General features: G+C 38.0%; 3 protein-coding genes and 1 non-coding gene across 5 annotated transcripts; 2 read left to right on the top strand and 2 right to left on the bottom strand.

Moving 5' to 3' along the window:
* The first annotated feature begins 9312 nt into the window (after positions 1–9312).
* slc39a10 (solute carrier family 39 member 10) lies at positions 9313–37327 on the top strand. 2 transcript variants are annotated; one of them, XM_023336215.1, is made up of 10 exons: positions 9313–9402; positions 24907–25932; positions 26674–26851; positions 30410–30585; positions 31240–31425; positions 31507–31615; positions 32151–32453; positions 33028–33108; positions 35662–35852; positions 36583–37327. In XM_023336215.1, the coding sequence occupies exons 2-10, from the start codon at positions 24928–24930 to the stop codon at positions 36733–36735; spliced, it is 2382 nt and encodes a 793-aa protein (XP_023191983.1). In that variant the 5' UTR covers positions 9313–9402; positions 24907–24927; the 3' UTR covers positions 36736–37327. The 2 variants fall into 2 exon arrangements, with proteins under 2 accessions (XP_023191983.1, XP_023191982.1); XM_023336214.1 differs by lacking the exon at positions 9313–9402 and adding an exon at positions 21397–21501.
* A 3977-nt stretch (positions 37328–41304) lies between these two features.
* Positions 41305–123289, bottom strand: dnah7 (dynein axonemal heavy chain 7). Its single transcript, XM_005798176.2, has 65 exons — positions 123246–123289; positions 122980–123070; positions 122743–122902; positions 121658–121730; positions 120730–120910; positions 120478–120550; positions 120122–120247; positions 119779–119898; positions 118987–119161; positions 118720–118899; positions 117350–117622; positions 117099–117226; positions 115743–115821; positions 114726–114950; positions 114490–114636; positions 113680–113859; positions 113465–113605; positions 112184–112551; positions 111367–111553; positions 107216–107409; positions 104157–104496; positions 103082–103294; positions 102896–103005; positions 102222–102390; positions 101279–101381; positions 100486–100613; positions 99218–99430; positions 98134–98232; positions 97363–97611; positions 96663–96812; positions 93752–93934; positions 92304–92480; positions 91049–91180; positions 87114–87335; positions 86107–86304; positions 83754–83909; positions 83508–83676; positions 82532–82658; positions 81602–81821; positions 80090–80716; positions 78669–78914; positions 76981–77210; positions 76163–76493; positions 73747–74093; positions 72522–72702; positions 71950–72135; positions 71624–71787; positions 68826–68980; positions 65669–65859; positions 62563–62696; positions 62146–62481; positions 61010–61136; positions 60619–60813; positions 59199–59291; positions 58952–59128; positions 57864–58025; positions 57586–57786; positions 56438–56599; positions 55242–55427; positions 53911–54048; positions 50371–50601; positions 46374–46526; positions 43839–44016; positions 43312–43415; positions 41305–41563 (listed from the first exon to the last, which is right to left on the bottom strand). Exons 3-65 carry the CDS (start codon positions 122826–122828, stop codon positions 41357–41359), a joined length of 11736 nt encoding a protein of 3911 aa, XP_005798233.2. The 5' UTR covers positions 122829–122902; positions 122980–123070; positions 123246–123289; the 3' UTR covers positions 41305–41356.
* trnar-ccg lies at positions 108254–108326 on the top strand. Its single transcript has one exon. It is a non-coding gene; the product is annotated as a tRNA-Arg (tRNA).
* Positions 123290–124411: 1122 nt separating the features above from the next.
* Positions 124412–140878, bottom strand: LOC102216999 (extended synaptotagmin-3-like). The gene is made up of 23 exons (XM_023336286.1): positions 140426–140878; positions 138964–139005; positions 138708–138842; positions 136071–136147; positions 135927–135996; positions 135762–135851; positions 135631–135686; positions 135428–135548; positions 134754–134930; positions 134405–134487; positions 133793–133841; positions 132940–133029; positions 132789–132851; positions 132641–132700; positions 130847–130918; positions 130659–130745; positions 128982–129131; positions 127648–128192; positions 127075–127173; positions 126719–126850; positions 126522–126627; positions 126352–126401; positions 124412–125252 (listed from the first exon to the last, which is right to left on the bottom strand). Exons 1-23 carry the CDS (start codon positions 140729–140731, stop codon positions 125198–125200), a joined length of 2715 nt encoding a protein of 904 aa, XP_023192054.1. The 5' UTR covers positions 140732–140878; the 3' UTR covers positions 124412–125197.
* Positions 140879–144179: the final 3301 nt, after the last annotated feature.

Genomic DNA, 144179 nt, shown 5'->3' with positions numbered 1-144179 from the left:
GTTTCATATTTTGAAATGTCTGTCAAAACACCAATAAAAAAATCCCCAATTTCAATAACTTTTATACGATTTAAAATAACCTTTATTTCGGTTACAAAGATACAAAAGTAATCAAGCCATTAGGAATAATAAATATTTATTACGTTGCAGCAATCCTGCTTTAACACAATAAAGTTACAAAAGAAAATTATTTTCTTTTATAAATGCCTTGAGATGACAAATGTTGTGAAGTCACAGTCACATGTACATATTTAAATTACTTTTTCAGAAACATCTAATATTATAAATCTACATTTTCAGCAGACAGACCCTCAGTCTTTCAGATTCAGACATTCAGACGCAAGTGAGGCATTCAAGTGTTCTCTGTAAATATCAGCGCCCTGGTGTGAAGGGAAATCATCTGACCCAGAGACTGTAAAAAACCCGCTTCTGTTTCCGTCGCAGTCAGGATGTCTGCTGTGGGCGGGGGGCCGTTTACTGTCCCTGGAATGATGTCATGCAGCCCCCAAAGCACGATTCAAGATGGCCGCTTCTTTAAATTCATACCAACCATTTACACACTTATATTTCTTTGGTTTAATTTTACAATAAATAGGACCAGAAACATTCAGTGACTTTAAAGGTGACCTGTTAAGCTTCCTTGAACAGATCAGGATCGATACAAAACATGTTTGTTACATTTTCCCACAAAATGTTTCTTAGATAATCAGATTTTCACTGTTTTAGAACCTCTTGTCACTTTAAATCCACATAACCTTCTGCTGGCCACGTCTCTCTACTTGGCGTTTAAAAAATGGCTGCAAACAGACGCGCAATTAAACAACCATTCATCTTTAAAAAGCAGAAGTGGAGCCTCCTGCACAACCAACAAGAATCCAGCAAGTGGTTTCTGGATGGTAAGTCAACAACAAAACTCTTATCTTTACCAGCAGCATACAGCGGGAAAACTAGCTGACCAAATACACTGCAGGTTGCTAGGTAACGGGCTGGAGGTTGCTAGGTAACGATGGAATGTTACTTAACAATCCAGAGGTTTTTCAAACAGCTTATTTTCCAGAAACATCAAAAAACATCAACTTATTATCAAAAAAACAATTGGATGGTTTGTTTCAAGCGCTTTTGTTGTTTTTAGAAGCAGCTGAACCAACATCAAAGTACAAAAACTTTCAAAATGTGAAATTTGCAAAGATTTTTGCACAATTATTCAGAAAATTATGATGAATGAGACTCATTTGCAGTTTCTGTTGCTCAACTAATTGGATAAAAGTCAAATAAAATAAAATGAAACCATAAAAATATTAGGAACTTTTGATGAGGCATTTGTCCTTAATTTTCAGATCAATGTGATTATGATGAATACTTTCTTTATTTCATGAAAACATAGCATGTCTAGTGTTTTTAGCCAAGCCAAACTCAATAAAACCACATTTCTAATTAAAAACTAAGAATTTTGTTGCCCTCGATTAATTTTAACTTGACAATTTTGCCCCAGAAGTCATTAAAACATTTGGACACTTCTCATCTGTGTCGTATATTCTGGAAAATATTCATGTATGGAGTATAAATGTCACTATGAATTTTTAAGTAGCTGTGTTTTCATGATGTTGAAGAATCACAAGGATTTATGAGCAGCATTTTGTTGCACTTTATCTATAATTTACTACTTTCTGTTCCAAGTACACTTCTTACAGTCGTTTTTCTGCCTTCCAGCATGTAGGAAAGCTTTTTTCTTGACTTGATTCTGGTGCATTTTAGATTTTTCCATCCACTTGGTAATTGCATGAGCTTCTCTTGACCTTTTCCAGGAGATAACTTCAACTTATCTGCCTTCACTTTGAGTTTCAGACTTTATTATGTACTCGAACAGAGAGCCCTTTGCCTCTTATCTAAATGTCATCAAGCCTGGAGAAATACTGGAGAAGCTATTCCACTCTGGAGGAGTTTAAAACAACTTCTGTGTCCTTTTCTGCAGTTTTGTTCTTCCTCTGTTCGGAGAAGATTTTACTTTGGGGGATATTCTCTGTCTGCTTGAGGAGTGAAGCAACCAAACTGCAGTACAAACAACCTCTGTGCAGTCCTCCATCTGTACTGGTCATTTAATCATTTATAGGGACAGTATTTTATATTTTACATAAAGCCATTTTATAGCACAATCAAGCAACTGTTATCTTCAGTTGTTATAAAAAATGCTACATATATCAAATATGAATTTTACTTCCTGATTTAACGAGTTGAAATTGGGTCTCTGTCTCTTTAAGAACTCCTGCTCTTTCTGAAGCTCTGCCTCCAGGAAGTCATCACCTCTGTTAACCTTTTAGCAAAGTTTCCACCAGCAAAGTTTCTCACTGGGAAGTAGTTCCTATGATAAGCTCAGCAGATGCTAATTGCTGCTGGCTAGTCTGAAGGAGCTGAGTGGGGGAGGAGCTGCATTTTGAAGGCGGAGCTTCATCCAACCAGGCGTTTTGCACAGCTGAATAGTTGCTATCGAGATTAATAGGTAAATCAAGAATATGAAGGCAACACATCAGAAATGTTTTTTGATGAGAATATCATCATAACATGATGGAAAGCTCAAAAAAGTAAATATTACCTGATCCTGCCCCTTTAAAAGGTTTTGATAAATGTTTCCAGAGGTCAATTTAGTTCACAAAATCAGACCAGATTGGTGTCAATCAACTTTCTCTAAATTTTTGCAATCCTGACTTTTCCGCAGTTTTTCTCAGAATTTTTTTGCAGAATTCTGAAGATTAACACCAGAAGAGGAAAAAGTCCAAATTATTTTTTCTTCTCCGTCGTGTTAGTGGGTTCCGGTGCCGGACGGCTGCGTTTAGCAGCTGAGTTTTGGGTTGGAAGAGAAGATGTTTTCGTCTTGCTCTGCTGCGTGACATCTGAAGGACCAAACATGGCCGCCTTATTGAATAATTGCAGCGATGCTTGTGGCTAAGTATGCTGGTGATCTCTCAAATTAAACTGAAGGATGGTGACAGCGTTAGAAAAAAAAAAACAGATTTGTGTTGTCAGCGTGGAGCCGCTGTTCGGTCATCAGACGACCGCTTTCCAGAACGGATGTGACAGAAAACTCATAAAATTATGATAATGATTGGGAAGCGTAATAAAATCTGTATATGTGTGAAAGTGAAGCTGAGCTGCAGGCTGTCTGGAAAACACAGAGGAATTGGAGAGAAAGGCGAGAGCGTTGCTTCGCTTTTCTACAGCAGAATAAAGGACGCGGATATCTGCAGCGTGTGAAATCAGCCTGTCAGCTTTATTTTCTGTTATGGCTTGTAAAACACCATCTGTCCTTTTTCACTGACAGAGATATGAAAGGCAGGAAAAGTTTTTCAAATTAAGATTTTCCACAGTTTCTGTGAATCGCTGATAGAAAAGGAGTCGAGATCATAATCTCACGTTTGGCTGAGCAAATAAAAAAAAAGTTAAAAGAATAAGAGGCAAAGAATCCTGAATCTGAGGAGAATCTCGTTAATGTTTCTCTCTGATCTCTGCCGAAGAGCAAGGCGTCCAAATTCTGCTGCATCAGCAGAAAAAAACCAGCCAGGTGTCAGAAACGTGTTCAGGACGCTTCCTGGCTCAGATTATTTAATGAGCGGAGGAAAACTCACTGCAGCACAGCAGATTGTAAAAGAGGTCCAGGGATTTTCATCTTTTACTTTTAAAAAAAAAATAAAATAAATCTGGTAACTAGGAAAAAGATTTGGGCCACTGAAAGAAATAATTTACGTTTTTCAGAATTCTGACATTTTATTATCAGAAATTTTGGTTTAATCCAACTTTTCTGACTTTAATTTCAGAATTCTGACTTTTCCTAATGTGACTTTTTACTTTAATCCCACATTTCTGACTTCTTATAAGCACAAATTTGAAATTAATCCCAAATGTCAGACTTTTTAAATCAGAATTCTGAGATTAAAGTCAATATACTGAATTTTATTTGATGGTTAAATAACTTCAAACTGTGTTGTTTCTCTTTTGGATTTCTTTAATTCTATGTTTCTGTTTAGTGATTTATATATAACAACTGATGTATTTTGGCCTTTTTTCCATTTTGTAAAGATTTGTGAGGGGATCATTTAGTTTACTTTGAAGAGTAGATTAGACATAAATATTAGTTTGCTCCTTTCCAGTCAGGTTATGTAATTTGGTGACTGATTGAGTGAATAAATAAATAAAATAATCAATTACTGCAAAGCAGCAGGATTGAAATGTTCCTCTGACTTAAGAATTTGTCTATTTCCTGCTTTCTATAAAAATACCCAACATAATCTGAGTATTTTGTCTTTTAGCATCACATCACATCACAACTTTGGAACCTCAGGAGACGAAGAGGCAAAGAAGGATTCTTCATAAAATCTAGAACAACATTTAATTTCCTTTTGGCATCAATAAAGTATTTTTGAATTTGAAAACAGTCAAAGTATCACCTAGTGATGACATCTTACGAAAATTCTTAGAATTTGTGGAATTCTGTAATTTTTTGTTAGTTCTTGTGTGACTTCTCTCTTCTGGGAACTTTGCAGCTGGCAGCCATCTTGGTAGGTATCCGTAGCTAACCATCATGACAGTTGACACGGAGTTGCTATGACAACAATAAACAAGCCACATTTTCTGTCTCATTTGGGTTTTGTTGATATGTCTTTCACTACCTCATCGGTGAAGCGTGTCAATATATTTTAATTTTGCCATGGTTCATCTTGCCTACCAAGATGGCGGCTCAGTGGCGCGAATCACTTCTGGTTCAGATTTGTGGGAACTATGTATTTCACCTCAGCTAATGCTGTAGTAAAAGTTTTGCACTGTTCATTTCCACACAGAAACACTTTATAGCGCCTGGACGCTCCCTGCTGGTCACATCGATCCAGGGTGTGTGAGCTGAAACTCAACACCCGGTGTTGGCTGGTGGGTGTGTGTGTGTGTGTGTGTGTGTGTGTGTGTGTGTGTGTGCACTACTGCTTTGGCAGGTACAACAGACCTGAGGTGAAAACAAGCAGTTACACTCGGTTTTTCTTTTCTTCTTTTTTTTATATATCAAGCTCCACCTGATTGCAGTGAATGAAAAATCCATGAGCGCTCATTACAGAGGTCTACAGGTGGCTAATGAGGCGATATTTAAAACGTCTTGCATGCTGGATTTCTCCCTGTCCTCCTTTTGTCCCTTTTCTTCTGTCTGTCTTTGGCCGCCCTCCAGGCCACGGTGCCAGTGTTGTGCCAGAACTGCTGTGTCTCAGCAAACTGTGCGCCAGGAACATGAACAACGACACACAAGTTCCACATTACAAGTCCCTGATGCACATTTCCTCCGGCAAAAGCACCCATTCAGGATGGATGAGCAACTCTGACTCGAGTAATGTGGCTTCCTAATTAAGAAGGAGAGTGAAATAAAACTGTTTCCTCTCGTGTCTCCAACCATTGAAAGATCATAAAACATTAGGTTGCCGTCAATGCAGCAAAGTACTGTTAAAATCTGTCAAATGTGAAAACAAGCATAAAAGTTATCATGGTCACTCCTCATATTTCCCTTTAGCCACTTAATTTTCAGGATGACAACCAGTTTACAAAATGGCTGCTGTTTGTGAGCTTTTTAAAGCAATTATTGACATAAATTGTGAATAATTTTCACAACTTGGGTTAACTTTATGCCACACTATATGTTTTTAACGGTGGTTACCATTTTTATTCAACTTTAAAGTAATGATATGTAACAGGTGGAGCATCAGTTGTCTTCATGATTAGCGTTAGCTTCTGCTAATTTTAAAGCAATTATTGGCATAAAATTTTACTTATTTTCACAGTTTGGATTAACTTTATGTCACATCATATTTATTTGACTTTGGTAATCATATTTATACAACTTTAAAGCAATAATATGTAGCATTTTACAGAATGAGCAACAGCCATTGTACTGATTAGCGTTAGCTTCTTCTACTTTTTTATGTGTTTAGAAGTTTAGCGTTAGCAGAGCTAAGATTCTTGCCGGCTGGCTGTGCCCATCACTTCTTAGTACAAATATGTTTTCTCCATTACAACCATGACGGCCATTTTGAAAATGGTCACCAGATAAGTTTGCCAAACTTTATTTAACATGACAACTTAATATTTTTACTTCATTAGTTCTAATAAATTAATGAATGATTTTTTTAAGTTAGATCACCTGTTTCAGTGTTTGGCTCAAAAAATAAATAAATATGCATGATTTGACACCACACACATTCATCTAATTCCAGGACAACCATGGAGTCCATCTTGAAAAACCCATGTTTGGTTCTTGTGTCCACATCTCCTGCACTAAATGAATACTTCCAATTGTTATTCTTGTTAAAAATTTGCGCTTAATTACAAACTGTGTGATTTTAAAAAGGCAGGAATCAATACGGTAGTCAGAGATCCATTGGTGAAAGCCTCACCAGACCATAACCGCTTTGGTTGCAGAGTAGGAAATATTACATCCGTAATCTCTACAAGAGCCACTCTAGCAGGAAATGGCTCCCTGTGTATATGGTCAGGCCTGAGTGTGGCTCATAACTCAAAGTGGTCATTGGCGCTATTCATCGTCTGTCTGCTGAGGCAGGGTACCGCCTAAATGACAGTAAAAGCCACAGTGGCACTTTCAGCATTGCTTTACGGCTGGCAGGAACCCTGGGGCATCATGACTGGAGCGCTGAGTGAGAACATGGCTGCCAATCACTTGGTATTAATCTCCCTGAGATCAGGAGAAATGTGTCAGGAGGAAGCAGGAAGGAGGCCCAGCTGGACAGAAATTAGCTTGGTGTTCGGTCTCCTGGTGTCCCACTGCTTCACACACACACACACACACGCACACACACACATACACACACGGTGAAGGTCAGCTCCTCTCACTGCAGTCTGAACCATAACACATAATTCATTCAGACACAAAGTTTCAGAGCAGATCGTCTCGATGGATCCCTGGGAGCATTGTGGATGAAATTACTGATTGCTCTGACACTCTGCTAAAAGTTCAGACGCCCACTGAAAGAACAATTATGGAAAATGTGAAGAAGAAACAGGAGATGTATTATAAAAGCAGTGACAGTTACAAGTAGGAATATTTTCCTTATTTTTTTTACACTTCAGAAGGCGCTTAAGGCTGATTTTACACATAATAGTCCAGTAGATGTGGTTTGATTTGGGACCAAAACTGCAACATTTAATTTTTACATTTTCAGCTGCACTGAGTCAAATCAACCAAATCCTTTGAGCAACTTGTTCCTCTGCTCGCCTGTGGGGGCGCTGCAACAAGATCCACTGCAGAAGACACTTCCTTCTTCACAAAATTTGAACAAAAATGGATTAGCGTCAGCTTTTAGCGGTTGTAGGATTTCTCTTTGGTCTTTAGTAAAAGACCACAAGCCATTTCTAATGCTAGCACCAAGCTATTGCATCTGTTTTGGTTGTATTTACCCAGAATGCCCTGTGCTGCAGTCTGCTTCCAGCTCATTCCCACCAACTCCAGTCCATTTGTCTAGAAAGTCCAGTTCATTGGTGGAAGTGCGAATGAGTAATCAAACTTTTCTGACTGAAAAGTGAACTGTGGTCGGCCAACACACCTCGTTCTCAGTTGAAGTGAACTGACAAACAGACTGGAGACACTCTAAAACCAGGAAGCTGACTACAATGCATTCTGGGTAAATACAACCAAAGCTAACATCCTTCACCACTGAAATCTGATCCACTCCATTTTTGTTTACATTTTGTGAAGAAGATCTTAAGAGGTTTTCATGTTGTTTCCCTTAGTGGTTCGTGGTGTAGCGCCCCCACAGGTGAGGAGGGAAACGGGTTGCTCAAATGGTTTGGATCGTTTGACTCAGTGCAGTGAGAACGAGAACCACACCAGCTGGAAATGGAACAAATGTTGCAATTTTTGCCCCAAATTGAACCAAATCTACCAGACTATCAGGTGTGAAAACATCCTAATGGTGCGTTCACACCAACCATTTATGACACAAAATCAAACTCTGTTTCCTGTTTGTAATGAACACATCCCCACAACATGATGCTATTTGTCTTTCCACAGTTTGATTTGTCACCTGTTTGTTTTCAGTGGCTGGTATTACTCACGTCCTACTGTTATTATCTAAATGTAACACATATTTAAAGATTTGGTAGCAGGTTTTAGAGGCTTTAAACGCCTTTACTCAACACTTGACACACCTTAGCCACAACAACATGTTTTTTCCTCTTCAGTTTCAGCATATACAGCACCTTATAGTGCTTGTTTCTTCCTGTTAAAACATAGTTTTTCCTCTCCACTGTCACCACAGGCTTGCTAAGGGTAATTTATTGCAAATTCAATTGGAGAAGATGGAGAACAAAGTATTTTACATAAAATCAAAAAGATTATGAACAGCCCCGAGTGTGCTCTTTATGAAAAACAGTGTTTTCAGTCAGAGGCTTATCCACTTTTGCTGTAACACAGACTGCTACAGGAGAATCTTGAATAATTTGAGGCACAACAAAATTTAAATTGTCCTTTGCGATCAGTAAAGTAATTTTGAATTTGAAACATGAAATACCTGAACTAAAAAACAAATTTGAACAAGAATTACTCTTAACTATTATTGTACAATTAACCTAAATCAAGTTATATATATATATTTCTGATTAATTTATGTAAGCATACAGAAAGGTTATTATAGAGTCAAGCTGAAATGTCTGAGTAGTTGAACAAAAATGTATCACCAGTGTAAATAACTATATTTTCAATAAAACCAATTTATATGTTTGTTTTGCTGTGCTCAGAATTTCTGTATTTGTTATTTATTTATTTATACAAAATATCTACAACAAATTACAAAGATGAACATATGATTGTGTGCTGAGGATTAAGGCAGGCAAAATAAAGATTACAAACACAAAACTAAAACAAAGTTTTGGCAAATTACATTATAAATATGATGATGACATATTAAGGTAGGCTATCATAATAAAAGGGAGTACATTTCTTCCAAAAAACTTTTGGAGATTAATCTCAGAAATTTTCTGGGAAAAATTCGAAAATTTTCTACTTTTGAAACTCATAAATTTCCAAGATGTTTTAAAGAAAATTTCTATGTACAATGTCCTTAACACGCCGTCGTAGTGAAACGACACGTCCATTTTAAATGTACTTTTTTTTCTCCTGTAACGCTGCTGCGGTTTCAACACTACTTCCTCATTTCAATCACGTGACGTCTCAGACAGTCAGGCGGAAGAGAGTTTCTACTTCTGCGAAGACTGCGCAGGCTAACGGCGCACTCCCGCCATCTTTCTCGGAAACAGCGTAAGTGCGGTTCGTGAATGGGCTGAGCTGTAGTTCCCGAACGTAAACCCTGCGCAGGATTTTTTTGGTACCGAGCGGAGAGGAGATGCACACGGCACTCGAGTGAGGTAAAGCGTTTGTTTTCATTCACTCCCCCAACATGGACTCTGGTAGCCGGAGTCACGGAGCTCTGTTAAGCACATTTGGAGCGAAACAGAGGGCCGTAAATGACTCGCCATTCCCCGCGGACACCGGGTTGATTCCCCGGCGGTCGTATGCTAGCTAGCGTTAGCTGGTTTAGCTGTTGTTGGTGAAGGTTAGCGTTAGCATGAGGCGAGCCATGAGGTTTGCTGCTTCCTTTGGTTCATAGGAAGCTGAGAAACTAAACGGCGATGAAGATGAGGTCAAATATGACTATTTATCTGTGTTTATGTTACTCTGCGTCCGCCTGTAATTTTGTGTTTTATCTGCTGGGATGTGTGGGAGTTTTATTTTTTTTTTTAGTTTGAAGCGGAAGAGATTTGCTCAGTTATGCGCACCACGTGTCGCTCCTCTGTTGGTCCATTGATCATTGATTGGCTGAGTTGATTGGAGGGAATGCCTGCAGTTGGTTTACTGTGATTTCTCTGTCATGTTTCACTGGGACAACAAACCATCCGAACTGGTTTGTGTTCATTGAACCGATGGAGCTCCACCTCCTGATACAAACACCGTCACCGTGCAGAGGCGGCGCCTGTGGAGGAGTTCAATTATCCACAGGCTGTTAAAGCTCAATATCCCGACATAAGAGTAATAATAAATATTTAAGTGAATAATAAAAAAAAAACATGTCCGTGAGTCGACTATAACTGAGATTGTACAATATGTATACAAATAAACACACATTAAAACCATATATTTAAAAAAATAAATTTATTTATGTATATCTATTGCATATAGATACATTTTTATCTATTTGCGTATATATTTGTATATATATATAGATATAAATGTGTGTGTATGTATGTGTGAGAAAGATAGGTTATATATATTTTTTCTTTATACATATATAACTAATTTCAACCTTATATACAATATATATATATATATATATATATAAGCTGAAAAATACTGACTAATGCCATTTGCTGAAAGAATAACACCCTGAGAGCAGCACTTAAGCCGGGACTGCACAAAAAATATAAAATTAAGATCAAAATGATTTTTGTTTCTGTAAATATATGCAACATTACACAAATAATATTGTAAAAAAGAAGTAATTGCTTTTCTTTTGGTGAATCATAACTAGCCTTTCAGTTAAGGTCAGAGTTTATGGTTCATCAGTAAGTAAGAGTCTGGCCTAAATCGTTCTAATGTTCTGCGGACCTTCAGTGAAGGTGTGATTTCTGCTGGTTCTCCTCCTGTGGTTCTGGCATAAATCACACCCTGAAGCACAGCTAGCTAGCTCCATAAAGGGTTTCATTTGATGCTACGCAGTTTCATGGTGTGAGATCTGGGTTGGTTCAGATCTACATGAACACCCGTGTTTTTCTTACTGCAGCGTTCTTGCCAGTCGGAACCGTTCCGGACGTTTCTGCTTGGAGGTAGGAATTTCAAAGGAGTGTGTGCAGGTGGGAAATCACTGAGCGTGCAGAGCAACAGCTGCACACACGCATGAACAGCTGCTGGGAGAATATATACAGAGAGGCGTATGGAAAGAAAATACAACAATAGATCTGATGTTTCTCTTTGTAGTTTCTCCTTTCATCTTGTTGAGCGGTCCCCAAGAAAAAGTTTGAATTCAATCCAATAATCTCAACCGCAACAATAACAAAATTTTGCCAGACAATAAATTGTCCCAGTAATTGTTGCGATAAACGATAATATTGTTCTTTTGAGACCATTTTCAAGTAATATATTGATAATAGCAATACAATATAAGTTCACCCTTTCTAAAGACCAATAAACTCTAATTCTGGAACTGGAAGATATTTTACATAACGTGAGGAAAAAAAACGCACTTACAACCAAAACCATAAATGAAATGGATTCTGAAGTTTCTGTAAACAAATTTACCTTTAAAAAATATTAATAATCAAAATAGAAATTGAGCTCAATTTACTTTATTATGTGATTTGAATAATTATAAGAATAATAATGTGACAGGATTAGTAACAGAATACTCTGACAAGTAATCGATTGATTGGATAAAAAATAGGCTGATTCTACAGATTGTTCATTTAACCACTTAAGCCTTTTTATATAACATTAAAAATACATTAAGATACAAATAAACAAATGAATTATGTTTTGAAATAAGAAAAGTTTTTCATTGCCTCCAATACAATAACATAGCATTCCTTTAGCAAATCTAAAGGAGTGTTTACAGATGGTGTTTTTCAATCTTGAATACAAAATTTATATAATTTTTGTACATTATTGGCTTAATTGCTTCTCTGAATATGTTGTTTTTCACCAAATTGTTTTTTTAATTCACTCCAGTTAACGATTAATTGGTGATTAATCAATCCAGCCTAAAGTTGTTCACTTGGTAAATATGGGCGACGGTGTAGATCGTTTTAAAAGAGAACTACTCACTATTAAGATTGATTTTAGAAAATGTGACAAAACTTAATGAAAGGGCTCTGATTCTTTTCATTCAAGATTTTAATAATTATTTTTGCTCTTGTTTTCTGAAAAGAAAATATTTTCAAAAAGTAATTTTTTCCTCCCCAAAGTTACTTTTGTTCGCCTTGAAAGTTCGGTTAATTTGGGGGAAGTTGACAATTATTTCAATAATCGATTAATTGTGATTAATCGTTTGAGCCATAATCTCAGCTGTAACCAGCGTCGGGACGGTGAATAATTCAAATCTTTCCTCACATCCTGCTTTGCTGAGTTTCCTGTGAACTTGCAGGAGTTGGGCTCTGCTTGCAGCTTTTCACTGATGTAAAATGGATGAGCTGAAGGTTTGCTTCAGTTCTTGCTCACTTCCTGCTAAGTCGACTGACAAGGCAACCGAACCCGGAGTTTTACACATTACAAACCTCCAACACCAAACTTGTGTCAGTGCCTGCTTACTGACAGCTCTTCTTACATGAGTAAAGCCTGTTTCTTGTTCTGAAATGCCACCAAGCTTTGAATAATAGATCTGTGTTGTTTGAGGAGGAGTGGATTCATATTTAAAAATAAAACATCTTGTGTAAATGAGACTCTGTGAAAGGAAAACTCCCATATCTCACTTTAACATCGATTTCAGTTCCTGTAGATTTATGCTACAGTTCGCATTATTGCTTTTGGTAATTGTTATCATACAGAGAAATTTATGGTGTATTCACACCAGCTCTGTTTAGTCTGCTTTAATCCAACTCCAGTCCATGTGTCTAGAAAGTCTGGTTCAGTTGGGGAGGCGTGAATACGTAATCGAACCAAAAAAAGTGAACTCTCGTTTGTCTACAAACCTCGGTTTGGTTCAGTTGAAGTGAACTCTGGTGCAGTTCGAATGTATATGTGAATGCCAAGTGGACCAGAGGCCGCTCCAAAAGCAGGAAGTGGACAGTGCAGGGCATTCTGGGTGAATACAACCAAAACAAATGTGCTAGCCTAGCACTGGCGGGAGAAATGGCTTTGGTTCATTTGACAAAGTGCAGTGAGAAACAGAACCACAGCAGCTGAAAATGTAACAAATGGTGCAACTTCGGGCCCTAATCGAAACGAGTCTACCGGACTACCAATATTGTCATAACTTATATCATCCATGTATCTTCAGAGTTGCCGTTGATGGGACAGATCTCTGGTTGCAGTCAATCTGACTGAGGCTTCTGATTTATTGTGCTTTCATTGCAAACATGAGCAAAACGTTGTAAAAAAAAAAAAAGACAATTTCGCAATTGCAGTGTTTCCATTAAATAAGAAACAATTAAAATCAGATTAAAATCATGCCACCACACTCTTACTACTTCCTGTCTTCTTCATCTTTGACACAATTGGTTGTTGGCAAGCACTGCTAATCCACTTCTTTTGCTTTTTCCACTCCTTTTTGATTCTCCTTCTGGCTGTACGGTTAGAGATGTTGGAGTAGGGGATATGATGCTTGCCCATTATGATTGATGGAAGACATGACATATTTTATTTAAAATGGCTTACAGTTATTACTATTACCTTTTCTAAAGAGAATATAATGGAAATCCTATAATCTCATGTCATAAATTTTTATCTTTTTATGATTTATTTAAACCTTTCTGTTTCCAGAAAGAAGTGATTATAAAACACAGAACTGTAAATGTTTTTAAAAACAAGAAATAGGAGCTAGTTTATGATCTATAGATGGTTAAAATGATACATATGGATTGAAATGAATATTAATAAGGATAAAAGAAGGATATTAATATTAATAATTAATAATAATCTGAATCTGTTAAGTGGTTCTGAAGATTTTAGAACAGGGTCTTGGGAGGCTTTACTAGCAAAATTGTAACTACTTCATTAAAATATCTTAACATTTTTCATATAAACCCCCCCCCCCAAAAAACTATTGACCATTTTGGATGGAAAAAGCAGGAGAAACTGTCCACATTCGCCAACCTCACCCCAGATCAGAGGACAGTTTCTCTTCGTGGACTCTAGAAAACAACATTAAATTCCTCCGTTAACTGAATTTATTTAGTTTTTCTCCAGTTATACCGACCACTAAAAGCATTTTTACACTCTGTGTCACATTCACCTCGGACTGCAGATGTTATTACTGCCTTGGCAGGAATCTCCACAGCTGTAAACGTTACAAGGGCAGACTGCTCTCTATTAATAAAATATACACACTAATATTTCATTTAAATTCTGAGGTTTCACATCATTATAAAGCAAAGAAAAACATCTTCATATCTGTCTTAAAATGAAGCGAATATAACATTTGGTGAACAAATTTAAGCTAAAAAATTGCATTGCAAAATAGCAATATAAATTAGCATTTTTATAACTTTTACTTTCTTTTTCTGTGGTTTACAATGGTTTTTTTTAGATTAATTTGCAGTTTTTTCTCTAATGTTCAATTAATATTACAATAATTAAAGAGGACGACAGAAAACTGAAGACTGGGATCCTTATGTAGGAAGAAGGTAAATGATTATCAACAAAAATAGACATTCCTGCAAGAACACAGAGTAAAATTGATGTAGAAATACACAATTTTGTAGTTTATCAATTCAGATTCGAACCTTAACACACTTTTGCTTTCAAGAGTTTATTTGTTGCACTTTGGAGGCGTGTTCCCCGGGGGGTAGCACAAAGTTTGTGTTAATTTAAGGGTAGAAAAACAGTACAACTGGATATCAAGACCAGTGCAGCTAGAAAACATGAGCTAATTTTTACATTAAGTTCAGACATTTTCTAGGAAAAAAACATGGAAATTTCTGATTTCCAAAAGTCAGAAATTTTCAAGAAAAAACTTGAGATTAATTACTTGAAATAACATTTTTATTTTGACTTTTGAAAACAAGGTTTCCAAAAGTAGAAAATTTTCAACCTTAGAAACTCAGAAATAGAAAATTTTCTAGATTAATCTAAAAATTTCTGAGTATTTTAGCGGAAATTTACTGGCCCTAATGAACTGTCAAACAACAAACAGAAGAATAGTCGGCATTATTTCCTTTGATTTGAGAAATTCCTATAAATCCCAATAGAAATTGATATTTTGATTTATTAAAACAAAGCGTTTTGTTACAGGATGAAACAGTTGGAAGTTTGCTTTTCCATGAAATAACCGTAAATCCTCATCATCAGACGGTATTTACTGCCTCAGCTATAAACCTATAGGACTGAATGAAGTAGCGATTCCTTTGTAAAGCAGGAAAATACCTCAGTTTAAAGACATAAATCTTAACAAGTACGACGCTGTGACTGGAAGCGCTGGGAACCAGCATCTGGGTTCAGCAAACACAGATGGGACCCCATGAGTTCATCTGTCTCACACTCCTGTTTGCTATAGCGCCACATTTGGCTCACGGTAAGATGATTAAGAATAGATATGTGGGTATAGAACAGCTTCCCAGATGGTTTTATGGTGCTTTTTGTTTATTGATTGCAGCAATATGATCTAATATTGGAGAATTTATCAGAATTGAGCCAGGACTGTTATAATGATCTTCAGCAAAAATATCATTTTTGTCATTTAAAAGAAAAGTAACACAAATTTCTACTTCTGCTTATTTTGTTTTTAGCATTTATTTATTGTTTCTTGATTTTCATACTCAAATTTGATCAGGAAATAAAATTCTTGATTTTCTGATGCAGTGTTGAAGTAGTAATATCTTCATCAGAGGGATAGGTGGCGCTCTTTTAGATTTCACATCCTGACAGTCTATTTGTTTTATGGGTTTTCTCATTCAGAGAGCAAGATAAAAGTGTAGCTAGTCAGCAGCTTTCAGCCAGCTGACTAGCAGTGAGTAGCTGCAGGTGAAAGAGGGTGTCCAGTTTAAAAAAGCTAAAGTAGTGTGAAGGTTTTTAAACCAGAGCTTTTAAAAACCTGATTAACCAATCAAACTATAGATGATCTATTGATTTTGGGTCCTTGTTTGATCAAAACTCTCCCCTGTTTCCCGAAAATAAGAGATTATGATCCCACATATTAACAAAAATACTCAAATTGTCACTGTGTTTGAAGAGGAAAACAAAACTTTGATAAATTAAAGATACTGTTGTCTTAGTATCTAGTTAAAACCTGTATTTTAATGAGTCAAACCCAGTTTAAAATCAGTGTTGGTGACAGCAGCTGGTTCCTAATGAGCTCACCGCTAACAGAGCTGTTTGGTATATTTGTTGTTCTGCTGCTAATGGTCCCAATCTGCTCTCCATGTAACACCATCCCACACTAATGCTGCTTATGAGACAGTCATTTATGCAGCTGCACAGTGAGGCAGTGTGATATTTATATCTGCAAGGCTTTATGGGGTAATACTCCAAATGGTCAGGTCAAAGCCACTGATTCGGTTTTAGATGGCTGCCTGCAGCAGAAGCAGCTTCAGGTGAGTCAACCTGTTTCACTTTGAGCTAAAGTTGAGATCACTGCCGCAGCCAGTGATCTCAACTTCTGTTTTTATTTAGAAACAGCCTTTATATTCTGATATCTGAAAAATACACAAACATTATTAAGTGAATGTTTGTTCTGGTCTTTATTGGGCGTTTGTGTCTGCATTGAAGTTGGCAAAAATCACATTTGGAGTTCCACAAGGCCCCTTATTGGGGCCACTTCTATTTACATAGTGCTATCAGTTCAGATTGTAACAGATGATGAGATAAGCTACCATAGTTATGCAGATGATGGACAACTTTACATTACAATGTCACCTGGTGACAATGTTAAAGCCAATCAGTGCGTGGAGGTGCCATTACTTTCTTCAGCTGAACAAAAGCAAATTGAAGTAATTATTTTTAGACATAAAGAGGAACAATCAAGAGTAGGGGTGACAAGTTATTTATTTATCGCAACAGTCTCTCTACAGATTGGAGAATAGACTTTAAAATACTTTTGTTAGTTTTATAAATCACTGAATGGCTTAGCGGTAAAATACATTGAAGATCTGCTGTTGTTGTTTCAACCTTCCAGATCTTCTGGTTCTGGTCTGCATCAGAACCAGAACCAAACATGGAGAAGCAGCACTCAGCTTCTATGCACCACAAACCAGGAACAAACTTTCAGAAAACTGCAAAGCAGCTGAAACACTGAAATCCTTTAGCGTTAGATTATTAATAACAGTAACATCAATAATTTCAGTCTGTAGTCAAACTTTCCTTTTCTTTATTAACCTCTACGATGTACTCTTTTATGTTTTCATCAGCACTTTGAACTGAGTTGTTGCTGAAATATTGCTTTGTTAGCGCTTAGTGCTAAGAGCTAAAGTTTGATCTTCAGGCTCATCCATATATTTCAGTAAACTGTGTTTGACTATTCCTAAATTTTTAAGCTCAATATAGTCTGATAGTAAGAGGTGTGGAAAGAAAACAAGTTGAAAGTGGTCTCCAGGAAAGTCTGTTCTTGTGAATAAGTTGGTTGAAACGTTCCCACATTGTTAACATTTGGGTAAAACACAATAATGCGCAGTAAACGCTGAAACTGCTTGAGCCTGATGAGTCTGGTCAGGTGGTTTCTGCTCAGCCCGCCTCCCTCTGCAGATGAGTTCACCCTCCAGACATCCAACCTGTTAGTCTGCCCTGATCGCTCACTCAGGTTTAGCTTCACTTCTTCTTTTTCCTGATTAGAGGTAAGCATCACATTCGCTCTGCTCCAGCGTGTTAGAAGTTTGCGTCTACGTTGGATCTGCTCAAGGTAACTCTTGTGGTTGTCGTGTCCTGTGATCTTAAGCTGTTGTGTGCTGCCATGGACGTGTTTCCAGGCCACAGAGCATCAGGCCTGCAGCTGGGACTTCACACAGCCGTCTAACAACATGTCACACCGCAGATCTCTCTGTCTGAGGGCTGAGAACCTTTAAAGTCAGAGCAGGAACCCTGGACCTGGTGTGGCATTTGATGTTATAGAGAAGTCTAATCATTGGTACTTGAATAAAAGCCAGAGGAACGTGTTGAGTCTTCAATAGATAGATGTGTCCTGTGTTTGTTGTAGTTGCGATTCACCAGTTGGACGTCTGCCTCTAGCCTGGCTGTCCACAGATATAGATCTTTGGTACCAAGTCAAAGAATTGGATGTCAACACATTATGTGCTAACATTTGCGTACTTGAGATCTCTCCTGTGGCATTGGGACTGATCTTGGCCAGGTCATGACAAAAAGAAAACCTTTAACGGTATTTGCCCACGAATAGCTGGAATCTGTGAATGTTTGTAACTCCATCTAAAAACATTAAAAACCGTCTATTCTGACAGTTCAAACACAAAATATAGCTTAATAATCATTACTATGCACAATGGAAACCGTCTTAGCAGCATCACTGAAGCTAACATTGATGTTCTTCCCTATTTACACACTTGTAGGTTACAGCCAATCAGTGGCAAGGAAAATTAATGCCACTTCTGAATTGGCTGCTTTGCGAATGCCAGCCAATAGCATTTCTCGTATCATTGTGTCTTGCTGTTCCAGCTTCAAAGTTGTAATTTCTACCCAACGACTTGCAAATATTTTGGGGGGTCCACTGTACTTTAGGTCTGTGCTGCACATTGGGATACAGATGGTTGCCATGTTGCCATGACATGATTTGTTGCTTGCTGCCAAAGGCCTGCTCAAAGTCCTACATTTTGTTTTATATTCAGTGTTTTCTTTTTGTGGGACATTTCTGTCAGGCAAAAATCTGAGTCTGTCAAACTTCTTCATTGCCTTCTGTGACTTGAGACGTTTGAGGCTATAGCTAACTCATTGCTAACTTCCTTGGGCTAGCCAACTAGATAGCTTTGTCTATCCTGGTAAGTGGAAACTTATCGCCGATTGGATGGACGAAGTTTGTACATTTCTGTGGAGATGCAGGTGTTAGAAAGTCTTACATCTGAGTTATTTTTTAAGTTTCTTAACATTTGTTAAGACAAAAACATGGCCGCTGATGAAGTGCCCTAACCTTCCTGTAGCTGAGCTTAGCTCATTTTAACCCTGCCTGAAAACTTGCATCTTCTTCAGTGAATCTGTTTTTATTGAAGTAAAAACAGATTCAAGCAGATCAGTAGTTGTTGGAGATCCACTAATTGCTGTTCTGAGCAGACAAAGTGACGGACCACCGCTGACTTTGTGTGTTTGCAGTAGCTAGTCAGCCCAACCTTCAATCATCTGTGGATAATCACATGCAGCAACATCATGTCTGTTCAGAAAGATGTAATTTTCCAACTTGTTGTGATTATCGTTGAACTCGAGTCAGACGACTCCTGCTTGTTGCTCTCCTGAACTTCGCCTTTCGTCAGCAGATTGCAGTCTTTGCAGATTTCTAGACCATCTGTTAGGAGTTGGGTCCATGTGGCGGCCGGCATCTGCCCTCCCTTCGGCCCTTTCTAAGAAAAAACACTCCTCTGACACTTTTCTCAGAGATGCAAACTGTTGCAGGCGTCGGGTTTATGTGGATCACAAACTCCAACTTTAATTGTTATTGATCTTAGATAGTTTATTCTGTTTATTCCAACTTGAATTGTTGAAACAACCAAAGTTATTTTATTAACAGAATGAAATAACATCAAATTTTTACTCCTTTTTTAATATAAATCAAAATACAGAAGGTTTTACTTTACTTTGTTTGAATTTCGACAAGACAGCTTAATTATATTTTATTTTTTAACATCCAAAGGCTAAAAAGTAATTAATATCAGCCGGTACTAATGAGCAACGGAGTTTTGAGGCCTTATAGGAAAATAAAAAATATATATATAATGAGCATAAAGTAAATGTTTCGAGAATAAAGTCTAAATAATATGTGAATAAAATTGTCGCATTATGATTTTATTCTCGCAATATTACAACTGTATCCTTGTATTATTTTGATTTTATTCTCATATTAGTTTATTCTCATAATATTATTCCTGCAATCTTATATCTTTATTCTCGTATTTAATTTTTTGTATTTGATCTTTTTCTTAGTGTGGCCGTAACACTGCCGATGTAAATCATCCAAAAAATAAAAGAATAGTTGATGATCAAAATTCCCTCTCATGTTTTAGTAAAACATGAATCTTGTGCTGAGGTTTCAGCTCCTGACTTGTGATGAAGAGTCGGTGCAGGATGAAGATGAGGAAAGAACGACTCCTCACATTTACGCCGAGGGGAAGTGATGCGAGTTTCCTTGGCTGATAATTTATAACTTCTTCCAGAGCGGCGGAGTCAAGAGTCAGCGCTCACGATGCCGCTCAGCGCTTCTTCTGGACGACTTGCTGTTTCCACAAACCGACGGGCTAATTCAGAAAAAGGGGCACACCTAAAACACTCAGGGCCCCGAGTCGAGTCGGACACCTCCGCTTTCAGAAAATATCTTTAGTTCATTGGATATTGTTTTCTTTTTTGGTGTGTTTGCGAGCGGCGCTTCCTGAGTTGTGCGGGTTTTGTTTTGTTTTTGTTTTTTCTGGTGTGTTTGTGAGCGGCGCTTCCTGAGTTGTGCGTTTGCCTCAGAGTTTGGCTTCGATCCTCAGCGCGCGCCCTGCAAACAGCCGCCTGCTGCGGAGATGGGAGGGATGTTTTTACCGTGTGAGAATCATATGAAGCAGCTTAGAGGTCAAAGCCGTTGTTTTTCTGCTTCTGCGAAGGAATGCCAGCCTTCTTTCTCATGTCGAATACCTAGAAACAATGCTGAAAAAAACTTTCCTCTAACAAAATGAGCAGAATTTGAGCTTTATTAGTGTGGTAATTAATTTTGTTACGTTTAACAGCAGCTGTTTAAAGAGGGTTTCTAGAATAAAATTATGTTTTTATCTTTAACTGCTGTCTTCCGTGTTATTCAGTAAGAGTTGACATATTTTACTCAAGTAAAGTAAAATAAAAAAGCAAGTCCAAGAAATGACTCAAGTATGAATAAAAAACGTATTTGGTAAAAAGTCTAATCAAATACTGATCAAATTATCAATCATTTGGTATTTAAAAATTACCTAATCAGACAGACCAATAATTAATATTGTTCCAGTAATATTAATTAATAAATTACAATACTGTTGTTGTTTTGAGATCATTTTAAAGTAATATATTGTTAATGTTGAGATTAATAAACTTGAATTTGCTAAAGACCACTTTACGTTTGAACTAGAAAAAATAAAACAACCAAAGAAAGCAATAAATTAAATAGAATAAAACCTGGAATCATAAGGAAAATTAAAAAAAATATGATTGAGCTCATTTTAATTTAATTAATAGAGCTTTATAGAAAGTCTTTTGTGGTTTTCAGCCTGATGACGGGATTATTGTCTCGTCTTAATCAGCCCTCAGTGTCGTTGTGGTGATTGCATCTCTTAACTTCCATCTCAATTAGCATAAAGCGAGTTAAAACGCTGTAAAACTGCTGCAGAATAATATTTTACAGTCAAACCAGTTGAACTCGGAGTGAATAAAGATTTTCTTGTTCATTAAATACCAAACTCTACAACAAAGAGTTGTGTCAGGAAGTGGCTGCAGGGTGCTGCTAAGAGGGTGTGTTCTTAAAAATAGGCCCTGGTTGGGTTCAAAGGTCAGTGCCGCCTGGTCTATAAACACAGAACAGTCTGCAGTGGTGAAGAAGCTCCTGTGTTCCAGCAGCTGAGGTTTGTTTTTGGTCGGAGTGAGTTTCACTCATTCCTGGGGTTCAGGTAGGTCCATCCCATTTTATTTTAATCAGAATTAGGTTTGTTTTTAATAACTAAAGTTTTTATTTTTAAATATTTGCAACAGATCAAATCTTTTGAACCAGATTATGTGATAATAATTATCAGAAATTGTCTATTTAATGTGAAAATTGTTTTAAAGAAGTCAAACTGTAGAGAGGAAGGAAGTCCTGGATGATCTGATCAGCTCTGATTTAATCGGGTCGATGATCGATCAGTCAACAAGGTGGCCGTTTCCTACCCTGTTGATGGGAATGAAACGCCAGTTTCCATCTTATGTTTATTCGCTGGCTGATGTTAGCTGTTCTTCTGCACTGAGTGAATTTTGCAGCAACACCAGAAAGTATTCACATCAGAAACTTTTATTAGACCAATTTGAGCACATATGTGGTACAATGTGAAAACACACTTTAGGACATGAAAAGTTATTTAAAAATGTAAGTTATGTATATAAATATTCACATCTAGGTCTGTCACAATAACAAACTTTGCTGGATGATAAATTGTCCCAGAAACAATATTATTGTTCTGAAAATATTATCAAATTGTGTAATAATGTAATAATGTAAACCAATAAACTTAAAGATCAATAAACTTTTAATTCTAGTGAACATTTAACACTGGAACTGGAGGACAATTTAAATTTCCAAAATAAATGAACAAAACAACAGAAAAAAAGTTTTTTAGTCTCTGAAAATGAAATTGTCCTTCAAAAAAAGACCAAAGCAGCAGACTGAACACTTTTATTGTCCAGTCTTTGGTAGAAACAGAGAAAGGAGAAAAACAATAAATCAGGCAAATGGAAATGATTCAACTCAATTTAATTTATTTTGCAATTCATTTTTTTTGCATATTGCATAACCACAGGTCTGGTATAGCCAGTTTTTCTCCCTTGTGGGAAAAAATGTTTATCTGGCAAAAGTTTAAGTCGCACTCAAACTTCTTCACTGCGTTCTGTGACTTTAGACGGTTGAGGCTACCGCTAACTTATTGCTAACATACCTTTTCTAGCTAGCTAGCTTTTTTGCATCTGTCATGGTTAAGTGGAAATTCATCGCCAGTTGGATGGATGAAGTTCATGTTTTTCTGTGGAGATACAGGTCTTAGAAAGTTTAAAATTTATATTTTCAAATTTCATGTCAACATTTTTCTAAGACAAGAACACAGATGGCCGCTGGTGAAGTGCCCTAACCTCCCTACTCCTAGACTTGGTACAACATTGTTGCGTGTGATGATGGGTTGTGATGTTGCAGTCGTTGCCTAGTGTTTGGTTTCTGAATGTTTGTCCAGATTCAGATTTATTTGTTAGTATGTGTAGAGTGAGAAATCGATGCTGCTAAATATTGATGGTCTAGTTGGTGTTGAAACTTGACTGTGAGATGAGGATGAAACATCTTCCTCTTTGTTTTTAACAGTCCTGAGGCAGGAGAGCTCCGCGATAAACTTAGTTAACAAGCTGGCGGCCTAAAAGTGTGTGAGTGTGTGTGTGTGTGTGTGTGCGTGTGTGTGTGTGTGCTGCCTCACCTCTTCATCTAACCTCCCTTTATTTCCCTCTCTCCATGCCACCCACGGGCCTCGGCAGAGACCTTATGAGGATCATTTGACTGGAATCATATTGCTGCTTCAGGCTTTTTAAAGTGGGAGAAAACAAGCAATTTGTTTCTCAACCCTCTGTGGAGTTTGTTGGGCTGCAGAACGTTGGATCTGTTATTCCAACATGAGAGGTGCTGCAGCTTTGAAAGTACTGTTTGTCTACAAGCTTGTTATCTTAATTCTCCTGCTGGATCCATGAAATTTTGCTTTGGAGACTCGTCATCCTGCAGTGCGTTGGTGGTTAAGTGCAGCACTGGATCAGTGTGTCACTGCATTAGTGTGTCAGTGTTTCAGCGAGTCACTTTATCAGGGAGGCGGTTTATTACTGAGTTAGCGTGTCAGCGATTCATTGAGTAGCTACATCAGTGAGTAATAGTTTGGTGAGTCAGCTGTGTTTGCTCTGCTTTAATCCAACGCCAGTTTGTTTGTCTAGAACACAGGTGTCAAACTCCAGGCCTCGAGGGCCGCTGTCCTGCAGGTTTTAGATGTGCCACAGGTACAAACCACTGGAATGAAATGGCTTAATTACCTCCTCCTGTGTAGATACGTTTTCCAGAGCCTTGCTAATGACCTAATTGTTCTATTCAGGTGGTGCAGCAGAGGCACGTCTAAAAGTTGCAGGACAGCGGCCCTCGAGGACTGGAGTTTGACACTCCTGGTCTAGAAAGTCTGGTGTGAACCCGTAATGGGACCAAATAAGTGAACTCTGGTCCGCCTATAAGCCTTGGTCGATGTTTGGTTGAAGTGAACTCTGGTGCCGTTTGAATGAGTATGTAAACACTCCAAAAGCAGAAATCTGTGACAGCATGTTGGGGCCATAGTGGATAGAAAAATAAAGAATGAGTAGAAGATTTCTGCCAAAAAAACTCAGAAATTTTCAGGAAAAAAATCTGAAATTTCTGAGCCCCAAAAGCTGGAAATTTGCTAGGAAAAGAACTCAGAAATTTTGAGATTAATCTTGGAAATTTTAATTTGTAAAGTCAAAAAATTTGCTAGAATAAACACAGAAATTTGTAAGCTCAGACATTTTCTAGACAAAGCTTGGAAATTTGGAGTTTATTTTAAAAGTTTTGCATGTTTTGCTTTTAAAACTTTGAACATTTCTCCTTTTTTTCTTGAAAATTTCTCAGAATAATATAAAAAAAAAGTTTTTTGGTGGAAGTTTTTTTCCCCATCTACAATGGCGCTAATACTCTGTTGTAGAAAGCGAACTTTGGCTCAAGGCATTCTGGGTAAATACAACCAAAACAAATGCTCATGTCGAGCGCTTGCTCAAGACTTGGCTCGTGACTTTTTACCAAAGACGATTGCTAAAATCTTACAAATTAATTTTTGATTACATTTTGTGATGAAGGAAGTTTCACTCAGTGTCTTCTTCAGACTGTCGTTTCCTTCAGTGGTTCTTGGTGCAGCGCCCCCACAGGTGAGGAGGGGAACAGATTTTTCAAAATATTTTGTTGGTTACACTCAGTTTATTGTGAAAGAGAACCAAGCAGCCGAAAATGTAACAAATGTTGCAACTTTGGTCCCTAATTGAACCGAGTCTACCTGACGATCAGGTGTGAAAGTGCAGTGACTCACTGGACCAGTTTTCAGTGTTCCAGTGAGTCTGTAGCTCTGCAGTTCATTGTTTTGGTGTGAAGCGTTACATCATCGTGTCTGTCCCTGAATAAACATTTCAGTGACTTAGTGTTTTAGCTTGTTGGTGTTTTAGTGAATTATTACCTCTGAATTTAATTTCAGTTTTGCCTCGTTAGGCGCCTCTGTGGTTATTAAGTGACTCTGTTTTTGTTGCAGGGGACCAATAACGAGGACACAATGCGAGTGCACGTACACACCAAATTCTGCTTCCTGTGCATTCTCACCTTCATCTTCCATCACTGCAACCATTGCCACGCGGACGGACATGACCACCCAGCCGTCGGACATCAGCACAACGACCGGCAGATCTCCGAGGCTCCGTATGTCCGAGCCACCACCAAGTCCGACGCTCAAGAAGGGGGACCTCTAGAGGAAGAGCAGCGTTTCTACATCCAGAAGCTGTTCAGTCACTACGGACAGAAAGACCGCTTGGACTTCCAAGGCTTCCAGAGTCTCCTGATGAGTCTGGGTTTAGGTGAAGTGAAGTTGGTAGGTGTGGATCATGAGGATCTGGGTCATGACCATGTAACCCACCTTGACCTGCTGGACGTTCAGGAAGGGCTTCACTCACACTCATCCTCTAGCGACGGCCACAATCATGACCATCACAATCATGACCATCACAATCATGATCATCACAATCATGATCATCACAGTCATGATCATCACAGTCATGATCATCACAGTCATGATCATCATGACCACAAGCCCCGTCCTCCACAAACAGAACAGGTTCCCACACGATGCAGCCACACCACTCCTTCCAGTGCGCCTACTGGTGAGCCGAGTGGGAACCAGGAACAGTCTGATCATGATAGGCATGGTTACAACCGGGATGAGGACCACCCACACCAGCAAACAGAGGTACAGGCCAGCCGCAAACATCTGACCTCTGTGCACCGTGACCACAGAAACCACAGCCATGACCGACACAATCACACCGACGGACAGCTGGAGCCGCCGGTCGGTCCGACGCAAAATCCACCCAGGAGGACCAGGAGGCCGGGAAAGGTCAGAGGCCAGCGGAGGCCCAACATGTTACCGACACCTGAAACACCTCAATCTGGTGGTCATGACCACGCTCATAAAGACAAGAGAGAGGCTCCAGGTGTGGCTGCTGTGGTTCCAGCTTCACCAGTGCTTACAGAACATCCAGGTGGAATGACGCACCAGCATGAGAAGGTAGGACCTCACCTGATTGATTTACTGATCACTAATTATTCAGAAATCATTTTGGATGCCCCTGTTTTTGTCTTTCTACTCCCTAAAACGTTAGCTGATATGATTCTGGTATTTAGGGCTGAAACAATTAATCATGACTAATCATGATTGGTCGATTATTAAAATAATCAAATTAAGTCAGCAAATTATTTAAATACTCGATTAATCATGATTAATTTGATAAATTCTGATTAATCATGACTGATCATGATTAATTGATGATTAAAATAATCAAATCACTGAAATACTTGATTAATCCATTACTAAAATTAGTTGATTATTTCAGTGATTGATTAATCATGATTGATCATGATTAATCAATTATTCAAATAATCATTAACTCATTTAGTAATCGATTAATTAACTGGAGTATTAATTGGTTACTCAGTTAGTTGGTAATTTAGATTATGAATATTATTATGTTTTCTTTCATGATGCATTTCCTTACCAGTGATGTCACTCACCATCACCAAAACTACATTTTAATGGTGTATAATTCATTAGTATAGTATCATATGTATCTATGCTTTTCAGTTATGAATAAAACTATATTTAGTATTTCTATTAAGGGTATTTTGCAAGATAAACGATGAACACTTCACCTGGTTCAAATTCTGTTAAAAATAATCTATTAATCGATTTAATTAGATTACTAAAGTAGTCATTAGTTTTCTTCCTTTTTAACTCTTTCCACCTGCCCAGTGTTTGAACCTGACTCAGCTCCTCACCGACTACGGCCTGCATCCCGACTCGGTCATCTCCCCCAGCGAGTTCACCTACCTGTGCCCCGCCCTGCTCTACCAGATAGACAGGCGCCTCTGCATCCGCCATTTCCATCAGATGGAGGTGGAGCAGGAAGCCCTGGAGTCCATCAGTTCTGGTAAGCAGCCGAACATCGACCCGGCCCACTGAGGAGGCAACAGCCGACCTCTGAGGAGAACAGTAAAGGAGCTCTGATTAATGCTGATCGGATGGTCCGATGTGCAAAAAAATAATCAGGCATAAAATTACATTTGAAAAATCCAGAAGAAATTCTTCTGGATCATAATGAAAGTTTTGTTTCACGGCTTGCTCCTTTATTAAAAGGTTTAGCTGTAATGGCGGTTTCTGTGTTTACATTGTGGCAGAAGGAGCAGATATAAGGAAAGTGATTTGGAGTGGTGACCTTCTTTGGGGATTTATTAGCCTTTAAAACAGGAAAGTTCAGCGTTGCACAGTTAATGAGTAACAAGTTCCAGAAATAAGACCATAAACATTTTATACCGATAAGACCAGTACCAGTAATCACCTGATTAAGCCATTTATTAAGAACGTACGCAGCCTACAGTTGCGTTAAATGAAATGTTTCTGGTATTATCCTGGAAGTTGTGAAACCGTCACTGTAAACACTGAGCAGCTTGGTGAGTGGAGGGGTCATAAAATGTCCCGCTCAGACTAATTCAATGAGAATTAGTGCTTAAAAGGTCTGCTTCCTCCATTTCAGCTGCAATAATTTAACTTTAAAGATGTTTTTCTTCTTCCCGGATGGAATAAAGTTCAATTATTAAACATGCAGGAACCTGCGTCACATGAGCCCCACGCGGCCGCTCACAATAGTCATAAAAATGGAAATGATGACGGTAAAACAAGTCAAAAGGGCAGCGATGGCTCCTCATTAGAGGGAAACTAGAGGCGCTAGACATCAGGAAGCGCTGCGGCGCTGCCTCTCATCTACCTCCTGCTGGCCTTCATGGGGAGCTTCCCCCCCCGCCGCCGCCGCCGCTCACACCTTCTCTTCGCCGAGCCAATTAGGACGCCGTCGGCCATTTCTATGTGTAATTGGAGAGAAGCCTTCGTCTTCTCTCCTTTGTTGCTGCACCGCAGCGCCACACCTGCATTAAGGTAACGAGCTGCGTGAGCGTGAGGGAGCGGCGGCGACGCACCGCCTGGCTGATGTACAGCCGCCGCTCAGGGCGGCGAAGCTCCAACAGCGACAAATGGGAACGCAGCGAGCTGTGAAACCGTTTCCCTGTACGGCGCGGGAAAACAGGAAAACATGAGAGAGAAGGTTATCTGTGATGTTTGTCCTCCATAATGATTCGTCTGCATGATATTTACATCCTGAAAACTGCAGCTTAGACTGACAGCACTATGTCTCTTTTCTTTCTTTCTTTGTTTTTTGTTTCTTCTGATTGTTTTCTTTTATTTTCTTTTTTTTAGCTTATTTTTTTTCTTTTTCCCTTTTTATTTTTCTTTTTTCTGTCTTTTCCTCTTTTTCTCTCTATTCCAATGTTTCTTTTTCTTTTTCCCCTTTTTTTTGTTTTGTTCTTTTTGTCTGTTTTCTTTATCTCGTATTCTTTCTTTCTTTTAGCTTTCTATTATTGTTTCTTTAGCTTTCTTTGTTTGTTCTCTCGCTCTCTTCCTGCCGCCAGGCTCTAAACCAGGGGTCTCAAACTCCAGTCCTGCAACTTTTAGATGTGCCTCTGCTGCACCACCTGAACAGAATAATTAGGTCATTAGGCTCTGGAAAACTTATCTACACAAGAAGGAGGTCATTAAGTCATTTCATTCCAGTGTTTTGTATCTGTGCCACATCACAACTGAAGTTAACATAATTACTTTATTGTGCTATCAAATGCCACTATGTTACTGGAAAATACATAATATTGCCCCTTTAAAAACTTGTGGGAATTGATAAAAATTAACCAACGTATGATAAACACTACTATAACTAACAAAAACTAAACTGAAACTAAACAGTATCTAACTAATAATATCTAATTGATAGTAGCAAACACAAAAAAAAAACTAATTAAAACTAATTGAACAAAACAACACTAAACTATAATAAAAAACCCAGAATTATTGTAACCCTGGGGAGGAGCCGTCACGCAGAACTGATCAGCCAATCAGATGCTGACTTAATGCTAAGAAAAATGTGTGCTATTATTTCTTCTAGTGTTTTTAATAAGAAAGGGAGAGCAGGTATGTAAACAAAAACTATCTCCAGTGTTTTTGTTGGTATTTTCAGCCATCAAATGCAACATTAAATATAAACTTAATAAGCATTATTTTCTAACGCTGTGCGGTTTTAAGCTGTGGTTCAGGTTTTCTTTGCCTCTAGGTAAAGTTTAACTCACCAACAAAATGTTTGTAGTTAAATCTGAGAATAATCCTTTGCTGAAGCAGACGGAGCTGCAGTCTGTTTTAGTTTTGGTTAAAGCTGATTCTAAAGGACGAACTCCTGCGCTGGTTTTTACGACGCTGCGTCTGGAGTTACGGCCGCAGCGCTCCGTCGGGTTTATGAGCTTCAGCTGAGCCGCCTGGGACTCCACGCGCCTCCAGAACTCACCTGTCCTCGGCGCCGCTCTCATTTACTGCAGTACAGATGAACGTAACGGGAATCCAGAACAAACGTTGGACCGAGTGTGAACCAGTAAAACTGCTGCAGTAACTGGTTTAAATGGTTTAACTGGTTTGGATTTGAGATTCGAGTTAATTCCAGTTCCTCTGTTGAATGTGAGCGTTGCTATGGCAACCAGCACAGACTCGCCGTGACTTTCAATTTCATCCGACATTAAACTTTTGGTCGTCTCCGAGGAGAGGGTCACAAACGTTTCTCACCCACGACTCGGTCGGCATGGCAACAGCCGACAGGCGGGGAGCACTTTAAATAATATTGTCTTTCTTTTTTTCTCTCTTTCTTTCTTTCCTTCTTTCTTTGTTTGTCTCTGTTTTCTTTTTCTTTCTATCTTTCTCTTTCCTTGTCTCCCTTTCTTTGTCTCTGTTTGTCTTTTTTCTCCTTTTTTCTCTTTCTTTCTTTGTCTCTGTTTGCTTCTCTCTTTCTTTCTGTATGTCTTTTGTTTCTTTGTTTCTGCCACTGCAGTGACTCCCCCCAGAGGGGGGCCAGAGGGGACCATTGCCCCAATCAGAAAATCATGTTCAATTCATACAAAGGCATAAAGAGTCATATTTAATCAAAACATAAAAGTAGAACCCAATAAATTATATATAATGAATTAATTACATACACTTTAACATGTTACAAATTTTAATGCACTTTATTTATTTATTTATTTATTTTTTTACATCCTAAAGTCTGGAGCCAGAACCTTCGTTTTGTGTTGCTCTTAGACACGTAAATCTGACGCACAAAATACCTGCTTAAAGCTTGTCAATTTTCAAAACCCACTTTTAATCTGATAAATTAGCTTTATTGGAGCACATATTACAGTTTATCTGCAGTTGGTAGAGTTTCACATTGCATCATCTGATAATGTAATGACCTAAATAACATTGAAAACAATAAATATCTCTGTTGTTGAGTTGACGTGTCTATTTATCCGATAATTTAGCAGCAAAAAGTGTTTTCTGAGTTGAAAATGTTGCTTATTTTGTTGATGTATTGATAATATGTGAATGTTTACAGACGGTCTTTTCTGATTGGTGGTCTGTGCAGTGTGGGTGTGGATCTGGGGCTTCGTCTCCATCACCATCATCAGCCTGCTGTCCCTTCTGGGGGTCGTTCTCGTCCCCATCCTCAAGCAGTCCTGCTTCAAGTTCCTGCTCACCTTCCTGGTGGCGCTAGCGGTGGGAACGCTCAGCGGAGACGCTCTCCTTCATCTGCTGCCTCACGTGAGTTCAGCCCGACCCGAAAACTCACAACATCCGGCTGGAATGAAAACCTTCTGGGTCAGAAAGACTGGATCCAAACAGCAGCTGAATAAAATTAAAAGGCTCAGAGCTTTTAGATAATCTGCTAATAGTGGAGCTAATTTTTGACTTAGCGCTTTTACCAACTAATATTTAGCAAAATGTTAGTTGCTAAATAATAGCTAACGCTAAATGTTAGATAGGGTTAGTAACCTTGTGATTATGACTTTTATTCTCATAATTCTACTTTAAAATGCCTAAGAATGAATTTAAAACCCATAATTCAGACTTATTTTCATAATTATTACTTTAAAATTTTAATTAAAACATTTAAATTTTTTATTTAAAACTTTAATTATTATGATTATCACTTTAAAGCTCATAATTATGACTTCCTTTGGCGTTTTTTTAACTTTTCTTTTCTGCTTGAAATGGGCTTTACTGTTATTGTGACCTCATAACTGTTGACAGAGTAAATTCTGCATAGAAAACATTGGTATCATTTGGACCAAACTCTGGAACAACCTGCAGAATATTTAAAAGTTTATTTTCTGGAACTTTTTTAGTCATTTTTTTCATCTAAAAATAGAAAAATAACGCCAACGCCGTGTGATCCATCTGGTCTTCTCTCTGCAGTCTCAGGGCCATCACGACCACGACCACAGCCAGCACGACCACAGCCAGCACGGCGCCGGCGCCGATACCGATCTGCTCACGGCCTTCGACGGCGTGTGGAAGGGCCTGACTGCGCTGGCCGGCATCTACCTCCTCTTCATCATTGAGCATTGCATCGGGATGTTCAAGCATCACAGAGACAAGAGGGTGAGATGGGTCGGCCAATCAGAACCGACGATCAGAACCGCCCATCAGAACCGTCTCATACCCGCTGTCGTTTCCCCGCAGGAGCTGAGGAGGCAGCACCAGGAGAGGAACATCGGCAGGAAGCTGTCGGACCATCAGCTGAGCCGCCGCTCCGACGCAGAATGGCTGAACCTGAAGCCTCTGGCAGAAGGTGAGAACGGGGTGTACAAACTTTATCACGGCGGACAAAAGGCGAGAACGGGGTGTACAAACTTTATCACAGCAGCCAAAAGGCGAGAACGGGGTGTACAAACTTTATCACAGTGGCCAAAATGAGGAGTCAGGATTACTTCAGCGTAAAAGTAATGTAATTACTAAGCAAATAAAAACAAGGAAATTATGAGATGTAATAATATGAGAGTAAAGTCGGAATAATAAAACTTTGTTTACATATTATTTCAACTTTATTTTCATACTTTTACGACTTTATTCTCGTTGTATTATGACATTATGTCTCATAGTTGAACTTTATACATGTAATTCAGTTTATTTTTTATTAGCGTAGCTTAATTCTCCGTCGTAGTAAATCGTGTTATAGCTAAAATTTTAATGTGTTTTGAATGGTTGTCTGATTAAGTGATTTAAAACTAAACAAGGTGCCACATATGGCCCACGCGCCCCAGGTTTAGACGCTCAGGTCCGTGTTTCTGCTTCCTGGTTGTAACGTTTCCTCCTCTGTCGTTCAGACCCGGAGAGCTCCGTCGTTTCCTGCGACAACGCGCACAACGACACGCAGCTCAGCGAGCTGCAGCCGCCCGACTCCCCCACCACCAAAACGCCGCTGGCGCCCGCGGGCGCCAGGCAGGACCGGCCGGCGCCCGGCACGGACGGAGGCCGCAAGGCCCGCAAACACGGACACGGACACGGACACTCCCACGGAGGGAACTGCCACTCGGACCAGGAGATGAAGGACGCCGGCATCGCCAGCATCGCCTGGATGGTCATCATGGGAGACGGGATGCACAACTTCAGCGACGGCCTGGCGATCGGTGGGAGACGCAGAGACGCCATCAAAACAAACAAACAAACGCACAGCTGGCAGCGCCAACATTTTAACACATCATCCTCATACTATTACAACTTTATTTTTGTATTATTATGACTTTATTCTTGTAATATTAGACTTTTTCCACATATTATTTTAACTTTATTCTTGCTTTAGGTTTATTTAAAATCTTTTGACTTTATTCTTTTAACACCAAGACTTTATTGTCCTTTTATAACGTCATACTACTATTTTTTTTCACATATCATTAAGACTTTTTTTGTCTTCTCGTCACTTACTTTTTGTACTGTTATGTTGTCACAATATTATGACTTTTATTCTTATAATACAATTTTCTGACTTTTTTCACGTATTATTGCGACTTTTCTCGTATTGCGGTGCCGACAGCGGCTTGTTTTTAAAGCACTTTAAATAGCAGCAAGTTTAAATGGAAATAACAGATTATTGACTCAGTAGATTGAATGAAATGATGAAAATTGTAATTTTTTTGTTGGTTTTGGTGATTTTTATTTTTTCTTTACGTGAAGTTTGACTGAAACTTGTGTTTTGCGGTGCAGGCGCGGCGTTCAGCTCCAACATAACGGGAGGCATCAGCACGTCTGTGGCCGTCTTCTGCCATGAACTACCTCATGAACTCGGTGAGTTCAAAATAATCAGAAATGATCGATTAGATATTCCTGCTGGGAGATCAATCGATTTCATCCACTAATCAAATTTTTGGTTGTTGAAGATTTATTTTTTGGAAAATCTGGATTTAGTCCCACCAAGAACTGATTGGGTTCATCTTGTTTTACAGCTTCTACTAAAGACATAAAATTATGAGAAAAAAGTGGTAAAATTGAAACAAAAGGTCATACAGGAAATATAATATTATGAGAATAAGTGGTAGAGCAGTAATTTGAAATAATGTGAGAATAAAGTTGTTTAACAAAGTCAAAATATAAGAATAAAATTGTTATAATACAAGAAATAAGTCAGAATAATACAAGAAATCATAATATTGCAACAAAAAAATTATATAAAAATTGTCATATGATGAGAATAATAAGTTGTACAATAGTAAGTTGATATAATGCAAGAATAAAGTTGTAAGATAAAAAGTCATAATATAAGAACAAAGTTGTAATGATATGAGAATAAACTCATAATATTAGAAAAAAGTAATTAATTTATGATAACTTCAACACAAAAAATAAAATTAAAAACAAGAAATGTTGAGTGTTTTGTGAATCTTTCCTTTGCTTTTTTTCTTGTAACTTTAAAATGTTGTTTTTTTTCCTGGTAAAATTACGTCGTTATTCTGGTACTCTGGTCGCATAACTCAGAATAGGAACCATTAAAAAAATGTTTACAATATTTTCTGTCGAGTGTAATTCCTGTTTTAGAAAAGAAAGCAACAAATAGAAACTTTAGAGGAGCTGATGTGTGTTTCTCATCGCCTTTATCTGCTTTTAGTCAGTAAATATGATCTGGACGCCGTAGAAACGTGTTGAGCTTCCAGACGTCCAGATTTCGCTCTTCGGTTTCCTGTAGAGGCTCATCAGACGCGTCGCTGCGAGAGCGGCTCGTCTTCACGCGTCTGGGCGGGAAGACGCCATCACGGCGCTGAGGGCTCTTCAGCCGCACACGGAGAAGCTAATTTGGCGGTGACGGGTGTGTTAATTGCGGTAGACGATGCGGCGGCGGCGGCGTGTCTGAGGCAGGAGGAAGTGGAAGCCGGCGCTCTTCCTCCTGATTGATGAATGAGAGCAGAGCGATAATGTATTCATCACGGTAATTAGCGAGGAAAAGAGGACGCTGTTACAGGAAATGTAGGCCAACCCCCCACCTCCAAATCCAGGGCGTTTCCACGGAAACTCGGCCGCTCCTCGCGTTTGGCCCGGCGATGATTGAAGAGGCTAGACGCTGCGGCGGCGCGCAATCAAAGAATCACAGAATCACAGAATCACAGAGAAAAACTCCAGACAGATCCAAATATCAGAAATACCAGAACCTTCCCGGGTTTTAGTGATTTTTCTGCCTAAAATCACCTTTTAAAGTTTTATTTTTGCTTTAAAGAAGTTGAAATTGTTGCATATAACCTTCCCAAAAATATAGGATTTTAACATAATTCATATTTAAAGGGGAAATAATATTTTCTAAGTAGCTTCTTGATATAGCTGCCATTACTTACAACAAATCAGATCCTGAGGAGATATTAAGTGCCAAAGATTAACTCCATGTTGGTCATTCATGTTAGCATAGGGCTGAACAAGATGGCTGAAAAACTTATAGCAATATAAACGTTTCATATTAGCTGGTATTAATAATTATTGATTATTTTTTGTTTTGAAGATCTGAAATTCTGCCAAGCTGAAAACATTTTTATCCAGTTTTTACGCCACTAAGCTGTTTTTTATTTTTAAGCCGTCATAAGGCGCAATGGGGAAACTTTGCCAAGTTACCCAGCAGGTCGTTGCTAGGTAACCAAAGTTAGGGGGAACTTGAAACTGCTTATTACCCAGCAGGTCGTTGCTAGGCAACCAGAGACTGAGTTGATTCCACCCACTTAGCTTAGCCAGCCGCTGATCGGTTGAGCTTCCTCTGCCCACATCTCCCAGAATGCCTTGCGGTTCTGGATCTGAACTCTTTGAAACGGCTGAATATGTTATCACACGTATTATCTATTGATATTGATCAACTATTGATCACGATAGATATTTTTATTGATTTATTGCCCAGCACTAAGTTAGCATGAACTGTTTTCGCAGTATAAGTAAATCCCATAAGGAAGTTGCCGCGTTGCAATCGCAACTATTGGTGCTACTTCACTCATCATTTGCTAACTTTCCATGGACTTGCAATTTTCACAAGTCAGTGCAACTTTTCCACAAATCTGATCTAGTCTAAGCTGATCTAATATCACCCAGGACAAAAGAAGATCAGGGCCACTGAAAGAAAAAAAAATTTATTTGGACTTCAGTCTCCGAATTCAGACATTTTCTCAGAATGTCTGAAATGTTTAGTCTGATTTAGCTTCAGACAGCGAGGAAAAAATGTGTTTATGTTTTTATTTGGTCTATATAAATATCTGGTTTCAACCGTGTATAAATGTTCACAGAAAGTGACATATTTTCAGCTGTGACTGGTAGTTTATCTAGTAGTTTATCTGGTAGTTTATCTGGTATTTTGCTGGTTATTTGTGGTTCCAGGGGACTTTGCGGTCCTGCTGAAGGCCGGCATGTCGGTGAAACAGGCCATCGTCTACAACCTGCTGTCCGCCCTCATGGCGTACGTCGGCATGGTGATCGGCACCGCCGTGGGCCAGTACACGCACAGCGTCACCAACTGGATCTTCGCCGTCACCGCCGGCATGTTCCTCTATGTGGCGCTGGTGGACATGGTAAGGTCACTCTGACCTCAAACCGGGGTTATTATAGTTCAGGGTTTTTCATTAGAGTTTAGTTTTATTTATTTGTGACATTTTGATTGTCTAATTTTGTTTGTTTTTATAAATGTTTTGAGTGTGTTTTCTAGTTTTTATTAGTTGTTGCTTAGTTACGATTTAGTTATTAGTTAAGTATTACTTAGTTTCAGTTTAGTTTTTTAGTTTAGTTAAATATTGTAAATAATAGATTCATAAACACAAATATGAAGGATGTTATATCTATAATTTTAGTATGTTTTTAGTTTGATAAAGGCACAATATAGTTCCAGTTAGTTATAGTTTTATTTATTTCAGTTAATAAAACTGATTTCATTATTTCATTAGTTAGCTATAATAATCCTGGAGAGGAGCCGTCATGCCGAACTCATCAGCCAATCAGATGCTGAGTTACTGAGAGTATCTGATTGGTTGATTAGAGTAGCAGAATGTAGCTACATGCTGTTACATGATGCTATATGCTGCAATGTGATGCTACATGATGCTACACGATGCTACGTGTTGCTACATGATGCTACATGCTGTTACATGATGCTATATGCTGCAATATGATCTTACATGCTGCTACACGATGCTACGTGTTGCTACATGATGCTACGTGTTGCTACACAACGTTACATGCTGCTACGTGTTACTACATGATGTATAAAATGGATGCCATCATTCTGACGGTTGGTGTCGTCCCCAGCTGCCGGAGATGCTGCACGGCGACAGCGAGGAGCACAAGCGCTGCCACCTGGGCCACTTCGTCCTGCAGAACGTCGGCATGCTGACCGGCTTCGCCATCATGCTGCTAATCGCCATCTTTGAGGACCGCATCGTGTTCGACTTCGGCTTCTAGCGGCCGGACGAGCCTGCGTCCATCCTGCATGCGCTCCGTTCATCTGCGTGTCGCGTCGTGCTGCTAGCGATGTTTACGAAGCACAACGCCCATCTGTGTCGTCGTCTTGTCCTTCGTCAAGTCCCACCTGCTGATGTCATCACGCTGCGTCCTGACGGGAACAGAAACATTCCTCCGCACAATATGTCGTGTTTTTACGTCGTCTGGGTTTGTAGGGAACCTGGATCGGTAGAGTAGCCGCCAAACAGGGCTGGGCGATAAATTCAATTCACCCCTGAGTCGGTTTCTTGGTTTATGAAGAGTATTTTTTGTAAAATCTGGATTTTTTTCCACCAATACATCCTTTGCTTCCAGAGTTCAGCGGACATTTTGTTTCGAAATCATTTTTTACAGCTTCTGTTTTTCTGGACTATACTTGATTTTAGTTTTAAATTATGAGAATAAATATGTACAACAATAGTTAAATAATACATTAAAGACGCAAGAATAAAGTTGTAAAATTACCAGAATATGTTTGTGATATTAGGAAAATAAAGTCGTAATTTTATGAGAACTCCAATTTGAGGAATAAACAAACATAATATTTGCTGAGTATCTTGTGAAGTTATACTTTTGTATCGGTAAAAGAAACATTTTTTAACTCATCAGCATCAAATTATTATCAGTAGCAGGACTTTGAAACAATTGTGCAACTGAGTTTATTTCAAATAAAGGACAAAATAAACTGAACTTGATCATGTTAAAACCTTTTTCCTTGAAATTTTAACAAGTTTTTCTGGTAAAATTGCGTCTTTATCTGCTATTATGACTTTATTCTCAAAGCCCGGCTCTCACAGAAAAAATTAACTTTTTGAAATTATTTTCTTCTGTCCTTCAGAAAAAAAAGGGAGCAAAAAAATCTGTTAAACTTGGATCTGGTATGAAGAAATAATCACTTTTATTTTGGCTTTGTGTCGCCCAGCCCTGCTGCCAGAGCCTGTTAGCTTTAGCATGTCCAGCTGTCCGCCATGTTTCTGAAAGGATTCAATGATCTGGAGCCAAACTGCAATGATTTCCACGTCAGACATTCATGTTTTAATGAGACCTACGGAGATACATAAGAGCCATAAAGTTTGCACCAAAAAAGTACAAATAAAAAAATTGAAGCCAGAAAAAAAAATATTGAAAATTGAAAAATTAAACCAATAAAACCAAAAATTTATTTGAAATCAAAAATACATTTTGATACAAAAAAAATTTGAATGAAAAAAATTAAAACTAAAAATAGATTTAAAACTAAAAAATGTATTTTGAAACGGAACAAAGAAGAGAAGCTAAAAAAAATCAAAATTGAAAAGAATTTAAACTAAAAATTATTTTGGAACTGAAAAATAATTCAAACTAAAGAACAAATTTGAAATTGGAAAATGAAGGTATACTTCTCAGATTAAACTGTTTGATTATTCTTTTGTTTTTCAGCTAAAATAAAACAATTTTGGTCAAATTTTGTGGCACCAATTTATCTCCATAGAGAACCAACCTGAAGCTGTGAACTTGTCTCTGCTGCGGTTCTGATCTATGCAGATTTTTTGCATTTCTGTTGGACGCTGAAGCCGCCAAGAAACGTTTTGTTCATTCCAGGCTCTTCTGTTGGAGAGCTTCGCCGGCCGGCGCCGCCATCTTCATCACATTCCACTAGCGCATAAGCTAACGCGGCGTTCATGACCGTATCCTGTCACTGTGTGACATCACTGTCTGGTCCCACCCGGCGGCGAATCATCCTCATGCTGTTTGAATCATGGAGCGTGAGACGCTAACGAGGTCCGACTGGACTCGTCATGTGAAGGCATTTTTTAATAATTTCATCAAACGTTCATGTAGTTTCAGCAACGGCCTTTTCATCCTTTCATCAGTTTTTTTTTTTTTTAAATTATAAATTTACAGTGGCTCTCAAATCAACACAACTAATTTAAAATATCAGATTAATGATTTTTATGACTAATCTGCACAATTCAATTAAAAAACAGAAAAACATCATGCACACAAGTGAACACGGTGGTGGCAGCATCATGCTGTGTTGTTGCTTTTCTACAGATGGAGCTGGAAATTAAAACCCAGAGGGAGTTTGTTTCTCAGATTCCTACTGATAAACAAAATGTGGATTTAAAAAGAGGAAAATTTATTTTTTCAAGATGGTTCTGGATGAAAACTCAAAAATGTTGAAAATTTTAGGTCAATTTGACCAAGACAAAAAGAGAATGTGAATTCTGTGAATTCTCATTTTTACATCAAAGTGTAAAATTAAAATAAAAAAGGGTGTGTAAACATTTGAAAGCCACTGTAAAACTGAATGAAAATATGTAACAGACTTTGCTTTATGGAAGCCAATTGCTGCCATGAAAAACATAAATGCCCAATAATGAGTTTTAAAGTCATAGATACAAGAATAAGTCAAAATTATGGCTTTATTTCAAAATTGTTTCAGAAAGTCGAAAGTATGACTTTTAAAGTTGAAACTGACTTAAAATTTCAAAATTGACTTTCAAAGTCAAAATTATGACTTTTTCTCCCCAAACTGGCTTTAAATCTCAAAAATTATGACTTTGACTGTTGAAATTCTGAATTATTTTTTTTTTACCCCTCCAGGGGGGCTTTTGTGGGCTCTAGTGTCCCTTATATGACAGTAGGCTGACAGGAAACGGGGCAAATATCGTTGGGTCCGGGAGTCGAACCCGCGACGGCCGCGTTGAGGACTCAGGGCCTCCAAATATGGGTCGCGCTAACCGCTGCGCCACCACGGCACGCCCCGAAATTCTGAATTTTTATATCAAACTTATGAGCTCCTGTTGGGCTTTTATTTTGTCATTCATGACAGAAATGGCCTTCCATAAGAAATACATTAAAATAGGTAAACAGCCGCAGTATGGGTTAAATACTTGGGTCCAAAATGGAGGTAAGGAGCGACTGAAGTGACGGTGTGAATTAGTGAACCGACCCGGATCCGTTCCAGCAGAACCTGAATGTTTTACTGTAATCTGGAATCGATTCATTTCGTCTCATTCTGTTGGACAAACATGGACTCCGCTCCAGGGATCCCTCGCTGCTGATTGGCCGTAAGAAGAAAACGCTTTGATCATTATTATTATTTTTATTATGTGTATTTTTGTTTTTGTAAGGTATAAAATGTAACATGTCGCTGTTAGTCTGTTGGTGCATTTTCCTAAAGAAGAATAAAGAGAAGGGAAGATGCTGAATTACGCAGGTTCTGTTTTATGACGTTAAATATAAATCAGTGTTTTTGAAAGATACGCCTCCTAAAATATTCACAACCCTTCAACTTTTTCTCACATTCCAACCACTGACTTTATTTTACGGGGATTTGATGACCGACAAACAGAATTGAAAGGAAAATTGTGAATTTAAAAAGAAAATAAAGATCTGAAAAGTATGGCATGCTTTTTTATTCTGATATCACTAAATTAAATATTTAATGCTGACAGAAGTCACCAATTGACAGAGAACAAAGGCATTCATGAAGACCAGACCTTGTACAAACTTACCCTGTGGGTTTGGCATATTTATAGTAACACTGAGGGCCAGATTTGCTTCATGTGGACGAAAACGTTTCTGAAAACAATCCTGTATGTATGATATTATTTTTTAAAACGACAGCGGAGTTATTTCATAAGTTTGTACAAGGTCTGGTCTTCATGAATGCCTTTGTTCTCTGCCAACTGTTGACTTCTGACAGCATTAAATATTTAATTTGGTGATATCAGAATAAAAGAAGCCAAATAAAAAAGCATGCCATACTTTTACATATTTCTTTTGCTTGATTTTGTTACTGGGTTGCACATTGGTGCAGCCCACTGTTGCCTTGCAGCAAGAAGGTCCTGGTTTCGATTCCCGGCCCGCCGTCTTTCTGTTTGGAGTTTGCATGTTCTCCCTGTGCTTGATGGTTTCTCTCCGGCTTCCTGCCAGGCCAAAAACATGACTGTCAGGTTAATTGGTCTGTATAAACTCTCCTTAGGTGAGAGTTGCCCTGTGATGGACTGGCGACCTGTCTAGGGTGACCCCACCTCTCCGTCTTAGCCAGTAGATAAAAGCTACATATGCTAAGCTAGTTTGGCAGGAAGTACTACAGTAAATATCCAAGATATTTATCTTAGTTTTACACAGAGGTCAGTAGAGAACTCAAAAATAATCAAGTAATAATTGTACTCATATTGTTTACAAGTTAGATAGGAATGAGGCGAGCTAGTGCTAAGCTTGTTTATTGTTGCCATAGCAACTCCTTAACTTTTATACGTTTTTAAGTCTGCTCTGGTGTGAGGGGAACACTGAACACATCCATGGGGAGACGGTCTGGGTTTGTTTCTAAGCTAGCCATTTCCAACTAGGTTTGCTACTTTCTCACAAAAATTAGCTTGACTTCATGGATATATTGACAAAAACAACTTGGGGAAATAATCGCAATACTCCCGTCCTTCACTTCCGACATCATGGCGCCTCAATGTGACTAACAGTTGCAAAGGGTCGATACCGTGAATCCCGTCTTCAATAAAGACAAAGACCAGATGGATCTGATTAACTGGATTTATTCAACTTTTATTTACACATTGGAACTGAAACAAAGCTGCAGCTACGCGTTGAGCTGGCAGAGCAGAGCGACGCCTCGTCTGATCCAGTGCTCTGCGGGGACGTCGGTGTTCAGCGTCATGGCGATGACGTAGTTGGTGGAGTGTCCGGTGGTGGACAGAGTGCCGCGCCGCTCGCTCGTCTTGTAGACAGGAGACAGGTAGCACATCCTCTCAGGAATCTCCACTCGCTTCATGGGCTTCAGCCACATCTACAGAGCAGAAGACGAAGAGGTGAGGAGTGCGCTAACGAGGGGCGTGGCCAAAGGGGGCGGGGACCGGCTGGCCTTGAAATCTGGTGACAGAAATGCTACCATACATAATGGAGAAAAAGGGGTAATTAAACTGTTTACAAGTTATAGTTTGTAACAGCTCAACATGTTTCACTTTAAGTTGAGTTGAATAGAGTTAGCATAATGGTGCTAACAGAGTTTGTTCTCACTATGACTGTGACGCCATCGCAGGCAGAAAAAAAATTAAGAAATTTATGCCAAAAAACTGAAATTTTGAGATTAATTTAAGACATTTTCAAGAAAAAAGTGGAAATTTCTGAGCCTGCAAAGTCAAAAATTTACGCCGTTGAACTAAACAGATTCATGAATTTTGTTCTTAAATTACAAAGAACATTCGGCCAAAACTTGAGTAACAAATCTAAGACTGCAGTGCTTTCAGATGAAATTGATTTCAGTGTGACACCACGCTGCAATTTGTGCCCCATGTGGGGTTTCTTTCCAGTCGTATTTGCCTGGTGGGGTAATTCAGTGAACCTCGGGGTCTGGACGGAGCAGCAGGGACTAACCTGAATCTCTTTGTTATCCAAACACAAACAAATTGAAACTTTGGGGACGTGAACTCATAAAAGCACAAACCCCCTGGAGTTATTATGAAGTTCTGCTTATGCAAAAGAGATAAACTGGGCCAGTGAAGAAAAAAAACATCTTAAAAAGAGTAAAACAAAAGCGGTTTGTTGAGCAGTGCAGAGCGGGGGCCTCGGCGCACATTTACATTTCAAAGTCGCTGTTCCTCTTTTTTTTTTTTCACCCGCACAAATAATAAACACATTTTAATGAAGTTCTGTTCTTGTTAATAAGACGCCCTGAAATGCCTGAATATTTAACAAGGGAGGCTGGTGCATTATTCATATTCAGAGAAAGGAGAGAGAGGAAACAAGAAGTTAAGCTTCGTCTTTCCGCTCTGATGATCCATGTCGGGCTGAACCGCGAAGGGATGGCCGGCTTCCCGCAGGCTGGGAGACAAACTGTAGAGAATCAGGAGACGCAGCACTGCAGGTCCAGACTCGGCGCCGAACCCAGGGACACTAAGAACAGCAGAAAATAGACCTCCATCCTGCAGCTTCATGCAGCGTCAAGCTGAACTGCTTTTGTTGCAGCGTTTCTTTTCAGTAACGCTGAAACACCTGGGGTGTGAATACTTTTTCCACAGTAAAATTCAAATACCTTACAAGAATTAACCCTAAACAAACCGTATCACCAACCCCAGTTATATTTCCCACTACCAACTCCAGTACCAATCTTACAACAAACTCCATTTCCAACTTCATCATGATCAACAAAATGTGGCTTTTTAGACAAACAAAAATACAGAAAATAATTTTAATGTCAAAGTTAAAACTGATTGAGCATCACCTAAACCTGGAAAATATGCAATAAACTCAAACATGAATTAGCAGGAAAAAATGTGAGGTAATGTTGATTTTCTGTGAACGTCTGAGGTTGTAGAATCACGTGAACCTGGAGGGCCTGACCGCCACCCGGTGAAAACACGCTGCTAACAACACGACCACAACGCGGCGACAACACAAGATGACAATTGTTAAGAGCATTCTTTGCAAACCGGTGTGATAAATTCAGAAGTTTGTTGATCTGCAGAACCTCAGCAACCTTAACTCGGATTCAGGTGTGTGTGTGTGTGTGTGCGTGTGTGTGTGTGAGCTCCTCACCACTGGCATGGAGTCGTGCAGCACTTTGGGGAAGGACTCTGCCAAAAGGTTGGTGTCCCTGTTCCAGCGAGCGCCGTCGAGGAACAGACCGTGGACGTAAACACCTGACATCAGATCAGATCAGATCAGATCAGATTCTACGTTCACACAGCAGGAAAATGTGACCTAAATCCACATTGTTTACCCAGGTGTGACTTTTTCACGCCAGTCTAAAAAGATCAATTCTGAAAAAAATCTAATTATTGATGGACAATAATCATCTGTCATCATTGGTGGCCATGATAACTAGACTGAGCATTCATCACAGGCTGTCCTAGCAGTGCTACAGGAGGGTGATTGACAGCTCTAAGGCCCGCCTCCTGGTTCTGATTGGTTGTTTCTAGTTAGCTTTGGGAGCACTGGGAGAAGACAGAGGAGCAAAATCTTTTCACGGGTGACCTGTCTCATTACACGGTGGCAGTTTAAGAATATGTTTTGTAAAAGTTGCAGCTTTGCGGAGGCCTTCAGCCTGCGTCTAGCCGTCCTACCGTCCTCTGGGGGGTTGGTGTATTGACCGTCGTCCAGGACCTGAAAGTCGAAGCCCAGCAGGTCGATGGGAATCGTGTGTTTCCTGGCATAGTTCTGCTGGCTGCCGGTGAGGAAGGCCTGGGTGAAGTAGAACCCAGAGATCCAGAAAACAGGAGGCGTACCATGGTCATACCAGTCCTGAGAAACAAGGAGAGGAAACGCAGTTTCACGCTGGATGGACTCACCGATCAGCACTGCTCAGGGTTTAACCGCCCAGTTCAGGGGCGACGAAAATCATTTTCATTTCAGGCCGCATCGAGATCAAAGGCTGTGGCAGAATGTTTAATTAAAAATACTTATTAACAAACTGCTAAGAGATTAAAGCTTTCTCTGCATTAGATTTGTATTTAAGATTAAATACTCAAAATCTGTTCTCAATAATGTAATTTGGTTTAACTGATAAAATGATTTAAGCATAAAACTTGAGTCTGCAGTAGGCAGAAGGCATGACGGTTTAAGCGTTTCATATCAGTTGATATCGATTATTATTGATTCAATTTTAAAAAACTTTTTTAAATACTGAAACTGTTGGCGTAACCTTTACTGCTTTCTCCAGTTTTCTCTTCACAGCGTTTTTCATTTTTAAGCCGTTATGAGGTTCTGTGAGGAAACTTGAAACTGCTGCTGCGCCAGTTACTCAACAGCTTGTTGCCAGGCAACCAAACTTAGAGGGAGAAAGAGTTAGTTGATTCCACCAACTTTTCTAAGCTAGCTGTGACCATCTAACGTCTTTCTTCTGCCTACATATCCCAGAATGCTGTTCGGTTCTGGATCGGACTTCAGTGAATATTTCAAATATTGAATATTCTATCAGATGTACTGACCAGGCATCTATTCAGATGTATATTGACCTTTACCCTCCACAAAGAAACTTAATAGCTTTGATTAAAAGCAATAAAGAAACAAAGTTTTAAAACTAGATATAAAAATTAATTTAAATTAAATCACATTTAACTCCACAATGAAATTACACTAAAAGTACTTTTATTTTTTTGTCACTAAACTGGAAACTGTAAATAACATCTTTGTGAAAACATTTTTTCTTCTTTACTTTAAAGCCTAAAAATAGAAATAAAATAATAATTATTTAAAAACAGATTTTCTGTAGTAGATATTTATAAAAAAATATAAGATGTTTTTTGTTCCTCAAATGGTCAGGCAATATTTGCATCTCTAAATCAATTTTATTCAGCTGTTCTGTAAATAATCAGTAAGTTTATCTTGATCTTCGGACACATTTGTCCAGCCTTTCACCCAAGCCAAGGCGTATGTAAACTTCTGACCCCGCTCAGCTGAGGCATCAGATCCTGATCTCCCTCATTGTCCCGCCGGCGGCAGCAGCAGCGGCGGTTCTGTTTGAGGTAAGGAACTCGTGACTCTGCAGTTCAGCGGGTCAGGAGTCACGCAGACATTCCTGTTAGCTAACACACACAGGAATCCTTTCAGCGTAACGATCCCAGATGGAAGCAGGGAGGATTTCTGCTGTGGGAATGAAGCGATGAACCGGCTCATTCCCGGTCATGTGGCTTCCTGAATGGTACATTCCCCTCTTTCATAACGGCTCATGTGTTGCATCCTTAAGCAGGTTCAGCTTAGTGCAGCATTTTACTGTAAAAATAATTTCCCGTCTGGATACAAACACAACATTTTTTTTCATTATTCCCATTATGAATTTAAGTATGATGGCCGTTTTTTGACCCTTTTAAATCAGTTATTGCAACAAAATGTTCCCTGTTTTCATGACTTTTTTGAACTTTATGTCACATTGTATGTTTTCAACTATGATCTTCGTTTTTAAAGTAACAAGATGTAGTAAAATCTGTTTTTGAATCTCACACCAGTCGATAACTGGATTCAGATGAAGATGTGTGACAGAATGAGTGACAGTCGTCTGAAGAAACTTTTTTTTATACGGTTAGCGGTTTAGCATTAGCAGAGCTAAGATTCTTGTTTACAAAATTAGTGGAACATTTTGGCTAGTGGTGTCCACCACTGGATGCAACCATAGAGTCTTCATTACAACCATGGCGGCCATCTTAAAAACCCCCAACATCACCAGTAAATATGATTTCTATTTGTCCAGTCATGCATGGTTTGACTTTAAAAGTATTCATGTGTGATAAAAATGGACAAATTTGGCGTAAAAATAAATCTTCCTTGACGTCCATCTTGAAAAATGGCAGCCATCTTGAATTTTTCAGTGGCTAATATTTTCTTTTTGTTTTGGTGAACATCTGAACCAAGGTATGTTCTTGTATCTGCATGTGAAAAATTTCATTATCATGCATCAGAAGAAGCTCTACAGTAAATATGAAACAACATTATTCCCAGAGTCGAGTACAAACGCCTCACACTGCTGTTCCTCATTCATTATTAACACAGAGAAAATGTTTTGCCTCTGCTGATGCCCCGGGGTCATCTGTTTATGCTGATATCACAACTCTATAAAAAACATTCCTCCTGTTAACAGAAATAGTTGTTGAGCTTTCAGGCACCTGTAAGAACTTGAGTCTCTGGAGGAAGTCGTTGACGTAGCCGCCTAGTGGCTTCAGGCTGGGGTACGACTTGTTCATCCACATGCCGGGAATTTTACCTTTCAAGATGCTGTTCACGACTTCCTCCAGCTCTGCTGACATCACCACCAGACCCTGCAGGACGACACACACACACACACACACACATACGGTTCTGCTGTGGAGCTACTAATAAACTAGCAGCAGAGCTAATGTTTCTCTTAGCGTGGTAGCATCTTTGCTAACTTTCGTAGCTTCCCCCAGATTCATGTTTTCCAGATAAATTCTAACACAATAATTTACTTTGGTATTTAGTAAACTTTCAGTTAAATAAAGTTCAACATATGTGTTGAAGTTTTGGTTAACCCTTTTAGGACTACCATTATAAAAGTCCGCATGAGCATCTTTTTACATTTTTGGATGCTGCAGAGTCATTATTAGGAGCACTCCAATGTTCTTTACATCTATAAAATCCTTATAAGTCCTCCTTTCCAAGTTTGTATGCCATTTATCAATAATAACTGATTAAAAATAGAAAATTTGCAAAACAATAACAAGAACTCCATCCGTTTATAATTTTTTTGACATATTTTTGTAAATATGAAGAGTTTCCTAACTTTATTTACCAAAGTTCCCAATACAAAAAAGTTGCACACAAGCCTTCTAAACCAAACACAATTTATTTGGAGTTTTTTCAAAGCTTCGTTTCAAAGTTACAGCCAATTTTCTAAAAACAATAAAACGAGGGAAAATAAAAAAAATGCTTTTATCAGTGCAATCAGAAAAAAGAAGTGCAGAAGATACATTGCACATTGGACGAGCTCCAAGACTTCGGACGCAGAGTAAAATCTTCTTACTCCGTGTCTTTCCATAATTTTTTTTTTTTGGGTGTTTGCCTTGCAAGAGCAGAGCCAAATAGCACGTGCAGGAAACGGAAATGACTTTTATGAAATCTCACCTGAAGTCATGTGACATTTCATGAAATCTCGTAGTATTTCATTCTGTCAACGTCAGAACAACACAGGAAGTGATTGGCCAGACCCGAGCTGATCTACAAATATAGGGATGGATGCCACATCATGTTTGTGGACCCATCCTTTTTACTATAAATCTGTGAACTCGTCTGCGCGCGCACAGCAACTCGGGGGGGATGTTTAGGGTCGGAAAAGGAAGCGCAATTCTTACAGTTTAATATGCAAAAAAAAAAATTGCTCTACCTTACGTGGTTCGAATTCTACCGGCATTTGAAAAATATGTATGCATCTCAGATCGCCGGCGATCTGGTAGCCCGAATCGGGTTAAGAATTCTTCAACTGATTAGACGTTTATGTTCATGCTCTTATTTTGGCGTTCCATTTCCTCTCCATAAAAGGTTAATGCACTGCTGTAGATCTATAGTAAAGAGATTTAAATGTTTCTGACCGAAACCCTACTGTGGTCAGTTAGGCAAAATCTGCAACAAAGTTAGCGATAATCAATAAATATAAAACTGAAACCAGGGGTGAAAGGTCAAGCCCAACCGTTCAGGTAGGTACGAACTAACAAATTTGACCCAGTTGAGAACGATGTACTACGTTACAACACATGTGTCATTGATGAGGTCGTATTCAACGCTATAGCATTAGCCTCCACTAAATCCTATGTTGGTGTACCATTTAGCATTAGCCTCCCATGCATACAATGTTGCTGTAGCGGTTCAGTGTTATCATCCGCTAAACACAATGTTGGTGTACCAACATTTTGTATACTATGTGCTACAGCAACATTAGTATTCAATTAAATAAAATGTTGCTGTAACACTTTAGCATTAGCTTTTGCTAAACACTATATTGGTATAACACTTTAGAGTTAGTTTCTGCTAAATACTATGTTGTTGTAGCGCTTCAGTGTTTCCACTACATGATATCTTGGTGTAGCGTTTAGCATTAGCTTCCACAAAATAATCAGCAATAAATGAATAAACTGCAGCATTTTCTTTGTTTGCAGTGTTTTTGTGTTGCATTTGTTTCATATTTGTCTGTTTTTGTGGAGTTCTCATCATTCATGAGTTTTCCTCGGATACATCAGTGGTGGACAACTTCAGGCCTGAAGAGTCTGGGTCCTACATGTTTTAGATGTTTTTACCAGGTGATCAGATAAATAGATCACCTGGTAAATCTGATCTGATCAATCAGATCAATGGATAACTTGCAGATACGTTAAAGAAGAAATTCAGTATTTGGATTGCCAGTGTTGGATAAAGCTGAGACATGCAGGACTCTAAAGGATTGCAGTTGGTCACCCTTGTAATTTTTTAGCTTGAATGCTTTTTAATTTTATTAGCTTTTGGATAAAAATTTTATTTCTATAGAGGAATTTGCAGCTAAAGTTTCATAATTATATTTTAGAATAAATAAAGTATAATTTAGCTTCTGTACGTTCCAACCTTAATCCTGTTGGAAATGAACTGAACTGTCCCAGTTCCGACATGAAGAGTCCAACCCAATATTAGCCAGAATGACAGCAAAAACTCACTAACGGCTAAAAACATAAAGCTTGTGGTTGAGGAGCAACTTGCTATTAGACATCTAACCAGATCAGGTTTCCTGCTTCACTTCAACATGTTTGCTCTGTAAATACAAAAGTAGCTTTTCATATTTAAATATGAAAAGCACGCTATATGATAAACATGCTCATATGTAGTGTAATTAACAAGGCAAAGAGAGATGACAGAAAAACCCACTGATGACTTTCTGTCGGCTCGTTTAATAGCATAACTCTGATGTCTAAAGCATCCTCTGTTCAAATCTTTATTTCGTAGCTTTTGGCTTTCAGAGACATTTTGAAAGCAAACAAAAGGCCTGATTAAAATGACAGATCCGCTAAATTAATTAAGCATTGGAGCAGCTGTCAGTTCTAACTTATTTCTGAACAATATGCTGATTATAATCACAGATGCTGAAGTATTCACACAATAGTTAATGCAGAAGTTGAACCAGAATCACAACATAATAGGACAAACAAGCAAACCTGATGACAGTTGTTCACCTTTCATTCCCAACAGGACAGATGTTGCTTATTATTTACAGAGCGGCGCACATGGAGACTCTGCTTTCTGTTTATTAGACATTAATAAGCTTTTCAGGGAGGTCTAATGTCTTTGTAGCATCTGTCTTAATCAGCAAACTAAGCGTACAAAACTGCAGCAAAAGTCACATTTCTTTAATCTAAACAGTTAAACCCTAAATAATTACTAATAAAATGCGATTTCTCCTTCACTAGCTGCCACTGCTGACTTCAACTGAAACTGATTGTAAATGACTGAATGTGTTTACAGAATCTGATTTTCAGCAGAAGTGTTGAAATAATGAGAAAATGTTAGCTTAGTGGTTCACAAATTTAAAATCAATAAGATGTAATATTTGGAGCCACTGTTTATATGGACAACAAGAATCTTAGCTATGCTAATGCTAAACAGTTGAACAAATAAAAATGTTAGCAGAAGCTAATGCTAACTACTAACGTTTTAAAAATGACTGCGATGGCTGTAATGGAGTATGTTTGTACTAAAATCTGCAGTAGTTAGTGGCAGCATTGGGCACAGCTAACCAAAACGTCCCCCTAATTTGATCAACAAAAATCTTAGCTATGCTAACGCTAACCATTAAGATGGCTGCCAACCAGTATGTGTCACAGCTTCATCTCCTTCCAGTTGACAACGGGTGTGAGACTCGCAAACCACAAAGTCCTCAGTTTCAGTTTTTGCTTCATATTATCACTTTAAAGAGATCAACATATGATGTCACACAGCCATGCTAATGGGTAACATTTTATGACAATAACTGGCTTAAAAGGGTCAAAATGGCAAAAGTCATCCTGGAATCCACGTGGCTAATGGGAAATATGAATAACATGCGACCTGAGGAGTGACCAAGCTAATTTTCATGCTTGTATCCACACTTGAAAGATTTCCACAGCAATAAGCTGGAGTGCTGTGTACCTTTATGGCCTTCTGGATGTTGATGCAGGAGCTCCGGATGGTGCAGAGCAGGTTGTTGAAGCGGCCCATCTCTTGCACCAGCACGGTGTTCATGCTCTGCTTGTAGCTGGTGGGGTAGCTCCGCAGCGCCGCCTCCAGGTCGAAGTCCGGAGGCAGCTTGCTCAGGATGTCGGCTGCCACTTCAAACACCATGTCATCTGTGGATTTGGCGTCTCCGCCTCCGGAGCGCGACTGATCAGAGAGACAGAGCGGCGATCAGAACAAGGAGGCGTCTCATTAAAAATGACAGCTTTCTGGGAAAAATGATCATTTTTCGCTTCTCCTGTGTCACACCATGTATTTCTCTTCAAATACTCCAAGGTCTAACTTCTATTTCATCACAGTGATGATGGATTTAATCTAAGACATCTCAAAAAGAAACAGACTGGGGATGCAAGTTATTGATTAATGAGTTAATCTAAAATTGATTCATCTTATTGCTAAGCGGCTATTTTCTTAAAAACCTGACGTTTGTTTTTTTCTATCAAGAAATAATCACCTTTGTGGGACAATAAATTGTCCCAGAAGTTATTGTTATTCTAGTTTCTAGACCATTTTCAAATGTTTTAATGGTATTATCATGAAAAAAAATAACTTTTTCTAAGATCAATAACCTTTAAATTCTAATGAACATTTAACACTGGAACTGGAACAGACAACAAATAAAATGAATTATGAAGACTCTGTTCATTTATTGCCCTTAAATAAAAGGACTTGTTGAGACCAAAGCACCAAACTGAAGGCTTTTGTCATCCAGTTTTTGATAGAAAGAGAGAGAAGAGAAAAACAATAAATCATACAAATGGAATTTAACTTGTTTAAATTGCTCGTATGATTAATTGACTTATTACTTATTGCAATAGATAAAGGCTGGCAGTCTTTCCATAATATAAAGGGTTACATTTTTCATAATATGCTGAATTTAATAAAAATCATCACATTTCAACATTATTTTGTGTCAGCTGTACTAAAAACTGATTGAATAAACAGAAAATATAACAGGAACCTCTTAAGCTGCTGAACAGAAAAATAAAATATGTGAAACAAGCAGAAATATATTAATACTGAAATATTGTCTGTGGTTGGTTTTGAAGTAATATTAAAACTTTACTCGCTCAAAATCTGCCGGTTTTTATTCGCCCATCATTAGTTTTTCTGTAATCCTCACCTTCGTAGCACATCGGTAATTTTCGGTTGATAAAGTTGATGCTGCTCCGCTACGTAGCTCAGCTAAATGACGCGTTATTCTGGTAAAACTTCAGCACTTTGTTGAGTGTTTATATTTCTAAACAGAACCGCATAAAGTGCGGTTTTTTGCATCCCAAACCGGACTCATTTTGGACCGTTACTCTTTACCGTTCAAGAATCTCTCCGCCATCTTTGTTTCTGGCTCCGCTTAAGGATGAGCAGCGGCGCCCCCTGCTGGATGGCGGCCAAACTACAGCACTGCAGGTCTACGGTTTCTGTTCCGCCTTTGACAGAAGGTCTAAGCTTAGACCTTCTCTAAGCCAACAAGCAGTAAAGAACTCCGATTTTATAACATTTACTACATAGATATTTATTGTAGATCAAAGATTTGAAATGTATTTTTAAGGCGGCGTATTAAGGCCATTGTATATTTAAAAAAGGAATACATTTTCTGAAATTCAGAAATGTTCTGGAAAAAAATAAACTGGGAAATTTCTCAGTTGGGAAAAGTTAAAAATTTACTAAAAATTTTTAGATTAATCTCTGAAATTTTCTAGAAAAAAAAATATATTTTAAATCGACTTTTGGAATTTTTTTGAGTTTCAAAAGTTGATAAATTCCAAGTTTTGCTAATTTTGGGCGTTTGATGTATTTAAAGAAAAACGTTCAGGTTTTAGTTTTTCTTGGGCTCAATTGAACATATTTATTTTCAGTAATATGTACAGGATTTGGGTCAATTTCTTTTCAAAACGCATGCTACATTTAGTTTAGTAAATTAAATCAAAGCTGATTTGAATCAAAGTTGCCTTTTCAGTAAAAATCTCTGGTTGAACATGGTTCTACCTTTTGTTAAAGCTTGGTTATAAAAACACTTTGTGTTATTCTTTACATTTTCCATTGTTAGAAAATTATATCCGGGGTAATTTTTCCTTTTGTATCATTTTTGAATTGCAGCCAAGGGCCCAGCTAAATCAGTCTAAAGGCCACAAACGGCCCCTGGGCCGCACTTTTGGTCACCCTTAGTGCAATAAGACATTATTAGTTAATCAATTTAAAGAAATTTTAATTTAATAATAAATTGATTAATTGTTTGCATCCCTAAAACAGATATATTATGAGATTCTTCCTAATTTTAACTCTATTTTCCATATTTACAGACGGAAGTCGGAGCAGAACGGCTTCACATTTTCCATCCAATTTCTCCCACACACCAATTTGACACACTCTCGTCAGCCGTTCTGAAGCTCATTCATGCTGATAATTATTCACTCTAATCTGCGATTCTTCCGCTTTTCGTCTTATCCATTCACCTACACGATGTTCAGCCAGCGGTAATGGATAATCACCGGCTAATGGCGGCCGCGTTACAGTAGCAGAATGACAAATAGCTACCTCATTCCGCTTTAAGTGCGTCGCTGTTTATCGATCATTGAGACTGATGAGAGCGTATTAGATGCTAATGAAGTCCACACATGACTGACGCCAATATTAATCTTGCTGAATAATATTAATAGGAATAAATCCCGGAGTCTGTGGAGCTCTAAATTTAACTTTTAATGTGGGAGTCGCGGTGCATCTGGAGATAATTGTCTATTTATCTGTTGCAGCCAAAAAAAGTCTGACGCTTTGGAAGTAAGCTGCTACTGTATATACAGAGCTGAGAAACACACACACACACACACACACACTCAGCTGTGAGTCTGAAAACACATGGATGTAGAAATAAATCAGCTAGAAGTGCACAGGAGGAGCAGCGACTCTTTCATCTAGAAGTAGGCGTTGATGTGAAATCTTTGGATTTGATTTGCAGTGAAAGGTTTAAGAGTTCAGAGCTGCGGTATCATGATGTGGGATCACAGGAACCACCAGAGCCAAAAATACTGAAAAAGTCAACTGAAATATTTATGTTTGGTTTAATAAGGTTTATTTTAATGTAGTGGAATGAAACTAAAGGGGAGGAAACGATTGGCGATTAATCGGATTAATCAAAAAAAGTATAAACTATGAATTCAATCCTGAACACAACTCCACCAGTTTTGCCAAGAATTTCCAGCCAGAATAAAAAAAGAAAGAAGAACTATATAATTTGACCTTTATTATATAATCACACTACAAAACCACAGAATCTCACCAAGTACCTTTGGTCTAGTTTAGTGCAAACATCTTATTACACTTAAAATAAAACAAAACTAACTAACAAGTAACTTTTCAGAAAGAAATATGAGCTTTTTTAAAGTAAATAATTCCTTAGTATTGTAAAGTACCAGATCTACTGGTTTAGGTGATCTGACCCTCAGCAGGCCGTGGCGTTACCTGTGTGAGCAGGATGCTGTCAAACAGCAGCTGCGTCTCGGCCTGATCCTTGGTGATGTCCGCGTTCGCGTTCATGCCGAAAATCTCCGGCGACGGGTTGAGGGGAAGCGACTTGGTGAACTCCAAGTAGCTGTTGTACTGCGGCAGAAACGACGGCGGGGCGGGGGGCGAGAGGTTAGACATTTTTAACGTAACATCGGAAAACATCTGCAGTAATAACCCTCACTGAAAAACAACTGTGCTCCAAAGATTGCTGGCATTTGTTTTAATGAATATGTAAATGTGACTTCATGAATAAAAGATGTGATTGGAGGGGGGTGAAGTACGGCGGAACAAAATGCCAAATAAAATGCTGCTCGCCGCAGAACGCGCTGCGTTAACAAATCCATCAGCAGTCGGTGACAGCGGCCGCCTGCTGCGCCTTATTACACACATTTTATCTGCTGATGACTTTTTAAAGGTAGCTCATCAACAGTTAGAGCGAACTCTGGGTCAGGGACTGCGGCTGCTGGGGAACTCCAGAGTTTATGGAGTTTTTAAAGCGCCGGTGCGGCCTGAAGCGCCGCTTACCCGATGGTCATTAACTGGCTTTCTAACATGCTTCAAACTGGGATCCAAAAATTCAGCAAAATGCAAGGTTTTATAAATGTAAAAACAACAAAATCCACCTTTAATTTAGTCATTTAACCTTCACAATTTAATAGAAATATAAACAAATGTGATATAGGGTAAAAAAATGTTACAAAATCAAGTTACATCCTTAATCTGTTACTTTACTGAAGCATCTTTTTCTATAAAACATATGAAATATTAGAGGAGTTATTGTCAGGAAGGAGCTGAACTTTGACCTGGACTGAAGTTCAGCTCAGAATGTTTTTACAACAGACCATTACGCTAAGGCTAAGATCGTTTTGTTTTTGTAATTACAATAAAACAGTCTTTAAATTACAAGGAAAAAGTTGCAAAAAATAAATTTGTAAAATTAATAGAATAAAGTTGTGAAAATACAAGAGTAAATTTTTAAAAATTCCAAGAATAAAACCTTAAAAATGTAAGAATAAAGTTGCATTATTATGAGAAAAAAGTCGAAAAAATCTGACAATAAAGTTGTAATTCTCTGAGAACACCTACATTTAAAACAGTCTGCGTTAAAATGAGGATTATGGAGCAATTTAAAAAGTTATATTTTGATATCAGTTTTTCAAATAATCAAATACTTCAGCTATTAACACATCGGCATTAAAACATTATCAGCATTCAGACTTTGAAACGATGATGCTAACAACTGAGTCAACAGAACCAGACGGAGGTACGAAGTGGGTCTGACTTACATCGCCATCTGGTGGCACGTAGTAAAGCCCGCTGGAGTCAAACATGTAGTCGGGGTTATCGATTAGTTGTGTCGTGTAGAAGATGGAGAGGATGGTGCGCAGAGTTCGTCTGTCCCAGTCGTCTGTGACGCGTCCTCCGTAGTTACACTCTCCAGTCATGTAGCGCAAGGCATCAAACGGGACTTCCTGGAAACACAAGTCAGTAAAAGGTTTTAAATTTAAAAATATATATGATAAGATAAATCTTTATTGTGACAATGACAATAAAGATTTATATTATCTTATATATTGAGAAAATAGAAAGTAGGTCAGCTATGCTAGCTTGACTATGACAGATCTAACATGTAGATGTGCTGTGGAATTCGGCGTGTTTTGGTTTATTTAACTTTAAAATAAAGTGAACCACACACCAGCTCTCTGAGAGATGATCAATTGCACATGTTTAAATGACCTAATTTACCACTGTGTTCACTTTATCACTTATTAAGAAATTGGAAAATAAATATCAAGCCTGAAAACATGAAACTGCAACAAACTGAATGTTCTGTTCTTTGTGTGGGAAGTTTTCTGTGTTGATTTCTGATATACTTCTACATAATCTCTGCTGTATTGCCTGGTATTGGTTGGTTTTCAGCGTTATGAACTGAAAACCAGTTCATAACTCTGTTGATGAGCTCTTCAGCCACTGTAGCTTATGAAAGTTCAATAGACGACATAAACTGGACTAACTGCCTCATTTCTTTGTATAACGCTGAGATATTCACAACAATCATCAAACTCCATAATAAACTTTGAAAATGCAATCATTGGAAAATTTGATCAACTTTGAAAATATGAAGAAAAAAAAAACAAAGTCCAAATTTTCTGGGTCATGGATTGTTTTCTCTTTTGTTTACCATTCCTCACTCAAGCTCAGGGACCAAACAAGTTCATTTCAAGGGCAACAAATGGCCCCCAGGCCATATTTTGGACATTCTTGCTTTAGCGGCTTACAGAGAGACTCGAGGAGAGTTTCACTGACATGCTGAAAATGTCACCATCTACAAAAAAAAGATCTCCCCGGCTCTCGATTTCCGCCGTGAATGTTGGAGTGTTTGTGGAAAAATGTCAAGAGGAGCTTGGAAAATGTCTCATGAAAGAGAATACTTCATTAAATCAGAACCAGAGGCGTCGAGATAATAAAATGAGTGTAGGACCTGGTACTGCTCCAGGAACATGTTCAGCTGCTGCACGGAGATGCGCAGGTCCGTCTCGTTGAACTCGTACGGGATGTTCCAGCCTAACGGGCCGAACTTCCTCCTCTCCTGCGTCAGGGCGTGGAAGAAACACAAACCAAACAGCAGCTTCTTGAACACAACCTGGAACAAACACAAACAAAAGAATGACGGACATGCGCACATCACTGGAGGGCAGAAAGACGATTTGTTTTACATGCCGCTCCGCCGCGGTAGAACAATTACATTAGCCAAATGAAACCTGGAGATGTAGGTACTATTAACTTGCGCCACAGCAAAGGGAAAAATAATGCATAAAAACAACTCAAAACCTGGTATTCTTTCTCACTGCACGCAGGCTCGTTGCCATAGCAACTGACAACAATGCCACTCTATGTATCAGGATTCAACGCCAAAAAACAATCAAACATGTCCCACACAAAGAACAGAACATTCAGTTTGTTACAGTTTTATGTTTTTAGGTTTGATGTTTATTTCGCGATTATTAATTAGTGTTCACTGTAGTTGATTAGCCACCGCTGTTATTAGCTAAGCTACGACAACGGCGGTTGATTAGCTAATTTAAACATCTGAGCTATGGATGATCTGTCAGAGTTAATGTGTATTTTATAAATGAACCAAAACACAGAATCCTGCAGCACATCTACATGTTAAGATCGTCGTAGTCAAGCTAGCATAACGAAGCTACTTCCACCCCCCTTGCTATTTTTTTCTTAATTAAAACTTTTTCCTGCCCTTGTTATCTGGTTGTTATAGTGTACCAAAGCACTGCGTCCCTTTTTTCTTCAATATGTCAGGTGTAGATTTCAGATTTAGATTGTTATATTGATAACTTAACAGCTAATGCTAGTCCTCGTCGGCTAGCAGCTTTTTGCCCTCCAGCAGGTCGATGGGGACGTGACGTCATGCTGCAACTGGTTTATAATAGTAAAAACTAAGCTAAAGCTAAATAATATTTAACTAGTAGTAACTAATAAAAACCAGCAAACACTCTAAAAACTAATTAAAACTAATTCAATCAGACACACAACAAGTCACAACAAAAAGAAGCAAAACTGTAATGAAAAAGTCAGAACTATTATAACCCTGATAAACAGCAACGAACTGACCGGCTTGTTGGAGCTGTTGAAGAACTCTGGGTCAGAGATGGGGTCCATCAAGTAGGAGCGGCCGATGTTGGAGCGGAGGCCCTTGGGAGCCTCGTTGGTCATCTTCACGCCGTTCTGCAGCACGGTGACGGGGAAGGTGGGCGACGGGTAGCTGGTCAGCCACAGCCTGAAGTCTGGGTGGGTGGTGTCAGGCAGCAGGCCCTGCTCAGTGACAACACACCAACCCGCTCAGCTGGGTCGGAATACAATACATCAGAGACGCGATTGGTTGTTTCTACCTCACAGACTCTCTCCAGTATCGGCATCCAGGAAGTTGCTAAGTGGCAGTTCTGCAGGACGACCCAGGTGCCGTCGTTGACGCCTGTCTGAATCATTTTCATGGCTATTGGACCCTGACCTTGGCCCAGAGACAGGGAGGTGAGCTTGCCGCCTGAAAAGCCCTGAGAGAGCAAACCAGCAACACATTTCATGGCTCTGTTGCAGAGGAAGGGGTTAAAATTATTCTACTAATAGTGTACAACGATCTGCAAAAACACAAAATCTTACCAAGGATTTTTGGTTTAGCTTCTAAATATAACAAAACTAACTGATAAATCATTTTTCAATAAGACACAGAAGCTTGTTTTAAGTCAATAATTTCTTAATATTGATGAAAGGAATGCTACTATAAGTGAAAAAATCCTCCACTGGAAAAATACAAATTTGGGAGCAAATTGTATCATCCCAACTTATGGAGCTAAATTGGTGCCACAAAGTTTGCTCCATTTTTTTTAATTGAGAAAAATAATTTAAATTGAAAACAAAAGATTTTAAACAAAAAAATATCTTAAAGCTGATAAAATATATTTGAAGCTGAAAAAGTTTCCACCTGAAATAAATTCTAACTGAAAAACAAACAGAAAAAAGTGAAAAATAAATGTTAAACTGAAAGTAAATATTTGAATCTGAAAAACTAAGAAAATTGTAAAACTCAGAAAAAAATCTAGTGAAAATGATTTTGCAATTAAAAAAAAGTTAAAAAAAAAAAAGATTTGAAACTGAAAAATAATTTTAAAACTGAGAAAAAAATAGAAACTGAAAGCAGTTCAAAATTAATTTTAATTTTTAAGTTCTGTTTCTTCTTCAGTTTTAAAAAAATTTAAGCAAATATTATGGCCCCCATTTAGCTCCGTACATTAATTTTAGATCATTTGGGGCAAAACTGTGTAAGATAAATATTTTTTAAGTGTGTCTTTTATCTACAAATTTGACTAAATTATTTGTCACCCTGACTTGAACTTCAGTTATTTTTGCACCAAATGTGGCTCCATATGAGGTTCCCTCATCAAAACGAGTGCTTGTTGAGACTTTCCCAGTGTGGTTATACCATTTCGTCTCCGAATTTCAGCAGAGCCGCCATGGGGTCGGAGCCGGGGGACAGGATGAAGATGAGGGGAGCGCAGCAGTGGCTGTCTGAGAAGGCCGTGCTCAGGTTGAAGGGCGGCGGTTCGATGAAGGGTTGGCCAACGCTCTCTGAAACAAACTCCTGCACCATCGGGACAATCTGGGGCAGAGCAATGTCTTCAGTGTTCGTCACTGTGAAACAAACTCACAGTAATCTCCGTCGGACAGACCTTGTCGGGTCGGAGACATCGGATCACCATCATCTTCTGAAACTGGGACAGGTGATCCTGCCACATGCCTGGGAATGGAGTCTGATGGGGGTTCTGCAAACATTCACAGCAAAAAAAACAAAAACACTCATTTAAAAGACATCTAAATATCGTACAGACTCTCAACACTATAGTCTAGATTCTGAACACTAGCAAATGGACACTAGGGACTAAACTCCAGACTCTAAAGATTGGACACTGGAGACAAGACACTCTGCACTAGAGATTGGAGATCACTGGACACTAAAGGCTGAACAGATGATAAACTTTTGTGTGTGAAAAGTATGAAGTCTGCACATGTCAAACAGAAATAACAGAAGGTAGGCTGTAGAAAACTGAGAATGTTAATGCCGTACCATGGGAATAATGGTCCATCCATGGTGGGGATGGACATATTTTTATTCTAATCTCCTAGGATTTCTGTAAAACTATCCATGTGTGTGTGTGCGTGTGTGTGTGTGTGTGTGTGTGTGTGTGTGTGTGTGTGTGTGTTGAATTGAACAGCTGCTCTCACATCGAGATTGAATAAATGTGAATTTTACAACTGGAACAAACTAGAACTAATTAGACAGAAGTGTTGTGGCTGATTGTGTTGATTATACATCAAACTTGGAGTGTGTAAGGATGCATGTGGGTGTGTGTGTGTGGGTGTGTGTGTGTGTGCATGTGCAGCAGCAAAAGATAAGTTGGTGTGCACCAAACATTGATTTAACAGCTGTTCTCTCCTCTAAACTGCATAGATGTGACTGGCACAACTGAGCGAAGAACATTTAATGAGATAAAAATTCAATTTTAGCTCTTTTGTATTTCAAAGACATGTCTATGAGCATCATGTCCTCTGAATCTGGCAGCAGATCTTCTTCTCTTACTGCCTGAACTCAGCCATTTAAAACAAAACATGATAATACAAAAACAGATCCTCGCTTAATTAGTACTCAGAAACACAACATACATAATTAAATTTAGTCATACCCTGAAATAACACAGTAAGAAACAAATTTGGCGGCACTGTGAAGGGCCTGGGTGTAGAAACAGGAAGTAGCAGGCAGATCACAGAATAAGAGACAAACGACTCTACGAATGACAAACATTAGAAACTAGAAACTGGACACTAGAGACTAGACCAAAATACATACTTTTTTGGCACTACTGGAGCTCCATACAATGGCTTTTTGTTGAAGGTTCCTGGTCATTTATGTCTGTCCTGCAGCGCTTAGACATAAATTCAACTACTAAAATGTTTTTATTAAACTTCCAGCCTAGAGTCTGGTGTTTCCATGGATACCAAACCTGTCTCTGTTTAACCCATGTGACGTGCTATAATGAACGTAGGGGCAAAAAGTACCGGGGCTGTTTAAACCAAGACCGAGCTGGGCCTCACCGGGCTGTCGTAAACCTTCTTCCACTCTGGGAGGAGTCCCTTAAAGTCCTGCCGGAAGCTGTGGAAATGTTCGATCTCATCCAAACGGCAGAGTTCATCCCAGGACGTCTTAGGAAGCCAGCTGCAGGGGTTGGGGTGAGGGTTGTCCAGGCCCACGCCGCCTGTGAGCAGGAAGCGCCAGTCCACCTCATCCACCTGAAACATTCACATCTATTCAGGCATTTAAAGAGTAAAAATGTCGGAGCTCTTTATACGAGGTTATGTCGTCCATAAAATGAGGATAACTTGCTCGTCTGGTTGCCTAATCACTCAGTGAAAAACATGATAGGAAAAGCCATCAGAGACGTTATGCTCATGTCACAGATGTATGCGCGTGTGAGCGTGCACCCACCAGCTTGTCGTGCATGAGCAGACTGACACTGAGGCAGAAGGAGAAAAGCAGCTTGTCCTTCTCAAACAGGGAGCGGCACACGTTGACATACAGCGCGTAGGTAAAGTGGTCCCTCAGGATCTGCAATCTGAGGCAGGGACATGTGTCACAGTTTTAATCAGCACGATTATTCCAGCAGAAACCAAACCGAGCGGCGCTGCAAACCCAACCTCATGCATTAAAATCACTTCAGATGTGTTTTTAAAGGAGATCTATTATGAAAAAATTCCTGTTTTTTTGCTTCCATTTGGGTCTCTACTGCTTCTAAGAACTTAAAAAAAACATCCGGATGTTTTTGAGGAATAAGTTAAAACTTCAGTGTGTAATTTTTATAAAAAAATATATTTTTTTACATATTTGATAAAACTGCCACCATGTCATGACAGTTTGGTATGAGACAGACAACCTGAGCTTCTACTGCTGTCTGAAGAAATGCACTTCTCCCAACCAAAATCAGCCAATCAAAGCCAGGAGGAGGGTGCTGGCGCTGTCAATCAACCTCACATATGCGCTGCTAAATGTGCTAATGGTGGAGAAACAGAAAAACCATTTATCTGCCGTCATTGGTGGCCATGTTTGAAAAAATCTTCCGAAAATAATGTAACCATCTACAATAATTCTTTAACTAAATGAGTTACAACAACATTTAATTTCTCTTTAGGATCAATAAAGTACTTTTGAATTTGAATAAGCAGGCAATGCCCGTTACCTAGAAACCCCAGCATGTTACCTAGCAACCAAAGCAGAGCTCCAGCACATTTGATCAACTGGTTTTTCCTCCGTATGCCCTGTACAACTTGTTGGTTATGCAGGAGGCTCCACTTCTGCTTTTCAAAGATGTATGGTTGTATAATTGTGCATCTGTTGTCAGCATTTTCATGTGCGAGTGTAAACGTTGCGTGGCCAGCAGCAGTTTATTTGGCTTTAAAATGGCAAGAGGCCCTAAAACATCTCACTTTAAAAGAAAACCTCATTATGTAAGAATAATTTAAAAATATAATGAACATGTTTTGTTTTGCCCATAGATCCTATTCTAACCTGTTCAAGGAAGCATAATATGTCACCTGAAGCTACGCGGCGGAGCTGGAGCGGCTTACCTCTTGTCCACCTCCTCACTCTTCTCTGAGCTGTCGATGGAGTTGATGAAGAGGTTGATGAACCAGGTCAGGGAGTACTGGTACATCGGCTCGATGTTTGCCAGGTCAGCAATGGAGAAGAACAGGATGGCAGAGTGAATGGCGATGGGTTTGTAGCCCATCCGGGTCTCGTCGATCTTCTGCTCCGTCACCTCAGCCACCGCCTGCTTCTCAGAGATTTCATTGGCTAACACCTTGGAGCAGGACAGGATCTTGATGGCCGTTTCGTCCTCCAGAATGTTGCCCTCCGAGGAGGAGAGCACCTCCAAGATTTTATCCTCGATCTCCTTCAGTTGTCTGACAGAGAACCACAGTTTGGTTTAGGGTTGGAGTCTCCAGGCAGCTGGTTGGACGGCACACCCTGGAGGAAAACCACACCTTTTGTTTTCTGCACCCTGCAGGATGAGGGCTTGCTTCTCCTCCTCCAGATCGGGCCGTTCCCGAGCCACCACGATGCCCAGCAGCTGGTCCTCGATGCCCTCAGGCGTGATCATGAAGTTCAGCAGTGTGACCTAAACAGTGCAGCACATAATTTAATATTACAGCAAAATCTTTCACATGTAGGTACAGGAACCTAATGAGGCACAGACGTTCTTAAGGGCTTGCTGTTTAAAAAACAAAATTCAAGACAACCATCTTGGCAGCCATCTTGAAAAATGAGCGCCAAGATGGTCGTCAAGGAAGATTTAATTTTGCACTAAATTTGCCCATTTTTATCAGAAATGAAAAGTTTTAGAGTCAAATCACACATGATTGAACCAACAAAAATCATATTTACTGATAATGTTTTGAGTTTTCAAGATGGCCACCGTGGTTGACATGGAAGATGAATTATTATTGACATGTCTAACTGACAATAAAATTGTCAATTAGATGAATGTCTGTGGAGTCAGATTATGGTTACATATCTCAAACCATAGAAATCAGATTTATTTTATTAATTTTGTCTCTTTTTTTCTTGTGAACGTTTTTCAAAATGGCCGCCATGGCTGTAATGGAGAAAATATGTTTGAATTAAATCGGTAAGTAGTTATTGTCAGTAGTGGCAACAGATAAACAAAAAGTTCCACTAATTCACGAAACAAGAATCTGAATATGCTGATGCTAAACCTCTAAACACAAACAATTAGCCAAAGCTAAAGCTAACATTAACATTTTTGATAATGGCTGCCATGGTTGTAATGGAAAATATGTTTGTACTAACATCTGCAGTTGTCATTGCCGACGGTGCGTGTTCCACTAAACTGCTGAACAAGAATCTTGGCTATGCTAATGCTAACCGCTAAAGACATAATTAAACTAGCAGAGGCTAATGCTAACCATTAAAATGACTGTCAGTCTGCATCAACCATCTTGAGGTCCTTCCCATTGACGACTGGTGTGAGACTCAAAAACAGCAAAGTTCTCAGTTTCAGTTTTGAATTTTTTGAGTTTCAAAAGTAAACATTTTTCTATTTTTGAAATTCTGAAATTCCAAAGTTTTTCTAGAAATTTTCTGACATTAATCTCAAAATTTCTGAGTCTTGTGGAGTAAATTTATTAATTTTTTTGTCTATTAACAATGTTCCTAATATGCCATCGTAGTTTAAACTCATTAAAACTGAAAGCAGAATAACTGGCATTGAACAGCGCCCCCTGTCAGAAATCTGGGGCATATTGTGGAAAAGCCACTGCAGTAAGCAGAAGCCGTCGTCTCTTTGAGGAATTTGCAGGTTTCCATCCATAAGGTGAAATTGATACAAATATTGCTTCATCCCAAACGCCACTACAGATCTCAACCAACTTTGACCAAATGTGTCACATTTTGGACATTTTTGAACATCTGTTTTCTATTTTTTTGTCATTGAATGTCGTATTTGTGTTTTCTGCAGCTGTGGAACCATAAAGTACTGAACTGAAGAGTTACTATTGCTTTTATAAATCGCTGTGCTTATCTCAACATGACATTTCCTGTGTAATCACTAAAGTTTGTTGGTTTTCTCTGTTATAAATCAGTTGCAACGAGCAGATTGCCTGTAATAAAGCAGCCGTGTGGTGAACTCGCTCTTTTAGTGTGAAAAGGTGTTGCAGTTTCTTAGCTTTTACCTGGAGGTTGTTCTCTATAACCTAAATAAGAAGTGTGCTTCTCTGGGGTTTAATTTTATTTCCATTGATGCAGCGAGGCCCACTCTGCTGGTGGTAACAGCTCGGATCTCATATAAATCTTCAGTTTGTCCTTTTCACACATTCACATTGGAAAAGAGCCGCTTCTCCAGCGGATCAGCCCTCTTTTGCGTTTCAAAAAGCGGATTAATGGGCGTAATGGAAACCCTCACATAATACACTGTATGCCAAAAAAAGATTTAGACAAAAATGGAAGAGAAAGGGACTGAGCCAGTTGTGAAAAATGAGCTGAATCAATCTAATAGCCGGCCATAAAGCGGCGAGCTGCTACAAATAGATGCTGGAAATGTGATCTTCTGAAATGCTTTCCAACCTCTTCCTTCTCTGTAATGTGATTTACTTTAATGCTCCTTTTCCTGAAATACTTTTTCAGATCATGGAGGGTGGGAGAACAATGATCCACTGTGTGATTGGGGTAAAAATGATCAGTGTAATCAAATAACAAACATCTTCCTAAAAAGAAAAAAATATTCAAGCTGTGAGACAGAAAGAACAGAGACTTTCTGACAGAATCGCCTGTTTTGTCGTCAAAATAAGCCACTAACACGAGGTTTTTCACTTACTAATGAAACGTTTAAACAGAATATCATGTTTCTCTGATATTATGAACATAAATGAAACATTTTCCAGATAAAGATTTGAAAGGAGAGGCATGAACACTGCAAAATCACAAAATCTCACCGAGTATTTTTGGTCTCCATTCCAGTGCAAATATCTTATTACATTTGAAATAAGACAAAACTTACTTATAAGTAACTTTTCGTCACTTGTAACTTGTGGTTGCCTAGCAACAACGTCTTGCTAGGTAGCCACCTAGCAACATTTCTCTAGTCACAGATAAATTTACTTACAACACAGGAACAATTTCCTGTTAAATAATCTGCCAATGAAGCTACTACTTTTTAAATCAAATTATTAACTTAAAACAAGCCTCTATGTTTGCTAAAAAGTTAGTCTTGTCTTATATTTGCATTAGAAACTGGACCAAAATTACTTGGAAATAGACTTTGCGTTTTTGCAGTGCAACAACCTGTGCGGTAGCCGTGGTATTTTGCCGCTACTCCAGTGGACCAACCACAAGTTGTGTAACTTGTGGTTGCCTAGCAACGACCTGTTGCGTAGCTAACGCAGCAGCAGTTTCAGGTTTCGCCTCGTAAGTGGTTAAAAATAAAAAAAATAACGGCATGGAGTGAAAACTGGATAAAACAGGAAAGGTCACGCCATGAGTTTGGAAGCATTTCAGATATTTCAAACAAAAGCAATCAGTAATGAAGGGTTATCGCCTGGTCCTACAGGAAAGATTTTAAATCCAGAGTTTTACCTTCACTGAGATCTTGGGTAAGTAGTGAGGGTTACGCAGCTTGGTGGTGATGTAGAAGCGGAAGTCGGGCGCGTACTCGATGGTGGAGTCTCCCAGGCGGATGCACAGCGCCCCGCCCTGCTTGAAGGTCTGCTTCAGCAGCAGAGGCTCCAGGATGGGGTCCAGATCCTCGCCGATGTTCTCCAGCAGCACTGGAACACAAAACCCGCCTCATCTTTACAAACCATCATCATCATCATCCGGGTGTCAGCCGCTACAACGGTGAAGCTGCGCCGTTTTAAATGGTTCCAGTCGAAGCGAATTTTTTTCCTCCACAACATGTCAGCGTTATCGCTGAACTGGTTTCCAAAATGACTCTCACTCAGAGACAGAGCAGCGTAACGCTGTCAGGTCAACGGAGAGAAAAACATCCAGGAAAAGCTCAGAGGCTTTTGTCCCTCATTTCACTCAAACTCATATAGATTCATTACACAGAGAAAAACATACATAACTTTTATTTTCTGTATTTTTGACTTACAAGAACAAACATTTAAAATTCAGCATTTCAGATCACTAGAAATTTAAGGATTTTTTACTGGGTTGCGGCTCCTTTTGCATTAATTACTGACCAGTCCTGAAAACTCCAGAAGGAAAACCTGGAATATTTGAATCAGCCTCTGACAAGCTAATAGTTCGCTTAGCAATTTATCCAGATAATAATTTAATGCCGATGCTTAAGATCAAGTATGTCCTATTTGCATCTTGGTAGAAAAAGATGCTCAACATTCCTCATTTTGATTTCTTATTATTTTTCATGAAGGATTAAAAAAATTCTTACTAATGTTACAAGTTTATTTTTTTTAGCAACATTTCAACTTCATTTACGTATCATTACAATTTTATTCTCATAATTTTATCAGTTTATTCTCGTATTATTCCAACTTTTTTCCATATTACTTCAAGTTTATTCTCATAAGATTATGACTATTTATTATGACCTTTTCCTGTATTATTATAACACTTTTGTTGTTTTATTGTGACTCTTTTTTTCTCGTATTATTACAACTTTTTTCCCAGATCATTCCAACTTTTCTTCCATATTATCACCTTTTTCTCACATTGTTACAACTCTATAAGCGTTTTAGCATTAGCTTCTGCTACCGTGCTGACGTAGTGCTTTAGTGTTAGCGCAGCTAGTGTTTTAGTTAGCGGTTTCTACCACTGGCAGCTACTTCCTTATTTTAGTTATCAGGACGAATAAATTGACCAACATTAGCTCTTCCTCTGTGGAGCTCATGTGAATGACCAGGAAACCACTGAGGCTACAAACGCCGGACTCCCCTAACATCACTGCTAATGTGATTTAACATTAAGTCTGATAATGCTGCTCTCATGTTTCCAACGCTGGCCCGTTTGTAATTGATGTTGCTCTGTCAGGAGGCAACTCGGCTCCCAGACGCAACTGGGAGCGGCGACCTTTTCCAAACACAAACCAGCAGCAACTTGCTAATGATTACGTAAGAGAAACAACAGCTCCGTCCGGCCGGAGGAGCGAACAGCGGCACATCATTACGGACTGCGACACAAACACAAAGAAAGTGCAAAAGTGTGAAATAAGGAAAGAGGCCATCAGGGAAGGAGCTGTTCCCTCTGGGGACAATTTTACAGAGACGTTGCTCTGCCAGTCTGCTGGTGAGCGAAGAGTCAGGTCGTTACTCAGATGTCCTTTTAATGCCTCTGTTTCTCACTTTAAATACGTTGCCTCTGAATCCAGTCAAATGGACGTTTTTTTACTGTTTTTCCTCCTCAGAGCAGCTTGTTCTGCTGTTTGGTGGATCATTAGGCCACATCCACTAAGAAGGTTCTACTTTAGCGCTTCAGCATCACAAGCCAGCCCACACACTTCAATCATACCCGTCTCCCGTTTTGTTGGGGAAAACTGCCGTATTTCACCCGATTCCTGAGATCAGCTCATTCAGCCTGACTGAGAGTCTCGTCGAGTCGTTTGGAACGACTTTCTCTGTCGTTTACTTCTTTTAGGCAAATTATGTTAACACCACTAGCATACAAAGCTTTACGCTCAAAGTTACAGTAAGGGTTCGTCTCGTTTATCATTTCCTGCCCAATGAAAAGCATGAATTATTTCACATAAATATGGTTGTGTAACAGGTAACAAAACGTTGTTTCTCCAGACATTGTTGACGTATTAAGTTCTGTTAGGCTGGTTACCGTAGCAACCGGTAACTGTCAGCTCCGCCCCTTTTTGTCTTTCTGTTGCCGTTTGAAACTGGTTTGTATCAGGATCAGCTGTTTTTTCTTTTCAAGTATTACAAGTATTATAGTTCAACATATATTTTACACAAATGTAATTATATACAGTGTTTTATGAGTAATATTACTATGTTTTGTATGTGTTTTTATCTGTTATTATTAATGTCCATTTTAGCTGTTTAAATTTACAAACATCAACTCCTGCTATAGTTTTGTTTAGGGTTATTTATTATATTTTATTTAATGTTTAGGGGCAGAAGCTGCTGGACTGATATTAACCATAAACGTGATTTCGTCTTTTGTTAGAATAAATAAAGTGGATCCGAGTTTTTCTCTACAGTTGATGAAAATGTAAATAAATGTGCTTCAGTGGCTTTTTGTGTTTTTATTTAGGCTGTTTAATAGAAATTACACTGGAATTTCCACAGCACTTCAGTGTTAAAGGCCGGCCAGATTCTGAGTGGCTGATGGTAGTTTGTGGTTAAATGGTAGTTTCTTTTTTTTTTTTTTAAGATTTCTTGTCTTATAATTTAGGGAATACTGGACCGAGGTTGGTTTGGTGGGACGGCTCGCATCAGGCAGCGGAAAATGTCCCTTTATTTTAAATCCAAAACTTGACTTCAATCTGACTGCTGAGGACGCTAGCAGCTGTTAGCAGATGCTAACAGCTGCTAGCAGATGCTAACAAATGTAGCTCTCTCTCTGCGGCGTTAATGTGATTCTCTGCTGTTTTAAACACAGCAGCCAGAATCAAAGCCCATCTGAAACAAAACATCTCAGTGGTGTGGCTGATTTCAGTTTCCCTCTGCAGAGACCAGAACAAAGGAGAGCAGCAGTCTGGGAGGTGAAGAGTGACACCGTGTGGCCGGGGCTGGAACTGCAGATATAAATGAGGGGAAGGAGAGACCTGGGTTCCCGAACTGGATGCAGTTCTCCAGAGTGCGGACGAAGTCGGAGTCGCTCAGCTTGATGACATGGAGGCTGTTGGCTTTCTCCATGTTCTTCACCCACTTGTTGGCCTGACCCTGGGGGTCGATCATCAGCGGCCATCGCCTGGCGTTACTAGAGGGAGGGAGGGAGGGAGGGAGAGAACAAGAAAGAGGGGCAGAACAAAACAGAGAGAAAACAAGACAGAGAGAACAAAAAAAGAGAAAGATAGATTCATACACAGGACAATGTCTTGCAAAAATATTCGCATGCCTTTATGAAATAATCCAAAAATGCATTTTTATTGGGATTTTACGAGTTACATGAATACAAAATATTGCGTCTGTCGCTTTAAAATAATATGTGAACAAGATGGCTCCTCAAAACAAAGACAACCAATCAGCTACTGGAAGACAAACTGAGCACTTCCACTCACTCTGCAAGACGATTAATCGTGATTAATCGTCTCACTGAAATAATCGTCAATTAATTTAGCAATCAATTAACCATTAATTGGAGTAAACAGACTCATAAAACTGGCCTTTGCTGCCAGAATAACACACTCAGAGCAGTAATTAGACCCAAATAAAAAACTGTCTTTAAATATTAGCTTAACTAACCTCCTAAAAGAAATTTCCTATAAAGCAGTTATTATTTTCCAAAGATTGATCAATTAATAAAAAAGTAATCACTGGATTAAGTGAAGCAGAAATGGCTCAGATTTTCACATGTAGATTTTAGTAGAATTATTTCAGCTGCAGATGAATCGTTTACATAAAAATATCTGGAAAAAAGTGGAAATTGTTTTACCCGATTAACTGATTAATCATCAGAATAATAACTGCCAGATGCAGCCTTAATTTGAATAATAATCCAACCTAATTGCACTGTTTGATAACTAACAACAGTTGGAATTTAAAATTGATTGTATTGATATTAGTACTTCGTAAAATGCTTTAAGACAATATTTGTAGTAATTTAAATAAACTGAATTGTTTAGAAAAAGAAAAATTGACGGCTGCACAGTGGCGCAGTTGGTAGCACTGTTGCCTTGCAGCAAGAAGGTCCTGGGTTCGATTCCCGGCCGGGGTCTTTCTGCATGGAGTTTGCATGTTCTCCCTGTGCATGCGTGGGTTCTCTCCGGGTACTCCGGCTTCCTCCCACAGTCCAAAAACATGACTGTCAGGTCAATTGGTTTCTCTAAATTCTCCCTAGGTGTGAGTGTGTGTGTGCATGGTTGTTTGTCCTGTATGTCTCTGTGTTGCCCTGCGACAGACTGGCGACCTGTCCAGGGTGTACCCCGCCTCTCGCCCGGAACGTAGCTGGAGATGGGCACCAGCAACCCTCCCGACCCCATTAGGGACAAGGGTGAACAGAAAATGGATGGATGGATGGATGGAAGAAAAATTGACATTATTTCCTAAAGGAAGAACCTGGATTAGACGCATCCTGCAAAAATCTGTTTCATTTTGCTTTTATCTGCCTCCCAAAGTTTGTAAACTATTAAAAAGAAAATCACATCCACAGATTTGTTTTGTGGATGTGAAACAATTGTGTTTCTTGTCACAATTGTTTCTCCGCCTCCGTTATCAAACTTGAATATTGCTAAGATACAACCTGGTGTGTTTTTCCTCCAGACTCAGATAATATCTGTGGGTTTTTTGTTTTTTTTTGCAGAATTTAAGCTTCTCTCACAGTTTGCTAATAGCAGCAAACGGCAGGCGTCCAGCAGAAGAGACTTCATCTCTGTACTGCTGCAGCTTTAACGTTTTTACAAGTCAGGAGCGATGAAGATCCACGTTTTGATTCGCCAAGTCTAAAGGAGTATTTACATCTTCATTGTTTTTATTTCACTTTATTTGCTTGAAACAAAAACCAGAAATGATTGAATTGAGATTTTATGAGGAAGAACACAAACTAACATAAGGAGGAAGGAAAATTATCCAGTAGACCAAAAAATTTTCCATCAGTTCTTTCAGGATTTTAGATTTTGTTTATTTTTATTGTTGAATCTTTTGTATAATTTGCTTCCACTTTACATTTCCACTTTACTTTGAGTTGATCTGGGACATTACCCAAAAACAGCATTAGCTTGTAGCTAACGCTACAAAATATGTCAAGAAACATCGACTTCTAGAAAGTTTTAGCCTTGAGCTCTTAGGGGTTTCTTTGCAGTAGTGGCTTCTGGACAGTTTTTCTACAATTTTGAAATTAATTTCAGAAAAAAACCCTCAAACTTGAATTTGAAAACTCAAAAAATTGCTAGAATTTGTTTTTTGGATTAATCTAAAAAAAAAAAATTATAGAAAAAAAAAAAACAACTTTTCAGAGCTCCAAGTCAGATTCCTAGAAAAACCTTCTGAGTTTGAAAAGTCAAAAATTTGCTTGAAAAGAAATTTGATTATTCTCAGACATGTTCCAGATTTTCTTTTTTATTTCTATGCTTAAAAAGTGAAACAAATTCTCAGTTCTTTCTAGCAAATTTCCAATTTTTAAACTCTTATATTTCCTTGGTTTCATTTTGGCGGAAATTTAATTTAAGCAGGAAGATGAGCATGCCAAATAATATTTCAATGAATCATTGTAAATTACATTTTAGATTTTGTAATAATTTTTATTTTAAAGAATTTTAAAAATTCTCATCTTCCCTCCAGCTTTCCGTGGGCCTCTAGCGCCCTCTGGTGGCTGATGTATGACATAAAATCCCAGTAATTTGTGTGTTCTGTGTGTTGAAATAATGTGACTAGAGGTGGGAATGTCTTTGTCTGCTGAACTCACGATATCATGATGCCGTTTTCTATGGAGAAGCTGTCTGACGGCAGGCCGGCGATGTTCCACGCCTGGATCTTTACCGGTTCGCCCAGAGAGCTGGTGAGCGACATGTTGGAGGAACACGGGATCTCCATGGCCCTACACATTTCCAGCCACTTCTCCGTCTGATCCTGGAGGAAACGTTTCAACAATAAAAAAAACACACACAAAAAAAACAACAAAGATTTGAGCTGGACGCAGAATGCTACGCTAGCATTTAGCATATGGAAGCACTTTAAGCTCAAAAGTAGAGTTAGCTGCAGCAGGCAGGCGGATATCTTGGCTGCCTCCACCTGTCTGTATTTGGAGGTGAAGGCTCCCAGGTAAGCCACGATGCCTGATGAGATTAGCATGTCCCCAGTTAGATTGTTGTAGAGCAGGCCCAGATTAAAGGCCATTTCACTCCAACGGGTTTTCTCTCCGCCCAGGCCTCCGATCAGCTGCTCGGCTCGCTCCAGTTTCTTACTGCACAGATCCACCTGCAGGCCAAACCAACCAGTCAAAGTTTGGAAACATTTATTGCAACAAGGACAATAGTTTCAGCACAATTCTATAAAGTCTGTGCCCAAAAACATTTTTTGAAACAAAAAAAGCAAACCTGAATTTGAAGAACTTTTATTTTCAGTTCCATTTTTTTCTTTGCTTCATTTTGAATTGCTTTTTAGTTTCAACATTATTTTTCAGCTTCAAATCTTTTCTTTTAGTTTCCATTTTTTCAGTCTCAAAATGACTTTTCAGCTTTTAAATATATTTTTTGAGCTACTTTTATTACCCCAACGTGGCTCCATACAATTCCCAGTTTCTATGCAGCTCAAACTGCTCAGTGCTGTTAGCTCAACACTTTAAAGTGAGAGTTGTTACGGACCTGGAACTCCAGATCAGCTTTCTTGTTCTTGTTTGCCTCCAGAGTCTCTTCCAGCTTTGCCAGTTTATCCTGGACTTCTTTGAGCGCCGCCTGCTTGATGTGCAGAGCGTCCATGGCGATCTTCAGCTCTCCTTCAGCTTCTGCAAGTTTGGCTTTCTTTGGCGCAACCACCTTGGCCACTCTGTATGCATATTGACGAGACAAAAAAAACAATTTACACAGAATTGTATGGAGTCAAATTGCTCCAAAACATTTTTTTAGAAACTGAAAAAAAAGATGTAAAATTGACAAATAAATTTGAAACTGATAGAAAATTTGAAACTAAAGAAAAGATTTGAAGCTGAAAAAAGATCTCAAACTGGAAAAAAAAATAAACGGAAAAAATAAACAGAAAAAAATGTCAAAATTACTTTTCATATTGAATTTATTTGACTAAAAAATAAAAAACTGGGGCAAACCTTTTGGCCCCAATTCAGCTCCATAAATTTTGAAAAATAAAGTTTCTTCAAATTATTTTTGAAATTAAAAGAGAAATTAAAACTGAAAGGAAAAGGTTTGAAACTGAAAAATAATTTAGAAACTAGAAAATGAGTTTGAAACAAATAAAAAAGTTCAAAACTACTTTTCAGATTCAAGTTTTTTTTTTTTTAGTTTCAATAAAACAAAAAAAATTTGCAGCAAACTTCATCGCCCCAATTTAGCTCTATAAATTGCGGCCACAAATTTAAAAATCTGGAATTATATTTTTAATTATACAGTAGAAATTATTATTTTATGATATAATTTTAAACTGACAAAGTTAAAAACTAATATTAAGGTTGAAGGGTGTTTTTTTTTTAGTAAAAAGAAGTTTGAGCAAAAGTTTTAAAAGTTATTTTTACCTGAAAAAAATGATGCTGAAAAATAAATAAATACATTTTAAGATGAAAAAAAAAAACTGACAAAAAAACATTAAAAACTCCTTTTAAGATTCAAGTTTATTTTTCAGTTTATCTCCATAGAATTTAAGCTCAGATGGAAATAAATACTACAAAAATAAAGGCAAATGTTGGTAAAGATTTGGACCAAACTTTATGGCCACAATTGAGCTCCATAAAATTCAAGCAAAACAGGAAATAAACACTGTAAAAACCTTGGGTAAAAATAGGTGTTTATAAATACAGATAAGATTCAGTCAAATGTGAATGAGACAAAGTGGTAAGAAAGGAGCAGAAGGGAAACTTACTTGTCGTACTTGTCCATGGCACAGACCCACTTACACATTCCCTCCGCCGCAGTGGACGCCGTTCTGATCTTCTCCGGCACAAAGTCCGGGTTGGTGATGTACTTCTGGCGGATGACGGTGATCAGGTTGAGAGGGATGTTGTCCTTGTTGTACTCATGCAGACTCTGCAGGAAGCGCATGTCTCCCAGCAGCTTCTTGGCCGGACCCCAGTAGTCCTCCACCTTCTTCAGAGAGCCGCCCGGGTCCGGGATTCGGTCCGGCTTGACGGCCTTCAGGATGCAGATGGCCTCCATCACCAGCTTCACCCCCGCAGGCGGGTTCTTCATGGACTTCACCAGTGAGATGTCCTGCACATTTCAGCACACAAATCAGAGAAGATGGGAAAAATTTAACAGAATAAAAATTCAAACTCATTTTTGAACAAATATGGCAGCTTATGTTACACTGCAAAAACAACAAAAGACTTTGCTCTTGTTTCTAGTGCAAACATCTTAGTACATTTGTAAGACAAATAAAAATTTTTAGGAGGAAATATGAGTTTGTTTCAAGTCAATGATTTTTAAAATCGATACAAAATATTACCGGTAGTTCCACAAGAGGATTATTTCATTTCATTATTTCATTACAAGACATTTTCCCCATATATTAAGTGAAATAATCGGCCAGTAAAACTACACATTTTCACTTGTATTCAAGCATTATTTACCTAAAATAAACTCCTACTTATAGGTAAAAAGTTACTAATTACTCAGTTTTGCCTTATTTCAAATGTACGAAGATATTTCCACTACAAACTAGACAAAAATATTTGGCAAAATATGTAACTTATGTTTTTGCAGTGAGAAGCGAAGGAAGGGTACCCTACACTGCAAAAACATAAAAATCTTACCAAGTATTTTTGGTTTAGTTTAGTACAAATATCTCAGCACAATTGAAATAAGAGAAAACCAATTAATAACTTTTCAGCAAAAAATAAAAGAGCTTATTGTAAGTAAATAATTCTTCAGTACTCATGGGAAATACGTCTTGTTACACAGTAACTGAAATAATCTACCAGTGGAACTAGAACTTTTTCATAAATATTAAGGAATTATTAACTTAAAACAAGTTCTTATATTTTACCGAAAAATTATAACGGCTTGTTTAAGTCAATAATATCTCAATATTGATGGAAAAATTCTGGTTCCATTGGCAGATTAATTTACTTATAGGAAAAAAGCCTTGTTAGAAGTTAAATAATCTAGTACTAGTACTAATTATTGACTTAAATAAACTCATATGTATTACTGAAAATTACTTGTAAGTTATTTTCGTCTTATTTTAAGTATAGTAAGACATTTGCATTAGAAACTTTACAAAAATACTAGGAAAATGTTGTGATTTTGCAGTGCAACAACCTGTTTCCTGCCCCTAGTGTTTCCTCGTTGTCCCCTAGTGTTCCCTCGTTGTCCCCTAGTGTTCCCTCGTTGTCCCCTAGTGTTCCCTCGTTGTCCCCTAGTGCGCTTCCAATGGTTCTCTACAGCAAAATATCAAGTGCCTGAATTCTATGGTGCGCTCACACGTGAGTCAAAAACGCGTCCGACGCTTCAAGTTCGACGCGTGTTCACTTTGAATGCAGACGCTTAACGCGTTTCGCGTGTCTGCTGTACATTCAAAGACTATGCAGAAGAGTGTCAAGTCGTTGTTTTGCGTTGGATGCTCTTGACGCGTCAAACGCTCGAAACGCTTCGCAAAGGCCCTCGACGCGCCTCCACATAGAGTTTGACTGTAAACCAGACACACCTGATGCTCAAAACGCGTTTGATGTGAACGGAGCAAAGTGGACACGCGTCGAACTTGAAGCATCGGACACGTTCTTGATGCGCGTAACGCATTTGGTGTGAACGCACCATTAGACAACACCAAACCTTGACATTACCAGAATACAAAACTACTCCTAACCTCAGTCTAAACTTAATCTACACCTTAACCCAGATACTAAATATAATGTTTTACAGCATTAGGATCAGGCTTCAACAACATAAATAAGTGAACAATAGAGACTATATAGACATCTTTATGTCAAAATGTAATCGTTGGAGTGATTTATGACCTTAATAATTAATTGCCTTTAATTTCCAGTGACCGGATAGAAGATGTAACTAAGTCTCCGTGAGAAAGAGTATTTAAGAAATAAACACAGATTCACTGATTGAATTTGTGTTTGATATGCAGCATATCAAACATGCTGCATGGTGCTGTTGTGTAACTTGTGGGTTACCTTCGCAGTGAGCAAAACATTGTTGTTTGTGTACGTATATGTATTCTTGTTTTATTTTTTATTGACCTTTTCAATTTAAAGAAAGCATATTATCATATAAAATCCATTGAATTTTGCGATTTAAACAGTAGTAGGGTTCCTTTTGGCGCCTCCTACCTGCGGGGTGAGCGTATTCAGCGCGTCCAGAGCCGACTGCAGGATGGGCGTGGCTTCGGCCAGGTCGGCGTCGCATTCGTCCTTTATGGCCTTGGCGGCCATGGCTTGCTCGTTGGACACCGCCTCGTCCTCCTTCACCACCTTCTCCGTGGCGGCCACCTCCTTGGATTCGCGCTCGATCACCACCATCATCTCGTCCACCTGTTTGCTGGCCACCATCAGCTGCGGCTGCAGCGCCTCCAGCTCCACCTGCATGATGGCCACCTGGTCTGCGGCCGACTGCAGCTTTTCCAGACCAACTTTGTAGCGATACTTTAGCTGCATCACCTCGCTGGACGGAGAGGCAAGAAAAAATAGCTGATGTCCAGATGGATTGAGATGAAATGTTGCCTAATCGCTAAAAGTCAGTGGTGGGCACATTTCTGCTAATATGCTAATAGTATAGCTAAGTTAGCATTTTAGCGGTACACCATTTTTACTAAAGTTCAACAACAGCATTGAAGTTTTAGCAATCAACTGTTTCCTCTTTTGTGTTCTTTAGCAATAGCTTAGTCTAAATACCATGTTGGTATAGCGCTTTAGCATTTTTGCTAACTTTGAAAACATTTAGCACACATTCTGTTGCATGAGCTTCCACTAAATACAATATTGGTGTAGCGCTTTAGCATTAGCTTCCGCTGAATACCTTGTTAGTATAGCGCTTTAGCATAATGCAACTAATCTTTGACTAATGCTTTAGTGTTAGCTTCTGCTAACTTTTCTTGTTAGCAATGCCCACCACTGCTGTAACATTAACATTAACGATGCGACTGTCTCACGTTCTTTTCGTCCTCAGCAGGTTTTTGAAAGTGGAAATGAGCTCCAGGTAGGAAGTGGGTGTGACGTAGTTGTGGCGCTGCAGCTCGTCCAGAAAGCGAGCCGACAGCTCCATAGTGGACGTGTGAAACCTCTTGCACATGTGGATGCAGCCCTGCCGGTACTGATCCGTCATCTCAACGTCCTCCAGGAAGCGATCGGCCACGGCTTGCAGGGCGTCTTCAGGCCAAGGCTGAAGGATGCAGAAATGTGTCCAGTTTATTATCAAGAAACGTTTTTTTAGACCAGGTATGATTGAGATTATCAAAATGGAAGTACGTGCTATTTTGATCTGAAGATTATTAAAGTTTGCCTCCACCAGAGTAGTAAAATTTTTAAAATATCATTGGATTATCAAATGTTCTGTTAGGAAATGTTTCAGCCAACCTGCACAGTTTTAAAGCTCATTATCCCAATAACACAGAATATCACAGCAAAAATATTTCAAGTGTTGATATAAGCATAAAAATGTGTATGAACACCACTCAGGTTGTATGGTTTTCATATTTCCCATCAGGCATGTGAATTTCAGGATGACGGCCATTTTTAAAGATGGCTGCCATCTCACAAATGTTGCTGTTTGAGAGACTTACACCAGTCGTCAACTGGAAGGAGATGAAGATGTGTGATACAGACTTACAGGCAGCCATCTTAGTGGTTAGCATTAGCTTCTACTAATTTTGTATTTGCTTAGCAGTTTAGCGCTATCGGTGCTAAGATTTAAGATTCTTGTTCAGCGAATTAGTGGAACATTTTGGTTAGCTGTTCTCACCACTGCCAATAACTACTGTCGATTTTAGTGCAAACATTTATTCTCCATTACTACCATGGCGGCCATTTTGAAAAATGTTGATGGTTATTGTTAGCTCCTGCTAATTTTTAAATTATTGAGTGGTTTAATCAACCAATCAATCAATCAATCAAATTTTATTTGTATAGCACATTTCAGCAGCAAGGCATTTCAAAGTGCTTTACATCATTACAAACACAGTAATATAGTGCAATATAGAATCAATCATTAAGTCAAGTTTAGTGTTAGCGGAGTTAAGATTCTTATTTAGCGAATTAGTGGAATTGTTTGGTTAGCTTTGGAAATATCATATATTGTCCAGTATAAAAATGGCAGCCATTGTGGAACAGAAAACAGAGGGACAACATCAAGAAAATTTACATGATATCTATCATTCAAAATATGTAGCTGCGATTTGTCTCCAAACAAATTCCTTTAATTGATGATTTCAAGGAAAAATACATTTTTCATAACAACCATGGCGGCCATCTTGAAAAATCAAAACAGTATCAGTAAATATGATTTGTACTGGTCCAAGTATGTTTGATTTGCCACCAAATGCCAATAAAAATGAGCAAATTAAGTGAAAAAAAATCTTTGTTGATGACCATCTAGGTGGTTTGAAAAATGGCCGCCATCTTGAATTTTTCTATGGCTAATGTTCATTACCTCTGGGATCCAAGTTAGATTCTTGTATCCACATATGAAAGATTCAACAATCTGCTGCACTATAAAACTTCAGACCAGACCTGCAAACTCAATAGATCCCATAGTACCTAAACATTGAAAATCTATCAGAGCCCCCATCCAAGCTCAGAAAGTTCTGGTACCAAAGTCATGAAATCGGGTTACTCGGCCCACCTGGAACCAGTTAATGGTGCAGCAGTTAATGAGGGCGGGGAATCGGCGCAGGCGGTCCCTGAAGGCGTCGCCGATGGGACTCATGGCCAGCACCACGTGCAGCTGTGTGCGGCAGCGCTCCAGGAACATGTTGAACAGGGCGAGCGGCGAGCCGTCCGTCTGCTTGTCGCGATCGCGCTGCCGGTCCAGAACCCGCATCTTCTCACAGATTTCCTGCTTCTCGTCCACGGCGAACAGGTTGGGAACCTGGAGAAAAACATCAACATGTCAACCTTCCAGCCAAAGTTTTAGTCATTTTAAAATGAATCCAACGACTTTCAACTCATCCGTTCCTATTTTTATGGGTGTTATTTGTAAAGTCACTCAATAAAAAATTAAGAGCAATATTTTTGTTTATTTAGTCAATCATAAGAAAAAAAGGGTGTTCATCAAAACTATATTTTTACCATATTTAGTTAACAATCTAAATATTTAGTTTCCTAGGTAAAGATTTGAAATGCTTAGTTTGAAAAATAATACTTAGTTTGGAAATTTAATTTTTAGTTTGCCAACTAAATATTTAATTAGGAGCTAAATATTTAATTTAGAAATAAACATTTAGCTTCAAAACTAAATTAATTTAGTTTAAATAGCTAGCAAGCTAAATATCTAGCTTGGAAATTAAATGTTTATTTCAGAAAATAAAACATTTAGTAGTTTAATTTACAAACTAAATTTTTAACTACTAAGCTAAATACTAGATTTGGAAATGAAATGTTGAGTTTGAAATATAAATATTTAGTTTGGAAATTAAATTGTAATTTGGAAAAAAAATTTTTTTCAATATTCAATATTGCAAGATAAATATTTAATTTGCTGTTAAATATTATAATTACTATTTTTCAAACTAAATATTTAGCTGCCAAGCTATTTATGTCCGAGCTAAACCTTTAATTTGGAAATTAGATGTTTAGCGTAGAAAGTAAATATTTGCTATGGAACTAAATATATACAAACTAAACATTAATCATTAAATTCCCAACTAAATATTCAGCTATTTATCTATCAATCTATTTTGCTTGCTAGCTAGCTATTTGGAAATTAAACTAAATGTCTAATTTCCAAACATTTATTTTGGAAATTAAATGTTTATCCTAGACAATAAATATTTAGTTTGGAACTACACATTTACTTTAAAAACTAAATATATAAATTATATATAAATATTTAGTTGATGAAGGAAATATTAGCTCAGATCTAAACATTTAGTTGGGGAGCCAAATATTTTGCTTCCCAAGTAAATATTTAACTTGCGAATTAAATATGTAGTTTGAAACTGTGACATTTAAAAATGAATAACATCATTTAGTTTTTTTTTTACTTCATGACTAAATAAACTAAAACGTTGCTGTTAATTTTTAACAGCTCTCTTCTGGTCTCACCTCTCCGGTGTTCAGCAGGTTGCCGATGTCCTCCAGGAAGGATTCCTTCTTGATCTGCGTGTCGGTGAAGAGGAAGACGCCGTGCGCCTCGCCCTGCGTCGACTTCCTCATCACCATCTTCAGGTCTTCGTGCCACTCGTTGCTGCCGTACGTCTTGCTGATTTCCACCTGGAAGAGCTCCGAGTCGGCCATGTAGGCGGCCAGCCGGGTGAGCGACTGGCGCCCGCTGCCGCCGACGCCCACCAGCAGCGCGTGGCCGCTCGGCTGCTTGATGATGCGCGAGATGCGGCAGACGTGCTCGATGGCGAAGCGGAACAGCACCAGGTTCATGGGCGCCTTGCTGACGTTGTTGTACTCGTCCAGGTGCGCCTCCACCACCAGGCGCAGCTGCTCCAGGTCCGGCACCTCGCGGTAGTTCTGGTCCTCGCCCTTCGGGTCGTGGAAGTCGCAGAACATGAGGCTGCGCAGGTCGTCCTCCGTCACCACGCCGTCCTGGTCCTGGTCCAGGTGCTGGAACAGCTGGTGGAAGTTCTCCTGCATCTGCTCCGCGAACACCACCTGCAGGTGGCCGACGAGCCAGGAGCGGTCCAAGTCCTGCACCAGCCGGTCGCAGTACACCCTCAGAACCTGACCGGGCCCAGCAGAACTGTGTTATAGCAGAACCTTTCAGCAACAAGGCAGATCAAACAAAAAAACAGCAAACCAGCAACAAACATCACATTTTATCAAATTTCATTAGAAAGCTGCTTTTCTAATGAAATTTGTAAATTTTCTTACAAATGCGAGGAAATTTCTGTCTACACTGCAAAAACTCAAAATTTTACCAAATATTCATGTCTAGTTTCCAGTGCAAATGTCTTAGTACACTTGAAATAAGACAAAATGATTTAGAAAGATGTAAGTTTGTTTTAAGTCAATAACTTTAATTTTATATTGATGAAAAGGTACTAGTTCCACTGGTAGATTATTTACCTGATAAAAGGACATTTTTCCATGTTACAAGTGAAATAATCTGCCAGTGAAACCAATAATTTTTATCTATATTCCAGCATTATTTACCTAAAACAAGCTCCTATTTCTTGCTGAAAAGTTACCAGTAAGTCAATTTTGTCTTATTTAAAATGTACTAAGATATTTCCACTAGAAACTAGACAAAAAATATTTGGTAAAATTTTGTGATTTTGTAGTGAGGGAATAAGGAAGGGTTCCCTACACTGCAAAAACACAAAATAGTATTTTTGGTTTAGTTTAGTGCAAATATATCACTACAGTTGAAATGAGACAAAAAGCTGAATGACCAGAATGTTTTCAGCTTGGTAGAGGAGCTTGATTTAGGTAAATAATTATTTTATACTGATGAAAAAGTTCTGGTTCCATTGGTGGATTATGAACCGGACTTTCCAGGCAAGCAGACTGGGGTTTGATTAAAGCGGCCTGAACGGGTCTGTGTGACTCTGAAGGTTCGGGTCATGGCCTGATGGACGGCCCGGTTCTCCTGTTCTCCTCTGTTACCTCGTGGACCCAGAGCCGTTTGATGACAGACGGCTCCTCTGCGGATTCGGGCCGGGACAGGCAGATGCCCTGGATGACCCGGGAAACGTCGCGCAGGTTGAACAGGTAGTGGGACTTGGCTGGTGTTGGCAGCAGGTTCTTGGTCGCTTCCCGGTACACGGACAGAGTGCTGTTGACGATGTCAGAGGTCAGAGACGCGATGTAACTCGGGAAGGGAAACCTGGAGGTAAAAACGGGTCAGAACTTAGAGAGGAAACCTCTGCTCAAGTATGGGATTAAAATCTTGTCTGAACTTTTCATTTTAATGAATGAATGAATGAATGAATGAACTGAGGGATTTCAGTCCAATTATAGACGCCATAAGCACTGCAAAACACTAAATCTTATCAAGTATTTTTGTCTAGTTTCAAATCTAAATATTTTAGTTCACTTGAAATAAAACAAAACTAACTCACATGTAACTTTTCAGCAAAACATAGGAGCTTGTTTTATGTCAATAATCCTTGAACAGTGATGGAAAAAAGAAATGGTCCAACCGGCAAATTGTTTCACTTTATGACAAGAATTTTCTTCCATATTATATGTGAAATAATCTGCCAATTGAACTGGTATGTTTTCATCAATAATAAGGAATTATTGACTTAAAACAAGCTCATAAATCTTACTGAAATGTTTCCTATAAGTCTGGTGTGTCTTATTTCAAGTGAAGATATTTTCAGTAGAAAATGAACAAAAATACTTGATTTTGTGTTTTTGCAGTGCATTTGTCTCTTTAGGCCCTCCATTTTGAGTTTTTAAATAACTTTGTCCAAAAGAGTTGACCAACGTTTTAAAATGTAAAAGTATTTTTTTTAAAATGTGAAAATACTTTTGAAGATGCACACCACACTTTTCAGATTTTTGTTTCTAAAATATGGAAACTTCTGTTACCTTATGGTGAAATGCCAATCTGTGATCCTGGAGAAGATCGTAAACATTGTCTTCTCATCGAATTCGTTGATGGTTGCCACGTTAAAATGGCGGAGGAAACGAGGAGTGACAGGATTCCTTCCACCGCCTGAAAAACAAACAATTTAATCGTTTGGTCTTTCTCCTCTAAAAATATAAGTTACATACAAAGAATATTTTCAAAAAGTGTTTTTTATTTCATTCATAGTGTTACAGTATTAGAACCAGGCTACACAATTATTTGTTTAATTACGAGAATACAGACACGATATTAGGAGAACAAAAACATAATTTTACCAGAAAAACATCTTTAAACTTTAACTTTATTTATTTTTGTCCGCCTGGTGATGTAATTTTTAAATATTCAATGATTGATGTTTTGATCAGTTACTCGGTACTTCAAATGCCTTTTTACCAAAAATGTTTTTACTTTTGCTTGAGTAATTTCTTGGATGGATACTTTTTACTTTTAGCTGATTAAAAATATATTGGAGTGATGCGGCTCTTACTTGAGTAAGAGCAGCAGTTATCAATGTTTTGCTGCTTTAGGACATCTTGTCACTTTAAATCCAAAGAAGCTGCTGCTGGCCACATCCCCAAAGTCAATGTTTACACTCACACATGAAAATGGCTGGCAACAGAGCCACGATTGTACAACAGTACATCTTTGAAAAGCAGAAGTGGAGCCTCCTGCACACCCAACACGAATGCAGCAAGTGGTTTCTGGATGGTAAGTTGACAAAAGTCTTGTCTTTTCCAGAAGCCATTGTACAGCTGACTAAACGTGCTGCAACTCAGTTTATGTTGCTAGGTAACCGGCAGCAGAAGCAGTTGAGACCAAAACGGAAGAACAAAAATAACCAAAATGTGAATTTTTGCACAACAGGTCTCCTTCAACTGCCAGTAGATGCGGAGGAAGATGATGAACTGCTTCCTGTGACACAGGGCTGCTGCTCACCTGGTGGCCCCATGGCACACATGATCTGAATGTCCATCAGGCGGAGCATGGAGCAGTCCTTCATGTCGTACCAGTTCCAGTGGTCAAGCCACTGGCGCAGCAGCTCCACAGGAGGCTGAGCGCCGTAAACCTCCCTGGCTGGCATGTTGACGTCGTCTACAAACACCACCTGAGGGGAACCCAGCAGATGAGGTCACATACGACGACTGGCAGGTGTTTAAGCATTGAAAGTGTTGAAAGCCGTACCATTTTCTTTCCCATCGGAGGCCCAAAAATGCCTTTTCGCCGCTTATCGAGCTTGGATATGATGAGGTTTTGAGTCTGGGCCGCTGTGGTCTGGGCCGAGAAGCTGATGAATAACGGGCTGTATGCATCCTTCTGCAGCCTGGTCAACAGGAAGTCCTTCAGAACACAAACAGGAAGTGGAAACATCAGATTTTAGTGTCCAGTGGAGAGAACATAAACGTTACTGACTCATGGATGTGAAACAAAGTATTATTGTTTAGATTATAATAGGTGCAGAAACACCTTGTAAACAAACCTGATCCAAACAAATGAGAAGATTAATTGTGATTAATCGGTTAACGAAATAATCACCAAATAATTTAGCAATACATTTATTTTCGGATTTAAAATGAAAAAAAAAAAGAATTTAATTATTTGTTTATTTTATTTTAATGTATTTCTAATATTGTCTAAAAAATGCATAAATGGTTAAATGAAAAACATGAAGAATGGCTTATTTTTAACAGATTAATTGATTAATTGTCAGAATAATCTATTAATACAATCAATTACTATAATAATCATTAGTTGCAGCCCTAGTTGAATGTTTTATCCCCGAACTGGATTATTTGTTTATTTGCATTTTTAATATATTTCTACTATTGTTTAAAATAGGCTTAAGTGGTTAAATGAAAAATCTGAAGAATGTGTACATTTTTATCGATTAATCTATAAATTGTCAGAATAATCGATTGCTAAAATGTCATTCCCATCTAATCGGGTGATCAGACCATCATAATTACAGAAGCTATGTGACTGAGACGATGAGAGGATGCAACCCAACTGGTCCCAGTCTGATTCTGGACCAGAGCAGAGGAAGTGTGCAGGTAGCGGGAAGGGCATCGTGTCGTTTGTTTTCTCATGCTGTCCTCCTCTATCACGCCTGCCAGGTTTGGGATTCAGTCACGGTCTGCTGCCTGCGGCGCGGGATGGAGGCGCGCCGCCATGCAGGCAGGCGGGGGCCTCAGGGCCGAGCAGCGGGCTCCCCGGTGAGATGAGCTCCGTTTACCCGCCAGCCCAAAGTTTGAGCAAACTAATGGATGAAGCTACAAGGGCAGGAAGAGAGTCCTCTATCCAAACACAGAACGATCCACTGAGAAATACTCCGTATTCTTTCAAGAAACTCTGTTAACTCTGTCACAGAATCTAAGAGAGAAAGTAGCAGCCAAGAGCTGCTAATCAGTTTTAGCATCTCTAATCCAGACAGTTCGCTGCTCTGGATTATATTGGTGTGTGTAAACGAGGCACCAATTAACTAATTAGTTACATAAATCTTCACATAATTAATTACATTATTTGTATTTTATATACAAAAGACACTAGCCGGAACATTTGTTTGTGTTTCCGGTACATCCCTAAAACTGATGCACAACCTGCGTTCGCGTTAATAAATCCGCTTCTTTTGGCCCTTCGGGTTAATTTTTGCTTCAAAAAAACAATCAGACCGGACGCTGGTAAAGACAAATGTGTTCAAGATGTGCTAAAAGCAGTTAGCTTCTCAGCGAATGCTAAACTTGTAGCAGCTAGCTTGTTCCATGAACGGTCAGGCTGAACATAATAGCACTTTGCACCAATCTGATAGTTGAATAACATGGATAACAGATTAAAAACAATAAATATATTTCTTGTTGAGCTCATATGTCTATTTATTCAATATTATTCAACTTTAAAAACCACTCAAAAAATGGAGACGGCTACTTATTAATTTTACAACAGTTTAAGAGCTACATTGTGGCACAACCGGCCTGTGAGGACACATCATTTTTTATAAGGCCCAAAATGAAAATGAGCTTGACAACTATGTTGCATAGAGAGAAATGTTAATCCCAAATATTTAAAAAATGAAGACAGCTGCTAATCTTTTCAGGAGTGTAAGTCCCAAAAATTCAGAGCATACAAGCGCTGCAAAAACCGAAATATTACCAACTATTTTTGTCTAGTTTTTTTTGTGCAAATATCTCAGTACACTTGAAATAAGACAAAACTAACATCGGTGTAACTTTTCAGCAAGAAATATGAGTTTTTTAAGTCAATATTTCCTAAATATTGATGAAAAAGTTGCAAGTGAAATAATCTGTCAATATAACTAGTACTTTTTCATCAATATTAACTAATTATTTAATTAAAACAAGCTCTTATTTTGCTGATACGCTACCTATAAGTTATTTTTTTCTTATTTCAAGTGTATTAACCTATTTGCACTAGAAGCTAAACCAAAAACACTTGGTAATATTTTGTGTTTTCCTAGAGCGCTTTAGAAGGTCGGCCATTTTGGCTTCACCTTCATGCTTTAAAATCCACCGTTTGGACTCACGGTGATGTAGGCGCTCTTCCCGGTGCCGGTGGGCCCGATGAAGATGGTCGGCTTCTGGTGAGTAACGAGGAGCTGCATGAGAGCTATGTAGCGCACAGTGTTCTCCGTCGGCACGATGATCTCGTTGAACTCCATGTCTCTGCTGATGGCGGGCGCAGTCTTTAGCTCGTCCGTCCAAAGCTCCCACCGGCCCGGACCCTGAGGAACCAGAAGTTAGGCGGCTCAGATTTAGGATCACTCTGCTCTGCGGTAAACATGGAGACAGTTGATGAGAAGAGAAACACACCGATCTGGGGATTTAATCGCATCATAAGCTGGATGTTTGCTGAAACGGATTAGTTTTTAAGTTTTGTATCGTCTGTAAAGTGAAACAGAGTCAACCGTTTCTGTCAGAATAGTACAGAAGAGGATTGGAGACACTGTAAACAAAATTTGAATTTTGACATCAATTTGCTGATCTTAAATTCAGATTAAAAAAAAAACAAAACAAAAAAACATCAGAATTCTGAAAGAAAAGTCGGAATTTTGAGAAAAAAATTGCAGAATTTTTTTTTTTTTTCTCAGATTAAATTCTGAGATTAAATTTAAGTGGGAGTTAGCATCACTTTAACCCATAGCTTTTAAATATTTTTGAGGAAAATTTGCAATAAGCTCACAATTTTTCATTAGTGTGAAAAAAATGTGTGAATCTGTTTATTTTGAGTGAATTTCCATAAAAAACTGGAGCCGCTGGCTGATATAATTTAGCAGCATAAACTAAAAAATTTGATTTGATTTGATATTTGATCACACACTGTTCTTCTTATGTGTCTCTACCGATTTACTGTTATTTAGTACGTAAACATTTGATCTTGAAATAAGTTAAAAACAATTTTAACTGACCCGAAACAGGAGCCTTTAATATCAGACGTTAAGAAAAGATTGTGTCGCCTCAAAAGTAAATATCTGGTATCAGCTGCAGGTGCTGATTGGGGATCATCCAATCAGACGTTGCTTTGCGGTCGTACCTCCTTAATGAAGCGGTACTGGTAGACCGTCCCGTCGGAGGGCAAAGGAACCGTCAGCAGTTTCGGCGGCTTTTCGACTTCTCCCAGAATGCCATGAAGGCTCATCGTCTCTTTGCTCAAAGGTCCGTTCAGGATCTCTCTCACCACGGAGTCGAACTTCTCCCGACCCAAATCGTCGCAGGTGGCGCCGACCGACCACACCAGGCAGAACACAAAGATGCCCTTCGAACAAGAAAAGAACAGAATCTGACACTGAGTTCTTTTTTAAATTATAGCTGAATATCACTTCCTGTTTATGAGATTTTTGACAGAAAAATCTCATAAATTTTCTCTAAAAGAGTCAAGAAAATTTCTAAATCTAAAAAGTCTAAAATTAGCTTGAAAAAAACTCAAAAATGTTGAAATTAATAAAAATAAATCCTACTTCGGTTTAGTTGTAAGCAATAAGAAACAGTTTAAAATGGGAAAATACTGTTTCATACGACGGCGTTAGTCATTGGAGATGTAAAAATGAAAAAAAGAAAAGCAAATTTGTTCCAAAAAATTCTGAAATCTGGAGATTATTCGAAGAAATTTTCTATAAAAGAATAAAAAATTCTGAATTTCAAAACTTAAAAAAATTACTAGAAAAAACTCAGAAACTGTTAGATTTAAAAAATTCTCTTAAAAAACAAGAAGAAAAAACAAAGAAACGTTATTGATAATTTACACACAAAAAAAAACAACTCAGAAACTTTGAGAATAACGATTGACATTTTTGAGGGGAAAAAAACTTGGAAATTTCAGAGAATTTGACTTTAGGAAATTTCTGAGTTTTTTCCAGAACATGTTTGACTTGTCTCTTCAGCCTTAGGAATGTCCTTGTTTTTTCTGATTCTTTCTAGCAATTTTTCACATTTTTAAACTTAAAAATTCCTTGTTTTTTGCAGAAAATTTCTAAAAATTAACCCCAAAATCTCTGAGTTTTTTCTAGCAAGTTTTCAACCTTTCAGGTTCTAGAAGATTTCAGAGATTAATCTCCAAATTTTAGATGTTTTTTGGAACAAATTTCTTCCTCTTGCTTTCTGTCTGCAACGCCTCTAACACGTGGTTGTGTAAGACAGGATGATGGAGTGTTTTCCCATTTGAAACTCTTTCCTGCTGCTGCAGCTACACCTGAGTGGGAGGTTAAACCAAACAGGATTTATTCTTATAAAAGCGTCTTAATCACCGTGGAGCACCAACACCTTCAGTGGTTAAATCCTCTTAGAGCCGCCATTTAGAGCTGGAACAGCAGGTTAGCTGCCTCCATTTTTAGTTGTTAAGTTTTCTGAGGTTTCAATAAAATGCTTTGAAAAATTGCAGGAATACAGATCAGTTATGATTAAAGACAAAAGGCTGTGTGATTTAGTGGCTCCAGATTTCATCTGGTGTGAGATTATTTAAATCAGGAATTTTGAACGAGATGACAGGTCCTCTCAGAATAGTCCTATTCAGCAAGTACTACTCAGAGTACTACTCAGAGTACTACTCAGAGTACTACTCAGAGTACTACTCAGAGTACTACTCAAGAGTACTACTCAGAGTACTACTCAGAGTACTTGCTGAATAGGACTCTGAAACTATTCAGGTGATTCCACACAGAAACTCAGTGTAGCAGCCAGCTGGACCATTAAAGCTCATATCTGTGAGAAATGTCAGCGCCATGACCCGACCTGTGCTATGAGACCATTCCTCTGGGTTTCTAGGTCAAAATAAAGCGTCTGAATTTATGGGTTCGTTAAAAAACGGATGGCAGCACATTGTAACTGAAGCTATCCTTGTTGCTCATCAAATAGACTCTAACACCTCCACATGTTCAGCTCCAGCAGTTTTAGCAACACTCCGTGTTTCAGGCTCCACACCTTAAGGGACAAACGTTCCTCGCTCTAAAAGGGAAAAAATACACTTTTCACACAAATGTATAATTACTAAAAATACTTTTTTTTTATTACTAAAAACAAATAAGAACTTTAACTACATATCTCAACAATAAAAATATTTATTCTACTTGCGATTATAATAATTTTATGCTTTGTTAAATTAAATAAGTACCTATAATTTTAGGTAACTCCACTGGTAGGTAGCTAGATAAATTGGTATCAAGCTTGACTGTAGCTAGCTAGATACCTAGCTACTAATCTAACTAGCTACTAATCTAACTAGCTAAACTAATCTAACTAGCTAAACTAATCTAACTAGCTAAATATTTAGATTAGTACCAATTTTGATAGCTACCTAGATATATAGAGATCAAGCTTGATCAATTGCTTGATGACCAGCTATGTAGTACATAGTATCATAGCTAATGATAGATGACAGATAATATGCATAATATTGTGCTTTCAAAATTAGTGAAAGTTATTTCTGTCCAATCTTATGTCTTTATGGTCGCACAGATCTGTTAAATTTAAACTTATCCTGGAATTAAAGATGTAATTTATTGATGTTTCATAAAGATGCTGTGGTTCTATGTTATTTCTGCATGTCACAAACATTTTATTTGGACCTGAGATCGAGTCAGCCTCTGAACAGAGGGCAGCACATGTCTCCCTAATGAGCAGAACAACAGGTACAGCGGCTGCAAATAAAGGTTATTCTGTCAAACATCTCACTGTGTAAGAAAAGTTTGTTATTACTAGTCGGAGTTAAGTCTGCACAAATAAAAAGCCTTGGCCAGTGTGTGTATTATTGCATGAGACATGAAACAAAACCCACAAGAAAGGGATGTCTCTGTTGCAATCAAAAAAGGAAAACTAAAACAACACAAATCAGCAGGGATTCTGTAGAGATTGTAAATGAGGCTTAGCAGCCTCATGATGGCTCCTGCTGCTAAAAAGCTGATTAATTCAACACTTTGATAATGACTGGCGGGGAAACATAGCAGAGAAGGTTGAAAGGCATTCATCAGTGCCGTTTGCCACGGGAAGATAATAGCAGCGTTCCTCCTTGCAGGAGGCAACAAAACAGGTCTCAGAAAAATTTATTTTTCTGTTCCCTCTGTGGGGGAGCAAATCTTAATAATTAAAGCAATCTAATATTTAGATGTTATTTGGGTTAAAGAAATATGTTAGGATGAGCCGTTTTCCCAGGATGATGTGAATACCACCATTCAATCTCAGCTCCACTGTACGTATTTGTTGTTTTAAATAATCGCGTAAAATCAAAAAATGTTAATATTATTCTCCTCGGAAACAAACCTGGAGTGTTGCCTTGATTATTTTATGCATGTTTGAGAAATCCTTTAATCTCCATAGCAACCATTCAAATCTGAAAAACGCCTGGTTGGACTTAGCTCCTCCCCCACTCAGCTCCTTCAGACTAGCCAACAGCAGTTAGCAAACACCTGCTGGAACTGCTGAGGTCATTATAGCAGCTGGTAAAAACATTGTTAAAGCGATAATAGAGGAGCCATGTTGTGATGACTTCTTGAAGGTGGAGCTTCAGAAAGAGCAGCAGTTTTTAAAGAGACAGAACCACAATTTCAAGGAGTCAATTTTCTTTTGAGTCATATTTAATGTATAAAGACTTTTTATAACAACTGAAGGTGAAATAGTTACTTGATTATGCTATAGTATGGAATTATGTGCCTTGAAAATACATAATACTGGCCCTTTAAAGTATTTGTCTTTGACAAATGAAGTAACTGGAAAACCTTTTTCTGTTTCTATCAGTAAAATAAAACCCGTCCTTCAGTCTTCATCAGGATATTAAATACTGAATCTGAATGTTAACTAAGACCAATCCGTCACATTAAGGGTAACAGTTCTCAAATTATTCATCAAGGTCTCGTCTTTTTACAAATAAAAAATTCTAACATTTTTGAGTCGTTCTGCATAAAACAGGAAGCTGATTAAGTTCAGTTTATCAGGCTGCTTTGTGAAACTTTAAAGAAAATCTGAGACATCGACACAAACCTCCAACCAGGAGCGAACGTCGTCTTGGCTTATGGTCTTCATTTTTCCCGGGTCGTGAAACTCATCCATCATGCAGTCCATCAGATTCATCAGGGACTTGACCAGGTTGGTGTCAGAGGTCGGGGACAGCTCCTGTAGTCAGACAACACAATTAGAAACCGCCAACATGCTCTGCTGCCTGAGCATCCGGTGAGACCCGGAGCTCCTTACAAAGCCTGGATGTCTGACCAAACTCAGAAACCGACTCAGATTTCAGCCTGCAGCTGAACACAGCAGCACATTCCTGCAACAATCGTTCAAGTGTGGATACAAGGATAAAAATCAGCTTTTCATTTTTCCCACTTGAGTTTGAGGGTGATGGACAGTTTTCAAGATGGACGCCTTGTTTGAGCTTTTGAAACTAATTACTTCCAGAAGGAGGGAAAGACGTGTGAGAGACTGAGAAACATCATCTTACTGGTCAGTGTTAGCTTCTGCAAAATTTTAATTGTGTTTAGTGCAAATTTTGTATGTGCTCGGAAATAGTGGAACATTAGCTTCCACTATTTCTTATTGTGTTTAGAGGATTAGCATTAGCTTCCAGTAATGTTTTTAGTGGAACGTTTTAGCAGTTTAGCTTTATCTTCTGCAATTTTTTTACATACTTAGCAGGTTAGCAATAATTTCTGCTAACTTGCTAAATGGTTTAGCAATAACTACCACTAACTCTTTTATGTGTTTAGCCGATTGGCATTAGCTTCCACCAAAGTTTTTGTAAAATGTTTCAGCGCTTTAGCTGTGATTTCTGCACTTTTTGTATTTAGCAATTCAGCTGTAACTACCACTAATTTGTTTATATGTTTAGCAGATTAGCATTAAATCTCCACCAGAAAAAGGAAACGCAAAATCAAGAAAATAAGAAATGTTTTATATGACTGAAAATATGATTTGATGCCAAACACATTCATATAATTTTGATTTTAATCAAGAAGTTAATTTTACATGTGAACCACAGCGGCCATTTTGAAAAATCAAAACATTGTCAGTGAAAATGATTCCAATCAGTCCTATTATCTTTGATCTGACAATAAAAATATAAATCTGTGGTGCAAAAGTGCATTTTCTTAGACAACCACCTTGAATTTTTCAGCGGCTGAGTTAGGTTCTTGTGATGAAATATTCAGTCACCTGCTGCACTAGAAGTCAACTTTCAGTAGATTTAAACAAATTTGCTTGTGAGAAAAGGTTTTTGTTTGTTGGGTTGCAGCTGCAGCACCTTGGTGGACTTCCGGATGAGCTGCAGGCAGGCCGGCAGGATGCGGTCGAAGAGGCCGGTGATCAGCGCTTTGTGCTCATCGTTGAGCAAAGCCGGCAGAGTGTTGAGCCAAGACAGCAGGTGAGGTCTCCAGCCGAGCATGTGGGGCTCCAGGTAGATCATCCCGCAGCGAGACACCTGTCAGTAACACAGCAGGTAAAAACACTTTGGTTGCATTTGTTTACAGGAGAGAGTTTACGGATTAAAAACTCTGCAGTGAGACGGATAAAACGAATCGATTCCAGACTTTAAAAAAACACAAACGTCTAATAAAAACCCAGTTATCTTCAGGAAGAAACAGACTGAAGAGCAAAGTTATGTAACTTGTATTGGAAATGTTGTTTTCAGCTTATGAAGTCTTTGGTTGTAATAAGACAGATTATATTGGAGATGATTTATTGAGAAAAATATAAAAATCTATAGATGGAGGATCCAAGGAGAGGGAATGAAATGAGTTAAAGTGAAAGAAAAATCAGTACGGTAGCCCTGAAGGAACACCAAGACTTTTGATCAATTAAAATAACAGTAACTAAAGGTTTTAGTTGGGAACTGACCCATATTTTTATTATTTTAAAAATATAACATCCTAATTATATTTGTATATTTGTAATAATAGGATTTTCCTTTCCTCTCAACTTTAAAAGTCGTGTGAAATTTAAAAAAAAAGAATCTAGACTGAAATGTTGTCAAATTTATATTTTGGTTTTTTTGCACATCACTAACAAACAGCAACTCTGACTATAAAAATATATTTATTTCAATTCTATAGGAAAAAAATGGAAAATATTTTTTCATTTTAAGTTAGAAAAATTACAGAACTTTTCCATTTGTCATCCAGGACACAATTTAAAAAAAATGTTGGATGGGAATAAAAAAAGACTGAAAAACATACAACTGATATTTATTTATTTTGCTCGTCTTTCAGGACTCAAGCGAGAAAAAAATACAGAACATTTTCTTTTCCACTGGTTCTTTGCTGCAGTAATGAAAGAAATATATATATATATTTTAATTCAGAAATATTTAACAAAAAAATGAATTTTGCAGATCGCATTTTTAAAATTATTCCCTTTAGAAAAAATATTGAAAAGAAGAAAAATAAACTCTATAAAGGTCAGACTTAGAAAATGGGTTTTCACAAAAAAAGAAAAAGATTTGGCTTCCAGGATCAACAACCAAACACCAAGCTTAAAGGTGACAACAAAATAAAGAGTAACAAGAAAACAGGAAGTACATAGAACCCAGATCACCAAAATAAAACCAGAACTATTACTGGTTAAAAGTCCTGCAGCTCGTCTAACAGCTGGGCGGTTCTCTCTGATGTTTTACTCTGAGTTTTAGAGATGATTTGCAGTATTTTTTGTTTTATTCGGGAGTCATCCGTTAGCTTTTTGTCCCTGCATTCTCACCGTAGCCGGGGACGCCACCTCCAGGTCCATGGGCTCAAAGATGAGGCTCATCTGCGGCGACATCTGGATGATTTCGCCGCTCATCAGGCACAGCTTCTTGTTGTCGTCCAGCACGGTGTTCATGTTCTCGATCCACACGGCGTCGACCGGACCGTCAAAGATCAGCCACTTCCTGTCAGGACTCTGCCAGACAGGAAGTCAGAGGTCCTGAGCTTCATTTCCATCATAAAGGCTCAAATATATTCATACATTCAACTACATTTCAGTTATGACATGGAAAAAATGTTACGAGTGAAATAATCTGCCAATGAACAATTTTTTTTTATCAATATTAGGGAATTATTTACTTAAAACAAGCTCCCATATCCTCCTGAAAAGTTATTTGTAAGTTAGTTTTGTCGTAATGCAAGTGTAATAAAATCTTTGCAATAGAAACTAGTAAAAAATATGGGGTCAAATTTTGTGTTTTTGCAGTAAAATTACTGATTCAGCGTTTAGAATCGTAGCAGAACTAGAACAGGCTTTAAAAATCGTTCAGCCTGATCTGATATCTACAACAGTCTAAAAGAGGAGCAGTAAAGAAAACAGGAAATTTTCTTAAGAAATCTTCGAAATATTTTTTCTAGCAAATTCAGAAATTTGCAAGAAAAAACAAATTAATTTTGAAATTAATCTCAAAATTTCAGATTTTTGACTTTTTGAGATCAGAAAAGTTCTAGTTTTTTGGAAACTTCCTGAGATTAATCTAAAAGTTTCCTTGTCAAAATGTTTTTGCAGTTTTTTGACTTGGAGCTAAGAAATGTTTTTGGTATTTTTTTCTATAAACTTTCTGAGATCAATCTCACAATTAGATTTTTTTTTCTAGCAAATCTTTGGACTTTTTGAGCTCAGAGATTTTATTTTTTTCTAGAAAATTTCTGAAATTAAATAGGCTTTTTTTTATAGAATGGCCATAATACGTCGTCATAGATATATAAGTTTGATGAAAGTGAGATTTTTCAGCCACAAAGTCGTTGCTGGTTCAGAGTTTAGAGTCATAGTTTCCGGTCTTTAAATGCCCATCACAGCGCCGCCTGTCCAACATCCTTCATTATCCACCAACTGCATTCGCTTCTTTTCTCTTCCTCAAACAGCGATGCCCAGACGTCCAAACACTCGTTTTAGCTCCTGAGAATCAGTGACGGACAGAAACACACACCTAAGGTGATTTAAAGGAAGCTGACGGGAGCCGTTGATCCTCCAGAACCTTAAATTAATGCGTTATCATGCAGACAAATGGGCCGGGCAGCGCCGGCGCCATCTGGGGCAGCACAGGGACGTGATTATGTTGTAATATGATGATCTTGCAAGAAAATAAATAAAATAAAAATGTGAGCATGAGAAATTTAATCCAAACAGCTGCTTCTGACTCCAAATAAAAAGAAAGAAAAGCAGTTATCAGTTATGAAATCCTATCATTTCTAAAAAATATATAATTTCTTTTCTTCACTGTTTTTGTTGAATTGTCTCTCCTAATCCCGCCTGAAACAAAGAGCAATTTGCAAAGAAAAAAAATGACAACTTCATAAAAGAAGTTTCTTTTGAGCTGACAAGTTCAATCGCAAACAATTCAAGAACAAGACGAGGAAATGATTTTCCTTCAGCGCGTCTGCAAACTGCCTGCAGATCTGGAAACAGAGTTATTAAGATCAAATTTTAACAAGACAACCAAATGTTTCTATTGTTTGGCCGTCAGCGCGGCCGTTCTTCCCGCTCGCTTTTAATTGAAATGTCAACTCTTTTAAGCAATAATCCGTCCAGAAGTGCTGCTCTGACGTGGAGGAGGCGATGCTGCGTATCAGCGGCGCTGCTCAGGCTCTGTGTGATTCACTACTGAGTTGCTCATTATAAAGGACTCATACTGAGTGCTGCATCGACTGATTCTTCATCACCGCTGAACTCTGCCAGGCAGAATCGCTGCCCGAGCGTTTCAGCGCCGGAAAACGTTGCCTTCAGGCATCAGCTGATCACAAAAAACAGGGAAACTGCTTCCTCAGTTCGTCTGTGAGGAGAACTGAATACTGACACTGATTTAGATGGAAACCGTTAAGGACTTTAATAACAACTGAAACTGATGCTTTTGTGAGTTTTATCTGTGAAAGTTGCTACATAAACAAATTTATCTTACTTATACATTGAATTATCAATGAGTCCTATCAAAACACAGCAAACATGCTAACTTTAGCTCAGCCGATCAGCTAATGGACGCCTTGCAGCATGACGTCTCACGCGTAAGATCCAGCCTCCATCTCCCTGCTAAAGCTGCTCGCTAATCATGATTAGCAATAGCAGCATTAGCTAATCTATCACAGCGATCACTTATTAGTAATTATAAAATAAACATCAAGCCTAGAAACAAAAAACTGTAACAGACTGAATGTTCTGTTCTTTGTGTGGGAAATGTTTGAATGATTTCTTGGGTCAAATCCTGAAACATAAAACTGTGTTGTTGTCAGTTGCTATGGCAACGAGTCTGTGTGTAGCTCAGCCGACACAGAGAGCTAAAAAAAAGTGGTTTTGAGTTGTTTTGCGGTTTTTATGTGTTATTTTTCCATTTGCTTTGGCACACTGATCTAAATTAATCATATCTACATCTCCAGGTTGCTTATCCGCTAGGTACCATGTAGGTGCAACGCTTTAGCATTAGCTTCCGATAGATACGGTGTTGGTGTAGCACTTTAGCATCAGCAGAACCAAAGTTTACTATTAGTTCTTTAGGGTTAGCACAGCTAGCTTTTTCGTTAGCAGTGCGCACCACTGAAAGTTTTTGATTCTCCAGCGTTTTTATGGTATTGATTGTTGCTAACACAAGCTGACTGATGTCATATCTGAGGCTGCAGGTTTTAGCTAACATGGCAGGCGATGGTTTTACCTTGGAGGAGGCGAAGACCCTGAAGCTGACAGCCAGGATGCCATCGGACCACTCATGGGAAACCGGGTCAAACTGGCCGTACAGTTGGCCCATGGTGATAGATTTGGGGTTGATGACTGTGATCTGGACCTGGTTCTCATCCATCAGACCCTAAAGCGATGACACGTTTTCACAGACATGAAAAGCCAACCAACGGAAAGAGGAACAACTACAGACACTAAAGTGGAATAAAACCAACATGTAACTAAAACACCAAGACAGAGCAAACTGCTTCTAAACAATGAGAGACGGAGGAGAGCAGAGCTGAACAGCCACATTTCTTAAAATTCTTACTTTTCTCAGGTAAATTTTTTTTTCTCAGAATTCTGGCTTTTCTCCAAATTTGGACTTTTTCTCAGAAATCTCTTTTTCCTCAGAGTTTCAACTTGAATCTCAAAACTGATGTTTTTTCTCAGAATTTCAACTTTAATCTCAAAGTTACATTTTTTTTCTCAAAATAACTTTTTTCTTTGAATTCTGAGTCAGAATTATAAGGTTGAAGACAAAATTCAGAAAAAAGTCAGAATTCTTTTTTTTTTTTTGTGGCCCTAATTGTCTTCCATAGAATAGAGATCCTCATGCTTGCTGGGTTCGGGAACCTTCTTAAAATCTTGGTTGGACCTGCAGTTTGTGTCCCGCTGCTGCACAGACGGCCTCCCACCTGGTTGAAGATGTCATGAAGCGCTGCAGCCAGCACGCGGTAGGCCGAGGTTTTCCCTCCGAAGGGTTCGCCCACCACCATGAAGCCGTGCCGCACGATCATCATCTCATAGATCTGCAAGATTTTCTCAGCAAAGAAGTTGGTGACCTGCAGGTTCATGGTCTGGCAGTTTTCTGTGATGGCGTTCAGGAGAATGTTGTAGTCTCGATCCGGGAGCATCACACCCGGGAAGAGATCGGAGGTGATACCCTGCAACGGTAAGGCCAGTTATTTAGTAACTAACTATGGAATGAAGCACAACACTGTAAACACACCGACGTTTATTGGCATCCCTGCAACAGATGGGTAAAAATAACATAGTGTTAATTTTCTATAATTAACACTACTAAGGATTATTTCAGTAATCGCTTATTTTGACAATAAATTGAATATAAATTTGCCAAATTCAGATTTGTCATCAAACAACTTAATCTTTTTTTATGCAATAACAGAAATATATTTAAAAAATGCAAATGAGCCTCTAATTTATTTCCTTTTCTAAATAAGAAAATAAACACTTTATTACTTATTGCTGAAGCAAAACTCCGTCTGTAAAATGATGCAGCGTCTTTACGAGAGGATCTGCTTCAACATACATTTGGCTTTTTTAACGCTTAGTTAAGAATCCCAGGAAACAATGGGGAGATAAATCCCGATGGTTGGACGTCGTGAATGGAGATTACGGATGAGAAAAGCAGGACTGACAGGGAACTTCTCCGTTAATCAACAAACCTCAAAAAGCTGCAGATCTTGGGCCAGGAACTTGGGCAGATTGACGTCGATGATGGATCTCAGCAGCAGAGTGTCTTCGTTGTCATCTGGGAAAGCCAGCTGCAGAGGAAGGAGGGAGCGGGATGAGAAAAACAGCAGCGAGAAACCAAAGGAAGGGCAAAACAAAACCAGAGAAATGGGAAACGAAACAGGAGCACGTAACACTGAGTGTTTGTATAATATGGTGATATATACACATGTATCAAGAATGAGAAATATGCCATACACTAAAGCTACGGGGAAAAAAGGGGGAGAAAATTTCTGCCGAAAAATCTCAAAAAATTTCTGGAAATTTCTGAGTTTGAAAAGTCAAAAATTTGCTAGGCAAAAAATAAAAAACTTTCTGGCAAAAACATGGAAAATTTCCAAAAGTAAAACATTTTTGACATTTGAAACGTAGAAATTTCCATGTTTTTTCTAGAATTTTTAAAAGTATTTTTCATAGCAAATCTTGGACTTCTCAAACTCAGAAAATTACAAGTTTTTCTTCTCAAGAATCTCAAAAAAGAGTTTTTGTAGTAAATTTTTGATTTTTCAAACTCAAAAATTTCCAATTTGTTTCTAGAAAATTCCTGAGATTAGTCTCAATATTTGTCAGCAGAGATTTGCTTTTAAAAAATGTCACTAAAGGTGTCTTAAAAGTTGCTAAATATATCAATAAAGTCACTGAGTATCTGCTTAACCCCTTGCGCTCCGTCCCAACATTAGCCACGCCCCCTCCGCGTCTCTAGGCTCCGCCCACTTTGTTGGAAATTTTTGGCATTTGCTTCCACAAAAGGACCAAAATAAAGAAAAATTACACAAATAGCATAATTACAAAATAAATTCAGAGACAAAAAAAACTTAAAAGACAAAAGTTTCTAACAAATCTTGAAACCAAGATTTATCGGGGAGGATCATCAGTATTAGTCTTTTTGCTCATCTAAAACAGAAACTTCTGAAAAAAAAATCATGTTTGTGTTAATAAACCCACATCACTATAATCTAACTTAACATTTCAGCTGTTTTTCAGAGCTGTTTAAATGTTTTATGTGGACTAACCAACCTTCAGGTTTCCTGCCGCGGTCAGCACAGACTTGACGGCTCTCATGCCGTAGTCGTAGTGGCTCTGGGAGGACAGCTGCTCCGAACACAGCCGATATGTGGCCACGATTTTCACCGAAAGAGGCCGAGCCGTCACAAAACCGCAGGAGTACAGCACGATCTCCGCGATCATGGCGTAATCCGGCACCATCATGGCCACCGTCCTGAACAGAGCCTGGAGGGAAGCGGCGGTTTGGGTTACAGAAAGAGTCCAGATTCAACTTAATAACACTCCAACACTGCAGCCACATCAGAATATACACTGAATTACTCTAAATGATCGATTAATGGTTTGTTAGATTAAAATGAGATTAAATTAGTTCCAATCGAAGGTCCGCTTAAACCTTCTTTTAGAGTTGTAGTTTGGCCACCGTCCAGCAGAGGGCGCCGCTGGTCATCCTGAAGCGGAGCCAGAAACAAACAAACACAATTTTATGCGTTTCTGTTTAGAAATATGAACACTGAAATATCGCCTTAAATTATATTAATAGTGATTTATTCAGCACATCTACAGCTTCAACTTCTCATTCAAGAATTACTGATTTACTATAATGACAGAAAAACACAAAGCATTGCAGAGAACAAATACATAAAGGTAAAAACATACAACAGCGTATCAGGGTCCCTGGAGACAGAAAAGAAGAAGCAACTTCCACCAAAAAATTTAGAGATTTGAGAGTAATCTCTTAAAAAAAAAAACTTTCTAAGTTTCAAAAGTAAAGAAATTTTACTTTTGAAACTCAGAAATGTCCAAATTTTTTCTAGAAAATTTTGGAGAATCTCAAAATGTCTGAGTGTTTCTCTAGCAAATTTTCAAATTTTGAAACTCAGAAATTTCAAAGTTTTTTATTACGGAGATCAATCTCAAACTTCTACAATTGTTACTCAAAATATACTCATTTTTTTCTTTCTACAGTGGCACAAAATGATGTAAAAACAAATAAATAAATGTCAGTTACGTGAAAAAAAGTCTGTTTATTCAGTCAATATGTAACATTTCAGACACAAAATAATGTTAAAATTTAATTTTGTGTGTTTTTTTTTATTAGAAAACAAGTAACCCTTAATGTTATGAAGAAATGGTCGAACCTCCTGATAGAAGAGAAAACTCAGGATTGGCAGCTTATCTATTGATCATTAGCAGATTGATAAAGTCATCCTTAGATTGACTCATTAATCGCTAAGTGCTGGAAGTCAGTGTGTTTTGTAAAGTCTGGGCCGGCGGCGCACCTTGAGGTTGTCTGGCAGCTCTGAGCGTCCAGCATAGCCAGGATTCATGGTGATGAAGACGGCGCAGGACGGGTCCAGTTTCAGCTCCGTCCCCTCAAACATCAGTATGTCAGTGTGAGCGGCGATCCCTGCACAAACGCACGCAATCAGACCGAGGGACGGTTTTACCCGACATGGTGCAAACCTAAAATACAATACCTGGAAAACTGCTGAAATACTAAAACATAACGAAGTCCAAACATGTTTATTCTGTCAAAACTGTGAAACACTAAAGACAAAAATAAGCTAAACTAAGCTAAGATAAGTGATTTAGTGAGCACTCATCCAGGAAAAAGATAATTGTATGCGTTTTCTTAGATTATTTTACTTATATAATGTGCTTCATGTGAAAAGAAATAATTTTTCCACATATTTGTACCTTTACGAAACCTAAACTTGTAAAATCGAAAATAAAGACTTGTCTCTAAAGGATAAAAACATGCAGAATGTGTTTTAGTTCTCTTTAAACAGTTGTAATAACTGTAAGGTTAGAGAAGTCAGAGTAAATTAAACATTAATAAACATTTAAAAAGCAGCTGCAGGATCTTTAAAATGATCAAAAACCCAAAGCAGACTCAGCAGAGGACATTTTTCCTGGCCTTTCCTAACAGTTACCTTTCTTTGTAGTTTAAAACCGATTCTTTTTTAAAATTTTTTTCACTCCTGAATCTTTGCCATGCCTTTGTTTTCTGGTCCACTGCCAGTTTCCTTCAGCATCAGACGGGAAAAGCGAAGCCGAGTTTTGAGAACAAACCTCTCTGGATGGTGAGAATCTGCTGCGCCACAACGGACAAAACCTCCAGGTCAATGCGGTTAAACTCATCAAAGCAGGCCCAGGCGCCGCACGACAACAGGCCCTGAGCACACACACACACACACACACACACACACACGCACACACACACACACACACACACACACACACACACACACACACGCACACACACACACACACACACACACAACCAGTAAGATTCACCCCAAAATAACAACAACAGAAAATATCCGGTCTGAATTTTTAAAGCCATCTTTTATTTATCAGGTGATGAGAGCGGAGAGATGCACCTTTGCGCAGTAATTCAAGGTGAGGCGGATCGAAGGATGCGTTAGGAGCAAACTGAAAACAAACCTGGCATAAAACAAGATATTCTCATGTTGATGCGTTTTGGGATTTTTGAATTTGATATCTCTGCCCACGCCAGAGGTTACTAGTAATTCATATAAATAACATAAATACAAAATAACAAAAGGAGGCAAAAGAAAAAAAACATTTCCAAATCAATTTCTTTAATTTCTTTAATCTTAATTCAGTAATTTCCTGGACGGCAACTTTTGAGTAAAAATATGTTGAAGTGCTACTTTTACCTGAGTATAACTTTTGGACAGTCTGCCTGTGTTTATAATGTTTTGGGTTCTGTATAATCATCCAAAGGTGATAAAGTAAAAACAGGACAAGGTTCTGGATTGACAGCATGTTGCTATGGCAACAGGGGCAGGTCTGAATGTAAACACTGGATCTGTGTTGTAAGACACTTTAGAGGGGATCTATTATGAAACATTCACACCTTGGAGGTTTTTGTTCTTCCGTTTTGGTTTCTACTGCTTCTAAAAACAGACCAAGAGTTTAAAAAAAGAAAACAAAAAAACATCCAGCTGTTTTTGGCAGTAAGTGAGAAATCAGAAGGGGATGTACTGACTTTGAAGAATTTTCCCAGCGCGATGTAGTCCAGTCCGTCAGAGCAGTTGAAAACCACGCACTGCTTCGCCACAGCTTTGGCCAGGTCCTTGGTGGTTTCTGTTTTTCCTGTGCCTGCGGGGCCCTCAGGGGCCCCACCCAGGTGGAGGTGGAGGGCGCCAAACAGGGTGCTGAAAATCACCACAGGACAGCAAAACCACAACATCTACAACTGACTGCTGGGGTTTGGAAACTTATTTTTTTATATAAAGCAAAGATTTTAGTGGACAGATAAATAGTCAAGCAGGACGACGGAGTGTTGGGGCCGAAACAAGAAACACGAAGGGACACATCTAGACCTCATCACAGGTTCGAGTCCCGGCAGGTTGACCTTACATCTCCTTCCTCCTTTCCCATAAACCACCTTCCTGTCAATCTACTGTCAAATAAAGACCATGACAAAATCCTAAAACATAAATAAGTTAATAATTAAATAAATAAATAACATTCAGACAATAAATTCATAATATTACAAGAATATTATGAGAATAAAGTTGAAACAATAGAAGAATAAAGTCACATTTTTAAAATAAAATCATAATATTATGAGCGTATTGCAGTAATTTTATAATATTTTTCATTTCTTAGCGTGGCCCTAACACTCCGTTAAAAACCAGAGAGTTTTCCTATTTTTACCGGTAGCAGCGGTCAGTCAGCGGAGTAATGACCAGCCTCGGTGTGTTGCCCAGGTATTCGTAGCCGTACGGTAAACCAGCGTTGATCATCTTGGTGTAAAGGTTATTCTCCTGCACAGATTGGAAATCGGAACCACTGAGTTTCTCCCATGAGCCAATCAGAAAGCCCCTGCTGTGCTTAACGTACCACCCAGTAGTAGCGCAGCTGGCTCAGCCACTCAAAGTCATTTTCGTCACGCACGCCTTTCTGCACCAGCGTGGCCAGAACGTCGCGGGCGTGGACGTCCAGCACCACCAGGGCTCCCAGGGTCACCCGGATCTGTTTGGACAGCTTCCCCCGAACCAGAGCCACGATGTCGTCGATCTGCCTGTTGTTCTGCTGCAGGTAGGCCTCCAGGGCCTGGACAGAGGCAGCAGGAAAAACGTCACCAAGACAGATTCACAAAGGAAAAATGATTCACAAAGCTTTTCACTCATGTTCATGTCATGTTGCAGCTCCATCTACACACTACAACATAGGCAGAGTTTATTACTAATAGTGTTTAGGAGACAAAATTCATCCATATCAGCAGTGCTGGGCATCAGCTAATGTGCTATTAGCACAGCTAATTTGTCACTTTGATCGTAGCCCTTTTTTCACACCTCGTAGTCCCATAGATTCTGTTCGATTCGGGAACAAAGTTGAAACATTTTTTACATTTTCAGCTGCTGTGGTTTTCTTTCACACTGCACTGTCAGATTATTCAAACTTCGGCCTCGGACTCGGATGGTTGGATCATTTTTGTTCTGCAACCCCAGCAGAGTTATACCCGTTACCTAGCAACCCAAGTGGAGCTCCAGCACTTTTGGTCAGCTGTACGGGCTCTACAACGGCTGCTGGAAAAGACAAGTGTTTAGACATGTGCAGGATGCTCCACTTCTGCTTTTCAAAGATGTACGTTTGTATAATTGCACGTCTGTTTGCAGCCATTTTCACATGTGTGTAAACATTGAGTTAGAGGACGTGGCAAGCAGCAACTTTTTAGGATTTAAAGTGACAAGACGCCCTAAAACAGCTAAAATGTAATTATCTAAGAATAATTATGTGAAAAAAATTTTTATGAACTTGTTCTGTATTGCCCATGGATTTACCCTAAACTTTTTCAAGGAAGCATAATCGGTCTCCTGTAAAGCTATCGCAGCTAGCCTTCTAGCTAGTAGTGCCCACCACAGGTAAACTTGAAGCTAACAGTTGGGAACAAAAACAGAACGGAGCGGATCACCTTCGGTCCTGAAGCCAGAGCTTCGTGGATGTCTTTGGTCCAGTAGACCTGTGAGACACACAGCACCGTCTGACCCGGCCAGGCGCGGACCCAATCGGTCCTCTTCTCATTTTGGTAGGCCGTGATTGCGTCTCCGATAACCTTCCGCAGGGACACGGTCATGCCGTTCTCCAGCTCCAGCAGCCATTTTTCCACCTGGCCCCTGGTTTTGGAGGTGGAGATGGTGTCCAGGAGCTTCACCGTTTCTCCCTCGCTGCTCTTCATGTGGGTTATGTCCAGAACCTCGGTGAACACAACACTGGCAATGCCTTCAAAGCACTTCTTCAGATGGGGCTGCACTCTGGTACAGGAAGCATAACAACACAGAGAGGCGACGGGTCAGAGCAACATCACCGGCGTTGCAGAGACAGACACTCATAACAATCAGTCATTTACGTTTTAGTGATTTTTTGTTTAACTTGACTAAGCAAATTGAAACATCAGTGGAAGAAAAATAAATAAAGTGAAATTAGATAATTTCACAAAATCAGGTGTTACACTGCAAAAACAAGATCTTGCCAAGTATTTTTGGTCTATTTTCTATATGGCATATATCTTATTACACTTGAAATAAGACAAAACTAAATTACTAGTTAGTTTTCAGCAAGAAATACTGTAGGAGCTTGTTTATGTCAGTAACTCCTTAATATTGATGAAAAAGTTCTGGCAATTTATTTCACTTAAAAACAAGGGGAAATTGTCTTGTTTTAAGTGTAAAAATCTTAAACTTATTTTTTAATCAATCAATCAATCAATCAATCAATCAATCAATCAATCAATTATTTATGTAAAATAACCTCTTATATTGCTGAACACTTATTTATAAACTGGTTTGTGCTACTTCAAGTGCACTAAGATATTTGCCATAGAAAATACACTAAAAATACTTGGTAAGATTATTTGCTGATTTTTTCACTTGTAACATGAGAAAATGTCTTGGTCTAAGTTAGATAATCTACCAGTGGAACCAGAACATTTGCATCTTTATGAAGGAATAATTTTTAAATCAAGCTCCTGTATGTTGCAGAAAAGTTGCTTCTAAATTAGTTTTGTTTTATTTCAAGCGTTCTCAGATATTTGCATTAGAAAATAGACCAAAAATAAAATAAAGATTTTGTGTTTTTTCAGTGTGAACAGGTTTTTTCAAAAGGTCCAAGTGCAGAACCACAGCAACTATATAACAAATGTTGCAATTTTAACTCCCAATTCTGGATTACCAGGTGTTTAAACCCCTAAATTTAACATATTTCTCTGCTTTTTTAACATAATTTACATCCCTGTTTGTGTTGCAGGAGTTTGCAGAACACTGATGGTATAAAACTGCAGCCTGTGACCAATCCGACAAACATCTGCCCAAAAATAATACAGTCTTTCTAATATTAACCACCATCTGTGTGCGACACAAACACAAACGGCAGAAATCCACGTCTTGCAGAGCGGACTGCTGGCTTTGTGTCGGCGCTGACATAATGAAAACTTCCTGCCAGTCGCACAGAGATTGAGGAACTGCAGAGTGAAAAGGAAGCGAAAATTGAAATAGCACGGAGAGTATGAAAGGTTAAAGCATCTTTTGTTTGCAGTCACAATCTACTAAATGGAATTCCCCTGTGAAATTAGATAAGCGTGGATTATTGTGGAGAGTTTATGGAGAAGCATTATGGAGATAGAGGAGGTTTTATACCCGCCGTGTTTCCAGTTCCACACTCCACACCTTTCAATTCTGTTTTTGCTTCTATTTTTTCTGCACCTCCGATCATCTTAATAAAAATAACCAAAAGTAAATACAAAAAGCTGCTCTTTAAATTATAATTTCATTTATTAAAGGTGAAAGCTATTACACAAATATGGTACCGTGTGAAAAACATAATTACTTTTTGGTGAACCGCATTTGTTTGGTTCAGTTTTATGAACCACACTGTATAGTTCCGTCTAGTTTCTAGGGCAAATATCTTAGCACACCTGAAATAAGACAAAACTAACTTACAGGTAACTTGTCAGTAAGAAACAGAAGCTAGTTTTAAGTAAATGAATTCTTAATATTTATGAAAAATTACTAGCTCCACTGGCAGATTGTTTCATTTATGGGAAAAATGGATCGCTATTTCTTGCTGAAAAGTTACTTGTAAGCTAGTTTTTCTTCTTTGTACTAAACTATTTGAACTAGAAACTAAATAAAAAAATACTTGGTAAGATTTTGAGTTTTTGCATGCTGAGGTTTCATCACTAACAGACTTGTAAAACTGGGAAATATCCTAAATAAAACCTGTTTGACAACTGGAAGTAGGCTATCACCACGCCCTGCTTTAGAGCTCTACAAAACTCAGTCGGGGTCAAAGTTCATTACTTTTTGCACATTTTTGTACTTTCTTTGGCCTCTATTGCTCCTACAAACAGCCCAAGTATTGGAAAAAAAACACCAAAACATTTTTTTGCCAAAAAGTTCATCATTTTGGTGTCTGGAAAATGAGCCATTTCAAAAACTTCCTGATCGTTATGTAACATTCTACCGGTTACCTAGCAACCTCAGCAGAGTTCCGCCGGTTACCTAGCAACCCCAGCTGAGCTCCAGCCCATTTGGTCAGCTGGTGTACTGCTGTATGCACTGTACAATGGCTGCTAGAAAAGACAAGAGTTTTGTTGTTGACTTAGCATCCAAAAACCACTTGCTGCATTCTTGTTGGTTGTGCAGGAGGCTCCACTAATGTTTTTCAAAGATGAGCAGTTGCCTAATTGGGCATCTGTTCACAGCCATTTCAATGTGTGTGAGTCTAAACATTGAGTCAGAGGGCGCGGTCAGCAGCAGCTTATTTGAGTTTAAAGTGAAAAGATGCCCTAAAACAGCTAAAACTTCAGTATCTAATAATGATTTTGTGCAAAGAAAATGTAATGAATGTTTTGTATAGACCATAGACCTATCCTAACTTGTTCAGGGAAGCATAAAAGGTCACTTTTAGGCAGGATTTGTCTGCCTACACACCTAGACTGATGTCATTAATAAAATTAAAGCTACAACACGTTACCTTGTGGGGTCTTTGGTCTCTGAGAGGATCTCCAGAAGTTCTTCATTGGACAGGAAGAAAAATCGAGGGAAAAAGAGACGTTTCTTCTCCAGGTAGTTATTCAGGCCTTTGAGGATACTTTCCAGGAACTCGTTTGACTGTTTCAGCTTCTCCAGCATTTTCTCAAACTCCACCACAGCCAAAACATGTTTGTTCTGCAACAGAAACAGTAGAGACCATGACTTTCTTCAACCAGAGTCTGTGAAGTCGTTGTTAACGTTCCAGGGTGAAATGTAAAGGATTTTATGTCACAGGTCAAATGATCCAAGTTAAAAAGAACCAGAAACAGGAGTTTTTACACTGCAGTTTCAGATTTGATCAATTTTTTTGATTTTTCAAGATTTATGTTTTGGAAAATTTTGATTTTTTTTCACTGAAAATAAATGTCAGCGCATCCAGGGCGGCCATCTTGTTTGACACGCGTGTTTTACAACTTCTATTTATTTGGACTTTGAATTCAGATCAGCTCTACAAGGAGCAGCCAGGATACAATGTTTCATTTGTTTTAATTACAAGAATGAAGTTAAAATATTACCACAGTACAGTCTTTATATTAGGAGGATGATGTAGTGATTTTATAAGAACTCCAACATGAAAAACAACAGCAACAAAAAACACATTAATTGATGAATGTTGTGAAGGTATACTTTGGTACAAATAAGGAAATACTTCATCTTTTAACAGATGCAGGACTCTATATTTGCAAGAAAAACACTGCACAAACTCAGTTGGTTACATCAGAATCTTTTTTCTCATTAAAACGACTTTCTTTCTTCTTTTCTTTTTTTTAACAGTTAGGGGCAGCCCAACTTTATTCTCCTATTAATAAAAACATGTTCTAGCCTGGACCCAATACTCCATCATACAACTCACAGAAAGAATGATTCAAATAAAAGACACTTTTTGAAAATACGTTTTGTACATAATTGTACAAAAAACAAAAAAACAGAAGTTGGCTCTCTTCTGAAAAGCTCAGATTTCTCATGTTCACATCGTGTCGGCCCAGTGGCCTAATGGATAAGGCATCAGCCTCCGGAGCTGGGGATTGTGGGTTCAAGTCCCACCTGGGTCGCAGTGAGACAGCCATTGTTTTATGAAGGAGTGTCATCTGTAGGGTGAAAGGTCAAGTTAGTGAGAATGTTAATGAGGCCGTGTGTGTTGTAGTCACGTAATCTACTGAAGACCGATTTTATTTAAAGTCAGAAATAAAAAAAGATGCTACTAACATCTGCATACACACAGAGCTGTGTTGTGTTTCATTTTGGCTGTTAGAATTTAACATCAACAAATTTCAGTTTCTGCTCAACTAAATTATCCATTTACAGGATTTAAATTAAAATTCATCACACTTATGCAACTAGAAACTTCCGTCAAAATGTGGGTGTAGTGATGAACTCTGACCTGAACCTTCAGAGTCACATAAAGACAGTTACAAAGTCGGCCTCCTATCACCTGAAGAACATTTTCTAAGATTAAAGGACTAATCCACCTGTTTAGAGCCGCCTTTGATTTATCTTAACTGGAACACTAATCAATAAATTTGATATGTATTTGCTTGATGATAGCTTTCGACAAAATGAAATGTTTATTGCTTGTTTATATTATATTCTATGGTATAAAACACGCTGCCTTATTGCTGAAATGTGCAACACAAATAAACTTGACTTACATCATATCTACAATTAAAACCAGAATAAAAAGACAGATCCATTTATTTCTCACAGTCTGAAGATAAATCAGATTAAACCTCTATTGTTTTAGGTTACTTAGAATTACTACAATTATTTCTGTTTGCTAAATGCAACAATAGCTGGAGAGAGAATATGTCAGAAATGTATTTATGAATGTCTTCAAAAGTAGAAATTTACATACAAAATTATTACTGTGTCTTTAAGCAATGAGACAGCTTGTTTTAAACCAGTTATTGAATATTGATAAAAGTACTTGCTCCACTGACAAATTATTTCACTTATAACATGAGAAAACATCTTGTTATAAGTGAAAAAGTCTGCCAGTGAAACTAGTACTTCTTATCAATATTCAAAAATTATTTACTTATTATGTTGCTGAAAAGTTACTTGCCTTATTCCAATTGTTCTAAGATATTTACACTAGAAACCATAAATTGTGTTTTTGTAGTGCAGCAGATAAAAATCTGATATTAGCTCTCCTGCCGCCCCTAACAGGATACCACCCTGGGCAGTTGCCCATTTTGGACAGAAATCGTCACTGGTGGAACTAGAACTTTTTTCATCTACATAAAGGAATTATTTACTGACAACAAGCTCCAATATCTTGCTGAAAAGTTACATGAAAGTTAGTTTTGTCTTATTTAAAGTGTACATTTTCACCAGAAACTAGACTAAAATACTTGGTAAGATTTTATTTTTTGCAGTGTATTGAGTGAATGACATTAAAAAAGAAATGAAATCTTTGGGGGGTTTTGTCAGTAATGTTTTCTTCTAACGGTAAAATAATATATAATGTAATTATAATATGACTGCTCTTGATTCCTTACAGTCACAAAATATAACAATACAATCGATAATAAAAGTAAGAAGATTAAAACCAGAGAATAGGAGGTTTTTGTCTTTAATCAGACAATAATCAGAGAAAGAGTCGGATGTCTTAAAGGCTAAATGAAGCGATCCGGCTCAGGCGCCAACACCACAAAAAAAAGAAAGAGTGATTTGATTGGGCTTCAAAGGCCAGACCATTATTCCAGCAAAGTGTGTCTGATTGATGAAGTATGATTCCATCTTTTCATAAATCTCATCATGCTTATGATTTTGGCCCATTCTTTGAGAGGACAATGTAATAATGGGTCTAATTTTATATTCAGGGAGCCAGCGGGAGCTATTCATGAGCACACTGAATGGATAACATGGTATTATGTGTGATAATGTCGTTTTTATGCACCGAACAGATGGCTTTGGTGGAGGACAGAGAGTGGGAAACTCTGAGGTAAAAGCATTTCAACAGATATGCAAACCACATATGGGACAAATGTGGCTTATTAATTCAGGGAGCAGAGAAACTGTTTCACTAAATATCCTTTGCTGCTGTGCATGAATATGCTCTGAAACGATTTGTCGCTTATTTCCTATAAGCTGAGAGGAGAAAACAGGGAGGTGAGCATAACACCATAAAACAACCAGCTGAAAATTACATTAAAATGTTACAGAAAACAAAGAAACATCTAATGATCCGTGGATCTTGAGCTCCTCCTGGTGGCCGAGCTGAAGATGGCAGTTTAGGAAAAATCAGGTTTTGACGATGATGTTGTTGGATGAAGCTGGGATTATTTTTAATTTTATGGTCTGGATTCTGCTGGTCTTTGCATCATGATTTAAACAATAAAAAGATAAATACATTTTAGAAAAAACTGATTTAAGGTCACACTGAGCGCTACTCTAATTTCATTTTGTATTTTTGAGCCTCTGATTTTTTCTAGAAATGTAAAAAAAAAAAATTATACCAAATTTTCAAATTAAAAATAAAAAAGATTTTTTTGGCAGAAATTTACTCCTCTTTTTTCCTATGTACAATGGCCCAAATATGGCTCTGTCATTCGAAAAGTTATACAAATTTCCACGTTTGTTTTATAAAAAGTATTTGAAAAATTCATAAATGTCCATATGTTTTCATAGAAAGTTTCTGAGATTAATGTAAAATAAAAATTATGAATTTTTTTCTAGCTACTTTTTGACTTTCGAATTCTGAGTTTTCCAAGTTGTTTTCTCAAGAATTTCTGAGATAAATCTCAAAATTTCAGCTTTTTGTAGAATTTTTTTTTTACTTTTCAAACCCAGAAATTTCCTTTTTTTTTCTGAAAAACTTCTGAGATTAATGTAAAAATTTCATATTTCTTGACAGAAATGTACTGCTTTTTTTTTTTTTCTTCCTACCTACAATGTCCCAAATACTCATTTGTACATAACAGTACAAATGTTTCATTTGGTTTCTTTTTTAAATAAACAGTTTTCTTGCTGAAAGACATGAAACTGTGGGTCCTGGTCCAGATTTCTGCTGTAGTTCTGGGTGGAACTCATCTGTTAGCTTGTGTTCTCCACAGAGCTCTAAAAAGTGAAACACAGGAAGGAAGAGCTCACCTGGGAAACCTGCATCATGGTTTCCCTCCATGTCCTGTCCACGGCCGTGAAGCGCCGGCCCTCCTCAGGCATCTGCACCATGATGTCCGGGGAGCTGAAGATGGGCTCCAGGTACAGCCAGACGAACTGCACCTTCAGCCACTCATCCAGGATCTCCTGCAGGAGCAGCAGCTTTCCTTCCCACGCACTGAAATGAAGCAGAAAAACGGGACTTACACCTCGGGATGCTAATTAATCAACTTACGATTAATTGTCGATTAGATTAGAATTAGTTCCAATTGATGAGCTAAAATCGTCACATTAGATCTTCCTTTAAAGTTGTAGTTTGACCACCATCCAGCAGAGGGCACCACTGGTCACCCGTAAGCGGAGCCAGAAACAAAGATGGCGGCGTTGTACCAGAACAGTAAAGCGTAACGGTTCATGTGAAATGTACTTTATGTGGAACTTAATTTTAAATTTTATTTTTCATAAGCAAACGCCGCATTTAATTAGTTCAGTTTAGAGTTGCAGGCGCTACATGTAGCACTGATTTCAGATTTTTTGTCTTATAAAATTAACATATCTCCATCACATCTTACTGCTGCTGATGCGAGGAGCGGCCATATTGAAATGCAAAGTTGGCCTTGTAAGTTGTAACTGGGAATAGTCTGAGTTGCTCCCAGTTTTATGGTGGGAAATCCGACTTCGTAAGGCGCCACTTTTGACTTTTCCAGCTTTGAAGTTGGAATTTCCCAGTTTTGATCACAACTGAAACGCAGCACTAGACCAACAGGGCTTTTCTTCAGAAGTGGGGGGCAGCCATTTTGTTTCTTACTGTATCTGTGCCTCAAAGGGCTTGATGAAGGGTGAGCCTTTCATGGTTTGCGTCTTCACGATGTGGTCGTCCAGCAGCAGCTGGACCTCCTCCACGGACGACAGGATGAAGGTGCCCGTCTCCCGATAGGCCAGCAGGGTGAACTCTACGTCCAACCACTCGCCGGCCATCTTCTCCAGGGCCTTCTCCAGAGAGTACTCCTTGCTGGCCGCCTCGCTGATGCCGTCGAAGCTGGGCAGGTGTTCCTCCAGCTTCAGGGACAGGTACTGAGCCACGCAGGCCTGTTCGTCGGCCGGGTGCAGGGAGAATCCGGCCAGCTCCGACATGGCGTCCCAGTGGCGGGTCCGCAGCCCCGGGTTGCACAGCACCTACACACAAATGTAAGCTATTTAGGCTACGACACAGTAAATATTAGGTCCTAATCCCATCAAAATGGGATTAGGGCCACTGTATATGGGAAATAAAAAGGAGGAGTAAATTCCCCCCCCCCAAAAGTTTAAATTCTGAGATTAATCTTAGAAATTCTGTAGAGAAAAGAAATTTCGGAGCTCCAAAAGTCGAATTTTTGCTAGAAAACTAAAGTGACCCTTGAATGGGTCACTTTAATGCAAGTAACTTGAAAATTTGTGAGTTCCTAAAGTAAATAATTTGCAAGAAAATATTTAGAAATTCTTAGATTAAGCTGTAAAAAAATGTTTAAATCTGAGGTTTCAAAACATGAACATTTTCATCTCAAAATTTTATTTTCAGATTAAGTTTTGCAATTTTTTTCTTGCAATGTTTAAACTTTTTGAACTCAAATCTCCACATTATTCCTCAAAATTTTTTAAAATTGTTCGCAAAATTTCATTTTTCAACTTTTGAGCTCAGAAATTAAGATGTTTTTATAAGAAATTTATGAGATTATGCTCAAAATTTAAGTTTTATTTCCCGCAATTTTTTTTACTTTTCAAACTCAGTAATTTCTATGTTTTTCTTGAAAATGTCTGAAATTAATCTCAGCATTTGTTTTTTCCTGCAAATTTTTGACATTTTGATCTCAGAAATTTCCATGTTTTTCTAAAAAAAAAATTGAGATTAATCTCAAAATGTTATTTATTTTCTCACAAATATTTGACTTTTCAAAGTCATAAATTTCCACGTTTTTGTCTTTATTTAATTCTTTTGTGGGGGAACATTTTCAGGAATTTTGGCGGAAACTTACTCCTTATTCTTCTGTCTATAATGGCCGTAATCCACGTCATAAATACCAGAGGACAAACTGTTTTTTACGGTCTCTACCTGCACCATGGGGATGTGCGACTTGAAACTCTCCACTTTAGTCTTTACCAGCTTGGCTATTTTCAGGGCATTGGGAACTTGAGAGAAACCTTTCTCCAGCTTGTACAACGTGCGCCAGTAGTTCCCAACATCGCCCTCCACCTGCAGGAAAACAGTTTTTATTGGGCATGAAAATATTAAAATACTAAATTCATGTTATTTTGTGCGTTTGGTGCCTTGTCTGGAGGGACCCCGGACAACGGCCCGTGGAGCCACTTCTCATTGTCCTGCAGGAATTCAAACGACGTTTCATACAGGCGCAGAAACGGCGTGAGTCCATCCTGGATCTGTTTCCGCTGCGGAAACTGGGACACGGGCCAGCCGAAGGCCTCCTCTTCCATGTTGATGTCATTAATCTTCTCAGAGAGAGACGAAGGAAACGGACAAACCAGAAATTATTAAACTTTTAGAAAATAAAGTGACAAAACTGATAAATAAAATGACTTCTGGAATATTTTTGGAAGATAAATTAAAACAAAAATGATTAAAACGCTGTTTCACATCCAATGCTGCCCTCTGGTGGTAAAATATTAAGCATGTGAATCCACTTGGAGGCACTTTGCAATTATCAGCGTAAAAACACCAAATCTTACCCAGTATTTTTGTCTAGTTTCTAGTGGAAATATGTTATTACATTTTAATAAAGCAAAACTAACTTACAAGTAATTTCTATTGAAGATATAAGAGCTTGTTTTAAGTCAGTAATTCTAGTATATTGATTTCAAAAATGACTAGTTCCATTGGCAGATTAAGACATTTGTCTCATGCTATAAGGGAGTAAAATCTGCAAACATTTTTATCATCATTCAAGGATTACTGACATAAAATAAGCTCATATATCTTGCTGAAAACTTACTTTTAATTTAGTTTTGTCTCATTCAAGATATTTGCAGCAGAAACTAGACAAAAATACTTGGTAAAAATGTGGGATTTTGCAGTGATGAGTTGATAGAGCTATAAAACCTCCATCCTTGGTCCTACTGCACCTTGTCACTGGCCATGTCCAGCCTGGTGTTGAGCGTCTGCGCTTTCTTCAGGTACTTGCCGAGATCCGCTATCTCACCCAAACCAAGAAACTCCTTCAACTGCATGTTGTAGCCCACCAGCTCATCCAGGAAACGCTCCCGTTGCAGCTGCAACCATTAAACCAGACAGCTTTTTATCGTTTCCCCTTCAGTGAATCCGTCATTAACCCTCGGTAGCTCCTCCGCTTCAAGCAGACCTTGAGTGCGTTCTGGTAAAGCTCCGTCTTCTCATCGATTATCTGCTGGTGTTCCTCAAACACGGCCGGCATGCGCTGGAACCAGTGGACGGTTCGGGCGTTGAGCTCCAGGTCGTCCGGCGACAGGGTGACGAAGTCCATCAGGTCGCAGAGCTGCTTGTTGGAGTCAGCCAGCCGCTGCTCCAGCTCAGGCATCTCTGTTTCTATGACCTTCTGGACGTAGACCTGCAGAGAGACGCAGGGGAACCATCGGCACAGTTAGTCAGGTCATATGTTAAAAACTAACTGATAGATTTCTGTTACCGTTTTGAGACACTAGCATGGAATTAGTTAAAGGCGGCCTCTTATGCTTCCTTGAATGGGTTAGGATTGATCTATGGTCTAAACAAAACATGTTCATTACGTTTCTTGAATTATTTTTAGGTAATGAGATTTTAGCTGTTTTTGGACTCTGTCACTTTAATGCAAGTAAGTTGCTGCTGACCACACCCCCCAACTCAATGATTACATGGCCGCAAACAGATGCACAGTTATGAAACTGCACATCTTTGAAAAGCATTAGTAGAACCTCCTGCACAACCAACAAGAATGTAGCAAATCATTTCTGGATGGTAAGTCAACAACAAAACACTTTGTCTTTTCCAGCAGCCATTGTACATGCACATAGCATACCAAACATACTGGACTTTGCTAGGGTTGCTAGGTAACGGGGCAGTGCCTTCTGATTTGTTACATTCTGAAGGTTTTTGAAACGACTCATTTTCCAGCCACCATTGCTAAAAAGCAGCTCAGTGTTTTTTTTGCTTGGACTATTTTTAGAGGCAGAAGAAACACAAATGGAAGCATAAAAACATGCAAAAAATGAAAATCTCCGAAAACAATATTAAAACAAAATAAAGTATACTTTTACAAGCTAAAAAGCCAATATTTTGACATAAGAACTATTAAGTAAAAAAAACCTGAATTTACTGACTGGACAGTGTAATTATTGCTGTGTGACTGGAAACAAAAAGTCACCTTTAGCTCCACCATTTTCAGAGTATCAGGCGGCGTACTCAGGGCCGTCTCTGAAATCTTCTCAAACTCTTTGCAGAGCCTGTCAGAGAGAAAAGATCGTTATTCTGGTAAAAGTGTCTGAAACCAGAAACATCACTGCTTCAAATTCTCCAGACAAACAGACCCTGGAGGTTTTATTTTCTCCAAAGCCTCATTGAGCTAATAGCTACACAGCTACACAACACAGCAAAAACCCCTAAATCTTAGCAAGTTTTTTTTTTTTAGTTTCTGGTGAAATATCTTAGCACGCTTGAAATACAGCTAAACTAACTTACACGTAACTTTTCAGCAAGATATGGCAGCTTGTTTTAAGTCAATAATTCCCCTGTATTGATGAGAAAGTATTATTTCCACTGGTAGATTATTCTACTTGTATCACAATCAACGGTCACTGCGCTGTTACCTAGCAACCCCAGCCAAGCTCAGCCCGTTGCCTAGCAACTCAGTTGTAGTTCCGCTGGAACATTATTGTACTTGTAACATAGGAAATATTTCTTGATATAAATGAAATAACCTGCCAGTGGAAATAGTACTTTTTTATTTACTTACCTGCTTGTTTTAACTCCTTCAGACTTTTTGTCTAATGGAATGAATATGATACATTTCTGGGTTTAAACCAATAAAGAAATATGGATTTTGTCATTTGAGTGATTCTTATTACTGACTAGTATTTTATTTTTTGGTCATTGACATCAGAGAAGACAAGCAATGATCTGAAAGAGCATCAAAAATATAAATTTAAGTTCAACAGAATGGCTCTCATAATGTTTAATATCTCCACAGATAGCATTTGAAGTTATTTTGAAAATATTTTCCATCATTAAATTTATCCCAATGGACAAATGTAATGAGTTGCGATACATTAGCCAAGTGTTGCCATGCAGAGAAAAAAACGTATCTGTAAGCATTTTATTGCTTATTTGTGGTTTCATTATAAACTCTCAGACTTTCTTAAACTGCTTTTAAAAGATCTTAAAAGTATTTTTTCACTTTATTTCAATGCTGACATGGAGTAAAAATGTGTTGGATAAAAATGTAAGTAAATGAAAAGTACTACTATCAGATTATTTCACTTTTAACAAGACATTTTATCTGTTATAAGTGAAATATCTGCAAATGGAACTAAAACCTTTTTAAAAATTAAGGAATTATTGACTTGAGCCTAACTCATATCTTGCTTAAAAGTTTCATGTAAGCTATTTTTAATTCCCAGAGTGCTGAGATGTTTCCACTAGAAACTAGACCAACTATATTTGGTAATATTTGGTGTTCAAAGACAAAGGATGAGGCAGGAAAGCAGTGAAACCCTTTAAAAACCTTTCATTAATTTGCTGATGATCGTGTAACATCTGCACAGCCAGTTTCTCCTTGAGCTCCAGCGCACGTTCGGCCAGAGAGCTGAGGAGTTTGTGGGCCTGGACCTCAAACATGCCGAGTTGTGCCACCTGAAGTCCAAAATATGATTAATCAACCCTCAAAGACCAGAGAAATATCTCTGTTTGCTGCTAATAGGACGACCGATACCAGTGATGTACTGAGTAAAAGGCGGCTCATGTTCCAGATCTTACCCTGCACGATGAGTACTGAATCTCATCGGCAAGCTCCTGGTAGTAGATGGCCTCGTCCTTGATTTCCTGGAAGGGTTTCGGTTGACTGAGGAACTTCTGGACCTTCTCCTCCGCCTCCTTGGACACCAGCATGGCGTACTTGTCGAACAGGTGGACGTGCTCTTTGGGGCTTTCCGTCTCAGCCCAGAACGCCCGGCGTACTTCCTCCTGCTGGACCTCGATGATCTCTGGGAGGATGATGGGTCTCAAGGTTTTCCCAACACTGTATTCTTCCTGAGAGAAGGTGAAATTAGGGAAGAACTCAGGCTAGACTCAAACTGTTCCCCTGAGACATCAATAGGTAGGGCTGGACAATAAATCAATAACATGTATAACGCTAGACACATGATCAATATGATATATGAACTCTTTGTGTGAATAACAAGGTTCTGGTGACTGGCAGAGTGAGTACATGTAGCAACAAACACCTAGGCTACATGTCCCTCTTAGCAGGCAGATAAAAGCTACATTAGCTAAGCTACTTTTTGCTAGTTCAGCTTGTACTACTACAGTAAATATCACTGATATCCGTCTTAATATTACAGAGGTGTGATACTATAAAAAAGTGTGATCAAATTGCAATGTACTTACACTGTTTATAAGTTAGATGGGAACAAGGCTAATTCTAAGCTTGTGGCTTTATTGTTGTCATAGCCACTCCATAGCAACTGCCTACCAAGATGGCTGTCAATTACACAGTTTCCGACGTCACAAGAGAACCATGTAGATCAATAGATAATAAATCTGATAGAATATTTAGCAATTTCACTGAACTCCGATCCAGGACTGCACGGCATTCTGGGGGATGTAGGCAGAGGAAAGGCTTTAGCTGATAAACCGCTCTCCACCAGCTAGCTAAGCTGGTGGAATCAACTCACTCACTCACTCTTTGGTTGCCTAGTAACGACTTGTTGCGTAACTTGCAGTTTTCTGTTTTTTAACTGTGCTGTATAACTTCTTAAAAATAAGAAAACAACATGATGGAGTGAAAACTGCGGATAAAAGAGGAAAGGTCACACCGCCCAGAAACAAATAAAATATTTTCTGAAACAGAAATCACTTTACATGTGGGGGAAACTCAAAAAACAACTTGTCTACATTCTCTGGAAGAATTTAAACATTGTTTATTTCTCATGTGTTTGTTTTTTTTTTGTCAGAATTGTGTATGAAAAAGTTAAAAATGAAAAATAAATAAATAAATAGAAAACGAATGAATAATCACCTACATCGACCGATATGAAACGTTTATATCGTCCAGCCCCAGTAGTGTGTGAAAACTAAGCACCATATCAGGTTTTACTGATGACCCGGCTTTGTGGTTTTATTCTTACCCATTCGGGGAGCAGGGTGGATTCGACCCGTGGAATATCGCTGGTGGACTTCAGCATCAGCTCAAACACATTGATGAGCGCCTCCTCGTACGTCTCGAAGTCCGGCTCAAACTTGATCTCAGTACCGTCTAAGATCAGATGCAGAATAAAGCCTGATGTGCCTCTGGCTCTGTCTGAATGCTGAGCGACAGAGGGCAGGAATTAAAACTAAATTCATCAGCTAGATTTATTCTTTAGAGTAAGCCAGGATAAAAAGTAAAATTGTACCATATTTGTAGAAATGAGTTTTGTGTAGTCGCTCAGTGAGTTGAGCATAAGTTTCTGCAGATGCAGCGTCATCAGAGCTGCCGCAGAGTTTAAGAAAGAGTCGAGTTTTCCTTTCTTGCTCAGAGAAGCCAACAGGTTTGGAATGCAGAAAACCTTGTGCACGTCAGAAAGCCAACTAAAAAAAAATTCAAACAAAAAAATAACGTGTTAATCGTTTAAAACCATGCATCAAACATGCAAACGTTTGGATGTTTTCAAACTCAGAAATGTACATGTTTTTTTTTTATTGCTGAGATTACTCTCAAAAACTCAAAGATTTGCAAGAAAAAATTTAATTGCTGAAATTTTCTACAAAAAACAAATACATTTTAATTTAAACTTTCTCTGAGTTTCAAATGTCAAAAATGTTCAATGTTTGAAACTGAAAATTGAAATTTCCAAGGTTTTTTTCTAGAACATTTCTGAGATTAATCTCCAAAATTAAAAAATTGTAAGTAAAAACAGAATCTCAGAAATTCTTTAGAAAAACCTTGGAAATTTCTATGAGTAATCGAAGGGACTGATTGGTGTAATTTGGCCGTATGCAGGTGAAAAACTGCTCTGATAACACAACAGTTGAGCACAAAGCTACCTAAAACATAAGAATCCACGGCGGGCCGGATGAGGCCACAAAAGGGATAAACATGGAGTTTTGCTGCATTCTTCCTTGTGTTGGAAATCACTGTGATTTATTCCACTGCTGCTGGATGGGATGAGTTATCTAACTTTGCGTCACAGGGACGTCTTGCTTACTTTTCCAGGAGGAAATCTTTGCAGAACTCAATATGTTTAGCAACAACCTGCTGAAACTCAGAGAGCTCCAGGAACTTCTTATTGAAGCAGATCGCTGCCACGTCGATCAGTCGGATGTCTCTGAAAGCAGATTGTTGAGGAAAGCACCGATTACACAGAGTCTGCGGTGGCATGCTAAGGGCCACCACCTCCACCACAAAACTTGGTAGATTTTGTGTTGTTTTTTAAGAAAGCTGTGCTTCATTTACTCAAAAACACCACTGTTTAGAGTTTAAAACACATGCAGATAACTGTATGAGATATCACATAAATCCTGTTTGTGCTTTCAGTTTGTTGTACCTACTTGTACAAGTCGTACCACAGAAGCACCACTTGCAGCAAAGGGCGGGTGACACAGTGAAGGTTTAGGCTGATCTTCCTCCTCGCGTGGATAAAGGATCGATTCCACGGCTTCGGCACTACTTTCATCCTGACAGGGAACGACATCAGAGGGACGGTCAAGAAAATACTTTCATTTCCATACAAATATCACATTTCTAATGTTTTCAGTTGATTCTTATTGTTTGAATGCAACAGAAAGCAGTCAAGGTAAAGCTACCTAGCATTTTGTAAGCTACGCTAAATATTTCACTTTCTTTCTAAGTATTTAGCTCCAAACTAAATATCTGATTAGCATCTTAGAAGGTTAATCAGACTGACTCCAGTCTGTGAGAGGGCAGCTCCTCCTCGGCGCCCGCCTCCTTTCCACTCTGATCTTGGAGCGTTTTCATTACTGCAGTCAAACACAGCAGACATTAAGTCATTACTTAAAAACAAAATCATGATTTTTCTTAATGGATTATAATCAAAACACATTCAGCCATTCATCCATTTAGTCCATATGACTCTGAGAGGATCAGCGAACCTCTGTCATTTGTTTACATTATCTTTTGGAAATAATTGGGTTCATACGGATTGCAGTCCTGATGCTCTGCAGATATTCCTCCTTGGTCTCAACATCCAGCTCCTCCAGCGATGTGCTCAGGCGCCTCAGCTTGGGGGGGATCAGCGCATGGATGTTGTCCATCCAGGAGTCCTGCAGACGCGCCAGGTTCACCAGGCCGATGCCCTTCTGGATGTAGTAGTCAAACATCTGGCAGGACACAGCGCAGCGTTCAGGAGCAGGGAGACGCTTTCAGGCGGCACACAGGGAACTCAGGAAGAGTTCATTTGGTTTTTATAAGATGTTTGTTTATTGAGAATAAAAATAAATCGCATGACAGATTAAAACAAGCTCAGTAATTTTCATTTGCATGATTTATATCAAACATGGGATGACAAAAACAAATGTGGTTGGTCTCAACTACACTGCAAAAACACAAAGTCTGACCTTTTGGGGTTTAGTTTCTAGCGTAAATGAAAAAAGACAAAACTGACTTAAGTAACTGTTCAGCAAAATATAAGGGCTATTTTAAGTAAATAATTCCTTAATATTGACAAAAAAGTAGATTATTTCATTAATAATAAGGGAAAGATATCTTTTTACAAGTTAAATAATCTGCCAGTTGAATTAGCACGTTTTTATTGTTTTATGTTTTCTCTCCATTATTCGGCCCTAAAATCGTCTCAAAGCAACAATGTCATCATTTATCTGGGACAATTTATCGTCCAGAAAATTTGTTATATTCAAAGTAAGCAGCTTTAATCGCAACGCTCCTTTACACACTATTGGCTTATAAATCAGCCAATCCAGGAGCAGCATTCACTTCCCTTGATGCTGATTGGCTGAAGAGCAGAGATAAGGACGACTGCAGATGTTGGATCAGTAATTTTTTCCGCTGTTGGCACAAGCAGAGCAGGTTCACTGATATACTTGTATGTTTTTTTTTTTTTTTTTTACCAATTTACGTTTGGCATCCTCTGTAAACCTGAAGGTTCCAGTTTCTGTGGCGCCGCCCTCAGCAACCCGCTGGCTGAAATCAGACAACATGATTTAATTACTGGCATATTTCACAAGCAGGAAGTGTGATTAACTTGTTATGTACTAGAAATGCTACGGAAGAGGATTAAGGCCACTGAAAAAATTAAATGTAACTTTTATTTCCTCAGATTTAGAATTGCTTAAATTGTTTCTGCACCATCAAGCAAATAGATTCTTTAAACGACAATCTACCAAATAAATTTGAGGTTTTCAGTTTTGGATAAGGTACAGATTTAGAAATCCTATAGCAAGGAAGGAACAGCTAGGTGATTATTTTCATTTGCTAACTACTTAACTGACATACACCCATAATGTCTGGATATTTATTTGGATTTTGACAATAATAGAATTCTGAGATTATAGTCTGAATTCTAAGGGGGAAAAAAGTCAGAAATCTGAGATTAAAATGCCAATTCTAAGATTAAAATTGAAATTTTTAGAAAACATGAATTCTGAGGAAAAAGTCAAAAATTCTTAGAAAAAATTAATCTGAGATTAAAGTCCAAATTTTGAGATTAAAGCCAGAATTCTGAGTAAAACGTCAAAATTTGAAGAAAGAAAATGTCAGAGAAAAAGAAATCTAAGATTAAAGTTGGAATCTAGAGAAAAAAAGTCAAAATTCTGAGAAATAATATTGTGACATTAAAATACTAATTCTAAAATTACATTTGGAATTCTGGGAAAAATTTATTCTGAGATTAAAGTTCGAATTCTGAGAAAAATTCTGAATTCTTCAAAATACAAATTCTGAGAAATATAAATCTGAGGTCTAAGTCGGAATATAGACAAAAAAATGTCAAACTTTTGAGAAAAAGTCAGAATTTTGAGAAAAAGTCAAAATCCTGAAAGAAAAAATATCAGAATTTTGAAATAAAAATCATTAATCTTAGAAAAATGTCAACATTACATTTTCCATCATAATACAAATATTCTTAATCGTTGAAATCCTCTTCCGTAGTAGAAATAATCGGACATGTTTTCATGGGAGCCTGATGAAAAGTCACCTCAAGGTTTCCACGACACTTTCTGTCAGTTTCCGGTCCTGCTCCCTCTGATCCGCCCGGCTCGCCCTGGAGCTGCGCTGCTTCATCGGGGTCGGTTTGCGGTAAAGCCCAATTCCAGTTTTGCTGGTGGTTCCGCTGGGTCTGCCTTCGCCTCCATGTCCTGCAGCCAAACAGTGTAGCTAAATGCACCAACAGTTTCACACGGAGCTGCAAGAATTATGAATGTATTTTATTTACTTTCCGGAGCCGCTGCTTCGGTCGTTTCATCCGCGCCTTCAAACAGAGAAAATGAAGGTTTTGCTTCAATCCACGGCTCCTGGCTGCCGGACTAAACAAGGGATGTTAGTGAATAACTTAATACAACAAATTACAAAACCATAGCAACGATATGTAATATTAAAGATAACACCAGGCTGCTTGTTTAGCGTCAGAATCAAATGAACTTGAGAAAATAAATTAAATAAATGAACATTTTCTAAATAATTCCGTTTTCTCCAGCTTACCCGTACATCTGGGGTATGTACATACACATCTGGGATATCCGAAAAATCGGGTTTCTTCCTTTTTAAACTCATCGTGGTTAAAAACTTTCCGCGATCAACAGAAACATTTATTCCGTTGCCAGGGCGGTTGCTAGGCGACGCGGAAACACCTGAGCGCAGCGGGGACTGAGATTTATGAGCACAGATGCATTTCTCCCACCGATAAACGGCTTTTTAAAACCTTTTCTGTGCTTCTTTACAAAAGAAAAAGAAATAAAACGGAACCTCACATCTATCGGAACCAACTGGGTCGATTTAAGACACATTGTGCAGCCAAAAGGTGCGTGATTGCATTAAAAAACGACGTAAGAGAAACTACAAACTACAAACGTTCCTGTTTACATTGCCCCCATATTTCAATTGATCGTTTCCGTTCTGTTATTTAGCGAATATGATAATTAAAAACTTTTTTGTGGGTCTATATTGAAAGAGTCTGTACAGGACAACACGTATCGTCTTTATTTGTAAGTAGAAAAAAAGACATAAATTTCCACCCAAATACAGACAATATGAGATTAAATTCAGATTTTTTATAAATGGAAAAAAAGAGAGTATCAAAAGTCGAACATTTTTGACTTCTGGAAATGTTCTGACTTTCAACTTTTGGAGCTAAAAGATTTCTTTCTTTTTTCTTAGAATATTTCTTGAGATTAATCTCAAAGTTTCAGATATTTTTGGTGGAAATTTACTCATTTTTCTCATCTGCAATGGTTCTAATAGGAAGAGCAAGTTTCCACCGAATAAACTAATAAACAAAGATTTTAATATCAGAAGTTTGAGAAAAAATGTGGAAGTTTCTAAAGCTAAAAATTTATAAGAAAAATGTTTAATTGAAATGAATCACAAAATCAGTTTTTTTTCTCGCAAATGTTCAACTTTTCAAACTGAGAAATATTTTTGATTTTGAAAAGTTTTTTTAAAACTATTTTCTGGAGGTTATTGTGAAATTTCTGAATGTTTTTTCAGCAAATGTTTATGTTTTTTGGTGGAAATGTTCCATCCATCACCCTGATTCAACATCGTAGTAAAAATATCGCTCATACTTTAAAAATGTCACTTTTTTATTTCATGAACTTTAACACGTAGAGTCATAATTTTACAGTAAAAACAAATAATTCCCCAGTGTGTCTTTTTGAATAGGTTTATTTTTTAATAAATATCTGAAAACAAGATTCAGTTTTACTTCACCAACAAACTTTAAAACAATTCTCCTCTGTAACTTAAAAATAACAGAAAAACTTTAAAAGAAATTAGTGCATAAATTTCTCAGAGAAATCCTAAAATAATTAAATTATTTATTATCAATCAGTTATTAGCCATAAAGCAGATGTTTTCAACCAATAAATGTGACCTTTCTGTTTAATAAAAAGTAATTTTGGAACTCTATCATGTAAAAATGTGTTAAAGTGAAACGCTTCGATGACAGAAATTATTAAACAAGAAATGCGGTTTGTGGTAAAACTGCAAAGAAAACAGAAAACATGATTAAAAACTTTCTGAAACATTAAAAGCTCTGAAAGTTTCCACCCAAAGCTTCAGAAAAACGACCCGGCTGCATGGACACTTTTTAAATTTCCTCAATTTAAAATGATTCTCTTGACTTCAGTGCAACAAATATTTGCATTTTTAAGTTGTTTCTGATTTGGATTATTTCCAACTCCAGCACAGATGAAGTGAAAAAACGAATTCTTTTGGTCTCTGTGGAATGACTCAGCATTTTTAAAATATATTTTCAATAAAATAATACAAGCAGCTTTATCAAAAATATGTAATATGAGCCCACACTGCTCATATTACAGAACAAAATATTTGCACATTCACTTGGCGCTGCAACATTCAGGGAAGAGACAACGTCGCCTCAACAGAATTTCAAAATAAGAGTTTTAGAAGCTGCTGGAAAGGAGTCACTTCCTCTAAAAGTGACTCTGCCTCGTCGATCTCGACAGTCCAGGTATTGTAAGTTCAAACCTTAAAAAGAAAAAAAAAGAAAATGTCATTATGGACAAAAATAGGTTTATTGTCATACAAACAGGTTTCTGTAGAGCAACCAAACCATCAATCAGGGCACAGCGGGGAGCATGCCGCTCAAAATTATGGGAATTAAATCTAAAAATATTCAGAATATTATAAGCCATTTTCATCCAGTTTCAAGTTAGTTGTATCTTGTTATGTTTTTGTTAAAAAAGAAAACAGAGCAAAGAGTACATTTCAGCAAAAACAGAAAAAAAAACAGGAATTCTGAGATTAAAGTTTTTAAGAAAAACTGTTGGATATTTCTGACCTCCAAAAGTTGAAAAATTGCAAGAAGTAAAAATCCGAAATTTTGAGATTCTTGTCAGAAATTTTCTATAAAAAACTTTCAGAGTTTGAAGAGTCAAAAATTTGCTAGAAAAAAACTCAGAAATTTTGAGATTAATCTAAAAAAATAATAGATAAATTAGTCTAAAACATTTTCTAAAATATTTATGAGGTGCAAAAGCTGAAAATTAGTGACAAAAAACCCGTCAGAAATTGAGATTAATTTCAGCAAATTCTTAAAGAAAACTTGGAAACTTTTGAGTTTGAAAAGTTGAACATTTGCTAGAAAAGAGTCGAGTGAGATTAATCTCAGAATTATTCTAGAAAAAAACGTGAAAATTTCCAACTCAGAAATTTACAAATTTTTCTAGATGATTTCTGAGATTAATCTAAAATTTCTGATGTTTTTCCATTAACTTTTAAACTCAGATATGTTCGTTTTTTTCTGGAAAATTTGAGATTAGTCTCAAAATTTCAGAGAATTTTCAAACAAAATTTTTTACTTTTGAAACAGAAATTTCCAGGTATTTTCCTAAAAAAATTCAGAGTTTACTGGTGGGAATTTATTTTATTTAAATACATTTTTCTTATTTTTTTACTATTTGCAATGACCCTGGTCGTAATCTAAAGCCAATTACAGAAGGAAAACTTAACCTTCCTAATTTCAGTTTTAGGATAAATTTTGCAATAGAAACTACATTATATGACATTATTGTATGTTTGTCTGTTGATGCAACATGTGAGTAAAGAGATAAATTTTGCTCCATACCAGTCTGAGGTGCCTTTGACTAGGTCGATCTGTGAGAGATCCAACGTCAACTGTTGAAAAAAGCAGAATGTTAAAATCCATTTGTTTAAAATGCAAAAACAAAGAAAGATGTGCCAAAATTTAAGCTATTAGTTTATGAATTATTCATTTGTAAACCAAACTCAAAGTACCATTCCAATGTCTGGTCTCTCCCTTTTACGGAACATCTTGTTATTTTTGACCGACACGTCCAACTGCCTGGTTTGAGCTTCTTCAAGCGGCACATCAAACTCAAACCTGTATTTTTTTTTAAAAAAGGAGAATCTTCATGATTTTCTGTGTTTCAGATTATTAGTCTGTGCTTCACAGGATAACAGAGTTGTCTTACTTTTCTTCAAAAACAGGCTTGACTGTCTTCTTCTTGACGTGCGTCTTCTTGCGGTGTCTCCAGGAGACGTCTGGGAGGAGATATATTCGGACGTAGGAGTCTGTGCCGCTGTCGCTGCAGGGAAACAGGTCTCTGCAGGGAAACGTTCCAGTTTTTAATTCTGGTTTTGCACATTTTCAAGTCCTGAGGATTTGTATCGACTCTCTGCCCATGACGGACGTCAAAACAACCAATGGATGTCGCTCTGTTCCGACATCCATCATGGCGCCTCAACGTGATTAAGTGCAAAAGGTCAATAATATCAATAAATGATGTTGATGCTGGAGGATCATAAAAGGGTGAAAGCTGTAACAAACCTGCAGGAATGAACCAGGACCATGAGTTTGTTCCTCATGGTGGCATAGCGAACAGTCAGGTTGATCTCCCCAAACGAGCCCTGATGGTCCCTGATGGCCCTGAAAGGGTTAAAAAATAACAAAAAGTTTAAGTTTTTACAGCTTCCTACATTCAGAGGAGGAAATTTCTGCCAAAATCTCTCAAATTTCCTAGGAAAAACAAGTTTTGCGTTTGAAAATGTGCCAAGAGAAGTTCAGAATTATTTAAATCAATCTCAGAGTTTTCCACGTTTGTTTTTCAAAAGTCAAACATTTTGGACTTTTTGTAATTCTGACATTTGGAGCTTTTTGACTTTTGAGACATTTTCCAAAAGTTTAAAATTTGTGACTTTTGGAAAATTTTAAAAATCTGACAGTTTGTGATTTTTGAAACTCAGAAATGTCCTTGTTTTTTCTAAGAAATTTCTTAGATTCATCTCAAAATTTCTCTGTTTTTTTGGCAGAAATGTAATTTTTTCCTATGTAATGCGCTGCCATACCACCGTACCACGATGGCATTACAGGTTTCAGAAGCAGAAAATCGTCTCCACTCACTGTGGAAAGGACGCGCCGTCTGTGAGGTCGAAGCGCGACGAGGCGATGGAGTTCTCCGACAGCAGGCTGTGGGAATCGTACCGACGCATGTTTAGGTTGGAGGGCTTGCTGGTTTCAGAAGCCAGGAAGGAGTTGCGCCGCGGCTGAGGTGAAGCTGCTTTGTTCGTCCCATCCAGCGGGACTCCAGGCAGACCCGGGGAGGAAGCTGCAGGCGCACCGTTGGAGGGAACCGATGTGGCGGCGGAAGGGGCTGGGGTGGCGGCAGCGGTGGAGGCAGCGGAGGCAGTAGCCGTGGCGGCGGTAGCCTTGGTGGTGGTAGCTGTGGCGGCAGTAGCTGTGGCGGCAGTAGCTGAGGCGGCGGTAGCCTTGGTGGTGGTAGCTGTGGCGGCGGTAGCCGTGGCGGCGGTAGCCTTGGTGGTGGTAGCTGTGGCGGCGGTAGCCGTGGCGGCAGCGTTTCCTCCTGCTTTCACCTGCTGGTTCTGCTGTTTGACGTTCGATGGAGAACTGACGGGGATTTTAGGCGGTGGCCGTTCCTCGGTAAGAATCTGTAATCAGTTAAACATCTTTATTTGTTTTTGCATTTGGAGTAACTGGATTTTAACATTCTGGTTTTTTCAACAGTCGATTTTGGATTTGTCCCAAATGGATCTAGTCAAAGGCGCCTCAGACGAAGATTTATCTCTTTTTATGACTCACATGTCACATTGACAGAAAAACATACATCACTGTCATATAATGTTTCTTTTGCAAAAGCTGATGGTGTATTTAATCTGTTCTTGAGATGATGTTCATTTCTCCTCCTATTTAAAAATGTAATTATGACGGCATATTGTTGTTGGAAATAAAAATAAATAAATGAATTCCAACCGATAAATTCTGAAAATTTCTGAAACTTTTTTTGAAATTGTGCTAGAATAAAGCTCAGACATTTAGAGATTAATCTCAGAAATCTTCTAGAAAAAATTTGGAAATTTATTACTTTGAAAAGTAAAGCATTTAAAAAAAAATCTTAAATTGTCTAGAAAAAAAACTTGTGAATCTCTGATTTTGAAAAGTCTAAAATTTGCCAGGAATAATTCAGAAATTTTTAGATTAATCTCAGAAATTTTCAAGAAAAAATCCCCCAACTTTCTGAAACTGAAATGTCAAAAATTTGCTAGAAAAAAAACAATAAATCTTGAGTTTAATCTCAGCAGTTTTCTAGATTTTTAAAAAATATTACTGAGTTTGAAAAGTCAAACATTTGTCAGAAATTTTCCAAGGAAAAAATTGGAAATATCTGAGTGTTAAAAGTATAAAATTGCTAGAAAAAAAACTTTCTGGAAAAAACTCACCCTGAGAGTGACCTTCAGTTTGATCTGGCTGTTGGGTCCGGAGCGCTCCAGCAGGAAGTTCTGGTCCAGACACATGGAGGAGATGGTGTAGAGGCGATAGAGGGGAATGTTGAGAGAACCGAGAACAGATTTCTTCTCCTGGTCTTTGACCTAAATCAAGCAGGAATGCAAGTTATCAGTTAATACGTTAAATTAAATTGGTTGATCTTTTTGATAAACTGATCATTTTCCTGTATGTTTGGCATTGAGATGCTTTAGCACAACAATAGTCTTTTCCAGCGTCCGTTTTTTGAAGCATAATTAACCGAGAGAAGCAGCTTTGCTTGTTGCTCGTGTGTCAGATGTATGGGAGTTGCCTTAGGGCCGTTGTAGAATAAAGGTAGTAAATTTCAGTCAAAAAACTCAGAAATGTGGAGATCATCTCAGAAATTTTCTACAAAATAACAGACATTTCGGAGTTTGAAAAGTTTAACATTTTCTGAAAAAAAAAAGACAGATTTTTAGGTTAATGTCTGAAATTTCAGAGGAAAAAAGAGGAAATTTAAAAGTCTCAAAAGTTGAACATTTTTGACTTGTGGAAATTTTCTGAATTTAAAAAGTTTGAAATGTTTTACAAAATAAATGCTGAAATTTTGAGATTCATATCAGAAATATCCATTTCAAAAGTGGGAAATTTTCAGCTTTTGGAAATTTTTGAAGTTTTAAAAGTTTAAAATTTTTGACTTTAGGAAATTTTCTGAGTTTTAAAAGAGGAAAATATACTAGAAAAAAAACTGAAATGTTGAGTTTGACTTTAGAAATTTTCAAGGAAAAGAAAACTTGGAAATGTTCTGAGTTTCAAAAGTCTAAAAGTTTAGATGATAGGTTTATTTGTCATAACCTGCAAAGAATCAGCCAGAGACAGAGATTAGGTTTCTTTTAATTTCTTTTCTGCAGAATAGGAGAATTGAGAACAGACGCGACGAATCGCTGTCAAACACTGTCTGGACTCAATTCTGCCAGTTCTTTCTTTGCATTTCTCTTTATTGTATAGAAAAAGGAGGTTGGGCTTCTTCACACAGTCACACAGAGAATTGACCAACCGTCTTTACATTCTGGAACCTCTTATGGACATGCCCTTACAAGGGCATGTGGCTGACCACAACTAATCAGTTACATATGGAACTAATAACACATGAATGTTTAACGTTTTTAGCTTCTAAGCAAACATCCTAAACAAAGTTAATAATGTACTACAAAAGAAAGAAAAGTTAAGTAAATATAAAAAGAAGAATAATATGAGAGTAATAATATGAAAAGAATAATATGAAAGAATAATATGAAAAGAATAATATGAAAACATAACTTGTAAAATAAACTCATGAGTAAATGAACAGGAGGATAATTTTTCTAACATTAGACTTCTGAAAATCAAACATCTGGTTTTTCCTTAAAAGATTTCTGAGATTTTTTGGTGGAAATTTATTCCTTTTCTCCCCCTATCTACAATGGCCTTAATATGCTAATATAACCTTTTCCTCTTAATAAAACTGATTTTTTAAATGTACTTTTTTAATTTAATATGTGGTTGATGATTTCAAATATTTAAGTGGGACAAAAAAGAACAACAGCAGAACTCTGTAGGGAAGTTAAGTAATTTTCCCATCATGCCAGCAGCTCCTGTGTTTCCCGACTGACCTGAAGTGTGAGCTGCTGAGTTTTTACGTTCTGCACAAAGAAGTTGAAGCCCTGCTCCCACACTGGGTTTTTATTCAAATATGCAACCTGTAAAAACAAAATAGCAGGTTGGAAAACAATTAAACACCAACAGCCAACATAAAACATGTATAAGCAGATAAGTTAATTAGAAAATGTCTGATTCCTACTTTGCTCTTCTGAACATCCTTATCAAGAGTAAATTCCACGTAGGAGTTGGGGCCCACATTCTTCTTTGTGAGCTGAAAACAAACCAGAGAAGAAGTCGGTAAATTCCCCAGCGCAGCCACGCCTCCCAACGCCAGGCATTTACTCCAAACATCATCCCTCTGGAACGCTGCTGCTGGTTAAATTTCATTTTTAACATTCCAGAAATATCAAAACAAGCAATTATTATGTTTGAAGTCCCTGCTTTGTCCAGCAGAGGGCGCTCTGCAGCTACTGCAGCCAGTATAAAGCTTATGGACCAATAGAAACTGCAGGTGTGTGTTTGTGTCTGGTGAAAAATGTTTTCTTCATTCACTAAAGTTATTCACAGTGGGTCAAATATCAGAAATTATTCAAGTAAGAGTAACTGATCAGTATTTAATAATTACATCATCAGATGTATAAAATGAAATGGAAAACTGAATAAACAAAAGAAATCTACAACTCTACAGAAAAATAGATTTTTTTGTAGCTGTTTCCACTCAGAAAACCGAGTTAAAAATAGACTGAAATCCCTTCAGATCAGCTGATTAAATACTAAGCAAACAGGAAAAACCAGCTGTGCACGCGGCACTGATGCAGAAACTATCTGATCTGCCCGAGCCGTTGGGCCAAACATCACAACGCCGAGGTCGAATCCCGCTTCGAAGGGGTGACCCCACGACCTCTGGCACAAAATACTGGAACGTTTTCAGATAATTCACTGAGAAGTGAGGCACTCCTTCAACCTGCCTCACTTCATTAGTAGGTGGAGTCGCTAAAAGGCCCCATGCAGGAAGATAAACAAGCGTAACCATGGCAACACAGGCAAAAACACATGAGAAAGCCAGAAGCACTTTCAATTGTGTTCGATAAAACTATGTAAAGATTGTTTTCAACAGTTTGTAAAAAATATTCAGACTTCAAATATTTCTGCAGTTTGCGAATGAAAATAAAACAGCAAATAATTATATTCAATACAATCCAAAAAATATTTAGTTCACCTTTAAATCAGTTTATAATGATGACAGAGGCCAGGTTAACAAAAAATAATTAACTAGAACAGTCAAAATATTACAAGAATAAAGTCGCATGGCAAAAATTCATAATTTCACAAAAATAAAGTCAGAATAATACGATAAAAATATTATATTACAATTAATTCGTACGTCAAAAATAAAGTCATAATACAAAAAAGTTGTAATAAGAAGAAAAAAGTCAAACTATTACAAGAATAAAGTGATACAAACAAATTCAGAATTTAAAGTTGTAAAACTATGAGAAATGTCATAATATTGCAGAGTTGTACAAAAAAAATCAGATTAAAGAATAAATTCAGAAAAATACGAGAAAAGTTATTTTATTACAAGAAAAAAGTTGTAAAAATAAAACAAGTCTCAATATTATCAGATTAGAGTCAAAATAATACAAGGATCAACTCCTTTTATGAGAAAAAAATATATAATGATATATATATATATATATATATATATATATATATATATATATATATATATAATGATATGTATATATATATATATATATATATATATATATATTATCTTTATCATATTACGTTAATATAAAGAAGTAGTAATTTTATGAAAACTTCTACACCAAAAAGTATTTAAAAATTTAAATGAGGAATGTTGAGCATTTTATGAAGTTACATTTTGGTATCAATTTTATAAATAAGGAAAAACTTTATCTTTGAACACATGAGCATTAAATTATAATCAGAAGCAGGAATCAATAATGAGATGAAGCTTTGGTCTTACCCGGGCTTCTTTGTTGTGCTTCCCATGTTTTTGATGTACGGTTAACTCCTTTTGGTCTTTCTGTGGGCAACATGAAAAAAACCTGTAAAACTCGACTTATTGTCATAAATGTTTGGAAAATGAACTGCATCAGATCCAGGCGTCTTACTGGAAGGTTGGAAGCGTTGTCCAGATAAACAGCGACCATCGCGCAGGACAGGCCGGCGTTGGACTGGAAAAGAGACGGGACGTTACTCACAGCCCCGATGTTAACCAGGGAGCCCTAATCTGACAGAAATGTCCCTGCCAGGCTGCCGTACCTCGTTCAGCAGAGAGGGATCGGTGCTCAGAGCGAGCCACTGCAGCTTCAGGTGAATCTCTCCATGAGGAATGTTTTCCAGAGGAAACCACTTCAACAACACGACCGGTGGTTAAAATAAACAAAGTTTAAAATTTTAATGGATAAGTCTTTGGGTTGTTACACTGCAAAAAAATTTATATTTGGCCTACAAATAACTCTTCAGGAAAATATAAGCTTTTTAAGTTCATAATTCCATAATTGATGCCAAATGTCTCATTTTTTATAATTTTTAAAAAATATTTTCCTCAACAATTTGCTGCATTGAAAGAATATGTTGCACACATGCACATATATAATTTTTAAATTGGTAAAAGCAATAAATGCTTTTGAAGAATCATATAAAGTTTTCATAATGGTTACAAAATGGATACATTTAGTTATGACGTAAAAGCCTGATGCATTAATTACAATATAAACTAATTTAGTTAAAGGTGACGAGTCAAAAATTTTTCATTTTTTGCCTAATGAAACACATTCAATGTTTAATTTAAAAGAAAATTCAGAATTTTCTGATAATTGTTCATGTTTAATATTGATTTAAAAAAATACTTGTGCCATTGGCAGATTATTACCAATGATGACATTTTTTCCATCCAATAAAGGAAATAATCTGCCAATGTGACCCATACGTTTAAATCATTATTAAGGAATCATTGATGTAAAACATATGTTGAGAAAAAGTTACTTCTAAGTTAGTTTTGCTTTACAAATATATTTGTTTACAACTATATCTGCAGTAGGAGCCAGAAAAAAAATACTTTGTAAGATTTAGTATTTTTGCAGTGTACCAACTTTATTCTGGATTTTCTCACCTGATCCATTTCTTTCTCCCGTTTCACTTCTCCGAAATCCAGGTTATATCTAAAGTAAGAGAAAAATTTCTTTATTTCGAACATGATAGACGTATAAAATCACACACATGAACAAGGAAAGCAAAAGACACATATTTTTGCACCACAATAACCATAATATTGCTTTTACATGCGTCAGGTGATTCTTCCTCCTGGTTTATTCAGAATTCTGTAGAAGGAACCTTAGAATTACAGGTTCCCAAAGATTTCTGTCAACATTTCAGCTCTGGCTGCTTTTATGCTGCATTTGGTAAATATGTTGCAGTTATTCATAGCCAAAACCAGACTCTTATGTGGCATGACGTCGTGAGTCATGAAAATCTACAGCCATGTAACGCATGCAAAAATGAAATCAGGTCCAGGATTTAAACACACGCGTCGCATTTACAGTCTCCTTCACTTTCGTTCCACACAACTGAGGTTAAGACATTTCAACAGATGTCTTGCTGTAATCTTAATCACAAAATATCCATGTTAAAACATGGAAGTGTTTCTACAAATATGATAATATTTATAACAGCATAGTATTCAAAAACGTATCCAGCAGCACACTTCTGCAGGACTGGCTCTTACCTTCCCAGGAAATCATCTTTGTCTCTGTCCTCATCATATAGCTCCATCTCCAGCTCTTGTCCAGGCGCCTCGTGAATAACAAACTGCAAAGAAAAGATTTTTCTGTTCATAATTTCAGAGACTATAAAGTTGAGTAAATTTCTTAAAGAAAGAAATGTGTGATTGTAATTAAACTTTAAATCCTAATGGGTGTAGAGGTGAGCAAATTAGAGTGGGTGACCGTTTAACAAAGCACACACATAAAGGAAAATGCAAATCAGTCGTGAACGTTTTAGAACAGATGGAATGACGGCATAATTCCTCAAAAATCATCAAATGAGACAAAGCGTGTAGACGTTTTGTTACCGACCTCATAAACTTCATTCCATTTCGGATGCAGGTTTTCTTTGATGGTCTTGGTTTTGAAGAGTCGGTTGCCGACTCGGAGCGTGACGTAAGGGTCCGACTTGCCTTTCACCATGCCCATCATGTAGGTGTCCTTGGCCACCAGGTCCCTGGCCTCCAACACGTGGACCCTGACCACACCCTGAAGGGGGCAGCAGTCAGGAGGTTTCACATCAGAACGTTTTGGATTAAACTCCTGTCCTCTAAACTCCACATTAACACATAATCAGAACCTTCAAGATAACAGTTGTGTGCTTAAATACAAAATTCTAAATCAAATTAAAACGGTTTTCAAGCGTTTACTGCAAAATTTCTTATAAATATTTCTAAATTAGCGCCACAAATATCAGTGATTTTGATTGCAAAAAATTATATATATATATATATATATATATATATATATATACTGTATATATATATATTGTGGAGGGACTGATCAATGTGAAAAGATGTTCAATATTTAGTATTAAGAGATTCTTATTAAATGAGGATACAGCTATTTATTAATATTTTATCAGTTTCTGAATGGATTTTATCAATACATTCTGGCTCAATCTGTCCTTTGAGGACATTCATACTCTTGACGCGTTTGACAGATTTAAAGTGTCAGTAGCTCTTCAGGTTTTATCTCATACACACCCGAGGAAGAGGAAATCTCATCTGATCTACTTTGAGTTGGTCAATCAGAGGAATGCACATGCGGTTTGGCAAAACCAGGAGGGACGCAATGATGTCTATAATGGCCTCCTCAGACAGGGAGCTGGAAAGAGGACAGATCAGATTAAAGAGGACGTCTAAACCTCAACAGGTGTGAGTGAATAAGAAAACTCCATCAGTCAGACCTAAACGCAGGACTGTCCAACAAATTGGTCATGCCGGTCCAGTTGATCTGCAGAGTCTGAGGATAAAAACATGAGTTCTGATCTTACAGCTGCTCTTTACTAGTCACATAAATATGTGTGTGTGGACTTACAGGGCGGCGAATGAAGAAAAAAGTGACTCCTCCCACCAGCGGCGCCTGACTAATCAAAGGCTCTAGGACGACTCTGAGCATTCCTCGGAACTGGAAGAGTCAGGAGGTTTTTACAGCAGCAGTTAACAGAAACAGGAGAAGCAGAAATGAAACATGAACACCAACCTTCAGTCCTTTAATGCCAACTTTGATAGCTGCGTTCACATCCGCGTCGATGTCCACGTCACTGTCGTAACTGTGCAGGAAAACGCAGCTGATTAGAGATTACAGAGCTCACTCTGAAACTAAAATGTGTTTAATTTCACTGACTCGATGTTCATGTCCAGAATCACTTCCCTTTGGTCCACTTCATGCGTGTATGCTCTCATCCCAGTGATCCTGAGTGGCTGAACGACGTCAAAAAGAGACAAAACAGGAGGCACAAAGTCATCTCCAGCTATGTTTAGCTTGCATGTTAAAAACTAGTGATCCACCAATCCAATATTAAAATCTGTATCGGTCCCTATATTGAAAAAATAACCTATTCTTATCAGTGGCAATGTACCTGATCCATACGGGCCGATCTGTTCAGTCTAATTCTACACTTTATTATTTATTTTACATCACATTTATAATTCCTAGTTGCTCTTTATGAACCATTTGAAAGGCTTATTGCAGTTTATTATTACATGTTTGACCAAGGTAGTCAACCTATAGTTTCTGTCTGTTTCAGTTTCTTTTATAATTTAATTAGCATTGGCTGTTATACTCCTAATTATACTTGACTTAACAAATTAGAGTTGTGTCGTTTTTACATGTTTGACCAAACTTGCTGCACTGGTACAGAGTTATCAAATAAATGTATAATTCATAACTTTTTATCTATGTTTAACATCTTAAGTCAATTCAGCAGTGTGTTTCTGTACTGGATCGGTATCGGCCGACACTAAACGGTATCGGAAGTAAAAAATGAGGATCGGTGCATCCATATTAAAAACAAAGTACACCCTTTTTCAATTCTAGGGTTTAGCATGTAGAGAAATCATAAAATAATCTGTTTATCACAGGTTCTAAAAATATTTCAAGTAACAGCACAGATTCCAAATTCTGATAGTTTGTGATAAAAAGATGAAAAAATCTTATCTACGTTGTTTCATTCTTGAACAAAACAAAAGCAGGAAATACCTCTGTGTTCACCTGGACAACAAACTGGACTAGAGGCGCAGCAGTGAACGGACAGAGCTGATTTTACTCGTTGAGGAAGAAGCAGCATCAGAGTCGGGGGCTTAAACAGGCTAACATACTATAAAATGGCGGACATTACTGACAGCCTTGAGCATATCATCAGACAACAGGACAGGCTTCATTACAGTATAATACCGACCACAAATGCTGTAATGTTTTATTGAATGACTGCAAAACCTCGAGTATAAAATTCCTCGAGGCAAATTATCCATGTCGAAGCTTCGTTAAATTATCTTTTACCATTTAGCGCGCTGGGTTCCGGTCGGACCGTTATTTGCGTTGCACTAAGCTTTCACTTCCGCCAACGAGCCGTTGACGAACGTTGACGATTGCTAAGTGCTATTAGCAGCTATGGAGGACAACGGCGAGTGACGTAAAGAGATGCCGCCAAAAAAGAGACAAGAAGTGTCAAAATTATGGCATGAATTTAAATTAAGTATAAATATATGTTTTAAAAAATATAGTTCAGAGTCTGTACTGCCAAACGGAATTGACATTTCACAATAACACGTCCTCGATGCTTCAACACCTCAGCTGGAAACGTCCACTTTCGTGGCTGCTAAAAGGTAACGGTTTTTTTTAAATATATATATTACATAATAGTACATAATCTGGCATGCTACATATGTACAAGAAAATACATTTTAACTAATTACATGTACTTGCCTATCAAGAAGAATAACGATGTAAAAATAGATATTTTTGTTTTAAAAATGTTTTTTATGCTTCAAACTTGAGACTAAAGGTAATATTTAAATTGTATTTAATTTTAGGTAATACAACTTAAATACAAGAAACAAAATAGTTTTTTTTTACTAGCCTATTTTTTTTTGAATACTCGATTAATTGTCAAAATAATTGATAGATTATGCTAGTACTGAAATAAAACGGGAGATACAACTACTTGTTCTGTTGGCAGATTATTTCACTTATAAGAAGACATTGTTCCTATGTTTAAGTTTAATATTGTCCCATCAAAATTAAGGAGTTATTGACTTAAAAAGACTATTTTCTTGCAAAAAGGTTATTTATAGTTAATTTTTGTCTTATTTCAAGTGTACCAAGAAAGTTGCACTGGAAACTAGACAAAAATACTTGGTGAGATTTTGTGTTTTTGGAGAGTATGGGTGGACGTTTATCGTATCGATTATGATAAATATCTTATTGAAATGTATTTATCAATGTTGGGATAAATTTCAATAAACAATGCAAAAAATGTCAGTATTATCAGGATTGTAATTTTTAATATTATTTCCACTGTTCATTCAAGGTAGGTATAAAAATATTTTAAAAATATGATTAAATGCAGTTACTATGTGCGGTTTACTGACAGCAGTATTTGTTTGTGTGGCTATGAATGCAGTCACAGCCATACATTAACCTAAAGAAGTAGTAATAATAGTTGTTATTGTTACTTTTATTGTTATTACAATAGTACCAGAGAATTTTGTGATAAAACTTTTAAGTCAATATTGCAAACCACTACTTTTCACAGGATTTAAAATTAAACTTTCAGCAGAAAAAGAGAAAGAAGCGATAACCAGGTGTAAAGTAGTTAACCAGCTGCTAATCTACCCAGTAGTGGACAGTTCAAAGTCAATCTGAAGTGTGTTTTATACATAAAACTCTAGAATTAGAGTTTTATGTATTTTCTTTTTACGTTAAATTTTATGTACTTTCTTTTTTACATTAAGTTTAAACTTGCTTACGAATCAGACTCACTTTGTGTCCGAAGTGGATCTTGGTAAACGTGAACATTTTGAGCGCAGAGTTGGATATCCTGACCGTCGGCTGGATGTTTTCTCTCAGAAGTTTCTCCATGTACATCCCGAAGAAGGGCCAAGCCTGCTCCAACACCTGATGACATGACCAAACCCAAGGCACAACCAATCAGAACCCAATGGTTCAATAATCACCTTGACAGAAGAACCCAACAAAGAAAAAGCAAAGAATAACTTTATTATGATCAGTACCGTACCTTGTTCACCCACTGAACTTTCTCAACGTCGGTGAAGTTAATCTTTAGAGGAAGCAAATGAAAGATTTTTAAAGTGATTTGTGATCAAATCTGGGAGGAAAACAGTCAATGCAGATGTAATGCTGGATTAAACAATAAATCTGCGGGTAAACTGATTAAAAGGAAGTCATAATTTTCCATTGCTGTAATTAAAAATACATTGGTTTGGGGGTTTTAAGGCCTCTTTGAAGCAGCAACATTGGAAACAAAATTAGAAATCATATTCTGATGCTTATTAACAAATTCTGAAAAGAAAAAGAGAAATTGGACAAAAAAAATCTGAGGTTAAAGTTTGAATTTTGAAAAAAAAAAAAACAAGAATCCAAATTTCGATAAAAAAAAGTCAGAATTCTGAAATTAAAGTCAGAAGAAAAATGATAAAAGGAGTTTGAATTCTGCAATGGCATATTAGATAGAAAAAAAGTAAACTTCTGCCAAAATAGCTCAGAATTTGAGATTAATTTCAGAAATTTTCTAGAAAAAGTGAAAGATCCTGATCTAAAAAGGTTGTAGATTTTCAGAAATGTTTTAATTAATCTCTGAAATTTCCTGGAAAAAATGTAGAAATTTCAGCGTTTCAAAAGTCTGATTCTGAGTTTCAGCTTTTGAAACTTTCCATGTTTTTTTTTCTGGAAAATTTCTGAGTTTAATCTCTAATTTTGTGATTTGATTTTCTTGCAATTTTTTTTGACTTTTGGAGCTCAGAAATGTCCAAATTTTTCTAGAAATTTTATGAGATTAATCTAAAAATTTCTTATTTGTTTAACTTGCAAATTCTTGACTTTTGGAACTCAGAAATGTCTGTGTTTTTCTATAAGATTCATTCCTGATATGAATCTAAACATTTCTGACTTGGTGGCAGAAATATACTCATTTTTTTCTATCTACAGTGGCTCCAATATGCTGCAGTAGAATTTGGAGAAAATGTCAGATTTAATTGTTTTTCCAGTGGCTCTAGTCCTGTTCTGTATCTTATGTGTCAGAAACAAACTGTGCTCTGCAGGTGGATACTGTGTTTTGACTTTAAAACCAGTAAGCACTTTGCTACAATCCACTGATAAATCCCAGAATGTGATCACACACATTCCTCCGACACTGAAACAAGTTTTGTTCTTCTCCAGTTACATGAGTCACTGCGTTTCTGGGTGTGGTGCAGTTAAATGTGCAGAGGTAAAACTCCTGCAACAAAACTGAGCGCCAATCCGTGGGTCAGGCTCCTGGTTGGTTATGCAAATAAAGAACAAAAACAGCATTCATGGAGTCCTGAACTTGTGTTATTTTTTTTACTACGTTGGTGCATTAAATGAATAAAAAACACCATTCCAGACATGCAGAATGTCAGAAATGTTGCTCCCAGCCTGTAAACTTAAACCATCTGCTGACATTAAACCTCTAAAGTTATGAAAATTAGATTCCTCCTCACCCATGAAGCCATCTGTAAAGACTTCTTCAGCTCGCTGCTGATAATATTCGCCTCGTTATCCACTAAGTCGATCGCAGAATCGATCCGGACGTCCTTCCACCGCCGGTTCTTCTGCCACCAGGTGAACATGAGCATGCAGAGCAGGATCCAGCTGATGCTGAGGCCCAGGTACCCGGTTAGGTACACCGGGTAGAAGACCACCACGGCTCGGCCGAAGTAAATCAGGAACTCCATCAGAATGTGGTTGACAGCGGACGGCGTCAGGCTCTCCGTGCCGCCTGGCTGCTTCTGCGCGGCGGATGACATTTCACCAAAAAGATCCGCTCAGAAAGCGTTCAGGTTCGGAGTCTGGACAGATTTATGCGCTGGATGACAGCATGAAGTGTTGCCTCACTCCGCAGGAGAACCTCCCTCAGCCTCAAAACTTCCGTGTTTTTAACTGACGAAAAGCGAGGTGTAGCGTAGACACACCTGCGGAGCGACACACCTGGAAAAACCGGATTCCGGTTAAAAAACAATGGAAAACCCAACAAACCTTCACTGATTATTAACTACAGAAGTTATATAAAAAGGTACCAGGAACGAAACTGTGGTGACGTGGATGTAAGTGGGCGCCTTGGGAGGATTTATTGCAAAATGAAACAGAGAAATAATCCAGTAATGTATTTCGGCAATAACAAAATGTGACCTGCAGGTGGCGCCAAAGACGGATAATTGTCTTCCAGTTTCTCTTTATTATTACTCCGACTATTTTATATCTGTCCTATCTACTTTTGCTCATCAGAAACATTCATCTCATTAAGGACATTATGACTGTGACCTTTGGTTTGAATACTCATTATACTCTTTAAAATATTAAGCTTTTCGTGACAGTTTTTGCTTCATTGAAATGTATTGAAGATGTAAAAATTCAGCAAAATTACTCTTTGAAAACTAACTACTTCTGCCTACTTTAAGATAGAAACTCCATTCAAAGTTTAGGTGAATCACAAAGCTTTGGGCTATCTGAAAATTATTAATCTTTTTCCTGTCTGCTACAGTTTTTCTAAAATTGCAATTTAAGTTTTATTCAAAATTTTTCACGTTTTCAATTTTACAATGTAATCCAATTACATTGCTTCAATAAATCAATCTATCACATTTTATTTGTATAGCACATTTCAGCAGCAAGGCATTTCAAAGTGCTTTACATCATATCAAACACAGAAACACAATGCAACATAGAATCAACAATCAAAACACATTAAGTCAAGTTCCATCAATAAATTTGTAATTGATTAAGTTTCAAATACAATCCTAAACAGGTAGAATAGAATAGAATTCAACTTTATTGTCATTGCACTGTCACAAGTACAAGCAACGAGATGTAGATTGCATCTATGCAGAAGTGCTCTACGATATATAAATATTTATTTACAGATGTACAAGACTATGTATGTATGGACTATAAGGGGTTTTAGCAAGAGATCTAGATATTGTGTATAAATATAAATATGGGAGCTATATGCACAGGTGGGATTTTAGTTGAGTTTGCATCCATAGAAGGTTTACCTGTTACACTCCTACTGTGTTATATGGAACAAAATACCTGTTGCTATTTTTATTCCCACTCACGCTCACAATCACACAGTTTAAAACCATGTAGAGGCATTTTAATGGGCTTCCAGCATCAGGCTCCGTACACGTCTTTCATGGAATTTCGCTCTGGGACTCCGCCGTCCTTCACGGATTTTGTGCAATTCTATGGTACCTGTTAGTTTAGTAACTGAGTATTTTTGAAGTTTGATGCTTTTTCACAAACAAAATGCTGCTGTTCATACACATTCCACTCTACAGAAATAACTTTTGCATCAAACATAGCTAGGAGTGGCTGCTTTGAGTAAATATCAGCGTCACTGCATCAGATTCACTTTAGCGCTTCTAAACTAAAGTTTAGAAGCGTTTATTTTCAGCATCCCCTGATGCTGAATCACAGACCTTAAAACCAACTGAAGCATCACAAACAAACTCTTGTGGAAATTATCTTCTGAATAAAATATTTCCAAATAGAATACATTTATTTTTCACAACACAAACATTGTATTGTCTGTTAAGATGTAAATAATAAAGACTTTCAATTACAGTCCATCCAGAATCCATAAAAAGATCGCAAATAAATGTTCCAAATTCTCATCGTGAGTTATAAAAATGGATACTAAGCATTTTAAATTGCATCTCATTCATGGTATTGGGGAGAAACAAGAAAATGTAACCTCCCCAATACTGAGAATATGCCTTATTATCGCCACCTACTGGTTTGTTTGTCCTTACAAACTGTCACCATTTACAGAGTTTTGCTCTACACAACCTTTTTTTTTGTTGTTGTAAATCTTTATTGAAGGTTGAAGAATAAACAGTCTACATCAGATTAAAAAAACCATTTTGACATGATAAAGAAAAGGAGAAAAGGAATACATAAAAAGAATAGTCTATAAAAATAATACACAAAATAACAACACTGTGTGAGGAAAATAAAGTGGAAAATATTACAAACCCAAGAGAAATCAAATCTTCAACTACTCACATATTGGTATACAGATTGTTTTTTTGTGTGTTATTGTAATATTTAAGCATTTCCTCAAATAAAATTAGCCATATAAAATGTTGAAAATTGGGGTGATTTTTAAAGTTGCAAATAAAAAATGTAGCCACAAGGATTAAATTATTACAGTAGTTTGACTCTTCATGCTCTGTTAGAAGACCACATTTTAAATATTAAGACAATATTATGACATCGACATCAAATAAAGTCATAATGAAATACCTGATAATAAAATTTTCATCATGATCAATTAAAATCAGAACGCAGGAGGCGGCACTTATGCTAAGACTAATTAGTTAATAGTGAATAAAAGTGAGAAAAGTCTATATTTCTTCACATATTTTGTAGCATTGGTGATCTTTGGCCAGAAGCTACTGCTGTTAGTGGGGCCATGGCATAGAACACCTGTTATAGTTGTTTATTTTTAACCAGTTTGTTTTATTCAGCTGTAGGAGTGTCAAGTCAAGTGTAGTTTGTTGCCATGTTGATATGTTGTATTTTCATGGCAATGGGTTCTTTGCACGTCAGCTTCTGCGTTTGGGGAAAAGCGGCTCAGACTATTGAAAATGGCATTTTATACTAGGTGCTTGCAGAACTTGCCCAAGGTAACAATTAATGATGTACATCCATCCGAAGCTCTAAAAGTAAGCTGAAGAAAGGTTTTAAGATGTTCGTCTCATTATACATTCACAGATACAAAGGTGAGTTAAACTTTCTTTAAACTTTGTGGCTAACATTTACTCTAGCTTATGCTAGTAGGCAATATTCTCGGACATTTTTCTTATAAAAATGTGCTATTGAAGTATCTAAACATTTTAATCCATTCTAACGGACAATGTTTTTACCCTATTTTGTACTTATTGTCAAGTATATTATATGTGTCAAACAGAGACCAAGTAACGGGGATTTTACGGTTTGGGCTTTTTGCTTCTGAAGCCTGAGGAAGCCTGACAACCCCATAGCTTAAAAGTAGGGCAGCATTGATATCAAGAGTTTGAGTTCAGCTGTCTGTTCAGATACAAAGTTGTTGCTTTTAGAAAAATATGGCCGTGTTCCTTAAGGTCTCTGTGTTATTTCGCTTTATTAGTTTTGCATGCTTGTTGTGAGGTGCTCAAATAAGACGGTGTTTACAGCAGTGTGTAAAGGCGGATCAGTAGCTCGGCTGTCTGGCTC

This window comes from Xiphophorus maculatus, chromosome 7, assembly GCF_002775205.1.
Source record: "Xiphophorus maculatus strain JP 163 A chromosome 7, X_maculatus-5.0-male, whole genome shotgun sequence".
In the NCBI taxonomy this organism is placed as follows: domain Eukaryota; kingdom Metazoa; phylum Chordata; class Actinopteri; order Cyprinodontiformes; family Poeciliidae; genus Xiphophorus; species Xiphophorus maculatus.
The sequence above is the reverse complement of the archived record's forward strand: the minus strand, read 5'-3'. Positions and strand labels throughout refer to the sequence as shown.

Bases quoted from the DNA above. Each gene is read 5' to 3' on its own strand.
- dnah7 (XM_005798176.2), bottom strand. From the start codon at position 122,828: ATGAAGCAGCGCAGCTCCAGGGCGAGCCGGGCGGATCAGAGGGAGCAG. The intron at 99,431-100,485 runs GTGCGCCGCCGG...GCTTCCCTCCAG, and splicing joins AGCTGCCAGACAACCTCAAG to GCTCTGTTCAGGACGGTGGC. The intron at 87,336-91,048 runs GTTTGTGTCGAT...TCTTGTTCGAAG, and splicing joins ACGTTCGCTCCTGGTTGGAG to GGCATCTTTGTGTTCTGCCT.
- slc39a10 (XM_023336215.1), top strand. From the start codon at position 24,928: ATGCGAGTGCACGTACACACCAAATTCTGCTTCCTGTGCATTCTCACC. The intron at 25,933-26,673 runs GTAGGACCTCAC...CCACCTGCCCAG, and splicing joins TGACGCACCAGCATGAGAAG to TGTTTGAACCTGACTCAGCT. The intron at 35,853-36,582 runs GTAAGGTCACTC...TGTCGTCCCCAG, and splicing joins ATGTGGCGCTGGTGGACATG to CTGCCGGAGATGCTGCACGG.
- LOC102216999 (XM_023336286.1), bottom strand. From the start codon at position 140,731: ATGTCATCCGCCGCGCAGAAGCAGCCAGGCGGCACGGAGAGCCTGACG. The intron at 135,852-135,926 runs GTTGGTGTTCAT...TGACTCTTCCAG, and splicing joins TTGGCATTAAAGGACTGAAG to TTCCGAGGAATGCTCAGAGT. The intron at 134,931-135,427 runs GTGTGTATGAGA...TGCCCCCTTCAG, and splicing joins TGAGATTTCCTCTTCCTCGG to GGTGTGGTCAGGGTCCACGT.